At 40.3% G+C, this 144,179-nt stretch overlaps 1 protein-coding gene and 1 long non-coding RNA gene across 4 annotated transcripts; one reads left to right on the top strand and one right to left on the bottom strand.

Moving 5' to 3' along the window:
• Window positions 1-27,446: 27,446 nt before the first annotated feature.
• On the bottom strand, window positions 27,447-112,520 carry PRRX1 (paired related homeobox 1). 3 transcript variants are annotated; one of them, XM_061382583.1, is made up of 5 exons: window positions 111,763-112,520; window positions 53,012-53,187; window positions 47,811-47,992; window positions 44,002-44,073; window positions 27,447-28,075 (listed from the first exon to the last, which is right to left on the bottom strand). In XM_061382583.1, the coding sequence occupies exons 1-4, from the start codon at window positions 112,001-112,003 to the stop codon at window positions 44,019-44,021; spliced, it is 654 nt and encodes a 217-aa protein (XP_061238567.1). In that variant the 5' UTR covers window positions 112,004-112,520; the 3' UTR covers window positions 27,447-28,075; window positions 44,002-44,018. The 3 variants fall into 3 exon arrangements, with proteins under 3 accessions (XP_061238567.1, XP_061238564.1, XP_061238565.1); XM_061382581.1 differs by lacking the exon at window positions 27,447-28,075 and adding an exon at window positions 38,198-38,285; XM_061382580.1 differs by lacking the exons at window positions 27,447-28,075; window positions 44,002-44,073 and adding an exon at window positions 34,977-38,285.
• Window positions 111,807-114,128, top strand: LOC133227730 (uncharacterized). The gene is made up of 2 exons (XR_009729920.1): window positions 111,807-111,889; window positions 112,508-114,128. It is a non-coding gene; the product is annotated as an uncharacterized LOC133227730 (long non-coding RNA).
• Window positions 114,129-144,179: the final 30,051 nt, after the last annotated feature.

Below are 144,179 nucleotides of genomic sequence, written 5' to 3'. Positions count from 1 at the left end.
CAACAAATATTTATTGAGTATAAAAAACATAATATGTTCTTATAAGTATGAAATTCATTGCTCATTTCTACTAAGATAAATATGGTATGACCCTGCCCTAAAGGAGCTTACAGGCCAGGGGGACAGATACAATAGCAATTAATAATTGATTAATAGTTATATGAATATACATGTATTCAATAATAAAGACAAAAAATAAAGAAAGACGAGCTTTGGTCAAAGGCTTTATTGAGTAGGTGGCATATGGTATCAAACAGAATCAGATGTGTGGGATAGCATGAAGTGTTATGTGGTATTCTGAAATCTTGGAGGAGATTAGGGTGCACAGCAGGTGAGCAGAAGGCGAACTTACATCAGATCTTGGAGGCTACTGAACACCAAGCAAAGGAATATAGATGTTATTGTATAAACAATGAGAATATTAAGGTGATATTAAGAAACAGTGATGATCCAATCTGTTTGTTTGATGATAGTGTAAAATTTGTACAAGAAAAGAGAGAAGAGAAATAACTAGTAAATAATTACAAATTAATCTCTAGCCAGTGTAAATGAGAAAATCCTACCGACTGTGTTTGACTGTGTCACTTTCTTGCTTAGGATCCTAAAATAGCTCCCTATTATTAATCCTTTAAAATCTAAAATCTTCAGTACTTCACTGAATTTCTGCCCCATACCATGAAGCCATGAACAAAAACAAACATAACAAAGTTCTCATGCTTGTACATTGGTGCATTATTTACAAAGCATTTCCTGATATATTGTACCATTTGATCCTTACAATTGCCCTCTAAATTATGTAGGAAGAAGCTAAAATCTTCATTTTATATATGATAAAATAAAGGCTCAGAAAAATTAAGGTCAATTAATTGAAGGCCTCTTAAGCATGGGCTTCCCTTGTGGCTCAGACAGTAAAGAATCTGCCTGCAATGCAGGAGACCTGGGTTAGGTTGTGAAGATCCCCTTGAGAAGGAAATGGCTACCCACTTCAGTATTCTTTTTTTTTTTCTCTCTCTCTCTCTCTTTTAATATAAATTTATTTATTTTAATTGGAGGCTAATTACTTTACAATATTGTATTCTTGCCTGAAGAATTTCATGGACAGAGGATCCTGGCAAGTTAGTCCATGGGGTTGCAGAGAGTCAGACATGACTGAGTGACTAACACACTAAGACACTAAGCATGTTACTCTACTTCTCAACTTCTCTATGCTCACACATCTAGAATGACAGTGACCGCTCAGGTCCTTGACTTTTCTTCTATCAATAATCTTATCCTCCATGACCCCAGTCACACCCTCCCATGATCATTCCCTGGACTTTGTCACTACCAATAACTGCAATTATTTTTAATTAATTGTTTTTAATTCTTATTAAATTGTTTTTAATTCTTATTCTACTTTTCCCACTCACTCCCTTCATCAATCTATTCCCAACCATCAATCCTTCAAACTCATCATAATTGATAACCCTACCACTTTCTCACTGAATCTCACTCCTTTGATGTTTTTTCCTTTTCCTTACATAATTAAACTTATAGCTAATCATTAGAATCATTCCATTGTTTATACTCTCAGTAACCTTGAACTTTCCCACTTTGTCAAAGCTGCAGCCCATAAGCCCAACTATCCCATCTGTTCCATGCCCTCTATTCCATGCCTGCACTCAGGTAGTTGAGCATGGCTGGAAAAAAATCTTAACTTTATAACCAAGAACCTCACATTGGCCTTAATGCTGTCAGCAAGTCAAGGTATCCACGCCTAGTTCATTTACTCTCCTAGTGTCCTAGATGAATATTTAACACCTTTTCTTTTCCTCCTCAAATGTTCAACATCTCCTCCCTCATGCCCACTTTAAGCTGATGAACTTGCTCCCTGTTTTACTGAGAAAACTGAAGAAAACAGAGGAGAATTTTCAGATTCCCATTGTTACATCAACTTATATGATGTGATGCAGGCATATACTCTGCCTTACTGCCTATTGTCAAACATATAACCCTGTCTATGCTCCTATATAAGACCAAGTTATCTATTTACACAGATTTCACCCCTTCTCATCTATTCAGGACATTACTCCAGTTCTCCCCCTCACTCCTATAACATGAGTTTTCCCCTTTCTACTAGAAAATTCCAATCAGCATACAAATATCTTATTATTTCTTTCATCATAAGACCAAAAACAAAAATATTGCTTCATCTATAATCACTAGCCCATTCCTCTGCTTCCCTCTGCAGCTAAGTGTTGTCTGTAGTTGGTGTTTCTGATTCCTCTAATTTCTTAAAGTCATTTTAGTCAAGCTAGTACCTCCACCCTGATCAAAACCACTCTTGACATAGTCACTAATAACTTCTCCACTGCTAAACCCAAATGGTCACTTCTCAGGCTTTATCTTAGTTGAACCATTAGCAATATTTGAGACTATTGATAACTTCTCCTTAACATATCTTCTTTAGGCTTTCACAACATCAACTTTCTTGCATTTTCTCTTCCTATTGCTCCTTCTCAACTTCCTTCTGTTGGTTTCTCCTGGTCTCCTTACCTCTAAGTGTTGCAGGTTACAGAGTTTCCTGTTCCAAACTAAACTCCTCATTTTCTTTGCTGCTCTCCCTAAACCTGTTTCTCCCATAGCAATACATATCTCTGTTAACATCAATTTCACACTTCCATTTGTGCAGGCCAAAGTTTTTTCAGTTCAGTTCACAGTCGCTCAGTCATGTCCAACTCTTTGCGGCCCCATGAGTTGCAGTATGCCAGGCCTCCCTGTCCATCACCATTCTCAAAAATATCTTTTCTCTGTTTAACTCTTCTTCTCACATCATACATTTATTCCATTAGTAATTCTATTTGTCTTTACCTTCAAAATCTATCTGGAATCTAACCACTACTTATCACATCTTCTGCTACCATCCCACTCTGAACTACCATGATCTCTAGTCGGGATTATTACAGTAGTCCCCTGAAATATCTTCCTACTTCTATTCTTGCCCCTTACTAGTCTATCCAGGTGGCTTTCAACTGAGGACAATTTTGTGCCCTCTGCCAAGGGACATTTGGTAATATCTGGAGACCATTTCTGATGGTCACTACTGGGAAGGTGGTGCTACTGGCCTCTAGTAGGTAGAGGTCAAAGATGCTTTAAATACTACAAATGCACAGAACAGCACCACAACAAATAATCATCTGACTTGAAATGTCAGTAGCGCTGAAGTTGGGTTATCCTTGTTTATCTTCATCACAATTGCTAGAGTGTGATGTTTTTAAAAACAAAAGTTTTTAAAAACAAAATTAAATCTGGGCACTCCTCTATTAAACATGCTGCAAAATTCCTCTGTGTCACTTATGCTAAAACCAAACCTTCTATAATGATCTATGGGCCTTGTATTATCCAACTACCCATTAGCTCTCTGATGTCAATCTCCTATCAGCCTCTATAATGCTTATTCTGCTCCAGAGGCAAGCACTACATTAGAGTTACAACTTGCTTCCTCCCCTGGCATTACTGACTCTCTTTACTCTGTTTTGTTCCCTATTTTCCATAACAATTATTACCTTTTAATACACTATAAAACTTATTTTATTATATACATTGATTACCGTCTGTCTCTGAGACATATGCTCCATCAAGGTACCCAAGCATCTAGAAGCATGCTTGCATATAGTAAGTACTGAATAAACACGTTTTTATGGAAAGAAGAAGGTTGCTTGGAGGCAGAAACTCAACACTGAAAAGCTGGATGTGTTGGCATAAGTATACAGATCAAGTCATTCTTACAACAAATTTAAAAAGAAGACATTCTTGACCCTATTTCCAGGTGGGCAAGAAATTTAAGTGACTCACCCAGAGTGAAACAGTAAGTAGGAGAGCCAGGATTCAAACCAAGTCTGCCTGCCTCCAAACCTCTGTTCTTTAATAGTGTTAAACTGAATTACAGTAATCAACATGAGAGTAACATAGGCTGAAGGAGGGGACTCTTTTATGACTACATTAGTCAATAAACTGAGCTAAACAAAGGTGATCAAAAAAGAACAGATAAATAAACAAAGTTGGCAAAAAAAAAAATTAAATTGAAACAATAGAAGTAATGAGAGCAGAAGAGAGAAGAACAAGAAAAGGATGGTAATTTCAAAGAACCACAGAGCTGTCAGGAACTTAGAGGTTGTATAGCCTTTATTTAATAGATGAGGATGCTGAAATCTAGGGGGCAGGACAATTTTGAAATGAGTTCAAAAACAGTTATGCTATGACAATGTCAGAAGGGAAACTTGAACATCCTATTCTAATCTAGTGTGCTTTTAAAAAAATTCTCTTGTCTTTCTGTAGAAAATAGAGCTGCTCTTCAAAAAATAAAATTATGCACTGTGATATAAGACATAGTAAAAATTTGAACAATTTGATTTAACTCAAGAGTGAAGGAAGTGACTACTCAAAATAATAAACTTTTCTAATAGATTGTTTTATAATTCAGATGATAAAAATTAAGTCTAATTTTTAATTTTAATTTTAGAAATTAATTTAAAATTAGAAAAAAAAATAAAACATGAAAAAAAAATTAAGTCTAAAAAGTGTTATAAAATAGTGATGCTTTGGTGATGTATTTTAATTAGCATTCTATTGTTAATGTGCCTTGCTAATATACAATTACATAAATAACAAACTTTTAATAAATAATCATTCTTTCTAAAGTAACTAAAAACTGTTTTCTCTCTTGAATTTCAATACATGTGCATAGGCTATGATCCACCCCTCTAATATAGCAGATAGGCATTTATTTAAGTATGTACATGTATTATATATGTATGTAGCTCAGACATTAAAGAATCTACCTGCAATGCAGGAGACCCAGGTTCAGTCCCTGGGTCAGGAAGATCCTCTGGAGGAGGAAATGACAAACCACTCCAGTGCTCTTGCCTGGAGAATCCCACAAACAGAGGAGCCTGGCGGTCTACAGTCTGTGGGGTTGCAAAGAGTTGGACATGACTAAGTGAGAGACATGGGTTCGATCCCTGGGTTAGGAAGATCCCCTGGACAAGGAAATGGCAACCCGCTCCAGTATTCTTACCTGGGAAATCCCGAGGACAGAGGAGCCTGGCAGGCTACAGTCCTTGAGTTTGCAAAGAGTCGGACACGACAGAGTACACACACATATACACACACCACATACACACACAGAGTGACTAACACTGCTACTATTATCCCTTGTTTCTGAGCATGACAGGAATCTGTACTCATTTCCCAGATTATGGCATTGTCCTCCCCATATATAATTATAGCTATCAGACCTGTGTAGAGGATGGGCAGGTTCCCAAGGCTCAGCATGAAGCAGCTTAATCTAGAGCACCAGATTCTCTAGCCTTAGGGATTCCATTCTGACTGAATGACAGCCATGACAGCTTCAAACAGAAGTAAGGGAGTTAAGAACTGGATTCCACAGGGCCTTCTGCTGGAGTCAAGTCTACTGGGTTAAACTATAACAAACTAAGAAATATTAGTCTTTCTTCAATTAATTTTCTATATAGTAAATCAAAAAGTGCTTTCTTCTGCTTAAATATAAATGCTAATATACCATAAAAAGTTACACTTATGCTAGAGCTATAAGGAATGTTTTATGACCCCAAAAGTAAATCGATCAGAATATTTGCTTCCTTGGATTTGGACATCTGGTCACTTATGTACCATATGAATGTTTTCAGGCTAACTTGGAATTATATAGTGGTAAAGGTCTGTCTAGTCAAGGCTATGGTTTTTCCTGTGGTCATGTATGGATGTGAGAGTTGGACTGTGAAGAAGGCTGAGCACCGAAGAACTGATGCTTTTGAACTGTGGTGTTGGAGAAGACTCTTGAGAGTCCCTTGGACTGCAAGGAGATCCAACCACTCCATTCTGAAGGAGATCAGCCCTGGGATCTCTTTGGAAGGAATGATGCTAAAGCTGAAACTCCAGTACTTTGGCCACCTCATGTGAAGAGTTGACTCATTGGAAAAGACTCTGATGCTGGGAGGGACTGGGGACAGGAGGAGAAGGGGACGACAGAGGATGAGATGGCTGGATGGCATCACTGACTTGATGGACGTGAGTCTGAGTGAACTCCAGGAGTTGGTGATGGACAGGGAGGCCTGGCGTGCTGCAATTCATGGGGTCGCAAAGAGTTGGACACGACTGAGCAAGTGAACTGAACTGATAGTTGTACCACCCCTATGGCTCTTACCTAGTTTTCCAAGATCTTCACCTACTACTGCACCATATATATCCTACAGGGCTATTTATCTGAAATCATTTTCCTACCATTTTTCTTATCTATCTTTAAGATTCTACTCAAAGATTTATTCTCTGTATCAATATCATTCTTTGATCAACTCCAAGGGTAATCAAATGCCTGCTCCTTATCCACTCCAGCCTAATCATTTTATGTTTTACAAAAAACTTTTATACTGTTGCTTTCGGCAATCATCGGCCTATTTCTAAATTATCTTGCATAGGTCTTGCTATACAAGTAGACAGTAGGGTCCTACAGAATGAGATCTGTTTCTAACTCATCTTGTGTCCCTGATAACAGTAATAAGAGCAATAATTCTTAATATGAGTAGAACACTTCTCAGTGTTTAAAGAACTTTACCTCACTTTATTCTTATATCTTGGTAAAGTATATATATGCAGAGTACATCATGAGAAACACTGGGCTGGAAGAAGCACAAGCTGGAATCAAGATTGCCGGGAGAAATATCAATAACCTCAGATATGCAGATGACACCACCTTTATGGCAGAAAGTGAAGAGGAACTAAAAAGCCTCTTGATGAAAGTGAAAGTGGAGAGTGAAAAAGTTGGCTTACAGCTCAACATTCAGAAAACGAAGATCATGGCATCTGGTCCCATCACTTCATGGGAAATAGATGGGGAAACAGTGGAAACAGTGTCAGACTTTATTTTTTGGGGTTCCAAAATCACTGCAGATGGTGATTGCAGCCATGAAATTAAAAGACACTTACTCCTTGCAAGGAAAGTTATGACCAACCTAGATAGCATATTCAAAAGCAGAGACACTACTTTGCCAACAAAGGTTCGTCTAGTCAAGGCTATGGTTTTTCCTGTGGTCATGTATGGATGTGAGAGTTAGACTGTGAAGAAGGCTGAGCACCGAAGAATTGATGCTTTTGAACTGTGGTGTTGGAGAAGACTCTTGAGAGTCCCTTGGACTTCAAGGAGATCCAACCACTCCATTCTGAAGGAGATCAGCCCTGGGATCACTTTGGAAGGAATGATGCTAAAGTTGAAACTCCAGTACTTTGGCCACCTCATGCGAAGAGTTGACTCATCGGAAAAGACTCTGATGCTGGGAGGGATTGGGGGCAGGAGGAGAAGGGGACGACAGAGGATGAGATGGCTGGATGGCATCACTGACTTGATGGACGTGAGTCTGAGTGAACTCCAGGAGTTGGTGATGGACAGGGAGGCCTGGCGTGCTGCGATTCATGGGGTCGCAAAGAGTTGGACACAACTGAGCGACTGAACTGAACTGAACTGAAGATATAATATTTAAAGTCCATAAATTTAGTGATTACAAAGTCATTGGAGATATTAAAGAATATATTTGCTTTCTGTAGCATAGTGGGTAATAAACCAGTTTTGAGAGTTTGTAGTATGTCTTCACAGAAAAGCATTAGAAGGAGAAAGCTCACTTAACACTTTTGATAGTAAAATGGAGAAAGATAAAAGATTAGGTTGATGGAGTGGCAAGTCAAGCGAGTATTTTCAAGTCATAAATCTATTAACATATTGATATGTGTAGTAAGAAGAGAAATTAAAGAGACAGGCTGAAAAAAATTAGACAAGCACAATTCAAGGAGTATTTTCCAGAAGAAGTGATATGAGAGAAGATCAAAAGAAAGAACAGGAAGCATACACAAAGAGAAAGTTTTATTTTAATACTTCTTTTTCTATTGTATTTCTGAATAAAATGCTGAAGATATAGATTTCAAAATAGAAAATACAATAGCAGATGTTTTACAGATACATCTTATATTCATTCAACAAATGTTGGTCAAGTATCTGCTATACACTGGGCAGTGTTCACCCATGAACTTATCTTCCTGGCAATGACTCTTTGAAGTTGTTATTTTGATCTTCACTTTTTCAAGTAGGAAACTAAGTCTAGTACGTGTATAATATTCTGACGGTCATACAGTTAACCCTGGAAACAGGCTGATGTCTCATAGATGTTGTCTCCACTACACTACTCTGCCATTCAGAGATGAAAGACACTGCCGTGTCCTTAAGGGATTTACCCCTCCTGGGTGAGAAAGACAGGGGTGAAGTGGGTGATTACCACATCCAGTCCTGTGAAGTTCCTACCCATCCGGGGACTATTAGAAAAGGTTTCATAAGAGAAAATAGTTAAAAATACTTCTTTGGTGGTCCAGTGGCTGGGACTCGGCATTCTCAAAGCAGAGAGCCTGGGTTTGATCCCTGGTCAGGGAATTGGATCCCACATGCCACAGCTGAGAGTTAATATGCTACAACTAAGAATTCTCATGCCACAACTAAAAATTCCTCATGCTAAAAGAAGTTTGAAGACCCCATGTGCCACAGCTAACAGCCAAATAAATAAATAAATCATATTTTTAAAATAAATAAATAAAAATAAAATACTTCTTTGAAATATTTAGGGAGCAATTTCTAATATTCAGTGGATTTCCTATTTTTAATTGCACCTGTTCTGTGAAATTCTCACCATGCCTGGAAGAAGGAGGTTGCTGCAGGGAAATCGGCTTTTAGTCATTTTGTCTTCTCGGTGCAGTTCTTTCCAGAGCCGCCATGTGGTATCGTTGTGCAATTAAAACAACTACTGCTTTTAGCCATTGGGCCTTTCCCCGGACTAGTGCTAATCTTAAGCAGATCTTTCCTGAATCCTATCTGTCAATTCTGTAATATGCACTTATATTCTCCCCCTAATGTTGGACGTTTAAAATATCTGTGTTCTCCAATTCGTCTAGAAGCTGAGGGGAATGTCCAGCCAAACGTGTTTGTTCAGAAAAAGCTGCCAGACACGTTTACCCGTGTCACTGCTCCAAGGAAGGGGGACAATTCTATATTTGTTGGCTGCCATCTTTTCTCACAGCACCACATGGAATAGCAGTGCTTGGGTGGCAGGCTCCTGGCACGAGATACCCCATGGCCTGTGCTCTGTGCACCACTTGGACACACTGGCCAGAGCTGGTTTCTGATGCTCTCCAGCTCTTCCATCATGAGAGCCTTATAAAAGCACATGAAAAATTAGGTCTCACTTTATAACTCCCTAAGGGAAACTATTGCAAAGGGGAGGACAGTGCAATAGAAGGAGCACACTGAGCTTTGGAATTTGCATCAGAAGTCATGGGATCTCTTTGGAAATCTCTGGAAAATTCTGGGTGTTGACTTTCCCACCTGTGCTTTAAAGATTATCCTTCCTACCCATCTCAGTCATCATCATTACTGTTTATTAATATTATGCTTTATTTGACTTCTTTTACTGTTATATCTGGGCACCCAAAAGAACCATTACTCAGACATCACCAGTTTGTTTTTGAAAAGAGACAAAATCTCAACTCAAATAGAAAGGTGTGCATGCTAAGTCGCCATCAGTCATATCCGACTCTTTGCAACCCCACGGATTACAGCCCACCAGGCTCCTCTGACCGTGGGATTCTCCAGGCAAGAATATTGCAAAAGGTTGCCATTTCCACCTCCAGGGGATCTTTCTGACCTAGGGATCAAACCCGTGGCCCCTGCATTGCAGGCAGATTCTGTACCACTGAACCACCAGGGAAGCCCCAGAAAGATGTACTTAAACACAATTAATGATAACCCTGAATACTTATGGGCAACATTACTTTGAAATTTTCAAAGTGCTTTCTCATACAGTATCTCATTCATCCTCACAGCAACTCCATAAGGCAGGTATTGCTAACTACAAATCAGGAAACTTCACTTCTGAGAGATTCAGGGATTTTCCTCAAATCCCCAAATGACAGAAGTAAAGTGGAATTCAGGCTTCTGATTCTTAGTATTTCCACTTGCATTTCCACTGTACCTCAGCTACCCAAGCTAAGTGGCAGAATATAACAAACAAATGTTAAGTGAAAGTGTTAGTTCCTCAGTCATTCTGATTCTTTGCGATCCCATGGACTGTAGCCCACCAGGCCCTTCTGTCCTTGAAATTCTCCAGGCAAAAATACTGGAGTGGTTAACCATTCCGTTTTCCAGAGGATCTTCCTGACCCAGGGATCAAATCCAGGTCTCCTGTATTGCAGACCAATTCTTTATCATCTGAGCCACCAGGGAAGCCCATAACAAACCAATGCATTCTCAATTATTAAAGTTAGGGATAAAAGACAGAACAAGAATATAACAAAGAGCAGGGAACTGGTGAAATAGAGGACTTCCATAAAATGGGTGCAATTTTAATAATCAAAGTATAGTACATGCTCTGAATTCTTTAGCAGAATTCTTATAAAATAGCTTGGTAGGCAGAAGGAAAGTTGATTCCATGGCTTTAAAAAACAAAAACAAAAGCCTCTCATCAGCTAGTGTTTGGCATGATGTCTTTCATTTCAAAATGTGCTTTGCACATGTGACTGCCTAATAAATGCTAGTTGCTAATGACAATGAGAACTGATGAACTGAAGTCACCTTTGGCACCAAACTTGTCGGCTTTCACGTGAGTAGCACATGAAGAATGCTGCATCCCATTAATAGCTTGCTGAGCATTTGTGTCTCTAATAGTAACTTTTTTAACCTACTGCAGTGTGTGTACAAGGGTTCTTAACATAAAGCCCTATATACACAATGCCAATCATTCTGATGAAAACTGAAAAATTCGGTCAGTCATCTGGGGATTTATCTCCATGACACCTAACATCTGGATGACTAAATGTTTCCAGTTTCCATCAGGATGGTGCCATGTAGATGCTTAAGTCTACTTCTAGAGACTGGTAATGCTCCAAGATAAATAAACTTCTACATAGCATGGTACATCTGGGGCCACGAGAGTATATTTCATTCATTTATTCTCTTAGTAAATCTATTTCTAAGACAAAGTACTGTGTATCACCAATCCCTCTTTTGGTACAAGACACCAAGCATGCACAAAGCATCTATAATCCAGTAGAGAAGATAGTGGTTACAATACAGGGTAATAAAGGCCATCATAGAGGCACAAATGAAATGTCAAGGGACCACGAAGCAGAAATGAACTTTGTCTAACAGAGTTTGCAGATCTTTAAAGATCAACTGGCATATGAACAAGTTCTTATCATACTCAACGAGTATGCATGGTTATTCTAGATGAAGAAGAGACAGAGTGGTGTGTATAAAGACAAGGAGATACTTAAAAACACTTTTTTAGTGAAACGGAGAAATTAGGAAGTGGGCTTCCCTGGTGGCTCAAAGAATCTGCTTCCAATGCAGGAGACCTGGGTTTGATCCCAGGGTCAGGAAGATCCCCCTGGAGGAGGGCATGGCAACCCACTCCAGTATTCTTGCCTAGAGAATTCCATGGACAAAGGAGCTGGTAGGCTACAGTACTGCTGCTGCTGCTGCTAAGTCACTTCAGTCGTGTCCGACCCTGTGCGACCCCATAGATGGCAGCCCACCAGGCTCCCTCGTCCCTGGGATTCTCCAGGCAAGAATACTGGAGTGGGTTGCCATTTCCTTCTCCAATGCATGAAAGTGAAAAGTGAAAGTGAAGTCACTCAGTCGTGTCCAACTCTTAGCGACCTCATGGACTGCAGCCTACCAGGCTCCTCCGTCCATGGGATTTTCCAGGCGAGAGTACTGGAGTGGGTTGCCATTGCCTTCTCCGAGGCTACAGTACATGGGGTTGCAAAGAGTCAAACACAACTGACCAACTAACACTTTCAGTTTAGGAAGTGGGTAGCACATAAGGTGGGCTTCCCTGGTAGCTCAGCTAGTAAAGAACCTGCCAGCAATGCAAGAGACCCTGGCTGAATTCCTGACTCAGGAAGATCCCCTGGAAAAGGGATAGGCTACCCATTCCGTTATTTTTGGGCTTCCCTGGTGGCTCAGATGGTAAAGAATCTACCTGCAATGTGGGAGACCTGGGTTTGATCCCTGGGTTGGGAAGATCTTCTGGAGGAGGGCATGGCAACCCACTTGCCTGGAGAATTCCATGGACAGAGGAGCCTGGCGGGCTACAGTCCATGGGGTCGCAAAGAGTCGGACACAACTGAGAGTTGTGACTAAGCACAGCAGAGCACGTAGGGTGTGTTGGCTGTACCTTCCTGTGGCTCTGTGTATTGCAGGAGCAGGCTTCAGTCCTCCTCAATGATATACCTTCCATGGAACAAGTCCATGAGCAAAAAGATATGCCTGCCGATAGCACATGTCCACCCTTTATAACCCTCCTTCCCACCTCTGCCCTTTGCAGACCCCAATCTGGTTTCCTGGGTTCCAGACTTTCCTTACCCAAATGTCCCTAATCCTGCTTGATGACCTGCACAGATCTTTCCCCCAAATTCATCTTCCCAAGGAACATGATGCTGCTGATGTGAATTCATCTGTACTCAAGTGACGACAGTAGGCAGATATTTGGGGCAAGCGGGTATGGATGAACTTGGATGTGTGAGCTAGGAGTCCACATGGTATGTATGGGGCTCCTCACATTGTGGGCTAGAGCAGGATACAGTAACAGAAGGGGAGCAGGCTGTAAGCCTGAAGCTGGGAGCCAGCTATTCCCACCTCACCATTCTTAAGAGTCCAGGAAATCTAAATTTGAACTTAGCCTTCCAGATTGTTATAAAGATAGGATAATCAGTGAAGGCAGGATACTCTGACAGGTGTTATCTAAGTTTACTACCTTGCTTTATGGGCTTCCCTGGTAGCTCAGACGGTAAAAAAATCTGCCTTTGATGAGACCTGAGTTCAATACCTGGGTCAGGAAGATCCCCTGGAGAAGGGCATGGCAATCCACTCCAGTATTCTTGTCTGGAGAATCCCATGGACAGAGGAGCCTGTTGGGCTGCAGTCTATGAGTCACAAAGAGTTGGACACAACTGAGTGACTAACCATTTCACTTTCCACTTTCACCTTGCTTTATAACTTTAAACATCTAAATACATGGTATGTGAGCCTCCATTGATACTTTTGACCTTGGTTTTTCAAGTTTTAGGGACATATCTGTACTTGGGGAAACTGGTTAGAGAAGTTGGAAAGAGAGGTTGGGACTAGACTGTGGAGGACTTTACATGACAGTTTAGCATAGACATTTCTGAAAATAAATATCTGAGATGGTAAGTAGCTCAAATCTTTCCCTTTCACATCTTTTCCAACTGTTCCTGCTCTGAGATGCCTTTCTTTTCTAAACTACTGTTATAGTTATTATCCACTTTATGTGCTTCAGCTCTTAATTATAGAGTAGCTAATTGATTAATGAATATCACCTTAACTCCCCAACCCGACTACAAGCTCTACTATAAAGTAGTAAATATCTTACTTTTTTTTTTTAAATCTTCATGTATGTCTTGCGTAATTTTAGGGTGATGGTTTTTTCTAATAACTACTTAATGATTCATTGGAAAGAATTATTGATAAAAAACAAATTTCAGTGTCACATTTGAACTATGTTCTAATGCCAATCATTTTTTTTAATTAATTAATTTATTTTAATTGGAGGCTAATTTCTTTATAATATTGTAGTGGTTTTTGCCATGCACTGACATGAATTAGCTACGGGTATATGTGTGTCCCCCAGTCCTGAACCCTCCTCCCACCTCCCTCCCCATTCCATCCCTCTGGTTTGTCCCACTGGCTTTGAGTGCCCTGTTTCATGTATCAAACTTGGACTGATCATCTATTTCACATATGGTAATATACATGTTTCAGTGCTGTTCTTTCAAATTATTCCACCCTTGCCTTCTCCAACAGAGTCCAAAAGTCTGCTCTTTTTATCTGTGTCTCTTTTGCTGTCTCATATATAGGGTCATCGTTACCCTCTTTCTAAATTCCATATGTATGTGTTAACATACTGTATTAGTGTTTTTCTTTCTGATTTACTTCACTTTGTATAATAGGCTCCAGTTTCATCCACCTCATTAGAACTGACTCAAATGCATTCTTTTTAATAGCTGAGTAATATTCCATTGTGTATATGTACCACAGCTTTCTTATCCATTCATCTGCTGATGGACATTTAGGTTGCTTCCATGTCCTAGCTCTTGTAAACAGTGCTGTGATGAACATTGGGGTGCATGTGTTTCTTTCAATTCTAGTTTCCTCGGTGTGTATGCCCAGCAGTGGGATTGCTGGGTCATATGGCAGTTCTATTTCCAGATTTTTAAGGAGTCTCCATGCTGTTCTCCGTAGTGGGTGTACTAGTTTGCATTCCCACCAACAATGTAAGAGGCTTTCCTTTTCTCTACACCCTGTCCAGCATTTACTGTTTGTAGACTTTTGATAGCAGCCATTCTTACCAGCGTGAAATGGTACCTCATTGTGGTTTTGATTTGCATTTCTTTTATAATGAATGATGTTGAGCATCTTTTCATGTGTTTGTTAGCCATCTGTATATCTTCTTTGGAGAAATGTCTGTTTAGTTCTTTGGCCCATTTTTTGATTGGGTCGTTTATTTTTCTTGTATTGAGCTGCATGTGCTGCTTGTATATTTTTGACATTAATTCTTTGTCAGTTGCTTAGTTTGCTATTATTTTCTCCCATTCTGAAGGCTGTCTTTCCACCTTGCTTATAGTTTCCTTCATTGTGCAAAACCTTTTAAGTTTAATTAGGTCCCATTTGTTTATTTTTGCTTTTATTTCCATTACTCTGGGAGGTGGGTCATAGAGGACCCTGCTGTGATTTATGTCAGAGAGTGTTCTGCCTATGTTTTCCTCTAGGAGTTTTATATTTTCTGGTCTTACATTTAGATCTTTAATCCATTTTGAGTTTATTTTTGTGTGTGGTGTTAGAAAGTGTTCTAGTTTCATTCTTTTTCAGGTGGTTGACCAGTTTTCCCAACACCACTTGTTAAAGAGATTGTCTTTTCTCCATTGTATATTTTTGCCTCTTTTGTCAAAGATAAGTTGTCCATAGGTGTGTTGATTTAGCTCTGGGCTTTCAGTCTTTTTATAGTCCTCTATCCCTTTGGGCGGAGAAGGCAATGGCACCCCACTCCAGTACTCTTGCCTGGAAAGTCCATGAACAGAGGAGCCTGGTAGGCTGCAGTCCATGGGGTCGCTAAGAGTCGGACACGACTGAGCGACTTCCCTTTCACTTTTCTCTTTCATGCATTGGAGAAGGAAATGGCAACCCACTCCAGTATTCTTGCCTGGAGAATCCCAGGGATGGTGGAGCCTGGTGGGCTGCCGTCTATGGGGTCGCACAGAGTCAGACGCGACTGAAGCGACTTAGCATTAGCATTAGCATCCCTTTGGGACTGACTATATAATTTGCAGCACATTATGCAAAATGAAAATGTGGGGCTTCCTGTTCAAAAATTAAGAATTTTAGGAAGGTGACAACAGAGTATTACACCAAACATGGGACCTTTCTGGGCTTGGGGTCCTGTGTGACTTCACAGGTCTGCTTTCATTTACTCACTTAGGACAAAATGCCTTTCCTTATGCTTTGTTAGTAAACTCAGTGAAAGTAGTCTTTAGAACTCTTTATCAAAGTGTGGTCCAGTGGTAGACAAGATAATCTGAAATGGTAGACAGATGGACATTTGTTTACTGTAATAGTTATGTGCCAGTGTGTTATGATATGTGTAACAGTTGTACAAATATGTTTTAGGGAAATAAAATTTGCACATGAATCAATAATTTCATGTTTATTATTGTTTTGGACAAGACTAGAAATGGACAAAATTAAAGAGCAATATTAAAGAAAGGAGTACGGATGTTATACAGATGTTGTAGAAAGTTTAATATAGTACTTGAATGATTGAAATTGGAAACAGTAGAAAAGCTGGATAGTTAAGGTATCTTAATGACCTTAAATATTTGGATAGTATGCTTGGGTCACATTTTTTCTTTATTTTTAGCTGATATTGCAGAATACTGAACAGAGTTCCTTGGCTGTACTATAGGTCCTTGCTGCTTATCTATTTTAAATATAACAGTGTGTACATGTCAGTCTCTTGGGTCACATTTGATTTTTGATTTTTGTTCTGGTTGATTCTTTTCTGGTTGTTTTCTCATTAGGCTGGTAAAAGATTTTCTAGTATTGAAAAAGAAAGGCCACTGAATCTGGAAACTTGTAGGAGTCAGTCAGTAGAAACCTCCAGAATCTCAAAAGCCATGAGCCATTCACCATGCTCCTTCCTGATTCCATTTTGCAGATGGAGAAGTCTATTATGGGCAGAATACTTGGAACTACCCACAAAGCTCCTTCTACCAATGTCCCAGTCAGCCTTCCACCTCAGTTTTGGCTCCTTCCAACTTTACAGTGGGCACGCAAAATTTGGCAAGATTATTTGAGATAATTGCCTGAAAGTACATAAAAGGGTACAAAGTGAAATTCTTAATCTTCTTTGAGCTCATCAACAATCCAGTAAAGTGTTAGTATTTTCATATTGCCAGTTGGTTGCCGAAGGCTGTCTAGAGGGTATGTCTCTGTAAGAACGTTTTTAATCTAGCTCTTCCAATTTCTAAGTTCAAAACATTTTGACCACCACTCTTTGCTAAGGCACTAAATACTGAAACTTGGTGTTCTGTTCATGAATGATGTTTCCTCCCAAGTTCACCAAGGACTAGTGCCTCAAATTCCCAAGTATTAACCTTAGGATTTAGAAACAAAAAATTAGAATTCCCAAAGTCATGAATTATTCTTTAAATATTTTCAACATTCTGTATGCTCTTTACTTTTTATTATGAATATCCAAAACATGTTTGGTTATAAATATGTGCAAGCATGCATGCTCAGTCATTAAGTTGTGTCAAACTCTTTAGCCTCCCAGGCTCCTCTGTCCATGAATTTCCCAAGCAAAAATACTAGAGCGATTGCCATTTCCTTCTCCAGAGGATCTCCTGGACCCAGAGATTGAACTCATGTCTCCTGCATTAGCAGGTGGATTCTTACCACTGAGAAACCTGGGAAATCCTTCTTTATAAATACATTTATTATTATTACTATATTAATGTTCATTATTACAAATGATATATATTAAGTTTAATAGTACTAAAAAAAGAACTATCAGATCAGATCAGATCAGTCGCTCAGTCATGTCTGACTCTTTGTGACCCGATGAATCACAGCACGCCAGGCCTCCCTGTCCATTACCAACTCCCAGAGTTCACGGAGACTCACGTCCATCGAGTACTAAAAAAAGAACTATAGTCTGATAGAAAATACACAAACACTGGAAAACACGAGAAAACATTATTGGGTGGGATTTAAATAATGTAACATTTAGATCTTCTAACAAAGTTAAGAGTAGTATATGAAATCATGTGTCAACATTATCAGTTTAAGAACTTATTTTGTCTCTAAAACCTGTTATTTCCAGAAACACCACTCATAGCAGTTGTATAAAATATTCCATGTGTTTAACTTACTATATTTTATTTACAAGACAGACTCACTCTTAACAGCCCACAGGGCCATGAGCAAACACTTATGCCATGGTAACAGCTACAAGCAAGACTGATTAAACTGTGATCCCCCTATGTGCTCTTGTCCTGGTACCAAAAATGCTGACCTTAAACTTCCACTCCACATGTCACCATCTCCTGAGATTCTTTTGATTCAGCAACTTCTCTATGTTATTTATTTAGTGTAATTGTCTTGCTGCTGCAGCTGCTAAGTCGCTTCAGTCGTGTCCAACTCTTAGCGACTCCATGGACTGCAGCCTACCAGGCTCCTCCATCCATGGGATTTTCCAGGCAAGAGTACTGGAGTGGGGTGCCATTGCCTTCTCTGGTAATTGTCTTAGGAGATAATATTTTTCTTCCCAATTTCCCAGATTGTGCTTTGGGTTTTAGAATTTATAAAAGAATATAAAGGTCAAAGAAATGCTGGGAAGAAATATCTAGGTGGAAATACCACCTAGGACAGGCAGCATCATGAGCATTTGAGTGGAACAGTTAGATCAAATTGTTTGTGTTCCAAGAAAGAGGACAACAACTAAGTAAGGTTTTTAACAGCACTTCCTCCTTTTTGAAATAAAGAGCCTTTTAAATCTTATATTAGGTACTGAGTGTTCTACGTGGATTTTAAATCCACTATCTTCCCAGGAAGAACTATTATTTAGGAGTTAATTGCTAGTTGCTTGTTTAGTCTTTCTGTGGCTGTCAGATTATTGCTGAATGGGGGCCTCGTAAACAAGAAGCTCCTAGCATGTCCTCTCCAGACCAAATGGACATGTGTTTCCCATTTAAACATTTCATTGCCCCAACTAAAAACAAATCAACTGTGTCTTTGGGATGTTAAGGGGAGAAGATTGGGATTTATTCCTGGACAAGCCTGAGGAAAACATTACCCTAATGGATGAAATATGTTTGTACTAAAGACTTCTTAAAAGTGTTGAACTGGTCTTTCCCAACTCGATCTCCTCTTCCTTAAACAGAGAGAAAAGTCCATCGGTGTTATCCTGTGTCATTATATGAGGAATAATGGATAAAGATGGCTTTGGTTTAGATAAGCTTCAGAAGGAATAGTTAACTGCCTCTAGAGATTATTCGCACACCTTTGACAATGTGGTTTAGATGTCTTTCTCTCTTGGCCTTATACAGTATTAGAAAACCACTTCCTGTTTTCTAAAGCCAAATTCCTTCTTCAATTCAATTTTTCCCAAGAAGGCGCTTGCTGATTTCTCAATGCTCGGTGTGGTCAGCAAGAAAATTGGGTCTGGAAAAAATATTTGACTTTCTGCATCAAAAATAATGGTCTCCTCAAGACTGCAAGCCCACTGTGGAGGAATTTTGGCTTATTCTGTGTTTTGTACCCTGATGGAGCACAGGAAATAGGAAAATAGATTATTTTCCTTGGCAAACCTAGGGCATGTTTGGTTTAGCAATTGAACAATTTTTAGAGTTCAAGCTGGGCAGGACAACATGAAGCAACTCTCAAAACTGTGTGCCAGGCTCCCAAGCATAATTAGGAAAATTCATCAACACTAATGATTTAATTCTGAAGTCTATGTGATAGGACTGCCAAGCAAGTAAATATGTCAAAGGATTGTTTCTTCTCTTTTTTGAGTTTAACTTTGCCACAAGAGGTTTGGAAACTCAACGAACTTGAGAGTTAGTATATTCCACAGTGAACCCAAAGAACGGCTAGCTAACCAGAAGCTGGTGTCTTGCTGGCATTTTACTCATATTGGTGCCTAGCCATTCAAGCATTGAAAATATATCAGGATACTCTAAAAAGGGTATTTTAAAATTGTCCTCATAGGTACCTAATTCAAAATTAGAATAAAATGTAACAGTCACTTTTCCTTCACTAAAATTGGTGAGCCTCCATCTGGAGAGAGTACAATGTATAACTCTTCTTGAGTTAGGCTTGCTTCTAGGACCAACCTGACTGTGTCTCAGCAGAGAAAATTTTAGCATCTAGGATCAGTCTGTGGTTTTACCTAAATTACCATCAAGCTCTCATATTCATAGATTGACATCCATCTTTGAATTTTAGTTTTTAAAAGTAACACCCTAGGTTTTCTCCATTATTCTTCTGTGATTTCCATTCATGTGAAATGGAAGCACATTATCTCATATTGGAAAATCAGGTTCTGTTTGTGTTTGGTACCAAGGTTATTATCTTCCAATGATAGATTGTGTTTAAATTTCAGGAAACTTCCATATGAACATAAGATATATTATTCACCAAGGGAAGTGAAAATGTAATTAAAAATAATTAGGATCATGATAACAGCTGTAATTGCTTGTTTGTAGACCCTAATCCTTAAGGCCTTCAAAACAATTCTGAATAAGTAATATTCTCTGAAATTACAATGGGAATTATTTTGGTATGAATGCCCAGTTAATTGAATTAACCAGCATGTACCAAAAGTTTGTTCATTGCTTTGCAGCTCAAGTCATTAATTAATAACTGTTCTTAGATTCCCCCTTCCTACAATTTAAACCTTTCTTCAAAGGGTCATTCAAGGTACTTCTGTTTCTACTACTATTATAGATGATTTATTGATATTGCTAGCATTTTCTTAGATTTCTACAATCATACTATTTTTAATCTTTATTGAAGCATAATTTACATACAAATACATAGGCTGAGTGCCGAAGAATTGATGCTTTTGAACTGTGGTGTTGGAGAAGACTCTTGAGAGTCCCTTGGACTGCAAGGAGATCCAACCAGTCCATTCTGAAGGAGATCAGCCCTGGGATTTCTTTGGAAGGAATGATGCTAAAGCTGAAACTCCAGTACTTTGGCCACCTCATGCAAAGAGTTGACTCATTGGAAAAGACTCTGATGCTGGGAGGGATTGGGGGCAGGAGGAGAAGGGGACGACAGAGGATGAGATGGCTGGATGGCATCACTGATGCAATGGACGTGAGTCTGAGTGAACTCCGGGAGTTGGTGATGGACAGGGAGGCCTGGCGTGCTGCGATTCATGGGGTCACAAAAAGTCGGACACAACTGAGCGACTGAACTGAACTGAACTGACATAGTTTATGAGTATGGCTTGATGAACTTTACCAAATGTGTGCCATCATGGAGCCATCACCCAGGTCAGGGTAGAGAGTGTTCCATCCCTCAGGAAGATCTCTTGTAGCCTTTGTAGTCAGTCCTCCCAACCCCAGCCCTAGGCAACCCACTGAACTCCTATTCCTATAGGTTAGATTTATCTTTTCTAGAATGTCATGTAATAGATTCAAAATACATACTAATGAAAAATCCTAGTCAGTCAAAAATTATATTGAACTGTACTATATCATTATCTATCTCAAAATTCCTTATTTTTTCTGTTGAAAAATGAGAAACTTATTCAAAAATTTTCTTGGACATTTTCAACTTTCTAGCTACCAGTCTGAGGATAAAGTCATCAGGTAAAAAAGTATGTAAAGGCTGCTGTAATAAGTTTTCCTAATTTTTAAAAGTCTCCCAGGAATGAAAATCCCAATATACCTGTCTACAAATCCTGCCAATTTAGCATAAAGTACCTGACTAAATCCTATCCTCTAGTTTGTGGCCATACTCTCTTGTTTCTTTTTTTTTTTCTCAAAAAGCAGACACTCTATAGTTTCCTGGGAAGTAAAGTCAAACAACACTTAATACATTTCATTAGGGGGCTTAAACTTATGAATGTTCAAACAGATATTGCTTTAGAAAATCAATCTGGGATCATTTTTCTAAAGGATCCTTAATAAAGTTAGTGATGTCAGGATATACAGCACATTTTCTAGCACAAATGGAAGGGAAAATTTCCACACCCTAACATCCTGCAGTTATGGCTTATAATGTCTAAAAGAATGAGAGTAATATCACTTTTCAGGAAACCCAGCATTCTCAGTCTTATACAGACCAGAGGAGGCCTGAGCATAGGCTTGTCAGAATATAAGCCTGAGTTCATCAAACTTACTGTTATATATTATTGCTGGGACCAATTCAATATAGTACATTCAGTCACCTCCCTCAACTCCTATAGGCCAACATGAGTCTAGTCCTGGTATGTACCTGAACCCAGTACAGCACAACAGGGACAAGAGTTAATTGCTCTGAAGTTTCCAGGAGCCAGACTATCAGGGCCTTTGACTGGTTGTAGGGCTTATCCCCTATACCCATATAGGTATAATGCCTATTATCTCCTTTCCTTAAAACATTGAAGTACCTTCCTGAATCTACTCTTCTGGCATACTGAATGCTGTCTATGAACTTTGAACATGGCCCATAGTGTTTTCCCCATCATAGGTCTTTTGTTAATGATATTGCATTTAATTAATTTATGATAAAAGATATAGTATGCTGCCTACATGGGGCTTCCCTGATGGCTCAGATGGTAAAGAATCTGCTTGCAATGCAAGAGACCTGGCTTCAACCCCTGGATTGGAAAGATCCCCTGGAGGAGGATATGGCAACCCACTCCAGTATTCTTGCCTGGAGAATTTCATGGACAGAAGAACCTGGTGGGCTATAGCCCATGGGATCCACAAAGAGTCAGATACAACTGAGTGATGAACACTTTCACTTTCTTTCACTCATATGAGTTCTTTGATATTTAAAATTTATTTTATATAATCAATATGTATAAAGACAAAGCTTATGAATTGTCTTGTTCAACTCTTCTATAAGCTTTCTAATTTTTAGTGGTTATCATTTACTGAGAGAAGTATGTTAAAATTTCCAATTTGTATTGTGAATTTCTGAATTTTATTTTGTAATTCTGTCAGTGTATGGATTATAAATTTTAAGACTGTCATTAAATATTGTTAAGTATTATTTAAAATTTTTATGGTTTCATGTTGAATTTTTCTTTTTCACCCTTATGGAATGATCTATCCTATCCTAAGAGTACTCTTGACTTTAAAGTCTATAATATTGTTGTTTAGTTGCTAAGTCATGTCCGTCTCTTTTGTGACCACATGAAATGTAGTCCTCCAGGCTCCTCTATTCATGGAACTCCCCAAGCAAGACTACTGGAGTGAGTTGCCATTTCCTCTCCAAGAGATCTTCCCAACACAGGGGTCAATCTCGTATCACTTGCAATGGCAGGTGGATTCTTTATATCACTGAGCCACCTGGGGAGCAGTCTATATTATCTGTCTAGAGACCAGTTTCTTTGGCCTAGTATTCAACTGATTTACATTTTCTTCAAAATTCTACCCCTGTGTTTTGTGCATCTCTTGTCTACAGCAAATTTGCAGGATACGCTTAATCCCACCTGACCATCAGCAATTCATTTGGTGTTGGGGTAAGATGGAGAAGGAGGTTCATTCTCTACCTGAGAGGACAGGGGCTGAGTTAGGTACCTGGTGACAGAGGCAGCAGGGGCAGGTGGGACACAGTCCCCTACTTTAGTTTTTTTAAAGCTTGAGGAAGGGACATTTTATAATCTCTCTTAGGTATCTATGGTGGCTGCTTTTCTTTTCACTACACAAAAATAGTTAACTTTAAGAAAACCGAAAACTCACCTGAAGACCAAAAGAGGAAGGTAAGGGGTCAGGAGGAATCAGAAGTGCTGTCCAGGCTGAGGGAAATTCTCCTCAGCTAACCAACACCAAACACTCCATCCTTGAGTATCAAGGGCATTGCACAGCAACAAACAGTAGGGAAAGGGGGTTGAAGTGAACTAACCTGGGGGCTTTGTCTTCACTCAAGAAATCAGCTCTGCTGGGCTGGACTGTTTTGTGTTAATACAAAAGAGAAAAAAATTCATCAGAACTCTTCTCACTCACTACTCTGTAGAATTTGCAAGGGGGTGGGGAAAGAGGCTTGTAAACTTTGTTTCATTTTTGTATCCAAAGGACAGGGAGGGAAAACAGCTTCAATTTTAAGAGTAGCTAGGGGAAAATCCCGTGGAGGGAGGAGCCTGGTGGGCTGCAGTCCATAGGGTCGCTAGAGTCAGACAGGACTGAACGACTTCACTTTCACTTTTCACTTTCATGCATTGGAGAAGGAAATGGCAACCCATTCCAATGTTCTTGCCTGGAGAATCCCAGGGACGGGGAAGCCTGGTGGGCTGCCATCTCTGGGGTCGCACAGAGTCGGACACGACTGAAGCGACTTAGCAGCAGCAGCAGCAGCAGCAGCAGGCAACATGAAATTAAAAGACGCTTACTCCTTGGAAGGAAAGTTATGACCAACCTAGATAGCATATTAAAAAGCAGAGATATTGCTTTGCCAACAAAGGTCCACCTAGTCAAGGCTATGGTTTTTCTAGTGGTCATGTATGGATGTGAGAGTTGGACTGTGAAGAAAGCTGAGCTCCGAAGAATTGATGCTTTTGAACTGTGGTGCTGGAGAAGACTCTTGAGAGTCCCTTGGACTGCAAGGAGATCCAACCAGTCCATCCTAAAGGAGACCAGTCCTGGGTGTTCTTTGGAAGGACTGATGCTAAAGCTGAAACTCCAATACTTTGGCCACCTCATGCAAAGAGTTGACTCATTGGAAAAGACTCTGATGCTGGGAGGGATTGGGGAAGGAAGAGAAGGGGACAACAGAGGATGAGATGGCATCACTGACTCAATGGACATGAGTTTTAGTAGATTCCGGGAGTTAGTGATGGACAGGGAGGCCTGGTGTGCTGTGATTCATGGGGTCGCAAAGAATTGGACACGACTGAGTGACTGAAATGAACTGAACTGAGGCAACCGGAGGGGCTTCCCTGGTAGCTCAGATGGCAAAGAATCTGTCTGCAATGTAGGAGACCTTGATTCTGTTCCTAGGTCAGGAAGTTCCCCTGGAGAAGGGACAAGCTACCCACTCCAGTATTCTTGGGCTTCCCTGGTGTCTCAGATTATAAAAAAATCCACCCGCAATGTGGGAGACCTGGGTTCGATCCCTGGGTTGGGACGATCCCTTGGAGGAGGGCATGGCAACTTACTCCAGTATTCTTGCCTGGAGGAGGAGCCTGGAGGACAGAGGAGCCTGGCGGGCTACAGTCCATGAGGTCACAAAGAGTCGGACATGACTGAGCGACTAAGTACAGCACAGGCAACAGGAGAAATATCTTGCACATAATTCCTGGAAGAAGAGGGCAGTCACACACATTCTATATACTCCCTCTTTCCCTTTCCATGTTTTTCCTCCTCCTCTCATTGGTTGCTACATAGCTCTCATCTTTGAATTCCTTCAGCTATGTCACCGCACAGATTCTGGGCCTTCTAACCTACAAACCAAGACTCTGTCTACTGTATCTGAGATGTCGCTTGTAAGTATGAATAGAAAAGGAAATCTATGATGTGATTTAAGTAGTATGTTAATCCTTCCCATATGATGCCTTGTTTCATCCCTCCATCATTCTGTGGTGTAGGTAACTGTGCTCATGCTCAGGTGCTCAGTCATGTCCAACTCTTTCTGACCCCCTGGACTATAGTCTGCCAGGTTCCTTTGTCCATGGGATTTTCCAGGCAAGAATACTGGAGTGGGTTGCCATTTCCTCCTCCAGGGGATCTTCCTGACCCAGGATCCAACCCATGTCTCCTGTTTGGCAGGCGGATTTTTTACCACTGAGCCACCAGGGAAGCCCACAGTGTAGGTATTACTTTAGAAAAGAAGAAAAAAGACTCATGGGGAATAAATAACCTGCCAAGATTACACCAAAAATAAGAAAGCAGAGACTAGAAACAAGGTTCATGCTTTTTCCATTATATCATATTATTCCCTAATATTCCCTTCTGTAGATTTTTCCATCAATGTTTGGTATTCTGCCACAGGATTCCCATACCCCACACACATACTTCTCCTCTGCTTCCATCGCACACATCAAAACTATGTCCTATGCCTTTAAGACCATGCAGGAGTGATAATGGCTAATAATAACTTCAAGATATAGAAGTTATATCTTGAATGTAGCTTCCATATATATATTCCATGTATATGGAATATATTTATTTATATATAATATAAATTGGAGATATATATATATATATATATATATATATATATATATACTTCCAGCCTATATACAGGATACCTATACAGCCCAGATAATGGGAGACTCCTGGAAACCCTTCCTGTGAAGGCAGAAATTTAGGTTTACAGTAGTAAACCAAGGAAAATATTCTTGGTATAAATCTTTAAGGGGCATTGCTTCTTCCATGTCTAGAAGCTTGATTGAGTGAGTTAAGTTATATGTAGAACTCTTTTTAAGTCCTCTTAAAATGTATTATAACATCTTTGCTCCCCACTTGGCTACAGCAAAGTCTTCTTCTTGTTGTTGTTTAGTCACTAATTTGTGTCTGACTGGACTGTAGCCCATCATGGACAGTAGCCCCCCAGACTTTTCTGTTCATGGAATTTTCTGGGCAAGAATACTGAAGCAGCTTGCCATTTCCTTCTCCAGGGGATCTTCCCGACCCAGGGATCAAACTCAAGTCTCCTGCACTGGCAGGTAGATTCTTTACCAGTGAGCTGCCAGGGATGCCCTAGAGCAAAGTCTAAGATCACACAAACACAGCCACCAACAGTCTTGCATGACCCTCTGCTGAGGTTGTGAGATGTACATCCCCATTCTTTTTTCCCACATTTAACACACTCTGAAATATCATAAGCATACAAAACTACAGAGATCAGTATTTTGAACATAATGGCACCCCACTCCAGTACTCTTGCCTGGAAAATCCCATGGATGGAGGAGCCTGGTGGGCTGCAGTCCATGGGATCACTAAGAGTTGGACACGACTGAGCGACTTCACTTTCACTTTTCACTTTCATGCATTGGAGAAGGAAATGGCAACCCACTCCAGTGTTCTTGCCTGGAGAATCCCAGGGACGGGCGAGCCTGGTGGGCTGCCGTCTATGGGATCGCACAGAGTCAGACACGACTGAAGCAACTTAGCAGCAGCAGCAGCAGTGCTTGCCACCCAGCTTTTGTCAAACTTTAGTATTTGTCTTATTTTCATCTCATATTTTTTAAGGAAATGAAATAGTTCAGATTTATTTGAAGCACCTAGTGTGCTTCTTCAGATTCTGTCCCCTACCTCCTTACTCAGAAATTGCTTTTTTCAGAATTAGTATTTTGAAGTTATTTTTCATTTTTTATTTATATGTATGTGTGTTTCACCACATACACATGTGTTTATAAATAATATATAATTTTATTATCTATTTTTAAACTTTATATAAATAGTGTCATATATCCCTACAATTTATTTTTTTCTTCTCAAAGTGATGTTTCTGAGAGGTCTCCAACTAGAGGTATGTAGCCATTTCTCATTTATTCATTTTTTATTTCTGAATAGTATACCATTGTATGAATATATCACAGTTTGTTTATTCTGTCTTTGACAGACATCTCGTTTGTTTCCAATATTTTATTATTGCAAGCTGTGCTATGATGAACATTTCTATTCATGCCTTCCTGTGCACATATGTGAGTTTCTCTAGCTGTCCAGGATTTCTAGCCTTATTTTACCTCTGAGTAACTGAGTGTCACTAAGCAGATAAATATGTGACTTTAATAAATAGTTTTCAGATGTCTTCAGTTTGTAGATGACCTGGCATTCTTACTTTCAGGAATGCTGCCTTTTTAAAAAGTAGAATAACATGTTGACATATTTTCCAGTAACTCTACAGTGTCAGGCACTAATTTATTGAAAGTGTTATTTAGTGTATTTATTTACTACAACATTCAGTTAATTATGTATTATACAAAGGGCACAAGATGCTACAAAACCATATACTATAATATTCAAACACATTCTTCCATATGCTTATGTGTAACTCATATGTCTGTGAGTTACAAGGATCTTGAAATGCACATGATAGTGAAGGAAGAAGGGAAAAGAAAGGAAAAGGAGGTTTTAGGTTGGGCTGAGTTGCAGTTAACAAATAGACTTTGTCATGACATGGATTGACAGAATAGAACTTTATTTTCTCCACCATATAATACTCCAGACTGTTCCCAGGGTACAAGAGTTGCAACTTTTCTTCCTGAAGTCACATTTCCAGTCCCAGGTTGACTGTTGCTTTACCATCCTTAAAATGTGGCTCCCAAAGTTGATTGGATGCTGTCTTAGCACTCAGCCACAGGGAAGAAAGAGCAAGGGAAAACGCAGTTCGGAATTATGAGCCAGGATCAAAACTGTCAAATACCACTGCTGCTCACATTCCATTGTCTGGGAGGTGTCACAAGACCACACCTACCTGCAAAGGATGCTAGGGAATGAAACCTATCCGTGTGCCCAGAAAGAAGAGTAAACGGACTTGGTTGAAATGCTAGTTGTCTCTTCAACAAGAATGAAGAAAGGAATTGGTACAGTTTTAATTGACGTATTTGCAGCAAGCATTTGTCAACGTCAGCAAGAAGCAAGTCAATATCAATTGAGATGGAAAACAATTGACAGTCAAAAGTGTTCTTTTCTCCTCCTCGATCTGGAGAACCTATGTTATTTTTATCTGCCTACATTTCATTTCATTCTCTCTTTCTTCTGGTAACAACAGGTTCCCAGTACTCAATCCAAGTTTTGGAGAGGATGCCCCCTGGCAAAAGAGATAAAGTTCCATGTTACTCAGAGACCTTCTCCCATCCTCTCCCCAGAAAAGCACAGATGGAGGTAATGGCTGACATGCAGATGGTTTATTTGGAAAATGGTCACAGGGAGCAGGATTGAGGAGCTGAGGGAATAAAAGGATGAAAATGGAAAACCAATGCAAGGGTTCATTATCAAGGTAGCCACCATCACTCGGGACTGATGTCCAAAGTTGGTATGTCTGAAAATCAAAGTGGGGAGCATTTATACATTGGTTTAGTTGATGTGCTATCTACAAGACTCTGGAAATATACTGAGGATTGAGTGTTTCAGTACTGACTAGATGTAGAAGTGAGGACAAGAGGCATTGCACTGGTGCTCAAGTGGTGCCTGAAAAAGGCACACACCACTGGTCTAGACACTTAGTACATCTCCACCCCTAGGGTTCAGTGATTGGATCATGAGTGTGCATAAACCAAACCAGGACATTAAAGTTATCTCCCAGGATATTTATAACAGGAGATGGTTTCTCAGATCTTTCTTCTAAGCTGAAAGGATGCAAGTCTCCTCTGCCAGCAGCCACTTTCCTTACTCCATGGAGAAAACTTGCCTGCAGAGATGAGACACAGACAGAGGGTTCTGGTGATGTCAAGTCTCAGTTCTAGTGACTGAGCTTCTCAGAGCTACCTTGATTCCCTTGACTCCTTCTTTCTTCCTCTGATCTACCTCCAAATCCAGCTAATAAACACCCTATTTAAACCACCTCAACCTAATTTCACTTGGGTTTCTGCCACTTGCAACTAAAGTGCACCTGACAATATAGAAATGAGTATTACAGGCCTTCAAATCTAAAACTAAATGACCTGAGGTATTCTGTGCAACAGGGAGGATTTCAACCCATTGCCAGGTCTGCAAGACTCCAAGGGTCAGACCATAGAAAACTCTGAATTGCAACAGAAATCCCCCCTTGTCAAGTAAAGAAGTTTGAAACACAAGGAGACACAATGGAAAGTACTGGGGCTTAAGAGGAACTAAAGCAATAACTGAAATCTTCCTTCTCGGCCCCTTCTCAAACCTTTCTGCTGTTCTGTCTCCCCACAAGCATAATGTAAACCACAACCCAGGTAAACCACAATAAATTGGTATGCTGACTGATAGGGGACAGATAAAGTGAAAATGAAATTGCTCAGTTGTGTCCGACTCTTTGAGACCCTATGGGCTGTAGCCTGCCAGGCTCCTCCGTCCATGGTATTTTCCTGGCAAATTTACTGGAGTGGATTGCCATTTCCTTCTCCAGGAGATCTTCCCACCCCAGAGACTGAACTCGGGTCTTCCACATTGCAGGCAGACTCTTTACCATCTGAGCCACCACAGGACAGATAAACTCTGTTCAAAACTCTCCTGTCACCCTGTTCCAAGGAAGATTTGAAAGAAGCCTTCAAGCTGAGGTCCTACAGATGCACAGAGGTCTGAGTCCAATTTCTAAGAGAGAAAAAAAATGTGGGGCCAGAATGGGTTCATATTGAAGATTTATGACTCAGAAAGCTTTCTGGCACTGATTTCTAGTTAATGTAATCTCCAGAAATTAAATCAAAAGGCAGCCAAGCCTGGTGGCTCATCCATGGGGATGCTAGAGCCATACTCAGGCTAGAGAACAAATAAAGGCCTGCATATTCACATCCAGACACTAACATTATAAATTAAGCTAACAAACTGTTAAACAAATTACATTCCACCCTCCTCCATTAATGAACCCATTTATAGTGACAGGAAAAGCCAGGTTCTCATTCTGAATTCTCAGGCTGTTTGCTTTGTAGTTCCTTTCCAGAACATGGGAGTGTAGAGAGCCTCTGGCCAGGCCTTAGACTGCAGCCTGTAGCCTACCCACTTCTCTTCTCACCCAGCCCCATCCTGCACCAAAAGTAGACATGCATTGTTGTTCTTTAGTCGCTAAGTTGTGTCCAACTCTTTTGTGACCCCATGGACTGTAACCTGCCAGGCTCTTCTGTCCAAGAAATTTTCCAGGCAAGAATACTGGAGCAGCTTGTCATTTCCTACTCCAGGGAATCTTCCCAAACCAGGGATCGAACCTGCGTCTCTTGCATCTCCTGCATTGGCAGGTGGATTCTTCACCACTGAGCCACCTGGGAATAACTGCAGCATGCATATCCGAGGACCACCTATCTACCCCAACCCCCACAAATAGTCATCCCAGGAAAAGAGGCTAATGGAAACCTTGAAAGTGGATTCCAGATCATTTGGAAAGGGATTTCTAAACCCCAAGTGCATGAAGGATGGTCTCCAATGAGAGATACAGAATCCAGGTGGGCACATTCATCTGGCCCCATAGATTCTTTGTGCAGTCAGAGGAGTGCTGCTGAGACCCAGAGCAAGGTGTATGGATCTTGCTAGGCCTAAGGGTATGGGCCTCATTCCAGTGTTTGGGATCTCAAGAGCTACTCTGGCTCCAGCAGTATTTCTCTGGGTTCAGTAGGCAACCCTAGTGTCCTTTAAGTAAAGCTCTAAGTAATTTGAACTAGTTCGATAGGCTTCTGCCACCTGCCACTGAAAGGATTCTTATTAATACACTTTCAATGTCAAAAATCTCAAGCAAGTGATCTATAGCAGTGGTCCCCAACATTTTTGGCATCAGGGACCAGTTTTGTGGAAGACAGTTTTTTTCACAGACCAGGGCAGGGTGGGGATGGTTCAAGTGCATTATATTCATTGTGTACTTTATTATTATTACATGAAATACTTATACAGCTCACCACAGTGCGGAATCAGATTATCAGGCATTAGATTCTCATAAGGAGCATGCAACCTAGATCCCTCACGTACACAGTTCACAGTAGAGTTCCGCTCCCATGAGAATCTAATGCCATCACTGATCTGACAGGAGACAGAGCTCAGGCAGTAATGCAAGCAATGGGGAGCAGCTGTAAATACAGATGAAGCTTCACTTGCTCGCCTGCCGCTCACCTCCTGCCATGACACCTTGTTCCTAACAGGTCATGGACCTATACCAGTCCAAGGCCTGGGGCTTGGGGGCCTCTGGTATACAACCACTGCTTCCATTTTTATCAAGCACTTATTCTTACCATAACTTGCCACAATGTACCTTCTTCCAGCACTCAAGTACTCTGTACTCCAGAAAATCACTAATCCAAGGGCCTTTTCTCAATCTCCAATTAGCTGGTCTGCTCTACAGCATTTGAGTATATTGAGAATTCCCTTCTTTTTACTTATTTTTAAAAACTTTTTATTTTGTGTTGGGATATAGCCAATTAATAATGTTGTAATAGTTTCAGGTGAACAGTGAAGGGACTCAGCCATACATATGCATGTATCCATTCTCCCTCAAACTCCCCTCCCATCCAGGCTGCTACATAGTATTGAGCAGAGTTTCATATGCTGTATAGTAGGTCCTTGCTGGTTATCCATTTTAAATACAGCAATGTGTACACATCCATCCCAAACTCTCTAACTATTCCTTCCCGCTATTTTCCCCCGTGGTGACCATAAATTTGTTCTCTAAGTCTGTGAGTTTCCTTCTGCTTTGTAAGTAAGTTCATTTGTGTCATTTCTTTTTAGGTTCCACATACAAGGGATGTCATACAATATTTCTCCTTCTCTCTCTGACTTAACTTCACTTAGTATGACAATCTCTAGGTCCATCCATGTTGCTGCAAATGGCGTTATTTCATTCTTTTTAATGGCTAGTATTAGATGTATGTACCACATCTTCTTTATCCATTCCTCTGTCAATGGACACATAGCTTGCTTCCATGTCTTAGCCATTGTGATCAGTGCTGCAATTTGGGTGCATGTGAACATTTGGGTGCATGTATCCCTTCAGATTATGTTTGTCTCTGGATATATGCCCAGGTGTGGGATTACAGAGTTATGGCAGAAAGTGAAGAGGAACTAAAAAGCCTCTTGATGAAAGTGAAAGTGGAGAGTGAAAAAGTTGGCTTAAAGCTCAACATTCAGAAAACGAAGATCATGGCATCCAGTCCCATCACTTCATGGGAAATAGATGGGGAAACAGTGTCAGACTTTATTTTTCTGGGCTCCAAAATCACTGCAGATGGTGACTGCAGCCATGAAATTAAAAGATGCTTACTCCTTGGAAGGAAAGTTATGACCAACTTAGATAGCATATTCAAAAGCAGAGACATTACTTTGCCAACAAAGGTCCGTCTAGTCAAGGCTATGGTTTTTCCTGTGGTCATGTATGGATGTGAGAGCTGGACTGTGAAGAAGGCTGAGCGCCGAAGAATTGATGCTTTTGAACTGTGGTGTTGGAGAAGACTCTTGAGAGTCCCTTGGACTGCAAGGAGATCCAACCAGTCCATTCTGAAGGAGATCAGCCCTGGGATTTCTTTGGAAGGAATGATGCTGAAGCTGAAACTCCAGTACTTTGGCCACCTCATGCGAAGAGTTGACTCATTGGAAAAGACTCTGATGCTGGGAGGGATTGGGGGCAGGAGGAGAAGGGGACAACAGAGGATGAGATGGCTGGATGGCATCACTGACTCGATGGACGTGAGTCTGAGTGAACTCCGGGAGTTGGTGATGGACAGGGAGGCCTGGCATGCTGCGATTCATGGGGTCGCAAAGAGTTGGACACGACTGAGCGACTGAACTGAACTGAAGGTAGCTCTATTTTTAATTTTTAAAGGAACCTCAATCTTGTTCTCCAATTTACATTCCCACCAACAGTGTAGGAGAGTTCCCTTCTCTCTACACTTTCTCCAGCATTTATTGTTTGTGGATTTTTTTTTTTTTATGATGATAGCTGTTTTGACTGGTGTGAGGTGATATCTTCAAAATTTATAAACAGCTCATGGTGCTTAACAGCACCAAAACAAACAACCCAGTCAAAAAATAGGCAGAAGGCATTTCTCCAAAGAAGATATATGGATGGCCAAGAGGCACATGACAAGATGTTCAACATTGTTAATTATTAGAGAAATGTGATTCCCTTCTTTTTAAAAACTTCTCTTTTCTTAAATCTGAGATAACAAAGAAGCTGAGCTCTCCCCTATTTCTTGAAAAGCTCCTTGTAAATTGCCTTCAGTAGCTCTTTTCCTAATTGAAAGTGTTTTTCAAAGTCCTGTCTTTCTCCCTGGGCTAATTACTTCCAAAAGGCACTTACTGAAATAATTATTTGAGTCACAATGATACACTTTATTCTCAAAGAATTATTCATACTTATACCTCAAGGTGTCACTTCCTTAAAGATGAATCCCAAATTTCTGTCTCCACCCTTGACCTCAGTTCTAAGCCCTACTTCTTCACTTACTGAACACTTACATTTCAGGTTTTTCTTTTTTTGGCCATGCCATGCCGCATGTGGCATCTTAGATCCCTGACTAGGGACCAAACTCATGCCCCCCACAGTGAAAGCATCCAGCCTTAACCACTGGACTAGCAGGGAAGTCCTTAGAGTGCAATATATCTTTCTCCTGTTATTGGCCCTCTCCTGTTTTTGTTGACTTTTGTCAGTGATTCATCCGCCCTGCCGTGCCCAGGTTTCAAATCAGGGTTACTTTGACTCCAGTCTCTTTCTCCCATCATAAAGTTCTGCTGATTTTTTCCTTGCAAGATGTTTCCTATGCATCCTTTGTTTTCTGTTCCTCTTCTATCTGTTCTGCTTCCAGTTTCTGTTCTGCTCTAGTTCATCTCCATCCTTTTACCACAACAATCCTGCTAACTTTCAATCAATCTCGATGGCCTGAGGAAAAATCCATACTCCTTTGACACATAATACATTGCAAGATGAAGAATCAACTTCAATCTTCAGTGTTTTCTTCTACTCTGCTTCAAAATAAGCTCTCCATCCCTTCTAGGCCCATCTTGCCATGGTCCTGGAACACAAATTCCTCATTCTTGTATCCCTCCCTTCACCCTTTCTTCTGTACCACTCCTCCCACCTGAAATCCATTGCCTCCCCTTCTCCTGCCCAGATCCCTGCTGATGAAACTCAAGTGCCAGTTCTTCAGTGAAACTCTCTCCCATTTCAGCTCAGTGTTTTCTTGCTTCCTTTTCTGAACTCCCATCTGTTTTATTTCTTGGACACATTTACTGTCTTGAACTATAGGCTTCCCTGATGGCTCAGAGGGTAAAGCGTCTGCCTGCAATGCTGGAGACCTGGGTTCGATCTCTGGGTTGGGAAGATCCCCTAGCGAAGGAAATGGCAACCTACTCTGGCACTTTTGCCTGGAAAATCCTATGGACAGAGAAGCCTGGTAGGCTACAGTCAACGGGGTCACAAAGAGTCGGATGCGACTTCACTTTCTATTGCATAAATTTGTTCATGCTATAGTTGCCATTTAAATCAGATTTACTTTAATTTGTATGAAAAAGAACTATTTTCCTATTTCACTTTTCTACCACCTCCTCCCCTACTTACTACACAATACTGTAACAATAGGTGCTTAAGAATTTTACTTTGTTACTTCTTTTTTCTAAAAGAAAAGGCTGTCATTAGTCTGGGTGAACTCCGGGAGTTGGTGATGGACAGGGAGGCCTGGCGTGCTGCGATTCCTGGGGTCGCAAAGAGTCGGACACGACTGAGCGACTGAGCTGACTGAACTGAATCTGTTTTGTCTAATGATGTACATTATTGTGGATACTAAAGGGGTGGGTGAGAAATAGCAAAACTCTCCTTAAAGGTTCACTCTACACTTACCCATTCTACTAAAAAATGCCCCCACCTTATCTCACTGTTGTCTTTGTCTGTGGGAAACAAACAAAATATGTAGAAAATATTATTATACTCTAAGAAGTTCTCTTGTTCAGAAATTCCTCTTACCTTCACTTTTTTTCTGAATGCAGTCTTAGATCTTAGCAGATCTGTTTTTAAATTTCAAAGGGAAAAGAACCATCAGACTCAGCAGACATAGTCATATCCTTCTTTCTTTTTATTGAAAAGGAATCACTTCTATTCTAGCGCAAACAATGTATATTTTACATCATAAAGCAAGATATAATTTACATATTACATTTCTTATGAGATCTTTATACCCTAAATGTCATTCCCTTTTTTATCCAGTCACCTCTTCCAGCTTGATTTAACCTGCCGAGTACTCTACAAATCAGTGTCTTGTTTGGGGAGGGACTGGGAACACAGACGGTTGGCATGTATTCATCTGTTATCTGGGTATAGATGATGAAGAACAGGGATATGCCTTTGAACTTCATGGACCTGAGGCCCTCTCACACCTGGTTTAGGAGCCAGCATGCTGTTCTTTCAAATCACATATGAAACTTCTATTTTTTTAAAATCAATAATGAATGAACAAAATTGAGTGCTGGTACCCTGTGTACATTTCTCCATCAGATCCTTATATAGTCGATGTTTGTGATATTGATTGACTAGCAATAAAAGCTCCTATGGCTGACAGCATTGATTATTCTATGATATTCCTGGACAGCAAGCACTTGCCCAGGCACTGCCTAATTTCATCCAGCACTGGGGTTATGGGGGTTCAGGCTTTTCTCTTCACCACTCAAAATGAATGTCAGGACAAAAGTTTCAAATGACCTTGTTTTACATGATCCTCTACCTCTTTACTCCCTCTTCTAAGACTCCCCCCATTTTTAGCAAAGTCTTTTCACCTGTGATGTCTCTTCCCTGCACTATACACCCCAAACCTTCTCTTAGTTGTTCTCCCCAAAGGTTCACTAGTTTCTTGGACTGCACTCTTTTCACAAAGAATGTTTTGATCTACTAGGATAAAAACTTGATAATCCACGGCAGCTAGTGGGACAAGAGAATTAGTTGAAGAATACTTTAGGAAGCAGTAATGTGTGTTGTTCGGCCAGCCTACATAAACCATTCAGTAAGAAATGACTTAATAGTATGTTAAAAGAAGAGGAAATCAGTTGATGAAAGCAAAATGCATATAAGATGGGCTTCCTTCTTATTAAAAGAAGTTTAGAATCAACATTGGTAATACATTTCCAGATCGATGACTGTTTGACTGAAAATACCACCATTAGTTCAATCTGATATGCCAGGGAAAATCACGAATGTGTACTGAAAGTGCACCTTAAATCCCAAATCCTTGCCTGTTACTCACAGTTGGCATATTTGGCCAAAATCAATCTAAAGCTTTTCAACTAATTTAAAAAATTATTATAAATCCAAGTTGGTCAAGATGAAAATATAAGTCAAAGAGATGTCTGTTCTGTGTGTCTCAAGTTATTTTTTGGTCAAATGATGTGATTTTTTGAGAGGTCTGCAAATATAAGCCTATTTCTCATTTCCAAATGCAAGGTTATAAGTATTTACAGCAAGGTAGCTTCTCCTTGCTAGAAAACAAGGCTTCTGGGTACCATAGCCCTCTATTAACATCATTTACTTTCATAGTCCCTTCCCTCCCATGGCTACAAAGTGCTGGACATACAGAGAATACAGGAAAGAATAAAGGAGCAAATGATTAGAGCCTCACAACACCCCTGTGAGGTAGGTAAGTATTGTTAAACCCATTTTACAAAAAAAAAGGTAAACCAAGGCACGGCATGAGAATGTGGTTTGGTCATGTCTACCTGACAAGTTACAAAAGCGTGGGTGGAAACAAAGAGAAAGAAACAAAAGATCAGTCCTAGATACTAAACTTTATGTCAATAGATTAGAAGACACAAATAGCCAACAATTGCCTTTCAGATTCTTAGAATTTAGATAAACCTTTAAGTATTTCACTGAATCATGTATCTTTCCTATTCCTGTTGAGTGGGAAAAGGACAGATAACTAAATGGCTTTTCCTCTGCTAAGTCTAATTCTCATGCTAGTTTAGTATGTATCAGCCTTTCACCAGAGTTCAGGTGCCAAACTCAAGGACATTTTCATAGCCTCGATTGTTTCTAATGTATTTAAAATGCTAATGTGAAAATTATAACTGTTCTCAAACAGCTGCTTTATCAGTTGCTCTGTGGCCATAGTGAGAATTTTGTGTAGAGAAAGAAAGGAAACAAGATCCCTAATAAAAAGTCTTACCACGGTAGAAATAAGGACACTGATGATGGTGTGAAATTTGCTCTTGGTAGTGTTTGAGAAACTGCAAACTCAAGCTTGCAAGAATATTTTATATATATATATATAATATATAAATATATACAGTATATATATAAGTGTGCATCTGACTACCCTTAAGGCACCAAAGAGATGTAGGCCATGCCTTTCACAACTTAGTGTTTGTCTTCCTAGAGAAATGTCTCTTCCTCTCTCAAGTGAAAAATATGTCTTCTATCAAATAAGCCTATGTTAGCAAATTACTCAAGAAACAACAAATATCTTTAACTTAAGATGGCTGTTTGCTTGGATAGGGGTGAGGGGTAGTAGTGAGGTGATATTATCCTCTATTGCTTAGAGCTTAAATCTAGAGCTTAGAGCTTAGAATTAGCCAGATGTAGCCAATCACGTTGGATTAGACAGGCCAGTGACCAGATGTTGTATACAACTGCTTTGTTTCCCACCCCCCCACCCCATAGTAGCTGATGGAACCTTACCATGACCAACAGAGATGGAGACAATGAGCAAAGGAATTATGTCTGGCACAAATTCTTCAGAAAGACTTTGGCTTTTCAGAAGTTCCTAGAGCTTCTGTTCAGAGAACTGGGAAGAAGGGTGGGGTAAGGCACTGAGGTTCACTGAGGAGACTATAGGCAAGTATTCTGAATATATATATACATATATGGTTTCTTTGGCTGCTGTCGATTCTTTTAAAACCCATACAATCATGGGGGTGGGTGGGCTGAACTTAACTGAAGAAGCTCAGAGTATATTAAGCAAAGCATATGAATAGAAGGAAAAACAAAATTAACACACACAGAAGCAAGTGGTGGTGGTATCCCAGAGGGAGGAGGAACATTTGTTAACTACTTTTCATTTTGCTCCTCTCCTGCTTTTCTCTGCCATGGTCCCAATAGTTTAGTTCTGGTTTTTTTGTTTGTTTGTTTGTTTGTTTGTTTTTATTTATTTTTTTTCCAGCAGATGTAGAAATGACAGAGCAGGATAGGTGTCTTATGGTTTTTGACTTCTTCTTAGGCCTGTTTAATTATTTTTTTTCCTCAGTTGACTGTTGGCACCTGGTTCCTCTGTAAACTATATTCCTTGGCCTTCAGTCTCAGGTTGGCAATGCTGTTGGCCATGTTGATGCCCTGTGCAGGGTTATTGTTGGCACATGTGGCAGAATAAGTAGCCATGGCGCTGTAGGGACAAAGGAGAGAGCAGGGAGAATAAGAGGCATTAGTTTCATGAAGTCGCAAGTCTGTGCCCCAGCTGGGTGCAACTCTCAGGATGGGGGCAGGCAGGTTGGACTACATGACCTCTGAGGTCCCTCACAGCCCCAGGTTTTCATTAGTCTAAGGCCCTTAGTGTGTTGAAGGTCCTTAGTGGCAAGTGCTTTGAAGGGCAGGGGAAAGCAGTGGAGAGTGGAACAAGGTGAGGGGGGAAGTATTTTCTGTGTTGGATACAGTGAGTAATGATTTATTTCTGGGGTGAGAGACGAAAGCTGCTTATGGTGGATAGCAGGTGTTTCATCAGCTGACCAATTAAAACAGTATTTAATCTTGTCCTGCCTCTATCAATAGTTTCTGGGAGTGAGAAGGAAGAGAAGGAGGCATTTGGAAAAAGAAACTAAAGGACATTTTGCCTTCCTCACTCTAGGTAGCTGACTTGAATTCTAACACATTTTAACGCATTTTAGATAATCACTGAATACCATATTAAATAGTTTCCTTGAAGAACCAGTTAAACAACCTAAGATGACTTCTCTGGCTTTCTTGATCCACTGGTTGATGGTACCAAGTATTGCAGAATCAAGAAGTTTCCATCCCTATTGGCCTTCATTTTATAACTTTTACTCAAAAGTACTTGAGCAGCTTACACTGCATGCCGTGTCCATTATTTTGGAAATGTTTAGATATCCTATATAAACTAGCAAATGATCCAGTTTCAGTATTCCTAACCTCAGAGGTAATTGTTTCTGACTGTTCTTATTGTGGAGAAAAGCCCAAAGTCAGAGACTGTAATTAAGACCTAGGAATACCACTGGACAGAAATTTGTAATTAGTGGCTTTCTGTTAATTGCATCTAAGAATTTCTTTAAAAGGAAAAGTAAAGATTTCTTAGACTAGGATGCAAGGTATCTATTACTTGATACTAAATAGATATAAAGGAACAACTCATTTTAATTAAATGAACATATTTCTAGTTGTTTCTAAGATTAGCAAAATACCTTTCAACTGAGGGCTGGAATGAGATAGACTTATAAATGGAATGACATGTGCTCTGCTGGTGCCTGCATTCCTGTACAATTTTGTCAGCCACACAGGAGTTTGTGGTTCTGGGGATCAAGTGTTGGACCAGAAAGAGAAAAAAACTAAAGCTACTCTACAAATAGGAAGATTACATATCATTAATACTTATTTGGGATACCATGCAGTCAAGACTTCAAGTCAAGAATTATAGTCAAGACTCACAATAGCTTGTTCCAGCTCAATTACTAGCAATTAACCCAGGAAAACTGGGTTAAAAATTATAATATGTCTTACTAGAAATATACATCCTTAATTTAAGACCCTTATAACACTGGTATGTGTGAGTGTTTATATGGGTGTCCTATCGCAGGAGGAAGACTCGGAAGCGTTCCAAAATAATGCTACACTCTTTCATTTTTGAAAATGAAAACTCTTACTCCTTTCTGGGTACCTGATCTTAACTGTCTAGACAAAGTTAGGTTCATCTATAGCACCCTGTACTTTTCCTTTCAGCACTTAATTTTAATTCCTCAACTATAAGCTTCATAGATGAGACACCACATCTGCCTTGTTCACCACTGTGCCTCCAGGTAGAGCTCACACCATATCTAGGACATATTTGGCATTCAAGAAAGTATTTAGTGAATAGATAAGTAACTGAGAAATATCTAGGTACTGTATGATTAAACTGATTACTGCTCAGTATCAGTGATCTCTGTCACCCTGCTGTGAGTAATGATTTCTAAAAGTATTTTACCAACAGACTTTGATTTTAAGGAACCAGTCCTTCCCATTAATTTTGGCATCTTACTAGAATGAGAAAAATCAGAAGGGACATAACAAAAGCAGGGGCTGATGACTGCATATTCTTAATCCACCACAAATAGCTTTTAACAGTAACCCAAAAATGAATAAATATTGGTGCAGGTTAGATTTACAGAATAGACTATTACTCCAACCACTATCTACCAAAAGACAACAGCTGAAAAACAGTCTCAATTCAGTAGGTTTTAATTAGGAGTGAAAAAAAAAATAATCAGAACAACCTGTTAAAATGGGACAAGTTTTTTTTCTTTTGTTACAATATACCAAGAAGTTTCACTTATTTTCAAAATCCATTTACATATTGTCATTCAAATTCTACATGAATTACATGCTTCCATTCAAGACCCTATCAGAAAGAAATGCAAATCCATAAATCACATACTTGAGAAATTTCTAGGATATACTGAAATCTAAGATTTCAAAGAAAAAAATCTACGTATCTAAGAAAAGAGACAACTGGATTTAGGAAATGAACCTAAATTGTATATTATGAAATCAACCAAATCAGCCTTTCTTAGCCAGATTTCTGTGAGAGAATTAAGTCCTAAAGATGATATATGGTACCAGTTTAAATGTATAGGAGATAAGTTGGGATCTTGAGTTATCTGTTTTTTTTTTCTTAAATACTGAGAATAAAATTGAATGGCTTCTGAAAACAGGAAGGTAAAATTTCATGAGAGAGCAAAAAGAGAAAAAGTTCTCTGATGGCAAACTGGAAATATGGCAAACATGGAATACTGTGCTTTTAAGTATTTGACTCAGTTTCTTGAGACATTCTTTGAGATTCTGGACAAGGAAAGTTTCATTTAATAGAGATTCTCTCTTTCTTTTGATAATCAAGGGTGTAGTCCATTTTCCTTAGTTGACAAAGGGAATTAGAACTGTGGGGGATTAGTTTGCTGAAAATGCTGTTACTGTTTTCTAGAAATGTGTATTTTACTTGTGATTTCAATTTTGTCTATTATACAACCATGTTGCTGTACACTTCATAATTTACTAGTGTCATCTGGTTTTCTAGTCTGAAGACTTAGTATGGTAACACATTTCTTGGAAATATTGAGACTCTGTCTCTAATGCAGGCCAAATGTTAATATTCCAAATGAGATGAATGCTGATCCACTTCCCATCTCAAACCCAAATTAGTGAAATTAGAGTTGTATTTTACCTGGGAGACTAGATTTTCACTGAGACACCTTTCCTTAAACAACAGGCTGTGTTTGCAGAGTTGAGAACAGCACTCTTGTCTAATTGTACTGTGGTTCTTTTATAAAGACACCACTGTGTTTTGAGACCATGGTAATGCCTTATAGGTATTTCTCAAGTTAGAAAGTTATCAGAATAAAAAAGAAAGAAGTTGCTATTAACGAATGAGTTTTGCAATATCCTAGATGCTTGATAAGTGATAAGATTTTCACTTGATAAATGTTTAGAAAAGTTATAAACTTTCAAAAATTGGTCTAACATTTCAGCATTGCATAGCCATAAGAAGTAAGATGAAGAAACAGAGACTGTCTTAATTCACAGCCTCTAAATAAATGCTTGGAATACACAACTCTATAGGCAGAGACCTCAGCAATATTTTGTGCATATACTAAAGAAAATGAGTCTGTTTTCCCTCCAGTAGTTTGACATGAGTCTAGTCTCTCAACCTAAATTAAAAGTGCCATTTAGGCAAGTAGGGACCAGTCCCTTGACATACCAGTGCCAATCAAGACATGTTACTGTCAGAAAAGACAAAATTAATCTAAAAGCAGCTTAGTCATGCTTTTAAAAAGCCTTAGAAATATGATGGAGAGGACCCACTTCCAAAAGTAACAACAGATGCAAGAAAGCCTTGAGTGGCTGCCAATCTGAAAGATTGTTCATGACCACCTGTTTTCCATGTCATCAAAACTTCTGAAGCTCTGTGTTAGGAAAATAAAGAGAACTCTGAAATGTTTTCTCACAAGACAGAAACCAATGAGGTTAATAAGCTGTTTTCAACCAAATTTTGGGGGCCATTCAGATCATGGCCTTCCTAAACAGGATTAAGTTTCCTGGGCTAAAAAGATGAGGTTAAAACTAATTAATTTATTAAGCACATGATAACACAAAAAGCTTGCTTACTGACACCTAGAGATCTTGCCCATTGATCTTACCTTCTGCCTATTCCCCTAACAGGATGGAGACATGAGATAAGTACTAAGACTGGGCTTATAGCATTTGGCCAAAGTAGCATTTCTATTTGGTTTTTAAGAATGTAAAGTTCTTTGTGTCCGTGACCAAGAAATCACACTGATGAATAAAAGGCATTGAGGAACCAGAGATGAAAAAGAAATACTTGTATCCCATCTGTTGATTCAGCGAATCTGCTCTGGAACTTGCACAGAGCTGACACATTTAAGTAAGCTTGAAATTTTTCCATCTCCTTATTTGGAGATTCCTAACAGATGGAGCTCAGCCATAGACAGCAGAATGCTAACCACCAGCAGGGTTAGAGTTCTGTTTTCACTTGGGGACAAATAATTTTTGATAATTTCAACCTACCTTGAGAGGTTGTCCTGAGGAATAATATGTTAAAATGCCTGTCTAACACCAAAGGAAGTATGGAAAATACTATGGTATGGAAGCCAGGAAACTTACGAACATCTCCCCTTCTGCTTTCCAGTCACCCAGAATGTAGATCCCACCAATCACAAAACAATTAAGGAGAGCTGAGGGTGGGGGTGGATAATACCTGACTCAGTTTTCAACTCTTTGTTTTCTATTTGATCCTTCTGGACAAATGATAACAAACTATGGAAAAATTCACCCCAAAGACAGATCTGTCAGCCCAAGAAGTCTGTGTGTCTTTCTGGGATCCTAGGGGTTCTCAGATTTTTCCAAAGGCTATAGAGCTTGAGGTTTTTGTGAGTCTGTTTGTGATGTGTAAAGGTTGGAGATCATCTCTTGGGTTTGTTCTGTTGTCAGTGCAAGAACAACAGAGGTTTACGTGCTTCCATCTCATAAAATTCAATATGAGTTTTCCTAGGGGAATTTAAACTTTTAAAGAGAGACCCGATAAATCCTTTGGGAAGTGATTTTTTGTAATTTAAGTAATCATTTCCAACTTCTGTTTTTAAAACTTAGAAGTTGATCTCTTTAAATGTGCATTTAGCTTTTAAAGTAGACACATTTGGACCATATTTCATTACTAAGACTTCAGTTTGCACTGCATGTTCAGTGATCCATCTGCCATTGTAAACATTTTTCCTCTAAAAATGTTTTATATATGAAGTCTTGCATCTTTCTGCTGTCTCAGTGATTTTTGTTTTTCTTTTTGAAATGCACATTGCTTAACCATAGGTTCCAAACGCCCCTGTGTGATATATAATAGGGAAATTCTTACTAGCTCAATCTTAGATACAAGGCACATAAGAGATCCATGACTCAACTGGCCTGAAGAGCAACAAGAGCCAGGACAAGAACATAGTTCTTCTGACCTCTGTCCTATATCCTCTAAAGCCTCACTATTCAAAGCATGTACCAAGTGTCCACAGCCTGGGCATCACATGGGAGCATGTTAGATGTGCAATTCCCAGGTCTTGCCCTAGACTCACTGAATCTGAGTCTGCGCTGTAACATGATCCCAGGTGATTCATATGCCCAGTAATCCTTGAAGAGCCCTTCTCTAGGCTATCAGGCTACCCTGAACTCTATGGACATATTTTTCTTGCAGTTCTGGTTTCCAATAGTATTTCCCCCTGGAAGACCTCACCGCTTTCATGTCTAGGACTGTAAGCCCCGCTTTCTTGAACATACTTAATTCCCACTTACACCCTACCCCCAGCAGCCACCCTCTTCCCCCTCTGACAAGTTACCTTTTCAGTGTCTTCCGTTAGAATCCGTTATGAAGCCCCTCGTGTAAACAACATCTTGGGAGGGAGGAGGATCTATTTTTGAAAGTGTGAAAGGGAGAAATGAGCCAAATGCGTTCAGCAGATGTCAGGCAGCACTGTGACCACGATCAAATGAGGGGAGGAGGAGGAGAAGGTTGGGGGAGGGAAATCGTGGATAAGGATCACTGGCCTCTCTTTCACTTGTCACTAGTTTCCTTTGAAGCCCAGCCCTCCCTCTGGAAATGGCACTCCAGACCAGTACTGCAGAGCCAGACCATTCTTTATCTATCTTTCACAGGAAAGGATGTCCCTGAGGAAAGGTTTCTTGACTACTTCATTCAAAACAACAGTCAAAAGTCCAGGACTTGGTAAATCACTGCTGCCCAAGAGGCAAAACTGTACAAGTCAAGGAGTCTTAATAACTCTGGTGCTTGTGTGTGCTTTCAGTTGCCTAAGGAAACAGTTCTGAGCAAACCAGTGAGTATGCGCGCTGAAGACAAGCTTTTTTCAACTGGCTTTGGGTAGATAAAGAAGACACCTGCCAGGACAGTAGTGTCCAGTTAGGGACTACTTTGCTACTCTGGGCGACTCAGTTGCCTGCCTGACATCATCACCTCTAATATCCTCGAGGTAATGAAGGAGGTCAGGACATGCTATAAATAGAGTGAACCATATGTCTCAGTTTGCCAGGGAAAATCCCAGTTTAAGCCTGTTGTCCTTGTGTCATTATTAATAGAACCCCCTTTTACTCTCACAAGTGTCCCAGTTTGGATGATTAATTATACAACCACCACTCTGGATATAAAAGACACCCAGAAAAAAAAATGTTGGCTGTTTCCCAGGTTATAATTCTGACCATACGCAAGCTATCTGCTTTGAGACTTGGTTTCCTCCTCTCTTCTTCCAGGGGAGAGCTGTGGAAGTCAGCAAACTGTCCTCTCTGGCAAAATTGTCTCCTCAAAGTCCCTGGGTTGCATGTCTCACTCATGCCAGGGAATGCCCACACACTCCAGAACATGGACCTCAGTGGCAGGCATGCTTCCCACATCTGAGACAAATCCTGAATCAAACAGGCATGATTACGTAGTTTTCCAGTCTTATTCTTTTTACTATTTTCAATAGAGTAAGATTTAATGTGAATGAAAGTAGGGTTATATGGCCTAATACATTAGACAGAAACAGGATTCATGAGCCCTGGCTCTAACTCTGCGTGCCAAAGGCTTAAATTTGGGCAAGTGTTCAGTCTCTTCTTTGGAACCAGATCAAGGACAAAGCTGCCACACAGGAGCATCCAAGGATTAACCAAGAGAAATGCTTTTTAATGAATGTCACATGTGAGATAACTAATTTGACATAATAGTACCAACAGAAATAGCGAGTTAATTTTCCATAACACAAAAGATTTATCATTTCCTTTGCTTTTCATCACTTGGTTTTCTTTTATATTTCCTTAAAAACACTTATATTTCCTACCAAGCTTCAAAATGTGAGATCATAATGAGTATTTTGGCTCTAAACACAGCAGAAATATCTTTAAGGAACAAAATAATTTTTTGCCACTTTTTGAAATTAATCAAAATATAAACACTTCAGTCAACACTGGGTCAAAAACATAATTGTTGATTAAATTACTGTTTAAACCATCATTTTTCTACTTAAATCTGGAGATTAATTTATTCTTCATACAGAATATGAACAGTCAGATTCTGTGAAATTTTTAATTATTTTTTAACAAACTCTGTGTCTAAGAGAGAAAAGATATAAAAGTATACCATGAATTGAATAAGAAGTAACTAGGTTATATGATTTTAAGTGAAAGGAGCAGAATACAAAATAGTATTTACACTATGTCTATACTATATAAAATACTGAACTCTAATTGCAAAAATAAACACTAGTTATCTCAAGATGGTGGAATTATGAGTGTTTTTTTAAAAGTGTATCTAGTATTTCTACACAATCTTTCAAATTAAAATATAACACTTTCCCAAAAGGCATACATAAATTGCATGCTAATAATTTCAGTTAGATGCCCATATACAAAGTATGTATAATGCAGGCATGGGATTTGAACTTCTGCTGAGGTCCAAGTAATCTAGTCCAATATTAAGGTTTTCATCCCCACTATGCAGTATACTGCCCTCCATCTCTCACTGGTAAGGACCACATGACAGCCATCTGGGTTATTACAGCTGGTAAAAAAAGTTCCTTACTAGGATCCAGGAATAAATAAAAAGGAGCTAAACTTCCTGGTTGTGACCAAATTCAAACCAGAGACTTCAAGCTCTGATCCACATCCATTTCCCAAACCATTTAATGAGTCTATGAGTTATCAATATTTATAAAAAAAAAAAACCACCAAAGCAATCTTTCACTTATTTAAGAAATTAAAGAATATGTGATTTTGTAATGGCCTGCAAAATATATTTTTCAGTAAATCCTTTGGGAGAGGAGTCTAAATTTTAAAAAGGACACACAAATAGGACTAATCTTTTGAAATTAGCAAAGCATATTATGTCTAAGAGCAATAGTAATTTCCAATTTCCTAAGCATAGACCAAAGCAATTCAGGCTAATTTCATAATGGGGAATTGAAAAGAAATTTCCAAATGCATTTATGGCATTTCTTTCAAGGAATTGATTTCAAACAGAAAGAATATTTAGGTAAGGTTTTTGCTTTAATTAGATCAAATTTGAAACTATCAGCATTTCACTAATGTTGCATTTCACATCAGGAACTCAGCATCAACTGGGAGATAATCTCTTATACTTAGTTTAAAACCTCTCTTTAAACTCTTAATTAACCTTAACAATAAAAAGGTAAACAGGAGCATAGTAAGTGGTTTGTAAATACTTCTTCCTCTGCTGCAATTGGCCAGAGAACACAGAGCCTTGACCTGGTTTCTAAGAGTACTCAGGCTTAGGTTCAAATAGACACTTTAGACTGATGACAATGCATTAGGCACGTGTGTTTCAGCTTCCCTCTGGCATTTGTCTGTTTTTTTCTGAACAGCATAATCAATGAAAGTTAAAAGCTTTCCAAGCAATTGAAATAATATTATGTTATTTGCTTCCTTCATATTTTTCACCTTTTAAATATAAAAATTTAGTGAAAATTATACACTGCTTTCATATATATATTTCTTAAACCCACACAAACTAACCCCAAAAGAACTTCAAATAAGTTGACAAGAACTAGCAATAGAATAGGAAAGCATCTTGGATCATAAGACATTCCCACCTATTAATAAAGAACTATGGCCATTAGAGTGATCTGAATGATCTTGGGTTTTTTCCCTTCTCTCTCTGTCTCTCTCCTTCTTTTTCCCCTTCCTTACTTCTTTTCATTCCACATCAGTTTTATTGTGAAGTTTGCCTTTGGTCCTACACTTAGAGCCTTATGTGTTAAATTCCTACTTGAGCATAATCCAACCGATCTATCCAGTTTGGAAATGGAATAAAGTTTTGTTCCAGAATGATTGCAAGAGGGACTCTGGGCATAGCTTAATGATTTTTTCTTTTAGATTCTTCCCCATCTTTGAAACCTTTGCAAGAGTTCCTGAGTCCAAGAGGAGACTGCTGTTGGCCTGCCCCTCTCTCTTCTGCCCCAGACCCTGCTCCTGGGGCAACTAGTGATCTCCTGTGAAAATCTGGGGATGTCAGCAAGTTGAATGTCTCTGAAGAGGTTAACCCAGTAAGAAATGTCAGCCAGCTGCACAAGCAGCTTTGAATGTGACCAACCGCTGAGAAATGTGTGGAGGTGGAGCAAGGGAGAGTGGGCCAGTCATTCACCTGTACGGAGAGGCCGTCCCCCAGGAGAGATAATCAGTGGGTCTTGGAGCAGGACGAGGTACGATGGGCTGCTCCACAGCAGTCACGTCTCCTGAGTAGGATTTGAGGAGGGAAGCATTTTTATTGGCCAGCATGGCTCTCTCATTCCTGCGGAATTTGGCTCTTCGGTTCTGAAACCACACCTGGAAGATTGTCAGAAGGAGAGAAGGGCATGAGGAGGGAGAGGAAAAACAAAGGAGAGGTTCCATGAATAAACTCCTGGTTGATTTTTACCATATAATACCTTCCCAAGGAAGATATAAACTAAGCATGGGATTCTTTCGAGAACATGCCATAATCCTTCCCCAGTGGGCCATGTACCAGGGCTATTAAGAACAAAGACTAAAAGGTGCTTCCAATGATCAAGCCACCAGATATGGGAACCCATTTGAACCCATGACGAGCCCATTTGACAGCAAATTGTGGATTATAATTTCTTTTGGAATTATAATAAAAAAGAAAAATCTCATCCAGACTTCTGCCACAGGTATAATGATGTTTTTAAAGTTTCTTCAAAGTTCTTCAAAGGGCAGAAACATCATCTGCTTTTATGACACTTGTTGGATATTTAAAGAAAATCTCCCATCTTCCCAGAAGTAGACGCTGCGTTAAGGATTTCAGAAGCAAATTGTTTATCTGGGAGGTGCAAGGAATAACCACAGAAGAGGGAGGAAGTAACAGAAGAAAAGCAGCCTCTAACTGCTGTGCTACTGAACCAGCTCTGTCTGTGGGAGCTTAGTCCTTGAGGGACCCTAAGGGTAACACAGGGCACACACCTCCCACTGGAGGGGTGAAAGAGTTGTGGATTCATACATTGGCTCCTGTCAGTCACTGGCTATTAATGTTCCAACACTTCTGGCATGTCTCCTGAAGTTCTAGAAAGAAACTTGTAAAACAGAAATTCAGATACTGAAAGTTGGAAGCTGGTTGGAGTATATTTAATTGCAGGCTTCCAAGGAAATGGGCAGCACTGATACCATTGAGGACAGCTAATAAAAACTCTACCATTTATTAAGTGCTACTGCTGCTAAGTTGCTTCAGTCGTGTCTGACTCTGTGCGACCCCATAGATGGCAGCCCACCAGGCTCCCCCGTCCCTGGGATTCTCCAGGCAAGAACATTGGAGTGGGTTGCCATTTCCTTCTCCAATGCATGAAAGTGAAAAGTGAAAGTGAAGTTGCTCAGTCGTGCCCGACTCTTAGCGACCCCATGGACTGCAGCCCACCAGGCTCCTCCATCCATGGGATTTTCCAGGCAAGAGTACTGGAGTGGGGTGCCATTGCCTTCTCCGAAGTGCTACTAGGGCTAAGAATTTATACAAACATGTTACCTACATTTTTCATAGTTATGACAATTCCACAATTAGGTGTTATTATTTCTATTTCAGAGTTGAGAAAACCATCTCAATGAGATGGACTCTGTTGAAGTTCACAGAAGTAAAAAATGGCTGAGTTTTTGAGCTCAAGGACATCTGACTCATGATCTTACAACTCTTTTGTACTGCTGTGGAATTTTATTTCTTCATTTACTCATTCACAAAGTCTTTGTGGAGACTGCATTCTAGTTCCTGGCCTAAATACTGCGATGGAGAGACGAGACTTACTCTCTGCTCATAAGCAGCTCACAGTCTACTAAAAGAAGATAGACATGTAAATTTGAAAGACAGCAATGCAAGAATTTTAGGTACAGTTCTGGAAAGGCATGACAAGGTGTGGGAGAAAGAAATCCTACAGTGCAGAGTAGGACAATTTTACAGCGCTAGCTGGCAACATTCACATAGAGTACCACGTGATTGGTGCCCCATGGAAGGCCAGGGTGCAAATCAGTAGAGGAAGAATCTTTTCTGGCTTCAGCTCTTTTGTTTCTAAGGTGTCCTTCACATTCCTATTAGAGTTATCATTTTAAATGCAGATATAATTATATTAGTGCTTCTCTTTAGCTTTCTATCATCCACTGACTCTGTCACCCACAGAATAAAATCAAAATGTTTTATCAAACATATCAAAGATAATATCTTATCTTTATTCTAGAACAAAGACTGTTCAAGAATTAGCTCATTGTCCATTGATTCAGCCACATTCTGTATCACTTGGCCCTCATGCACTGGTGCTTCATCATTTCAGATCTTACTCTGGGGTTAAGACTCCCAAATGCATTTGGCTATTTTCCCACCTATATGTATTCACACCCAATGTTCTCTCTGTCTGCAGTATTCTCCCCTTTTATCCAGGTGCCAAAGACATGGTTTTTTTTTTTAAGATTTAACTTGAACATCACCTTCTTTGTGAAATGTTAGAGTGGAAGGAACGTGACTTTAAAATCTACCAGAGTTAAAGAAAAATACTGGCTCCATGACTTAAAGATTTGTGCTTGGATAGTTATATATGTCTCTGATCCTTTGTCTCACAATCAAGTAAAGATGATAATACCAACTCACAGGTTGTTGTGAGACTTGGCATAGAATGACTACTCAACGTTCATATATTTTCTTTTTCCCCAGGCAGATTTAATCATTCCTTCCTCTGATCTATCACTAGTTCTTGAACATTCCTTTAGTGTAGGAATCATCTTATGCTCTGATAACAGTATGATCTGCACATTTGTCTTCTCTGCTCCCAGTCTGGAACATCTTTGAGGAAAGAGCCAGTGTTTATTATTTATCCCCAGCAAACCCAAACCAGTTCCAAGAGAATAACAGATGCTTGATAAATATTTGAAAGAAAAAAAAGACAGGGAAAAAATGAGATTGTAAAGATGATAAGATATGGCTTCCATCCAAGAGAACTTCACAGTCTAGCTGGGGAAGTTGGCCTGCATACAACTCAATATAATATATGTCACATTGTGATAAAGGCCATAAATATAAAGAAGGCCAGATTCAGAGGCAGTGGTTCAGACTGGCAAAGGGTAAGTCTTCACAGAGGAAGAATAAAGTCACAAAGGGAGAACTCTGTCCTGCTTACATGGGAAATGTTCACAATTCTAAAAGACTTTAGAACATAGTAGGATGGAAAAGGAAGAAGATAAAACAGTTTCAACATATAAGAAAGTCATTTGCTTATTGTGATGGGACCAATTTAGCTCCCTAATCCAAAATTGCTCTTACACCTTTTTTTGTTAATTCCCAGCATTGCCCTGTTCAGGTTCCCTTATTTAAAATTCAAATCGCCATAGCAAAAGTGGTACTTTCAGGCATTGTGAGTTATTGACCTAAAATTATTTATTATGCCACTGTAGGCCAAGCCTGGGGCATAAAAAATATGGGTTTTGGAGGAGAGAAGAAAGGGTTTAAGAGTAGAAACAGGGAGCGTGTTTGGAGATCTGTGGTGAGCAGCATGGGGGAAGAGGGTGTGGGAAGGCAGACCTCAGAGTTGTGCTTTGGACAGCAGGATAGAGAGAGCACAACTGAGTTTGTGCCTGTGGACCACTCTCATCTGAGCCCCGAGAGACTCCCACAGAGTAATATCAGCATCCTCACATCTGCCTTCTCTTAATCTATCCTTGTGGGTACCACAGCGCCCAGGCAACTTACTCCTTTTGTCAAAACCATTTTTTTCTCTCCTGGGGAGGACTTCTGGGTGAAATCCCCATTTCACAGGGACAATGCCTGCACACTGTCTTCAGGCTGAGGCAACCTCTCAGACCCTCTCCCTCAACTCAACAAATATCTCTCACAGTATAGGGTTCTGCATACAGTTCCTAGCCTCCACACCCGTCCACACCCTAGCCCAAGTCCCCCATCAAGAGAGTTATCGTTTGCACAAAGAAATCCTTCAAGCCCAGGGCCTACCCCAGTGGTTCAGGGATGAAGATTCCACCTACCAAAGTAGGAGAGAGGGGTTTGATCTGTGGTCCAGGAAGATCCTACATGCTGCAGAGCAACTAAGCCCGTGCACCGCAACTATTGAGTCTGTGCTCTAGAGCCCATGCTCCCCAACAAGAAAAGCCACCGCAATGAAAAACCCATGCACTGCTATGAAGAGTAGGCCCCCGCTCTCTGCAACTAGAGAAAAGCCCGCACAGCAATGAAGATGCAGCAGAACCAAAAGTAAATACATTTTTAAAAAAAGTATTTTTCAAGAAGAAATTCTTCAATCTCAGACTGGACACAGATTTACAAACAATAATTTATTAGGGAAGACAAGCCTACCTCTAGCAATATGGAAGATAATCAAATCTGGACTCTGAGCAGAGATAGCAAAACACTGCTTGAAAAAGCATGTAGCCAGAGGACTTGTATTTATGTATTTATTTAAAACCTACTGTAATGCTTAAAAACATGAACTCTAGATCTGCATATGTGTCTTCAAATTCTAGTTCAGCCCCTTCCTAGCTGTGTCACGTGATACACAATCCTTTAACTTCTGAGTCTCAGTTTCCGTATCTGTCAGATGAATAATATTATCCACCTCACTGAATTGGGGTGAGGATTAGACAGATTAGTTATGTAACTAAGGACACTGTTTGGCATATAAGGGTTCAACTCATATTAGTTATTATTATCATCATTATTATTTCTAATCACAGATTGTATTATTTCTAGATGCCTGGCTTGTAGTTGATGAGCCATGGCATTAATATTTGAAAGAATTACTATTCTCTCTTCACCTTGTTTTACATACACTTACCCATCTTCACTTCACAGAAACACAAAATCACCTACTTAAATGTGCTCTTAATGCAGTTTCTAAGTTCAAGATCTTTGATGTGTTCATTCCCCACTGCCATCCATGTCCATCACTATAAATATGTTTCTTGGAGATTTGGACATTCCCAAAGTCTGGGGAAGAAAACTGAGGTGGGGGACAGAGAGTTCATCTCTTTGAGCACCTGACTGCTCAAGTTGAAAGCTGGGGCAAGGTGGTGGGGAAGGTGCAGAGTCAAATGCGCTGATGGACAATGTTTATAACATGAATCTGGAAAGGCGGGAAACAATGAGAGGAGTGAGACCACTAGCAAGGCATATTCTGCCCTACTGAAAGGCCTTCACTTTGATTTTTTAAAATATGCTTCTGCCAAAAGAAACACAGTCAAAAACTGATTCTGTCCTCATGCTGCCCATTTATAATCTTTCTTACTATCAGCTCTGGTCTGAAATCTACAAGTGGTGTTTTTCAACAGTCTTCAGAGATGTGCCCTTGAGGTGGGGAGTACTCTGGTTACCTGCACTCTGGCCTCAGTGAGGTTCACCCGGCGGGCAAGGTCTTCTCGCACAAACGCATCTGGGTAGTGTGTCCGCTCAAAGACACGCTCCAAAGCCTGCAGCTGACTGCTGTTGAAGGTTGTCCTGTTCCTCCGCTGCTTTCTCTTCTTCTTTTCCTCTGAGTTCAGTTGATCATCTGGAATACAAGAAATTGATGATAAAGGAGCTAAAGTCATGTCAGAGGTCTGGTTTATACCTCTTCACTGTGTATCCACAGTGAAACTGTTTCCTTGGCTCCCATGCTCATCAAAGTGCTAGGGCCAAATGCCACTTTCCAGGTGCAAATACAGGTTTTGGTGCCCTCAAGTTCATACACCAAGAACCCACAGCAGTTCTGATGTTTGTTTGTTGCTTCTAAATCTTCAACCAGACCTGAACTGTCAGAGAGATCTTTTCATATGCTCCTTGAAGCCTGTTTTGTCAAAGAGGGCTAAAGAAATATTTCACTCCTCTCTATATTCTCTGGACATCTCCAGAGATGGGGAAAGGAGAAGAGATTGCCTTGGACTTCATTTGTCTTAGGTAATGCTATGTTCATTCACACAGTTTCATAACCGAGGAGCCGAACAATTCCCTGGTTATGTCACCTCAACAAACCCACATCAACACAAATGCAGTTATAAAGGAAAAGCCATATTCAAACAGATAAGAAGGATTTCTGTTTTTCCCATGCATCTTCCTGGAAAAAGAAAATAATCCCTCACTGTTTGTTCAAGGCTCCATGCTGTTGCTGAGTTAGGCATCAAGGGCATCAGGGCTAGTGCTACAACACCTACCCACCCCAGCTGACGCTGACCTTGAACTCACCAAGAACTCAAGAACAGTCCTGAAAGACCTCTGAACCAGTTTCACCCCAAATTTGAGTTCTAGGGCTTTGAAGTCTTAGGAACCTTTGGAGAATCATGTCCTCAAGTTTTTAGCCATCAAGATTCCTCCTTGATTTTCTTGGAGTTACCCCAAAGGCACCATGGCCAGTTGGTCCAGCCTGCCCAGGGCTGTGAGAGAGTAGTGTGCTCCTGTCCGGCTGCCCTCCCTCGGTTCAGCAGGAGCGTTGGACTTGTGGAGCTGAGCAGGATACCAGCTGTGCTAACATCACTGTCTTAGCCCTCACCCTCATACTCAAGGCACCACAGAGCCCCTGAAGTACTCAGAGATTTACAGCTCGAGTTGCTCAGGCCCAAGTCACATACTCAGCCTGATGAACCAGACTCACACTTCCAATCGCTTTCCCCACTCATCTCGAAGGAAAATACAAGGAGTGAAAGTGAGGATGGAGGGAAAGAGAGCATGGCCACTTGTTCCACATTCAATGGAAGTAGCTCTCAAGTTGCTTTTTTTCGACATGTAAATTCTCCTGAGGGCTTCCCAGGTGGCACAGTGATAAAGAACCCACCTGCGTGGTTTCGATCCCTGGGTTGGGAAGACCTCCTGGAGAAGGAAATGGCAACCCACTCCAGTATTCCTGCCTGGGAAATTCCATGGACAGAGGAGCCTGGAAGGCTAGAGTCCATAGGATCACAAAGACTCAGACATGACTGAGCCACTGAACAACAGAAGTCTCCTGACCCTCTGTAACTATGAAAACACAAACACTCAAGAAAACTACTAGTGTGAATCCTGATGTCCCAGGAGGAATGATCCACACCTGAGCTATAGTATCATTCCTGTAGACTGGGGGCATGTTCCAGAGTTGGGTGGGGATTCAGAGTACAGCTTAAATCTAGGAGCTCCCAGCCCAGATCTCTCAGTGCCTACCTGAGGCCTCCAAGACTTCTGCTGAGAGCCCACCTTCTCCACGAGTGCTCCTTCACCAGTGATGCCCTTGGAGCTCAGAACAGAGACTGCTCGTTCCCTCCTGAGAGGTAGAGCACCCGTATACAGTCAGTGCTTGCTGAATTTGTGTCCAGGGAAAATGTGAAACTTTCCCTGTCTTGAGGAAACTGTTTCTGTAGGAAAAAAAACCATATGATCTCAACCCCGTCCCCCCATTCCATGTCTAAGAAGCTGCTGACATTCATTCTTTCATCAATATGGTTGTCTTCAGAATTGACCACCTCTCTGGTTCTTTCCATGGTGGTGCCTCAACCAGGAGCCCTGCTTTGAAGGTGCTTCTGTGACACTCTCAATAAGAAAGAAGGTCAGATCAGTGGCATCTTAAGAATGAAGCCAGTTTGATTATCATGATTTCTGGGAGTGACTGAACAACAGCAGCAACAACAATCAAAGCCTGGAATATTTCAACAACACCCTTGATTTTACCACCATTTAGCTATTAGAAAAATTACTTTACAACAATGTCAACACTACAATTCAAACACCTAGGATCATACATCTTTCGGTTGTTGCCTTGCATTTGTATTCCCCTTCATGTTTGAATATATGGAGGCATTCCTGTTGCTCCCATTCTCTTTCCAAATCTTTTTGTTTACAGTTCTACATGTCTTGCACTTCAGGCTTCTCTCTCTCTCGGTCATTCATGCCTTTATGACAGCACCACAACTGCGTTTCATGTTCCTGTTAAACAGAAGTCTGAAAAAATCTCTAACTTCCATACCAACCCCAGACTGAGACCAATGATCAGACCCTGGGCCATTTTAATCATGTAAAGGAAATTTCTTATTAATCCAATCCCATGATTTGCTTTCTTTCCTCAGAGGAACTGTTTTCATAGGTATAACCACAAATTCTAAATCCTTTATGCCGTTTGGGAAGCCCATTTCTTCTTGTACTGCCAAACTGTGATGGAGAACAAGAAGGTTTTATGTTTTGTTCTTAGTGCTACAACCTGCTACAGAATCTCTCAGTAGTTCTTTGAAATCTTCCACTGTTCACTCAAATTGCACTGACTGTCCACCATAAACCACCGACTCCCCTGACGTGGGGGTAAGGGAAATGGAGAATTATAGTTTATGACAGAGAATAAATAGCTATGATGACCTGAAAGGATTCCAGCAGAAGTTTCCCAGTGAATGTCCTTGTTGTTTTTAACAAATGAAAACACCAGTCCAGATCATGTTGAAGGTGAGAAAAGACACACAAATGACAGGGGTCCACAGAGTGTGGCTCTGGTAAACATCCTTCAGAGCACAAGTGTAATATAATAGGAAGAGACAGTGAGGGGCCAGCAGACACCACTCAAGCGGCAGCCCTGGGCTTGTCTGTCTTTGCTCACTAATCACGAACTACGAGCTCCCTGTTTTCCCCCAGGAACACAGAACAGGATCCCGTACAGTCTCATCAGCGGCTTGAAAGGAAATGTGGACAAAATAGAGCACATTTACAAATGTGAGACATTTGAAACACCTGCGATAAAGACTTAGAATATAAACTCTGGTTGAACATAGGGGAGAGAAACTAGTGTATTTTTATTATTGCTGGAATATTATCTTTCTCGTAAAAACAGCTACTACAAAAGGTCAGTTTAGAAGGATGCTGTTCAAGGATACTGACAGCCAACTGGACATCAGGAAATGGCTAATTCTTTGGAATTCTGGAAGGGGCTTCCCTGGTGGCTCATATGGTAAAGAGTCTGCCTGCAGTGTGGGAGACTACAGTTCGATCCCTGGATTGGGAAGATCCCCTGGAGAAGGAAATGGTAACCCACTCCAGTATTCTTGCCTGGAAAATCCCATGGACAGAGGAACTTGGCAGGCTACAGTCCATGAGTCAGACATGACTGAGCAACTTCACACACTTGGAATTCTGGAACAGGTAGGATTCACCAAAGCGCAGAATAACCACAGGGTGGTGGTGGTTGTTGAGTCGCTCAGTCGCGTCTGACTCTGTCACGACCTCACAGACTATAGCCCATGAAGCTCCTCTGTCCATAGGTTTTCACAGGCAAGAATGCTGGAATGGGTTACCATTTCCTTTCCCAGGGGATCTTCCTGACCTTGGGATCAAACTTGTGTCTCCTGCATTGACAGATTCTTTACCACTGGGCCACCAGGGTATATGGATACATATTTATCAAAATTATGTTTCAAATCCAAGGTGTTTACAGATTTTATGGAAGATTATGTTATGATTGTGTAAATTTCAAGAACGTAGTTATTCTCATGCTTTCCAAAAAAAAAATAAGATCACCTGTTTATCTTATTAACAGGTGAATTTTCACTTGATTCATGAGTCATAAAATATTGGCACCACATAAAACCAGAGAAATTATGTAATTCAACCCTCTTATTTTATAGATGAGGTCAGTGAGGCCTAGAAGAATGAAGTGATTTGCCTCAAATCACAATACAAGCTGAAACTGAGCCAGAGCTAGAAGCCAGGACTTCTTTTTTTTTTTTTATTTTTTATTTAAGTATACTTGATTTACAATGTTGTGTTATTTTCAGGTATATCACAAAGTGATTCAGATATATATATCCAAATATATATCCATATATATCCATATGTATATGAATTTTCTCTATATATATTATTTTATATATAGTATGTATTTTATATAATATTTTCTATATATAATATACAATATTGTATATGTGTGATATATACTATTTTATATATTACATAGTATCTTATATATGCAATATATATAGTATATGTACAATATGTACAAAAGAATATATACATAATTGTTCAGATTCTTTTCCCTTATAGGTTATTACGAAATATGAGTATCATTTTCTGTGCTATGCAGTGGGTCCTTGTAGGTTATCCATTCTATATATAGTAGTGTGGAAGCCAGGACTTCTATTTCCACCTTACTTTTTAAGTGCAAATGACAATAGACGCCCCACGCAGGAGTGAGACAATTAAGTCAGAGATATAAGTAAAAAAACACTACCCCAGGAAAACTCTGTATCAGTAAAAAGGTTTATCCATACTAGTCATATAAAGAGGGTCTCAGGAAGGGGGTCCATGTGTTCTACATGTTATTTCTGCCAGAAAAGCCATTAAAAAAAATGCAACAATTCTCATGTAGGACAGCTACTTTGATCGAGGTGTTCTTGGATTTCCATTTCAAAGGCCTCTGTAAGTCCTTGCTTCACCAGTTAAGCATGTGCAGGGTTACTTTCACACAGCAGTAAACCCTCATCTTCTGTCTTCTCCCCACATTCATATTAGCATTTCTTTTTCTTTCCTTTTAGGACACAGTGCAAAATCTGTTTCCTATGACACACTTTAATTCTACTTTCTCTATAAAATTTGCTGATACCTCCAATCCATATTGATTCCTTCATATCTAAATTCCTATACATATTTTAGTGTATAATCAAATATTTTTTAAAAGTATGATTCATTTCTTTCTATGCAAATGTTTTATCACCTCAATGCACTCAGGTATTTCTATAAAAAAGACATAAGGTCTTTTGATAAATTAAGTGACAATAAAATTTGAAAGAGTATTGTGGTATAGAAGTAATTTCAGAAAATTAGAACCTTGGTGATTTGTGGGTGTGTTTGTCACTCAGTCATGTCTGACTCTTTCTGACCCCATGGACCCCATGTAGTCTGCCAGGTTCCTCTGTCCATGGAATTCTCCAGACAAGAATACTGGAGTGGGCTGCCATTCCCTTCTCCAGGGGATCTTCCCAACCCAGGGATCAAACCTGGGTCCCCTGCACTGCAGGCAGATTCTTTACTATCGGAGCCACCAGGACCCACCCTGGTGATTTAACTAAAGTTTAAGAGGATGAATCATGTCTGAATTCCAATTAGTCTTTTTAATAGCATATAGCAAATAATTAGGTTAACATTATCTTTTTGTCCCTGGTAAAATTATTTACCTGTGGAGGAAGAAAACATTCTTTTACCATGTTTCTCTTTTAAATAGCTTCATCATCAGATTTAGAGATGGGAGAGAGCTTCTGACTCTTCCCTAAATGAAGGAGCTAGTCCTTCATTTTTATTTCCTACAAGATAAGTAGATCTAAGATAATGAATAATTGAAACAAACAGGAGGAAGAGTCTTAAAGAGAATGGAGTTTCCAATGGAATAGGATGTTAGAATACTTATCAAGCTCCTCTTTAGAAAAGAAAGCTCTAAATTCTAGTGAGGAGACACCTCAGGCTTTCATGGAGAAGTTAAAGAGAACAATAGCTCCGTTCTTGACTCTAGCTTGAAATTCACTCAGAACTTGACTTGGGACTGCTGAAGTTACACTGAAGGGAGGGTGGAGAAGACAGGGAGGAGTGTCAGCCTCAAGCCTGAGGACCAGACAGCAGACAGTGATCCCTCCTCACTAAGGCTTTGTACTCCCCACTTGGGCTCCAGTTAACTCCCAAAGACCCTGACCCTCTCCTGCTCTGTATCTTGTGGGAGACTCGAGATTCCAAATCGGTCAGCCAAATGTAATTTAAAGGTACAGCAAAAACATATTTTAGGGATAAAATCTGAAGAAAAAAATGTGTTTCGTATGCCTGAGTCACATCCATTTGAGAAGAAATCTGATGCAAGAAGATAAAATGCCAGCTTCAGTAGCAGAAACCAACCACCACATCAAAGCCTGTCATCTGTCTTTTGGTTGAAAACATGGCAAGCAAGCAGATCTACAGAGGAGCCCGCTGATCATTTTATGGGCATTGAAGAATGTTTTCAAAGGAACTTATATTGCACAACAACTACTTACTTTAATGGGATTTGTGTGGTTCAGGCCCTGTAACCTTTGGAAAATTGAAGGGAAGTATAATTGTAAAAGCCACTAAAAACTGTTTAGCTTTTATTGCAAGGCTTATGAAAAGCAGTGAGATACAGCTGTGGCATTCATTTGCGTTTCTTTGGTTACACTAAGCTCCAATTCTAATTAGGACAGCATCCTTTTAATAAGTGCTCTGATAAACGGCACATAGGTCCTTCACTGGGATGACTGTAGACTGAGTTTAGCACATCCCAGTGACCAAAGCCAAGTTCAGTAGCACATCCAGATCTCAGCAGCATACGCAGGATCTTCCACCACTCAATGCCAGCAACTGTCAACAGGGACCAGGATTTTTAGCACAAGGAACTCCACTCCAATGGAGTGGAATGAAACAACACTGCCAATGGTAGATGGCAGCCTGGATGGGACGCGAGTTTGGGGAAGAATGGATACATGTATATGTATGGCCAAGTCCCTTTGCTGTTCACCTGAAACTATCACGATGTTATTAGTCAGCTCTACCTCAATGCCATCTGAGCTACCAAGGAAGCCCTACTGAAGACAGAAAGAGAAGAGAGACAGAGGAGGAGATGGTTGGATGGCATCACCAATGCAATGGAATTAACTTGGGCAAACTCCGGGAGATGGTGGGGGACAGGGAGGCCTGGCATGGTGCGGTCCATGGGATCATGAAGAGTCGGGCATGACTTGGCTACTGAACAACAACAAAACCCCAATACAAGATACAAAGGAGAGTGACCAGGTTTCAGGCAATACAAATGTCCAACTGTACAGCTGTGATTCATCTTATGGTGAATTATCACATCTCAGCTGCCAGAACCTGAACTTTGCATGATGATCGTTGACGAGTACAGTTTTTCCTTTATCATCAACTTGGTATACACGTGGTTTACTTTTAGTCAAGTATGAGTCATAAACCTTAGATTGTAGGATTAAAACACCTTAAATATTTGGAGAGTAAATGTTCTTTGCAGAAGAAAATGTTTTAGAAATGTGTGAAATAACATTATTTTGAATGGGTTTCACCCAAAATATGGATCAGTGACTCTGTGTAAAGCTGTAGTGGTTTCATGCAGATTCAGGTAAAAGTTGAAAGCTCTTTGAGTATAGCCAAGTCTCATTTGAAATAGAAAACACTGGCAAATATGAGGCATCATAATAGTGTGTACTGCTCTTCACTTCATCTTATATATTTCCTTTTACCTCTGTAGGAAATCCATTTCCATAGAGTCAAAAATGCCAACACAATCCACATCACCTTATCTACTTTAACTGTCTTAAGACATTTTTCTGAAAGGACAGCTGACCAGAATCTTGAGGATATCTGGTAAAAAGCAAGTCTTCCCATGTGGCCCTACTGGGACTATGTTGATAATTTCCCCCATGCTGTCATTTTCCATGTTACTCTGGGTCTATTTTAGACTGTAATTTCAGAGTACAAAGTTTATGTATTTAATTGAAGCTTTTTCCAATGCTCGGTTCAATTCAGTTCAGTTGCTCAGTCGTGTCTAACTCTTTGCAACCCCATGAACTGCAGCATGCCAGGCCTCCCTGTCCATCACCAACTCCCAGAGTTCACCCAAACCCATGTCCATTGAGTCGGTGATGCCATCCAGCCATCTCATCCTCTGTCGTCCCCTTCTCCTTCTGCCCCCAATCCCTCCCAGCATCAGAGTCTTTTCCAACGAGTCAACTCTTCACATGAGGTGGCCAAAGTACTGGAGTTTCAGCTTTAGCACCATTCCTTCCAAAGAACACCCAGGACTGATCTCCTTTAGAATGGACTCAGTGAATACAAAGTAGTAATCAGATATAAATTATTCATACATTAGAACTATTATCTTAGGAGTACACAATAATATTAGCTTGGCCAAAAAGTTCATTCAGATTTTCCCAGCTGATGTTATAGAAAGCATGAACTTTTTGGCTAACTCAGTACCTTCTCTTTGATAAAGACATAAAATTCTGGCTTCAGATATGTAAACTACTCCCAATTTCTCTATGGATGAATCACTTATTTACCCATTTTTCAATTCATTTCTGGATGTCAAGAAAAGTGGGAAATGAGAGTGTTTTAGTGAGAAGCAACTACACTATAATCGGGAGAGTACAGCGGAGTAGAGAAGCGAGGTCACTGGCTTGGCAATCAGAATGACCTGTGTTCTCCAATAGGCCCTGCTACTTCATCAGCTGTGTGGACTTGGGTAAGACACTTTACTTCTCTGAGCCTCAATATTCAAAACAATAAAATGGAAGAAAGACTATGTACTTCCTAGGGTCATTTGAAAATTCAACAAACACAGAGCAGGCAGACAGACTGACACATAGCAGTCAATCTGTAAGTGGTGGATTTTACAGCAACCACGGCTGCTGTGATTTTTCCTTGGAGAGGGACTAGTCAAAATCACTGCTGTTCTTCCTTTTTTATTCTGTTTTTTTCTTCTATTCACTGCTTGCTGGTATCTAAGTGCTCACTAAGAGCTCTATCACAGCCTAACAGGGGAGATGGTGAGAAAAACATTCAAATATGTTGCTATGGCTTAGTTAGGTTTGATGGGGGAGCATCGTTGAGATCTAGGGAGGCTGAAAAATGAGTAAAAACTTTGTAAATTAAAAAGAACTGAAACATGACCATCAACTCAAAATTGTACAAGGAAATCATGCATTGAAGTTTGTCCCGAAAGCCCCATTTGGATCTCTTTGCTTACTGCTAATCAATTTCCTGGCTCTCTAACAAGGCAATTTTCCTTTCTCAATACAAATTTTGAAAAGAAACATTCAGAAAGCAGGCAGATTCCAACACTCAAAGACAGGTAAGCAACCTACTCCTTTAACAAGTCATCTCACTGAAAATGAGTAAAAAAGAAAGAGACAGGAAGAAGGAAGACAGCCAAGAGCTAAACCCAGGCTATGAAAATTCAATGATTCCTCAGGCTGTTTGCCTTGGGTTGACTAATTTGGTTGCCACATGTCTAAAAACACAAAAGTTGGGTCATATTACTCAATATTTATTCAGTGACTTTTTTTTTTCTAAATGTCTGAGCGCCTTGATGAATTCCAAAAGGATACAAAGAAACCAAGGAAAGCAAAGTTCTGGGAAAGGAGTGAGTTCTGACTGAGATTTTAAAAGCTTTCTAAAATTGCAATATTCCAGGTGTGTGGTCCCCTTGGAAGCGTGGGGCATTTGAGTAGGATTACAAACAAAGCTCCAGAGGAGTCATAAGCCACTGCCTTCTTTGGGTAGCATTTTTCCTTTGTAGTAAGGCTTGTTGTCATTTTGTAAAAGACACAACATCAATCTCAACATTAGCTGTAGAAACTGGTGTCTTTATGGGAGGCAACTGCCATGAGTCATTTTTTTTTAATGATTCATTTTTGGGGGGTAAAAATTTTTAATGTACTGAAGGAAAATGGTAAAAAAATAGGTTTCTTTAAAAATATATAAAGCTAGAGGCAGGTAGCAATGAAGGAGATATACATAAGTAGGAAGTCAGCTCAGCTCTTGAAAGGACAGTACTGGTAGAACAAGATTCTTTTATTTGGATAAAACAAAAGACAATTATGAGGCATTTGAACACTTAAGAGTAGAAGCATGACTTCTATTTCCTTATGTTTTTCATCTCAAGTTAAAAGGACAGATGCCTAGAGCAGAGAAAGCCACTGAGAACAGAGAATTAGTTTTTCCTCACAATAAAGATGGAGCCAAGGATAATTCCGTAACACTGTCTACAGTAGGTGAAGCAGGCTAAAGAGGAGATTAAAGCCCTTCTCAGGTATTACTCTGGTCTCTGACATCAAACTAATTCAGTTCAGTTCAGTCCCTCAGTCGTGTCCGACTCTTGCGACCCCATGAACCACAGCATGCCAGGCCTCCCTGTCCATCACCAACTCCCGGAGTCCACCCAACCCATGTCCATCGAGTCGGTGATGCCATCCAACCGTCTCATCCTCTGTCATTCCCTTCTCCTCCTGCCCTCAATCTTTCCCAGCATCAGGGTCTTTTCAAATGAGTCAGCTCTTTGCATCAGGTGGCCAAAGTATTGGAGTTTCAGCTTCAACATCAGTCCTTCCAATGAACACCCAGGACTGATCTCCTTTAGGATGGGCTGGTTGGATCTCCTTGCAGTCCAAGGGACTCTCAAGAGTCTTCTCCAACACCACAGTTCAAAAGCATCAATTCTTCAGCGCTGAGCTTTCTTTATAGTCCAACTCTCACATCCATACATGACCACAGGAAAAACCATAGCCTTGACTAGATGGACCTTTGTTGGCAAAGTAATGTCTCTGCTTTTGAATATGCTATCTAGTCATATCAGTCTTGGTCATAACTTACCTTCCAAGGAGTAAGCGTCTTTTAATTTCATGGCTGCAGTCACCATCTGCCGTGATTTTGGAGCCCAGAAAAATAAAGTCTGACACTGTTTCCACTGTTTCCCCATCTATTTCTCATGAAGTAATGGGACCAGATGCCATGATCTTAGTTTTCTGAATGTTGGGCTTTAAGCCAACTTTTTCACTCTCCTCTTTTACTTTCATCAAGAGGCTCTTTAGTTCCTCTTCACTTTCTGCCATAAGGGTGGTGTCATCTGCATATCTGAGGTTATTAATATTTCTCCCAGCAATCTTGATTCCAGCTTGTGCTTCCTCCAGCCCAGTGTTTCTCATGATGTACTCTGCATATAAGTTAAATAAGCAGGGTGACAATATACAGCTTTGACGAACTCCTTTTCCTATTTGGAACCAGTCTGTTGTTCCATGTCCAGTTCTAACTGTTGCTTCCTGACCTGCATACAGGTTTCTCAAGAGGCAGATGAGGTAGTCTGGTATTCCCATCTCTTTCAGAATTTTCCACAGTTTATTGTGATCCACACAGTCAAAGGCTTTGGTGCAGTCAATAAAGCAGAAATAGATGTTTTTCTGGAACTCTCTTGCTTTTTGATGATCCACTGGATGTTGGCAATTTAATTTCTGATTCCTCTGCCTTTTCTAAAACCAGTTTGAACATCTGGAAGTTCACAGTTCATGTATTGCTGAAGTCTGGCTTGAAGAATCTTGAGCATTACTTTGCTAGCGTGTGAGATGAGTGCAATTGTGCAGTAGTTTGAGCATTCTTTGGCATTGCCTTTCTTTGGGACTGGAATCGACACTGACCTTTTCCAGTCCTGTAGCCATTGCTGAGTTTTCCAAATTTGCTGGCATAATGAGTGCAGCACTTTCACAGCATAATCTTTCAGTATTTGAAATAGCTCAACTGGAATTCCATCACCTCCACTAGCTTTGTTTGTAGTGATGCTTCCTAAGGCCCACTTGACTTCACATTCCAGGATGTCTGGCTCTAGGTGAGTGATCACACCATCATGATTATTTGGGTCATGAAGATCATTTCTGTACAGTTCTTCTGTGTATTCTTGCCACCTCTTCTTAATATCTTCTGCTTCTGTTAGGTCTCTACCAATTCTGTCCTCTATTGAACTGAATAGAACTAAACTGAATAAAGACTAAAATTTGCCAAAATGGTCAACATGATAAGATTGATATTTTTAAACAATGTTTAAGAGAAGGGAATTTAAAATTCTCTTTAAAGAATTAAAAAAGCCAAAGTGTAACCAGTGATTTAAAGTTGGACATTTTTTGAGAACTCTATCACACTATAACATCTCTAGGTTTCAACATTTTTGTCTGTAAAATGAGTTGCTTTAAGATATAAGCAATACATTTTTTAAAATTATAACAACTAGGTGTACACATTTCCTCCTATTTTGCTTTAAATTCTGTTATGAAGCAATTGTGGAAATTGACAGTTGGGGCTTTAGGTTAGCAATCAGGAGGCTCAGATCCTAACTCAATAGGATTACTGACCAAATCTCTGATGTTAGGCTTCAGTGTCCTTACTGGAAAAATTATAGGTTGGACTTGGTAACAAAGATCTCTTTCAAATCCAGAATTGTGGGTTTTTAGAATTGCTTTCAAATTATCAGCATCTAGCCCAATAGAAAATTTTTAACAATTGTCTGTTTCAGGCAATGACTGAATCGTGTTCTTTTGTTTTTGTTATGCTTTTGGTTTGGTTTTGTTCTTGTCTTTGTTTTGGAAAATCTTTCACTAGACGATGCACTGGATGAAGACTGTTCTGTAATTACTCATTCCTGGAGGAAGCTGAGGTGATTGACCTGTTCCTCCATGCTCAGAGTACTCTGCAGAGATAGGTCTTCAAGTTGAAATTAACGTGAATCTTTATTTAAAAAAAAATTAGTTCACCCATTAAGTATAGTCTAGGGAAAGAGAAAATTTAAGAGGTTTCTAATAGCTCAGTTGGTAAAGAAGTGAAAGTCACTCGGTCATGTCTGACTCTTGTGACCCCATGGACAGTAGCCTCCCAGGCTCCTTTGTCCATGGGATTCTCCAGGCAAGAATACAGGAATGGGTTGAATCCGCCTGCAATGCAGGAGACCCCGGTTTGATTCCTGGGTCAGGAAGATCCCCTGGAGAAGGGATAGGCTACCACTCCAGTATTCCTGGGCTTCCCTTGTGGCTCAGCTGGTAAAGAATCTGCCTGCAATGTGGGAGACGAAGGTTCGATCCCTGGGTTGGAAAGATTCCCTGGAGAAGGGAAAGGCTACCCACTCCAATATTCTGGCCTGGAAAATTCCTTGGGGTTGCAAAGAGTAGGACACAACTGAGTGACTTTCACAAAGAAGCAGTTATTTTAACATCAGGTGGTGCTAGTGGTAAAGAATCCACTTGCCAATGCAGCAGATGTGAGAGATTCGAGTTCAGTCTCTGGGTCCGGAAGATCCCCTGGCCATGGCAACTCACTCCAGTACTCTTACTTGGAGAATCCCATTGACAGAGGAGCCAGGTGGGCTACAGTCCACCTGTATAGGTTTGCAAAGAGTCAGATACAACTGAAGCAAAGGGGAAAAAAAAAAAAAAACAGAAATGAGAATAACGCCATTTCTATTGCTACTTCTCCTAGTTTTGACCACCTAACCACGGGTTGGGTGACAGCAGACTTACTGAAACACTGTCTATGTCAACCACTTCAGACCAATCCCCAAATTGGTGCCGCTGAGAACAATCACACCTATTCTTGACCTACACATCCTCTCACTATCAACGTCTTCATTCATTCAAACAAATATTAAGTATCTACTACACACCAGGCAAGCGGATGCTCTGAGAAATAGAGAGATATTATACATAGTCCACCTTCAAGGAACTTTATAATTTATTTGGGAAATGAGGCCACAGGTCCTTGAAATATAAAGTAATAACAGAGAAAAGATATTCCAGTAGATGTGGTGGCCATCAGAGCCATTAACGAGTGAAGGATAACGGAGACACACAAGTGGGTGGTGAGAAGACAGTTAGCATGAGCCTCTCTCTGTCATGTGTGAGTTCAGCAACACTTCCTCAGCTGCATTATGACGTGTCCCTCCATTCACCCCATTCCAACTGTGCAACTGATGATGTGACAAATCACACCTTCCTCATTTTTCATTCATGTTCTTCTTTGATCTTGTATGTCTTTGCCTAACCACACATTCTAGGCCTTTCCCTATATCCACTGACTTTTTATACTGATGTCTCCTTCTCCTCCTCCACGTCTCCATTAACCTGTCAGCTCTTCATAGAGACCTTCTCTGATCACCAAGCAGAAGTAACCTTGGTGTAACTATTGCCCTTCCAACATCTGAATGAACCATCTGCTTTGTAACTTGTGACAATTTGTAATTATTGTTGTTGGTTGGCTCACACACTAGAATATGAGCTTCAAGGGGGCAGGAACCTTTTCTGACTTTTAACTGTAGTATCCCACCCTCTAGCATTAGTGCCTGATAACTTTAGGCTCTTTTCTTTGAATGACTGAATGAATATATGTTAACTGTGCTTGGTGAAAATGCCTATTCCGTACACCTCGTTGATTCACACTCAGCCATCAAACCTGACAGCCCTTTCAGGGATGAGCTTCTATAAAGTCTTGGCACACAAACTTTCCTGTTATGAAGGGTTACTGCATTCTCTACAAGGCATGTAAATTCCAGAGGCATGTGTTATCTGGGGCTTTCATGCACTTTCTTTGTATATGACTCCCCATCAGTAATTATCTCTCTAGTTAGAAGAAAGCCTTGAGGCAGGTAAGTATGTAGAACAGAGCTCTATACTTCTCAATAGCACTCATTAAATGTTTGACCTTGGTGATGATGACACATATAGAATTATTGAACATTTTAGTTCTGACCTGATCTAGTTATATCTGTTCTAAAAATACATGTTTGGCTTTAGGTTGGATTCTCTTCTAATTAGTCATTTCTAGTCACTGTGTTTCTGTTCCCTTTCACTGGTAAAGGAGCTTGGGAAAAAGCATGACTAATTCATTCTCCAACATACAAGAACATTACTGTCTGTCAGCCACACCTAAACCTTAATTATATGGTGATTTCCTCTCTAGGGATATGTGACTTTTAACTAGTAAGGAAGCCGATGCACTAAGGTCATCTGAGAGAAAAAAAGATTTTGGGCAAAGCACTCAAAAATCCATGAGGGATAATCTTATTCCACTGAATCATGTCCCCTGCTGTTGAACAGCCCTAAAGAACTCCTTGTTAATAGGTGATTCTGTCTGCCTGGAGTGGAAATCTATGAGTAATCTCTATGTCACTGTGACTCATGTCATAGCCACCACTTCCAACTCCCCATCATGTGAGGGTTGGCAAGAAGACTTTATACTGCTTAACTAATAACAGGAAGAAGCCAGGAGAGAGGAAAGACCTAATAACAAGTTTTATTGATTAAAAAGAAGATAGCTAGAAATGGAGGATGACCAAGGGTAAGAACAGTGGCTTTTTAGTCACCACCTAAATCACTATCTTCCTTGACAGCTGTTTCCAGTGTGCCTTTAATGCAATACAGCCGTTCTTCCTTCCACATCCTTGAGTTTTTTTTAAAGATTTCTCTACCTTGAGGTTTTTTTTCTTCCCCAGCTTTTAAGTTACTTTCAAGAAAGGACTTCATAGCAATATGCTGAACCAAGAAGAAAGACAAACCAGGACAAACTAGAGTTGAATTCCACTACAAAACCATTCTTTAGTCACTGATAGAACTTTCATTTGCTGACTTTCTTCTTTCCCCTCTATTCTTCTGCAATTCTAAGTAAAATAGTGTAGGATTTGACAATGTGGTTAGCTTACCGAAAGGTAGAACCTTTAAAACAAAGTATCTCTGAAATAAAATGGAAGATTTTATGAACTCAGGTGACTCACACACATACACACACACAAAAAAACCAAACCATAATATGGATTAGGTATGTAGGTAGGAGAAGAGATTTTGGGGAAAAAAAGTTATGTTTGCTATAAATTGGTTAAAGAAAGTATGCATATGGAGTGCAGGTGAGACCGTCCTAAATTGCAGCTTTACATTTTTGAAATCTAGCCAAAGAGGGAGTTACCTATAAGGAAATCAGGTCCCTTTCTGGCTATTCAGTTGTGCTTTGCAGACCCGCTGGTAGTCTTCTTCACTTTATTCTATTTGGTTGTTTTCATACTAAGATTTTCCAGAATTAGTGGTCATACTTCCCTTGAAAACATCATTAAATTTCTTTCTTTACTAATGATCTGTCAATCTGGGAGTAAAGCTGCTTGGCTGGAGGATTATCATGATTTTTCTCTCCTGAAGATGTCCAGTTTTAGCACCAGCCTCAGCACTTCCCAAAAGCTGAACGGGCACTAACTTTGTTGGCCACTAAGCCTAGGGGGTCACCAAGTGGCATCGGTAGAGTTAACTTTTTGACTAGAGAGAGTCTATTTGTATATCAAAGTTTATCTCTAATTAATCATAGCACCAGATCAGATTTTCACAATAGTGATTTTATACCCTTTCCTAGCAATCCGATGCTCATGTCTTTTAATAGAATTTTATTATAAAGACAATTTTATATAATTGGCAGGGGTGAGGTGGGGAGGTACGCCAGTGGGTAAAAGTCAGATAACCTGGGTTCCTGACCTGTCTGGTTCTAAAAATTCATGTGATTTTTTTTTTTCCTAGTCATGTGATCTTAAGGATGTACCTTTGCCAAGCTTGGTTTCCATCTCTACTGTTATCAAATAGGGCATGTCATTAGACTTTTAAATATCTTTTCCTGATTTTAAATTATAAATGCTTCTTCAAATAGTTGACCAGTGAAAAAATCTGTGCCCTCAGAGAGGTATATAGTAAAGAATAATATATTTGTTTCCTAATTATCTCAAATTTGGAAATCTATAATTATATAATCCCATGGATACACATTTTTGTGGTCAAATCTGTAGTATTCTCGATGCTTTAAATAACATTACTGATGATCTTTGTGGATGTTTTTATTTCAACATTGCATAGATGCTCATTTTCTTTTAGATAAACTTTAAAGAAAATGTTTAGATTTAGCAGGTATTCAGACTCAGACATGACTGAATGACTAACACACACACACACATACACAAACAATTGAAAAGAAAGTAAAGATGAAAAAACATTTTATAAAGTTCCGAAATTTTAAAATAATCTGATATTTAGAGGTGGGGGACATATTTTATAAAACGTCTGTGTGTATATGCATGTGTGTGGGCCTGTGTGTGTCTGTATAAGTGTGTGTATGACTCAGAGAATCCTGGGTTGAACTGCAACAGTGCTATATACGCGAGAACCAGAAGCAGATCCAATTGCCCACAGTGGAAAGGACCAATTCTTGGCATTGTGAAAGATGTTACTTGTTTGGGCTTTCCACATAGCCCACGGAAACTGCAAAGACCGATCATTATTACTTAATCTCATGCCAGCTATATCTGGTAACTCACTTTGACATATTAGTTTCTAGGTAGGAGCTCCCAGACAATGGCTCGTGTAATATCAGTGCCAGCTGGACTCAGCTGTAAACAACAATAACAAAATCTTAAATAGATATTTCAGATGTTTAAAATTTAAATAGACCAAGACAGAGTGTATAAAGCTCCAAGTAAGTCAATTGCCAAGTTGTGCTGGTCGGTACAACTAAGTGCTGTATCAATGTGCTTAGTCACTCAGTTGTGTCTGACTCTTTGCAACCCCGTGGACTGTAGCCCACATCTGCCAAGGGAGTGGGTTGCCATTCCCTTCTCCAGCGGATCTTTCTGACCCAGGGATTGAACCAAGGTCTCCTGCATTGCAGGCAGATTCTTTACCGTCTGATAGTCTTAAATTGTTGCATAACGTAGACACAGAGGAAGGAAAGTGACATAAAAGGAGTAGGAGTGCATTAAAGATGAATCACTAAGGAGGCTTTTAATTAAACTTGGAGACTTTATATATTGACACTATCCCACCAGGACCCAAGTAACATGCAAACCTTTAGAACCATTTGCAGTATATGTTTCAAAGTCCAGACCAAAGCAACTAGGTAGGTTTTATGGGTCCCTCTAGAAAAGCAGTTTCTTGTCAGGGCTGGAAAAATAATGTTACAATGGATCCAGTAACAACAGAATTTAGGCCTGTTAGTTGCATTGCAAGTTGATGCCTCTTCCAAAAGGAGAGAATCCAAAAAAACAATTTATTCCCCAGGCTAAGAGAATAACTCTGACATTTAGGATTAAGAAGAGTTTGGTGTGTAGTCTGTCACACACAAGGTGCAGATCTGTTGGGGCAAATCTGTCTACCATTTTATTTGTTTCAACAAAGACTATCATGATGGCGAGTTTCTCCAGGATCATCCCTTGTGGGGGCTCAGGACAGGAGACAGGAAGACGTATGTCACTGGTTCTCCCAAGTCTAGTTTGCTTTGCAAGGTTCCTCTAAGCATACAGAACAGCTGAGAAGGCAAGTTTGCAAAGAGTCCTATACAATGACTGCAGTGACCATTGACCAATAAATCAATTCCATCTTTGTACCCTACTTAACCTTTGGATATGATGAATATTTGGAGAGTGTTTTTTGTGGTCTCAAGCCAGAAGTTAACCACAGCCTAGAGATTTTTAAACCTCAGGAAAAGAACTAGAAATCTGTGTCTCCCACTTTATTCTCAGTGCAGTTGGAGAGCACAGAATTCCATTAGAGAGAGACAATGTAATTGTGTTCATAACTTCTGAGGGTTGAGAGGCTGCATTTATATGGTGTCTTTCGTCCAAAGATCATAAAGCACCTCACATATGTTATTTCATTTATATTCCAAATGTCTTTATGGTATAAGAAATGAGAAGAGTACTTAATACAATTTTAAGGAAAAATATATATTGATAATTTAATACAGTTCAGCAAAACTAAGTAACATTAATTTAATATACAAGGGAAACCAATGTTTGTTGGCATTCAGAATTTTAAATGGACAGTGGATAAATTCATTATTTTTATCTTTAATGAAAAATTTTATTTTACTTGTCCCAACTCTTCTTGATCACATCAATTGTTCTCTTTTCTTAACTCTAATTGCTTTAAGTGCTTGGTTCACACAATTTAACACATTGTTACACAGCGTACACATTGTTACACAGCGTACCATTGTCTCAATAGCTACTCAAAGGGAGAGACTGGCGTGTATTGGAAATGACACTAACGAGAAGATGGAGCCTTGAGTGCCCATCCCGTCTGCCCCTCACTATCATTCAACAAATTCACATCCTTCCTATGCTCCAGTTTCTTTACTAACAAATGAAAAAATCTTAATGGATTGTTGTGAGATTCAAAGAAGATGGTTTTCATCTTTAAAATACTATGCATATAAATAAGACACTATTATTGTAAACTCTGTGAAGGCAGAGACAATGTTTTGTACCTTTCTTATCTATTTTCCAGGCTCTGGTGTGATGTTGCATTAAGATGATTTCCCAAGTACTTAACTAATATTTCTCAATTACAAAGTTACTGAGTACTTACTATTTTCCAAGAATCATTCTTCAGAACTTTATATGGACTATTTTATATTTCATTAAGAGGTCATATTATTATTATCCTCATGTTGCAGATGAAGAAACCTAGGCTGAGAGGGATTGAGCAGCCTGACCAGGGGCACAGAGCTGACACTTGACCCTTGGCAGTTTGGCTACAGAGCCTAAGTTTTAAAATGCTTTACTCTGCTTGTCTTTCAAAGAACTGTCATTCTTTCCTCAAAGAATGCAGAGATTATGAAACTTCCTTCCTAAAGCTATCAAAAGACAGAAGAACCTTTTAAGAAGTACACAGAAATTTGTGGGCATGTGTTGGGTATAATTTTAACTGAGAATTTGAAATACATAAATATACCGACTTCTTCATATATATGATTGGGTTGCAATCGTATGATTTGTATAAGAGGTGTTTCATTCAGAGAAATACTTTTGAGCATTTGATTTGGCAAAATATTAAATGCTGAAGTTATAGCCTACAAGATATTTCTATTCTTCTCCTGATCATCTAGTTACAAATTCTTCCCAGAATTATGGGAGGATAAATCCAATTATGTACAAGGCCAATGGGAACAAGATAATTGCATAGATCTAGTACCCATCCATTACACTCAGCATCATCAATCACTGAACTGCCACAACCTCAGCTTTCTGGAATCCCCAGTTGTTTGAAATACTCTGCTATTGCCATTTATGGAAGAACCATATTATACTGTCTTTGTCTTGAGTGCTATCAAAATAAAATTAAAAAATTAAGTGTTTATCCTTGAAAGGGTGTGATAGAACAATGGAAAACATGAGAACAAAATCAAAATTTGACATATGAACATAGACATCAGAACCTCAATCAAAGGATCTGGTTAGCCCCACTAAGAAATTAATTTGGGTAGTTCTCTTTTTAGTTTTTTTGTGATGGAAATTACATTTGTGAGCAGAAATGTGTGCCTGCTTTCCCCTCACATGCACCTCACACACATGCCAACTCCACAGGGGGGAATCTGACAAATGTGCAGTTCTTGAACAAAGCAAGCAAAGCATTTGGCTTGAGTAGAGATGGAATGATCAGTAGCCAACAAGTTAAACTGAGTTCATTCCCAAAGTTTATATGAGCCCTTAAACCATGGAATTAAAAATAAATTGCAATGATGAATCAATTCGGGTTTTCTATTTGTGTTTTCTTTCTATTCAGTGTAACATATGTTTATTGAACACCCACTGGCTGGTGGATATGAAAGGTCAGTGGCCCCCACCCCCACAAGGAGCTCACAGTTTACTGAGAAAAACAAATATATAAACAAGTAACTTCAAAAAAATGAGCTAAGTAATGGAGGCATACACTATAAAATTGTGGAACAAATCAAGGATCAAGTGTGTCTAAATTGATGAAAAAAGTCACAGAAAAGAAGAAACTAATTGCACTGGATTTTGAAGGGAAAAATACACATTTTGACCTGGGGGGAAAGACTACTGGTAATGGAAAGGCAGTGCTACGAAGCAGTATTACTCATTCCTAATAGAGGATTTTCACTTCACTTATTTCTCATTCCAGCCCCATGAAGGAGCATGCATTGTCCTAATTTTAGAAGTTCTGGAAAGCAGGTATCTCAAGAATGCAGAGCTGCTAAGTGACATGATCTTGACTTTATTAAAAGTTGCTGAAGCTGAGCACTGGGAGATCTAAGAGGAAAAAGATGAAGCTGTAGGAAAAGTAAGACCAGATAGTGGAGGGCCTCTTAACAACATGCATTTGGACTCCATCCTTTAGTGCACAGGAGTCAGCAGGGGAGTGGGTGACAGGAGCAGTTCTGCCTTTCAGATAACATCCTGGTAACTGCATAGAGGACAATTTTGGATGGGCATGTGGCAAACATCAATGTTACATAGATTGCAAAGGTTGGTACTAGTAATGTGGTCCATCCTGCTACTCTGAATGCTTAGGATGCTTTAGGCATCTCTGATTCTTAATATCCCTGTCCATCATCTCTCACTGACTCTCCTGTGTGAACCTGTGTTTAACTCTCCTGCTCATCTTTCTTTCAATCTATTAAGTATATGTGTGTCTGAATTACTGAAGATGCAAAGTTCAAATTCAGGACATGAAGAAGCACCATTTTTTAATATATGGGAGAGCTTTGAAGGACTGTCCAAATGGTCCAAATATATATCCAAAAAGACCATGCACCCCTCCATAAGGAACCTGCAGTAACACTATCAAAGGGTCTATACTACCAGGAATTGCCTCCACCCTCCAACACTCCACCTGAGAACTAGAGCTTCCTGAGCTCCTGAGGAGTCTCACTTTAAGCAACTTATTTATTCCAAAAATGAAAATTTCCATAAACATAGTATCAGATATGACAAAATATTGACTACAGGATATTTTTAAATTGCTAACTCTACTGTACATTTAAAATGTAATTAGATATGTATATGAAAATGCCAGAAATGCAGAAATACTCTAAGGCAAACTGGTATTTCTCATCATGTTTTTGTGTTGCCTTTTCCAATTCAAATCCAAGCAAGCCTGTCTCTTTCTGAGCTCACCAGGAACCCTTATTTCTCTCCTCTTTGCCATTTTCCAGCCCTTTTCACTATAACTTTCCATTTTTTCTTGAAATGGGCAGAACCCTCAGGATCCTCATCCTCAACCCCACTGCTCATAATTCAATTTTCTGTGAATTGAGAAAGTTGCCTTCTTGCCCTTTATCTGGAGGAGCTATGTCCAAACCACGGCCCCAGGATGGAACAGAGGAAGAAGTCAGACACATTCAGAAACTCAAAGAATCCCTCTTTTCAAGGAACCAAACATTTGCCTCTCTGAAAGAGTTTTATACAAGAATAAAAATTTTAAAAAAATAAATAAACAAGGTTTATTAATGTTTGCTGGAGAAACAGAAAAGCTTTTTCCATAAGAAAAGTCCTTTCTGTACTGAAATTGGCAGCCAGACGGCCCAAGCATTTATCTCCTACATAGAAAGTGCTCTGTCAGGCAAGCTGTGATTAACAATAAGCTGAAAAACACGCCCCAGACTTCCACTGTATTTTATTTGGCAGAGAGGAATTATTCCTCAGCACAAAGTATTTGCAACTGGCATCAGTTAAACAAGAAATTACAGCCTTTAAAAGCCCTATTTATCATTAGCTGCAAAAGTGCAGACTTCACCGTCAATTACCCTGACAAAGGATTACAGACCATCAACATTGCACACAGGATAACACAGCCTTGGCGGCCAGCGGGCCACTCTGAAGGGAGGACTAGTACATTAAACACCAACAGCTCCTTCCCCAGAGAGCCACCTGGACCCTTCCTCGCCCACTCTTTTCCCGTTTGAAGACTGACTCCCCCATCTCTTGCACTCTCTCTCCCTTCACCTCATCTAACAGAGGCTGGTAGACCAGCAAGCCAGCAGAAAGATGCAGTGGTTGTCTAAGGTATTGTTTAGGAATCTTTGGCCAAATCAAGTCAGCAGCAACTTTGCTCCAATTCTGCTCTGAATGAGCTCTGTTGATAAAAATGGAAATGACATGATTGGTTTCTGAAAACTAAAGAAATAATATGGTTTTATTCCTCTCAGCTGCTTCATTTAGAAGCTAACTGGTCAGAAAAAATAGTGAATTTTAATATGCAAAAAGCCTCTACTGTGATTTTAAAACACTTTCCCAAATCCTGAATGGTGCCTATGTATTCTTGGAAGAAGTCTTTTTGCATTTCACTAAGGCATTAAGCCATCTTTAAATGATTTCTTTCCTAGGAACAGAAAAACCAAAAGATGCTTTGTTTTCCAGATTTTAAATTTTTTTAAAGATTATTCTCAAGTGTATATATAAATGATACAGCATCTTTCTCAAAAAACATATGTGTATATCTTCATTAGATTTAACTCTCCAGAGAAGTATGAGGTCATTGTCAATATTACTATCACCTTGTTGCCACTTAACTTAAATGGTCCTGGTGTTTCTCTCAGAGACTTACATATTAATATAACTATTCCCTTCAATATTTTGTTTTTATTGACTATATTTGTCTCAGCATACAAACATCAGTATTTTATGAGAATGAAATAAAATAAAAGAATATATATAAACCACTTATTTTTGTTTATATACATATATATATATATATATATATATATATATATATATGAGAAGGAAATGGCAACCCACTCCAGTGTTCTTGCCTGGAGAATCCCAGGGATGGCGGAGCCTGGTGGGCTACTGTCTATGGGGTCACACAGAGTCGGACACGACTGAAGCAACTTAGCAGCAGCAGCAGCATACATATATCACTATACATAGTGATCCGTAAATGATGATAATGATGATGTTGGCAATAATGTTGATAAAAATGAGAAGGAATATGCAGTATTAAAATATGTTTTTATAAAGGCTTTTTAATGTTATGAAAGAACACTTGTGAACATTTATGTCCATATGTATACATGCAAGTTAGACATATGGTTTATTCTTAACTATGTGAAAAAATATTCAACAAAATAAGACTAGAAGGAAATAAATCAAAATGTTGAGTATTCACCTCTAAGTGATGCAATAATAGATATATTGTTATAATAATAGACAATAGAAAAATTTTGTCTTTTCTATACTCTTCTCTAAGTTTCAATGATGAGTTTGTCTTACATTTATTATGAGGGGGAAAAAAACAGAAAAGGTAAAGGCAAGGAAGAAAATCAAAACTAAAATATTAGGCTTGTAAGGTGATTGTGAATGTTTATACTTTTCCAATCCAATATGATAGCCCTCCAAGTGTTCCCATTTTTCCTATAAAGTAACTGAGACTTAAAGAGATTAAGTTTCTCTCTCTCCCAATGGAAACCAGGTAGGTACCACAGCTAAAACTGAGACACATCTTACTCTGCTTCTAAGCCTATGTACTTTCTCTTCTTGCTGCCTCCTGCACTGATGTGTGTCTGTGTATGTGTGTGTTTGTGTACACTCGGGCACACTTGCATGTTCATTTCTTTTCCTGTTAATGTGTGTTTAAGTGGCTCTATTCATATATTGTGGAGAAGGAAATGGCAACCCACTCCAATATTCTTGCCTGGAGAATCCCTTGGACAGAAGAACCTGGTGGGCTGCCGTCCATGGGGTCGCACAGAGTCGGACACGACTGAAGCAACCTAGCAGCAGTAGCATTCATATATTGAGGCTCCTGACCTCTCCAGATTAGGGCAAGTTCCTTCTCACTTGGTCCACTGTGTTCTTAAAAACTATCACAGGGCTATTACTTGTGGGTGACCTCCTCCAAAAATCACAGGCGTTTGGATAGCTTTATTTATCTCTATTAGGTTCAGAGAATGTGCCAGGCAGATTCTCTGCCCAAAAATAATCTCCTTTTATTCGTGCTCTAACTTAACTCACGGAACCGTGAGCCGAGCTAAATTAAAGCTTTCATACGGCAAGGCCCTGGATTTTTACTGAGTGGTAAACGTTTTCTCTCTCTCTGTGAGAACTTTACTATTTCCTTCCTCTAAGAGAGGCTGTGCTTAGATGCAAAGAAAGTAGCTCAAAGCAGATCTTGAAGAATTCATTTTATTTGACAAATACTCTTAGTTTGAGTCCCCAGTGTGGAATATTTATGATTTTATAGGTTTTCCTAGCTTTTAAAGTAATTTGCACGTAAATAGAGATACAAATCTCAAACACAAATGGCAAAATGTGTTCTTTGCCCATTTATTTTTTAACTGGAAAACTGAAACATCAGAATTAATCAGTGAGGTATTTTTACTTGTAAGGGACATCAAGAGGTTTAACAAATCTTAACCACATCCCTTCTGGACCAGCAGCTGTATTTCTGTTATCTTTTCATAACTATTGGAATACTGGGGCGCATTCCTCTCTGAGAACTGTACACTAGGGAATAAGCAACATAAGACAAAAAAAATATGATATTGAGATTCAAGACTGCCTCTTTTTCTCTAATACAGACATGTCACTGTTGGTTGTGACGAATGACACAATTTAGTACCCTAGGGAATAACACCCACCAAGTTTCTAAATAGCTCTAGACAAGCACGCCGGGCTCTGTCTTACTGTCATATGACCCTGGGACTTTTCACGTATCACTCTCTCCTTTGCTCCTGACTACTTGGCACCTTGCATGAGTAACCAGCACAGGTGTGAAGAGTGGGTCTCTCTATCTCTCTCTTGTACTGGAGTTTGAACACACACACCATTACAGGGAGAGGAAACTAAAAGCCCAAGCCTTCTACACTGAAGTCTAGAGGGAAGCATGTCTATATTTTATCTCTCTGCACTAAACATCTAGAAGGTCCCAGAAAAATCATCCCAAGTTGTTCTAATCCTGTGCTACACTACCTCAGCTGGGGTTCCAGCAAAGGTCCCAGAAAATACAGCAAAAAAGGGGTATACCCAGGAAAAGAAGTGAAAAGAGAAGATGTGATTAGGATAGCTGGGAAGGTGGAGGGGGGCGGGGAGATGTGATTTCATACCTCTTATAAATTAATTGTTGACTGGAGACATGACTTTATAATAGAAACTAATAGGTAGTGATGTTTTTTACCTTAAATCTGTACACATTTTATTTTAAAGAATAAAGATCAAATAAATAAAATTGTTTCAGGATTTCAAATACATATAGTTTTATATTTTCTTTTTATTATTTATCAGTAACTTAGAATGATTGATTTTTAGAATATCTTAAACTATCTAATGCCAATATGGGACTACAGGTTCATGAATTAAGACTTTAAAAATGATTCCTCACTGAAATGAGTAAAAAAAAGCACATCCATAGTTAGTCACTATCAATTATTAGTCAAATCATTACTTACATGTTGCAGATTTAATATTTCAAAATAATGAACAGCACCACTTCAATTCCTCACTTATTTTAGTACAGTCCAGGGCCCACTGAATTTAAAAGCTTTGCAGCAAAATTTCTTTGATGTTTGACTCTCTTGCCAGCATTCAAATCCAAAAATGCTGGTGGTGATAGTCTCTATCTTCCTTTTTGAGTTTTTAATCTGTATTTATCTTTTAATTGAATTATAGTTAATTTACAGTATTATTATAGGAAGTGATTTGAAGTAGTAGAAAATACAACTGACTGGGAGTTGATATGTCCAAGTGAAAAGAACTAATAGGAAATATAATTGACTGGAGTTTGATGTGTCCAAAGTGAAGAGAACTCAAGCACAGCTGGCAATATAAAGGCTTTGGATCCTGACTCTGAAGAAGAAAATATTCTTCTCTGTCTAACTGTGACTGAGAATTTCATGCGCGTATGTATTCGCAGCATGAAAGAATGACCTTTCCACCCAAACAGACACACTCCTTCACCAAGTGTTGTGAACACAGAGACGACACCAGCATCAAATACATTCCAGAAAGGTTTTGCTAAGGGGGGATGGGGGAATGATTAAATGTTTAGGTGTGTAGTATTTGTTTAGCATCTTATTTTGAGTGGTTACAACCAGAAGGCAGCTTTGGAAAAGCCATTGGTGGAAAATAATAAGCATTTAACAGGCGCTCCGGCTGCAATCAGTGAGCTGATCTTATACAAATTACTTCAAATTCCTCATATAATAGGAATTTGCAAATAAGAGGTCTGGAAGGACCCCTTCTCCAGCCCCTTAGTCTATGGGGGTAGAGTTATTGCATTTAGCCATTCTAATATCAGATATCTTATAAATCAGGCCTCCAAAGGCATCTCAGTGGGTGTACTAGTCTCTCCCATTGCAAGTTCTTGCAACTACGTGCTATGTCAGAGAACCTCAGCCTCTCTCCCAGTGCACCAGATTGTTAGACTGCCACTTCCAAATTTATTTCATGAAGAAGCTGAATGACAAATTAGAAGAACTGATGCCTTTAGCCACCTCTTAGTTCCTGCATCTATTGTTATTCTAACAACAAAAAAGCCTTAGATGTTATCGTACTTAAATTTTTTCATCTATAGAAACAACACTTCAAGCACAGCTGTTTCTCATTAGACTCCAGTGGCTGAAAGCATTTGGTTACTACAGGAAAAAGGAAAAAAAGAAAATCAGTAACATTTTATTTACAGTCTGCTTTCATTGTGAAATAGTAGAAGGTCCTGAGTCAATAAAAAGATGTGCTCGGTACTAAAAGCCTAAATATGTTTTCTTAAAAGACTGGTCAATACCGTGGGCACATTTCCCAGATTTTAAACACTATTCCAATTCTCTTATTTCCCCATAAGCATGCTCACACTTCTTAGCCCATATGGCTAGCTTTCCAATAAGAAAATGAAGTTATATAGGGAATATATATGCCTCTTCTAAATGGGCATATGTATTATACATGCACACAAGCAGATACATGCACAAAGTTTTCACATACATTTTGTAAAGATACTTTCCATTCTACCAAGAAAACATCTGTTCTACTAGAGAGTGCACTCCCTAGCTGTGAAAATCTTTAAGCAAGCTTTGGATTCTGTCTGCCAGGAATACCAGGGAAGGAATTCCAGATCCCAGAATAGATTTGATGCAATCATTTATAAGTTCTCTTTCAACCTTGAGTTCAGAGATTCTGTAAGTTACTGTTTTCTCCTAAATTCGCTTTAAAAATTGATCCAACCTTTCTACTGTGTTCCAGGTGTTGGCAAGGACTATAACAAACACAAATGAGAAACTAAAACCTTGTGTTGCTGAAATTTGGATCCATTTGCACCTAGGATTTTGGACACACTTACACCTAGAAACCAAAGAATGTGGTTATAAAATCCTTTGTGGCAGCAACTTTCCTCCAAAAAAACTGTGAAGTACTATCAAAAACTAAAACTCCGTGGTATCTATGTATGATGAACAATACTATTTCTACTTCTCACAGACAGAGAACCTGGAAATTAGGAACCAAGTGTCTGAAATAAAATGGAATTACTGCCCCCCAACCACTTTGTTTTGTAAGCAAAAACTCGCCTGCAATGTGTACTACATAGATTGATTGCTTTCCTATGACGTCTCACTTTCCTCCAATCAGATCAGATTTCTGAGAGAATAGATCTTTCCTGATCCCTTGTCTCATCTCAAACTTTAGTCCAATTCAAGGTCTGATCTTCTCACATTTTTAACTCAATCTCTAAGAAATTTCAAGTAATGAATGGCTCATTATGCATTCATCATACCAACCATACTATCAACCATTTCGTTCCTAGAAGTTCTCCTTTTTAGAGTCTGGCTGAGCAAGTTTTATCTAGTAATACCAATTTTCAAATTATTTATGGTAGTGATTGTTGAGTTTATTGGGCTTTGGGGTAGGGGAAGTGGGGGATCACAGCCCAGCAAGAAAGTCAACTGTTGTTCTTTCCTGGTCCCCTTCATAAGTAAGGCAGTGCTGCCATATCAAATATCCTGTTTCCTGAAACCCTAACTCTGCGATTGGTATGTGCAGGAAATTACATCATAGCACAATTCAGCCACATTGACCCCAAATGCACCCATATTCCAGTTTTGCCCTCTGACCCCACCTCCTTAATCACATTTGCATGCTGTCTCCACTCTTTATGTATAGTAATATTTAGAATCTTTCTACAGCATATTCTATTTTGCAAGTCATTTATCAAAGCTAAATGATCTTTTCTCACCCTCATTCTTTTGAGGTAGAGCCCTGTGATTAGTAATAATAACAAAACCATGCTATTTGGCTTTTCTATGGCTTCTGTCGCCTGAGACCTCTACAAATACTAACAGCACATACAGCATTCTCCCAGAATGGCTTAGGTCACAGAAGGAGCAGGGCAGAATGCTATGACTAGCCTAAGTGGAATAAATTGAAGGTTGGGTTGGAAATGAATCAAGATGCCGGTATTAATATGCCCAAGTATTTAGGAAAAGTTCCAGGATCACTTAATGATGAAAAGCAATAAGGCTGTCAAATTTTGCCGGGAATATATATAGGATTAGGCCAGCTCCTAAAGTTTCCCAAGGTACCTTAAGGTCAAGGGCTTTCTGCAGAATGTAAGCCTTTTTGATGATATAAAAATTCCAAAAGCCCCAGATGCAGAGAAGTGTAAGAGAGGCAGGGGTGTGTGTATGTGTGTGTGTGTGTGTGAGAGAGAGAGCGAGAGAGAGAGAGAGATGGGACATTAATTAGTAAAAGATTTCTTTAACTTACTTCCATGAAGATTCTCAATTGGACCCATTTAAATTCCCAATACTTGTCATAAACAATCATTTTTTATCTTAAAAAAATTCCACACTAGGACAAATCTAATTCTAAAATAATAAGAGAATACTAGTAACCTGAAATAAAAACTGCTTTGATTTTTCATCAAATAAATGTAATACAGAATTTAGTAATAAGGTTATAATGCTCATTATAATATAGGGTTATAACAATGTAAGGTTATCCTTTAACTACATTCTAGAAAATGATCTACATTCTAATATATAATTCAATAGTGAAACAAGGAAGAATATTTCAACTGTCTTACTGAACCCATTTATTGGGATTTTCAAGGTTCTTCTCTTGAGTTAAACCCTTCAAATTAAAAATTTAATCAAAAATATTAAAACTATTGAAAAATAATTAGATTTTTAACCCATAAGGATGTCAGTTTTAGGAACTTCCTGATTCTGGAAAATTGTTAAAATAAATGCATATTCTTTCCCAGAAATATAAATCCTACTTCAGTTTTGGGCTTCCAAGACAAAAATAACTTCCATAGCAAATAATTTGTTCTTCTCTTATAACGCCACTTTCTGTTTAATATTATAATTATTTTGTGTTTATTTAATCTAGAATCTAGATTCTAGATCTATCAACTCAAGTTTCTTGAGAGACAAGGAACTTTGTGTTCTCAGAATGGTTAATACAGAATCAGGTACACATGATTGTGCATTAAATATTTCTTAACGTTGCAAAAAGGCAGGTTTAAGTGTTGTAATAAGGCATTGCTCTCCTCACTGCAATAGAAGGTAATCGGGTCTCCTGAAACCTGCTGTTAGATCTCTGTCAGCCACCAGAGTACAAGGTTACATTAAACCCTTGGGACTGTGCTCCTTTAGCTTTTTTATTTCAATTCCATATTTTTCACTCATACAAGAAGAGGGAGAAGAAGCAGAAGGAGAAAGAAAGAAGGGGTGAGGAGAAAAGGAAGGGTGGGAAAGGGAATGCAAAAAAATAGGGGGAGAAAAAGAAAAGGAAGGGGAAAAGAAGGAGAGCGGGAAGGGAAAAATGGGAACAATGTAATTCAGTGTACTGAAATAATAACAAAAACATGAGAAAAAAAAGAAGGAAGGAAGGAAAGGGCAAGAAAGAGGGAGGGAGGGAGGAATAAGGAAGGAAGAAATGAATGTAATATCTTCTTGAAGTCAGCATTCATTTGAGTGGCACTCTAAAAAAACAAGTTGGTTCTCACTACTTGGATTAAGACTGATCTGATTAAATCCATCAGCAGTGTCTAAGACATCACTTTATATTTCACACCTAGGTTGGCTAAAACATTTTTTAACCCAATTGGAGTTTGCTTGCTGGCACCCAACCCATATGCTTTATTTCCTTTATTCAACAAATACTTTTTGAGGAACAATTTTCCAGGTCTGTGATGGGCACTGGAAAAATTGTTGTTTGCTGTTGTTATCTAGTCGTTAACTTATGTCCAATTCTAGTCCAACTCGTGTCCCGCCAGGGTCTTCTGTCTATGGGATTTCCCAGGCGTGAAAACTGGTGGATTGCCATTTCCTTCTCCGGGGGATCTTCCCAACCCAGGGATCTAACCCACGTCTCCTGCCTTAGTAGGCAGATTCTTTACCACTGAGCCACTGTACTGGTGAACAAAACATGTCTCTCACTTGGAAGAATTACTCTACTCTCTCCACAGCAATCTAAAACCCAAATTTTGTCAAAGAAACACCTTTTTAAAAAAAAAAAATCACATTATCTTTAAATACTTTTTGTTTGTCGGGACAAAACCATTAGTCCCTTCTCCCTGCCATCAAGCCTTTTCTAATGGACTCTGGTTCTGACCCCAAAGGCAGTGCATGCATCAAGCCAACTTAACTGTTCTTTCTCCTGGCTCTTACTCTTCTGAAATTCCCATCTCTCTGATTAGCTTCTAAACTATATTTTATTCAAACTTCCCAGAATCACACTTCCTGATCTTTCTGACACAAAATCTAGACGGCCCATATTTAATCCATCCTGACCTGTAAAAACATTTGAATGTTTAAAGTCCAATTAATATTATAATTACTTTTATCACACAAATCCTCATATATAGCAGGAGGTGGGGAGGTTTTGCCAAACATGAATTCTCTCATATTTTCAAATTCAAAACCAATCTAGTAATGATAATTACTGATTTTGCTTTTGGGTATGCTGCTGCTGCTGCTGCTGCTAAGTCGCTTCAGTCGTGTCCGACTCTGTGCGACCCCAGAGATGGCAGCCCACCAGGCTCCGCTGTCCCTGGGATTCTCCAGGCAAGAACACTGGAGAGGGTTGCCATTTCCTTCTCCAATGCATGAAAGTGAAAAGTGAAAGTGAAGTTGCTCAGTCGTGTCCGACTCCTAGTGACCCCATGGACTGCAGCCTACCAGGCTCCTCCGTCCATGGGATTTTCCAGGCAAGAGTACTGGAGTGGGGTGCCATTGCTTTTGGGTATGACTCTGGCTAAATGCTAAGACTCAACCAATTTTTCTTGTACAGAGCCACACAGACTTGAACTGTTTGTGGTGGCAAAATGTGCTATCATGTATAATAACTTCCCTCCCCCAATCTGTTCTAAGTGATTAGTGACTCGATGGACATGAGTTCGGGTGAACTCTGGGAGTTGGTGATGCACAGGGAGGCCTGGCGTGCTGCAATTCATGGGGTCGCAAAGAGTTGGACACGACTGAGCGACTGAACTGAACTGAACTGATCTTTCATTATTCAGCCCAAGGTTTGTATATTCCATGTAGAGAGAGAAGGGAAGAAGGTAGGTCTTGTATATTATGAAATACTAATCAAAATGGCTCGCAGGAGATACACACCTTCTGGTAACTCCTGAATTTTCCATGGGAAATAACGGTCTGGAATCTGGTGAGAACAGTGGTTTTCATACAGATGATGAATGCCAACTTAGTCTTTCTTAGCCAAAATACAGCCAAATCATTACAACATCTTCCTTTTTAACTTATCTGTCTTCTAAACACACACACTACTATATCTGATCAGTTTGTTCTCCAGATCATTACCTGCTTCCTTGCACTCTATGACAGGATCCAACCTCAGAGCCCCAAGCTCCCCACACCACACCTCATATCGCCACCTGGTGTCCAAATGCAAGAAAAATATCTAAGAAATGAAAAAAGAATTTTTTTTTAAGCTGATGAATATCAGGACCTTAGAATCATACTGAAAGTGAAAAAAAAAAATCACATGCTTCTTGGCATGACTTCTGGTCACAAACATTAAAGTTAAATACACAAAACTCCCTCAAAGCACAGCCTTGTTTCCACTCACATCATCACACACAAAAAAGAATGTTGTCCATCTTTTCATCTCCATGGACCACCTCCCCACCCTCACAGATTCCATGTTGCAAAAACTTTACCAGAAAATAAGCTATAATTTGTTATGGTGCATTAAGTAAACTCAAAATTGTCAGTCTATGGTGTCATTTAGCTTGTGACAGCCAGGAATATCATCATTCATTATGCATTCAATCAGCTTTTTAATGAGCCCCCTGCTATATTCTGGCAGTAGTGGTCAAGAACCCACCTGCCAATGCAAGAGACATAAGAGATGCAGGTTTGATCCCTAGGTCAGGAAGATCCCCTGAAGGAGGGCATGGCAACCCACTCAAGTGTTCTTGTTTGGAAAATTTCATGGACAGAGGAGCCTGGTGGGCAACAGTCCATAGAGTTACAGGCACATACTGTATTTTAAGAGCTAGAGAAAGCTCCATGGAATTACAGTAAATTAATATCAATCCAATCAATAAATCACGATTTTTCTTTGTCTTTAGAGAGTAAACATGTATTTTCATTAGGTGTTGTGAAATAACTGAAAATTAGAAGTTTTTCTATCATTGCTTGTAAGAAGTTGGGGAATCTAAGATTGGGTACTAGTGGATAAGATAAAAGTATATCCTGATGGATTTAATACAACCAGGAGATAGTGAAGGACAGGGAAGCCTGGCATGCCGTAGTTCATGGGGTTGCAGAGAATCAGACGCAACTTAGTGACTGAACAATAACAACAAATCAATAATTCCTGAAAAAAGAGGTGCAAATGTACGTCTACTTTTAACTCAGATTATCTCCCATCTGGTTTTAAATATGTAATTGGTTGTTAATGAATATTGATGATAACGTTTCTTTTGGACACAGAACTAAGAACTGAAAATGCATAGCTAAAGAATAATATGAATTTTACTTGAACTTGGGTCACCATGAAATCATTGAGTTTCAATAATGAAATCAGTAATTACACAGTGAATATATAGGAAGCAAAAAATACCTCGGTCAGAGACTTTCAAAAAAAGAGTCCTCAGAACGAAGACAAAGCTTTCAAGATTCCAACATAAATTGGAAAGGAAATAAGTATAAAACAGTGAGTATCCCCATATGTTTTATTCTGTGTGCGTGCATACTCAGTTTTTCAGTCGTATCTGACTCTTTGCCACCCTTTGGACTGTAGCCCGCCAGGCTCCTCTGTCCATGGGATTTTCAGGCAAGAATATTGGAGTGAGTTGCCCTTTCCTCCTCCAGGGGATTTTCCTGACCCAGGGATCAAACCCGCATCTCCTGCCTCTCTTGCATTGCAGGCAAATTTTTTACTGCTGAACCATCGGGGAAGCCCCTGTGTTTTATTCATTTTATTATTTTAGTGCTATAGTATCCTTTACTTTATGAAACAATATAGTCAGGAAAGAATATGAGTTTTATATAAATGTCCTTATTTGGCTAAATAAGTAAGGGCACCCAGAATTTTTTTAAATAAAATTTTACAAGTAAATAAATTTCTAAAGTCTACATTATCCCAAGCATGAATCTGAAGTTAATTTTAAAGGGCTAAAAGTTGGAACCCCTTAAAACATACCTGACTTTATATTATCTTCAAGAGCAAAATTTAAAAATCCAATTGCTTTTGCAAATGAATTGTTTAAGTAAAGGCAATATCTAATAAAAATAGAAAAAATCCAATGCTTTCATTTTTGCACATGTATCCTAATTTCACAGCTATCTCTTAACACTATGAAACATTCATTTTTTGATCCACATTGTACTCTAAGTGCTAATGTTTCCCTTCAGTGATTTTATACTGCTTACTGGGTCCAAATTCAGTAGGCAGTTCTAACCTTTATCTCCCAAGAGCTCTAGGTTAATAGATTTAATAATAATAATAACAGTAATAATGTTTTGAGAGGTACTGCACTGGACTTAGAAGTCACTCAGCAAATAAATAGATAAATAACCTAGATGCTTTGACTTAGAAATCACAGAGTAAGCAACATGTTGTTTCTCAAACGAAATATGCTTGAAGCTTAGCTTTAAGCAAAATCTATTTCTCTCCAACCCATTCTCTTTCTTCCTCCTTCAGTTTCGCTCTCTATCCCCACAAAGCTTTCTGGATTGAGTAGAAGTATTTGGTCACTTGCTCTCTGACCCCGGAGTCTCCAGAGACTATATATTCATTTTAAGAATGAGTCCCTTTAGTTACCTAAACTGTCCTCAGACTAAATTGTTTCCAGATGTTTACAAATATTTCAAGGAAATATTCACACAGTTTTTATGGCTGAGTGATAAAGGACTCCACAGTGTCTGTTCCATTGTAAAATAACAAGCAAGTGCTTATTATAAAATAACTCCCATTCTGTAAGAATTTGCTACACACCAGGCACACTGCTAACCATTCTCAATACGTTATGTCACTGGATGCTCACAACAGCTCTAAACGGGAGGGTTTGCACTCCTCATTTGGGGGAAAAGGAAAGTGAGGCTCAGAGAGTAATCACAGAAAGTGAAGTGAGGCAACGAAACAAAACGGGCTGCTGTGCTAAGTCCACATTCCTAGCCAGTGGGTCCTGGTGCTCTCTCAGAACAAAGCTCTTCTCCTGTTGGCTTAGCACAGGACAGAGAGGAAAGAATTCACAAGTTGTGAAGCATCCCTGAACATCCAAAGTCTAGAGGCCAGAGAGGGTTTATAGACCAAAAGTTTTTGTTTAACCTCCCTGAATACCTCCCATGAACTTGTTCACCAAACAAAACATCAAAAGACTGTAAATGTACGACATCAACATTTTCTCATTATTTAAAAACCAGCTTTCACATATGGGGTTTGAAATTTGCCTTTTTTGTATTTATTATGTTCTCCACTCACAATATACTCTGACCTGTAAGAAAAAAGAAGAATCCTAAATGGTCAAGGTGACCTTTTTTCAAAAGCTCTTAATATCATAGAAAACTATGCTTTTTGTTTAACTTTGTGTTACTCTGGAAAGAGCCTAGTATTAACAAAAAAAGCTTAAATGACATCTGAGATGGGGATGAGGAAGTGTTCAATTAACTCTTTTTGTGTGTGGTATTCATCTCACATGTAAGTTTAGTTTTCATTTTTTTACTAGAATATAGTTGCTTTACAATGTTGTGTTAGCTCCTGCTGTACAGTGAAGTGAATCAGCTATACGTATACATATGAATACGTATGAATCAGCTATACGTATACATATATTTCCTCCCTCTTGAAGAGGTGAATGGGAGGGAGGTCCAATCAATTCTTGATTGTTCTAACTAAGGGCGAGCAGAAAAACTTGAGCTTTTACAAGGTATTCAATGTTAGTTCTACTCCCCAAAACGAAAGGTAGTCCAAGAAGCCTTCTATATTCACACTTGAAAAATATTATACAGTTTCTTTGTTTTCGTTTACCTAGGAGGCATACATTTCTAACAAGTTTAGCCTAGGTTTAGATTCCAGCTGATTTGGGGTTCTCAACATGTAGTCTCTGGGATAATGAAATGAAGTACCTCTGGAGTGTGCAAGTTAAAGTCGACAACCGGCAACCCGTAGACCTTCAAAGAATCCACCAAGTGGGAAATCCATATGCAGGCAATTAAGAGGTGACTCTGTTTGTTCTGGAAATGTCTCCTCTGGAATTGAGTGCACAAGCTGCTGCAGCCGCCTGTCTCCTACCGATGTTAAATGTCATCTATTCATGCCACCTCTTCCTCTGTTCTCATCAAATAGCTCCCCCCCTAAGGCTAGAATTTGAATGAGTGTCAGAAATTGCTGACCTTGCCAAGTCACATTTTCCTTAGTCCCACTCCCCAAGGCACCACAGAACTCTCAGACTTTTGACCTTGCTGAAAACCATGGGATTGTTTGAAGGAGAAATTCTCTTCCCTACTTCTCTCCTTCCCCTCTGCTTCCCCCACCCCTTCCCAGGGTTGCCAATAGCTCCTTTAAAGAAAAGCGGGGTTATAAAGTGCAGAGCTGGGTTATAAAGTGCAGAGCTGCCCGCTTCTGCCCTCTTAGGTTTTCAGTCCTCTAAGCCAGCTTTTTTCCCAAGGTGCCACTCTCCACTCACCAGACCATATTTTTCAAAAAATATCTGGAACACAAACAGCAACTTGTTTTTTGTACTTTTGATGAAAAATTGACCAGGCTTTTTTAAAAAATGTAAGGCTGTGTCAAGTCATTTTTAAGTGAGCTTAATGCTGCTGAAAAGTGCCCAGATTGGCAGCCTGGAAGAGGGTCTGTATCTTTAACTACAGCAGAGAGAAGCAATGTCAGCTATTGCCAAGGAAATTCACAGGTCCCCCCCTTAGGCTTGGAAGTGTCTCTGTGGGATTGAACAGGTACATGTCCATTGAAATTTGCTTGCCTAGTGTTTATAGTATTCTTAACTCACCATATTCTGACTTGTAAAAAAATTCTACAATATCCAAGCCTCTTCCAGGAAGCCTTTCCTCGTGTCTTCCTGCTCATTTGAAAAATCTACCCTCTGATTCCCTAGCAGTTTGTTACCCTCCCGTGATACTAGGCTTTTATATTAGTGTTAATCAGACCTCAAACCATATACATCTTTTCTTCTAAGTTATGCCCCCTTCAAGACTCCATGACTTAAAAAAAAAGACAAATCAAGCAGGCATTACCATTCCATTTTATAGATGGGTATAATAAAGGCCAAAAATAGCACACATAAGCAAAAATAAAGGCAGGATTAAAATCTAGATTATCTGATACCAAAATCCAAATTCTTCTATTTTTCATCTACTGAAATAAATTTTTTTTTAAACTTCTGAGTCTGGATGAAAGCACTGTAATTCCCAAATCATCTTTCCTCTAAATGTGTCTTGCAGATTGTCTCTATAAATCCCCTGGCTTGGAGTCAGCCTTCTGAAAACTGCTGAGCTGGTCCCTAGTCAGCTACTAGTCAGGACTTGAATCACCCTGTGACCAGCCTTCCCAGGCTACAGGCCTTCCCCACCTCACACTATCCTTTAAGTCCCCCTGAATCAGGAGACGTGCACAGCTGGTTGTTCTAGCTACCATTGGTGTAAAACAATTTATTCCAACCCAATTTCCTCTGCTCCGTTTTTCAAATCATTAGTAAAGACATTAGTGGAAGCTCAAAAGACGCAAGAAGCCTAATAAAACTTCAAATAAGCCCTGTTGCAAAGTCAATATTTCAGTCTCAGGAAACATATTGTTAAGTTCCCTGTGTGAAGAAATTAATAAACTGTCTCTGAATTCTACTCTTGAAGTCAGGGGTCTGAAATATTGTTCCAAGATTCAGTTTATACGAGGTTGAGCTTTTCTTTCCAAATACTGAACTTTTCTGCATGGTCTGCTTAATCGATTGCATACTTGTATGTTTATGCTGACTATAACTTATCATTTGCCAAATAACTTGAAATATCATGAGAAGTGTTTAGAAGGTTTAGAATGATGGGGAAGATGAGATAATGAGGCATTTCTTAACTCTCACAGTACTACAAGCTGCACAATGCTTAAAGTACTGGTAATTCGAAATTTTCTTCAAAAGCAAGATGAGATATAGAAAACAAATTTATGGTTACCAGGGAGTAAGTGGCAGGGGGGGGTAGTAAATTGGAAGACTGCGATTGTCATATACACACTGCTGCTGCTGCTACTGCTGCTAAGTCGCTTCAGTCGTATCCGACTCTGTGCAACCCCAGAGACGGCAGCCCACCAGGCTCCGCCATCCCCGGGATTCTCCAGGCAAGAACACTGGTGTGGGTTGCCATTTCCTTCTCCAACGCATGGAAGTAAAAAGTGAAAGTGAAGTCTCTGAGTCGTGTCTGACTCTTTGCGACCCCATGGACTGCAGCCCACCAGGCTCCTCCGTCCATGGGATTTTCCAGGCAAGAGTACTGGAGTGGGTTGCCATTTACTATATATTAAAAAGTGAAAAGTGGAAGTGAAAGTCAGTCATGTCCGACTCTATGTGACCCCATGGACTATACAGTCCATGGAATTCTCCAGGCCAGAATACTGGAGTGGGTAGCCTTTCCCTTCTCCAGAGGATCTTCCCAACCCAGGGATCGAACCCAGGTCTCCCACATTGCAGGTGGATTCTTTACCAGCTGAGCCACAAGGGAAGCCCACTATATATAAACAGGTAATTAATAAGGACAGGAACTCTATGCAATACTCTGTAAAGGCCCATATGGGAAAAGACTCTAAAAGAATGGACATATGTACATGTATAACTGATTCACTTTGCTGTATACCTGAAACTAACACCACATTCTAGATCAATTATATGCTGATAAAAAAAGTTCTTAAAATATTTTTTTAAGAAGCAAGATGTATCTATTCAAAGTTTCTTCTTTCCAACTAGTAGTTTCTCACATGTTTAAAATTCTTCCTCCAGTTTAGAACCACTTTCAGGTCATAGAAAATTCCATCTGTAGAGAACTATAAGGAAAGATCTGATCAAGCCCCTGTGAGATGAAATGTCTGAGCTGAGAAACAGGCATGTAGAATAGAAGACAAATAGGGGTTGCAGTTTCTGTTGAAAGCTGGAGCTGGTTCCACCTGGTAGCCTGCGGTATTCTTGTGTGATGGGAGAAGAGGAGGAACAGGTATAGAGGACTGGTGACCTCAAGATTGGATGTATTAAAATCATACCAAAAGTGAGCTATGTGAAGGCCAGTATTAGATTCATCTCACCAGTTAGATGAGTGACTTTTTTGACCAAAGCCCGTGTCATATGTATCTTTAGAATCCTCCAAAGTGCTTGACATGGTGCTAAACACAACAAATACTTGTTAGCTGAACGATCGGTGGTAGGTAAAACGTGCTGATTGCAGCTCAGCTGAACTCTGCGTACATTTGGAGAAAAGACCTCACTGACTTCTGACCTTTGGCGTATTCACGCACATGCACTAAAAGCGGAGGGGAGGTGGGTACTCCAACCTAGGAAATACAACTAATGTCTCAAGACATTTCAGTTATCACGCATCTGCACTGTGGTCCTTAGCAAAACTGCTTTCTGATGTTTTGCTAAATTATAAAGAGGACACTTTTGTATAACTTAAAACAGAACCCTTCCTTTCTGGGAAAATTACAGGCAGTACCTGAATTACAGACTCAAACTGTTCAAATCACAAACTCAAGAAAAAAATTGCTCTCATTTCACACCCCGCTGCACCCAACCACTCCCGCTTCTTTGTCAACTGACTCCAGAAAGCCTGCTGAGAAAAGGCTTGTAAGTTTGAGAGAAAACCTGGGTAAGGAAATACAGAAAAGATGAGGCTAAGAAAAGTAAGCACCTGGGGTCAGTCCTCCAGTAGTTAAGGCCTCTCTTATCTACTAAGCCAGCAGGTTCCTAGCTGCCTCTGGAGCCCCTAGAGTAGCCACAGTCTGGTGCCTGCCACCTATACCTATGTTCAGCTTTATATTCATATGGTCGGTTCATAACACTGGTTCAATAGCGCCATCTCTCACCCCCCAACGTGGCCCACTGCAATAACCTAATTGCTTTTCCTTTCTCCTCTAATATCTATTTTCCATATAGCAATCATATTGTTCTTTTAAATAACATCAATCAGATTTTAAAACTCCATAGCTTAAATCCCTCCACTGGCTTCCCATGGCTATCATCGTCTCACCTTGACCTACAAGGTCACTATCACCAGTCCCTTCCCTATGTCTATGATCTCATCTGCCAAACATCCTACCACTTGCTATCTTCCAGTCACACTGACCTTCTTTCTGTCCCTTAGACCCATCAAGTTTGTCCCTGCCACAGGGCCTTTGCACTTGCTGTTCATGCCCACTGCCTGAGAGGCTCTTTATGCTCATCGTGGTAAGCTCATTTATTTCATTTATATTCTTGCTCGTATAATCCTGTTCATTTCCTTTCTAGGACTTAGCATCATGTGTAGTTGAATCATTTATCTAATTGTTCATTATTCACATGTCTATTGCCTTTATTTCCCAAGAAAATGTAAGGTTTCTGAGAAGAAACAATTCATCTCTGTGACAGTTCGACTTCTGTATCTCTAACATCTAGAATAGTGACCGGCACACAAGCAAGTACTCAGTACATAGTTGTCAAACACGAGGAAATGAGTGACAGAAAGAGAAAGACGATGGAATAGGAGTCTTCCACAATCATGACCGACATCAACCTAGGTTTCCAAATTTGTTTCATTAGCAAATCTCAGAAGACAGAGCCTTGGGCAGCCCTGGGTTTATTAAGTACTTGCCTAGATAATGGCAAATCAGTATATTATTTCCCATTAAACTACTGGTTCTGTGTGTTTTTCATTCTTCCTGGAACTAAGAGAGAAGAGGGGTAAGCAGAATGACTGAGGCATTGAAATCTCAGTGGCATTCTTAAAGAAACTGGGCAATGTGACCATGCCATACATGACATGAGAGCACTTAGAGAGGAGGGATGGAGTCAGACACGGCTGTTCAGGAGGTAGGAATTGAAGACAGCTGCCCAGAGATTAAATTCATCCAGTTCTAAATTTTCCCAGCACTTACACTAGTAAAAAGAGAAAGACACCCCTGTCCTCCTCACAATTGAGCCACTGGGACACTCATCCAGGACACAGCTCTCTGGACGCCCCTGTTGTCACTGGTCTTCATCTATATCACACATTTACTCGTTGGAGGGCGGCTTCCTGGGACCTGGTGGGGGTTAGTTGCTAAGTCATGTTTGACTCTTGCAACCCTATGGACTGGTGCTTGCCAGGCTCCTCTGTCCATGGGATTTCCAGGGCAAAAATACTAGAGTGGGTTGCTATTTTCTTCTCCAGGGGATCTTTCTGACCCAGAGATTGAACCCAGGTCTCCTGCATTGCAGGCAGATTCTTCACCGACTGAGTCAATAAGAAGCCCCTAGTGGGATCTTAGTCCTGGGACCCTAATCACTACTTATAACACTGCATCTGGAAAAATGAATTTTCAATTCCAAATAACCAAATCAGACTGATTCTTTTAAATAAAACCTTATTTTTCACTACAAAAAATAAAAATCATTTCCATAGCAGGAAACTATGAGTGAGCAGTCACTCAGTCGTGTCCAACTCTTTGTGACCCTGTAAACTGTAGCCCATCAGACTCCTCTGTCCATGGGATTATCCAGGCAAGAATACTAGAGTGGGTAGCCAGGGGATCTCAGGCGAATTCTTTCCCATCTGAGCCACCAGGGAAGCTAGTGGTAAAGAATCTGCCCGCCAATGCAGGAGATGCAGGAGACATGGGTTCAGTCTCTGGGTTGGGAAGGTCCCCTGGATGAGGAAATGGCAACCCACTCCAGTATTCTTTCCTGGGCAATCCCATGGACAGAGGAGCCCCATAGCTCATGGGGTTGCAAGAACCGGACATGCCTGAGTGACTAAAAACATTGCTGCTTAATTGTCATTGAAGTATCCAGTGTCATGAGAGGTTTTCTTTGTGAGAATGCAGTTTTCTAAAGGACTATTTTTTTTTTAAACTGTAATCCCAATACATAGTCCAGTACCACAGTTACAGGGGTACCACATACCGCTAAATGTCACAGAAGAGCCACATTCTGTGTCACATTCACCTCAACCATCTTCTTCCACTTTTCCAGCCACTGGAGGATAAATGATAGGGTGATGGAATACAGGGTACCAGAGGGGTCAAGGCAGGTTCTGGTTTTGTCAGGCTTAAGGCAAGTTCCTCAACACCTTCTGAATCTCAAAACCCTAGCTGTAAATTGGACATGATAATATCTACAACTTAATATTATGTGAAAAATAAAACAGCATAAGTAGTATAAATCACCCAGCACAGTACCTGTTCATGATGAGTGCTCAATGAATCTAAATTTCTTTCCTTTATCTCCCTTCCTCCATTGAAAAAATCCAAAGACGTTAAAGCGGGATCATCTCTGAGCCACAGGGCCAAACACAAGGAAATAGAGAGACTAATCTAAATTCACTTTACTAATCCAAGAACCTTCTTTGTTATCTCATTGATACATTTTATGTTCTTTGGGGTTAATAGGAATTGAAGCACACTTTACAGATACACTATAGAAATTGATATCACATAGGGGATTATTTTTTTCTATGAAGCATTATCCTTGCTACTCAGAAAATCATTTAAACCAGAAAGCCCAGCTGCCTTTCATAACTGTTCAGCTCAGAGAAAAACTCATTGATAAGGTGAGTCAACAAAGATAATTTTCAGGACAATCACAAGCAAGGCCAGCATCTGCAAGACCTGAAATATGGGATGTTATGACACTGGTGAATTACTTCTGACGTACTTAATTATGCAACAACAAGATTTGCAGGAGCATAACCACATAGTTCCCCTGAGTATGCTGCCAGTATGCTCCACAAATGATTAAATATAAAATAAACAACAGCTAACTGTGAATTATGGAGTTGTAATTCCACTCAGGGGGTTCCAGTGATGTCATAAACCGCTAGAGCAAAGTTTATGTCACCAAAGGATCCCAGATGGGCTTCGAGGCCTCTAACTCAGCAGTAGTCTCTGCTGCAGCTATGACTCCAGGAAAGCTTTCCCCTTGCTTTTTGCCCCTCTCATGGCTGCAAAGGCCCTCCTTTCTTGTTCTCTTCCTCTGAGCTTTCTAAAAATCACACTTACCCTGCCTTTCCAAATGCAACTCCTTTTTAACTGAATGATCTGTCATTTAAAAGGCTATCCACATCTCCCCACACACTCTTTGGACAGCAATCTATGACTTACATATACTTCATTAGAAAAAAAGCAAAGCCTGACATTTAACAGAAAAGTCCATTTAGGGCAAAAACTCTGGCACACACCTTAAAAGGAGACATTTGAGATGTAACTTTAGTATGTGCCAAGCTAATGTATGTGCCCACTAATGGAATAAATTTGTCTCTAAGCATGGCAAACTTGGAAAAGTAGTGTTGAAATTTCAAAATACAACCTTCCCACAATGTCTGAAAAAAGGGTAAATTAAACTTTAGCCTCCTCAGACCATGCAGAAGTACACAAAATTGCATAATATTAGAAAAACTGTGCTTTATCCACCATCAGAAAGGAAGAACGTTGTAAGACAATAAGATATTAAATACAGAATTATAACCTTCTAAATGTGCAATACTTTCATCTGAAAACTTACTTAAAACTAAAGTGTAATTGCAAATATTAGTATCTGAGTGATAGACTGCCCCTTCTATGACACATGGTTTTCTCCCAGAAGAGCTGAGATAACAATCACTGAAAATTCATCACAGTTGGGATTTTTACAACTCCAAATAATTGCCTCAAACTGTTTTTCTTTGTTTTATGTGAAGCATTTAAAACAGTGCCAGGCACCTAGTGAGTGCTCTGTGTATATTTTTTTTTTATCTCCCACTTTGTTCATACATTTATTTTTTTAAATAACTGCTTTTTATTAAGCCATCTACAACATGAAAAACACTGCGCTAAGTACTCTGAAGTTATAAAATATCTGCCTCTCTGCCCTTGTATTCAAAACTATATTACACCTAGTTAAGAAGATAAGATTGACACTTAGGGAGAGTTAAATAACAATGGAAAACACATTACACAGTGGATGCCACAGAGAAACACATCATTTGATACCAATTACTATGAACGAAAGTGGTGTACATCAGTGTTTTCAAACTTTGTGATGTATAAAAACCATCCAGGATATTTAAAATGCAGGTGTTTGTGAGATTCTGATTCACTGGGTGTGGATGGGGTCTTGGAATCTGCATTTTAAGACTTTCTCTTTGGATGCACATGGATGAGTTAGGCAACACACTCTAAGATACACAGGATTAGGGCTTCCTTGGTGGCTCAGTGGTGAAGAATCTGCCTCCCAATGCAGGAGACACAGGTTCGATCCCTGATCTGGGAAGATCCCACTAGGCCATGGAGCAACTAAGCCCGTACATCACAACTACTGTGCCTGGGCCCAGTAGAGCCCGGGAGCCACAATTGCTGAGCCCGTGTGTCACAACTGCTGAAGCCCACGCATCCTAGAGCCTATGATCCGCAACAAGAGAAGCCACCACAATGCGAAGCCCACACACCACAACTAAGAGAGTAGCCCCCACTCACAAGTATAGAAAAAGCAGTATAGCAATGAAGATCCAGCACAACCAAAAAGAAATTAATCAATTAAATAAAATTTTTAAAAAGACATACAGGATTAGATGGCAAACACATTAGGGGAAGAATCAGATTATCTGTTTATTTCTCTTCATCCTTTTTCTCCAAATCATTAAAAATGAACTGCTCGTGGGAGAGACATATACAGGAGAAAGAAAGGAAGACTACAAGGACCAAAGGACAATTTTCCTAGATGAGGGCTACACGCTCCCTAAATGAAGGCAGTAAGCCAGTTATCTACACCCCCAATTAGAGACTACATAATACTGTAAAGTGCACAAAGTATTTTTAGCAAACACACAAACACTTTTCCATATGTCAAAACCAATAATCCTGACAGAGCTATGCTCCTAATCTCTGACTAATAACTACTGAGTATGTTTAGGAGATGATCTCTCATCTATCGTGTGCAGAAGATATATGGCACCCTGCTTCCCTAGACATCTAGCACATAAGTCTTGCAGTAAACCATCATCAAAGTGCTTCACCCACAGTGACCCATTTTCTCTTCATGCACCACAAGCATTAGCCATGCTGTTCTGTTCTGGAAGAATGCCAGGGGGAGTTAATCGTTAACTGCTTGGAAAAAAAAAAAAAGAGTCTTGGATGCTTCATGATATAGAAATGCAGTCTGTATGTCTTCCAAGTTTATCAGATTTCAAAGCCATACATATGCAAGCAGGTCACGTATCAAACTCAGAACAGAATGTTTATCTTACTCAACTGGTTAGGAAGTCTAAGTTGGCAAAAAGAATGGCAATTTTATGTATAATCACAGTTAACATGATATTATTCATGTACAAAAAAATTAAGTAAACCCCACAGAAACCTCATAGGAGTGGTAAGACAGTTAGCTACGTTACAGATATTATACCACAGAGAAACTGTAACATGATTGGCTTCCTAGAAACTCACTGGCTGTGTCAGATCTGGATAAGAAGTCTTGACACCTGGTATCCTAAGCATATGTCATAATTAAATTCAATGTCTACACTGGGGATGGGTATTTGTCTTCTTCAGTCACAATAAAGGTCTGTAGTGATAGATGAAGCACATGGAGATATGAGAGGCTGATGCCATCTCGAACTTGAAAAAAGTGTGTAATACTGTTTCATGCTAAAGAAGGGGAGGTTGACCTGAAAGAAATAACCTTAGTCGGGAATGTCTGAGCTAGACTCCTGGTGCTGCAGGAACTTATGGTGTGGTCTTATGAGTGTCACTAAAAATTGTAAGGCATAAGCTCCTAACTGTAGATCAAAACAGATGTTCCCTAGTCATTCAGTAAGGGATATGATGTAAGACTGTGACTTTTGGAGGATGGGAATAGTCCTAATTTCAGTGACATTAAATGCCCTCCAGCATGGATTGGGAAACCACACTGAACACATAACTGAGCTTGAACTTCTCAGAGATGCTACTGAAGTGCAGAACAGGGAAAGGGCATGCATTCAGGGAGAAGGGGAGTAAGGCATTGGGGTCTTTGTTTACATTATCTCATCATTCCAAACAATAAACCCGAGTGATAGATATTAATGTGCCAATTCTTTCGATGAGAAAACCAAGACCCAGAGAATTGTCTAAAGTCAACCAGTAATTAAATAATGGAACCATGATTTAACATGGATTTATCTAGAAACAAAGTAAAATGCTCTGAATCTCCTAGTGTCCCTAAATCTAAATTAAATATTCTTGTTTCTGAGAACAGAGTTTAAATATATTGAAATTCATTCTTACTTTTGATCTTTATTTATTACGTTAATTTAGAAAAGCCTCTATTAGTATTCCTTATCATACACTAATGTACATAAATTTAGCCCTTTATTTCTCAAATAGTTTCACAAATGCAATGTCTTTTTGGCCTGCTACATTCCCATGAGGAAGATAGGCACAGTTTATGGTGGAAGTTATATGCCCAGTTTATAACAAAGAATAAGAGTCAGAAGAATTAAAAGAGATTTGTGCAGCACAGCTGTGTACCATGAAGTGGCATGCTGGCATCACCCTCCTAAGTCAGTGTTGTTTCCCTAGACAGTAATGTATCTAAAAGAATCTGTTGACATCAAAGGTGGTGGGACACAATGAAAAAAAAAAGATAAAATGGAATCAGGAGAGAAAGATTCAAGGCATTCAACAGTAGTTCACTAAAATTCTCCAAGCCACAGTTTCCTTATCTGTAAAATAAAAAGAATTATGTGATCCCAACTCATTTCTTAGAATTGCCTTTATAAAACATAATAGCACTGGCATATGTTCTTAGAATCTGTGAAGTAGTTTCATATTTTATCTCACTTTATCCTTCTTATTAATGTTATTAATTCTTTAAGACAAAGTAGGTCATCGATTTATACAAGTAATAAAGGGAAAGAATTAAGTAAACCAGCAGTCTGAGTATATTACTGCAGTTTAAATTATTATACTTTTAAGGCCTACCCGAACACAGCTGGAATTTCCTGGCTGTTCAAGGTAGCCTTGAATCTTCAAACCAAAAAAAAAAAAAAAATCCAAAACAGTGCAGACAACAGATACTCTCACCACCCTGAGAAAGGAGAATGTTAGGGTAAAGGGGAAAAAGTTATAAATTTAAATAACACTTCATATATTTTGAGTAAAAAATGATCACACACAGAAAAATCTCTTCTTCCCTGAGGGAAGCTGAGAACAGTCAAACGTGCAGTGATATTATTTTCTCTTTCTGTTGTCAGAGGAGATTCAGCCTTTGAAATATGTGCAGCAAGACTGCAGATTTCAGTTTCATGATTAATGAACCAAATTACGTTTTATTTCTTAAATGTGTGGAGGATTCATCCTGTGGTCTTCCCTCGAACTTGAGGATTAGAGCAGCTGAGCAGCACATCTGGTTGTAGGCAAAGCGCTCTGGGTGGTTCTCCTTTTCCCCTCCTTTAGAACTAGGCAATGTGGGAAACTGCAGAAACTTTTATTGGGCAAGTGTGGTTTTTAGTCCTCAAAAATGATGATTACTCTCCCTGTTCCCCCTTTCTCATGAGAAGGAAGAAGGTGAATTATTTAGCTCTATCGAATAATAATTTTAAAATTTTGTTCCATATGATGTTTTATCACTTGCTAATACTTACCCTAAAGAAAATATTTGCACTCATCAGGCAAATATTTCAACATAAACTTGCCTGGGAATGATTTTTACACAGACTTCATAATAACAATTTATATTTTCTCTGCAATTATCACTTTAAGTAAGGGCTAGGGGACTGCCGACTTTCATATCTGGATAAATGCATTATCTTTGATTTTGCTAAGTGCTTCTTTCTCTGTCAAAACACACTACTGTGTGCTGGGATAGGTCATTATCCAGCCTGATCATCATTCTGCAGGGTACAGAAAAATATCGTTTTCCTCCTCCTTTTTCTACAAAAACATGTATGAGTCTCAAAACATTTCATAAAAGAAAGTTAAGATCCAGGGATCTACAATAATAGAAAATTTTCAGTCCCTTAAGATATTTTCTCTGCAATTTGCTTTGTGGCACTTTTCCTCACTAAATCATGTAAAAACGAATTTTTTTGTTTTTTTGTTTGGAGCTCTCCAACTGTGGTCTCGGAATGTCCTTTAGGTATTATGCAGGCTTTTCCAATTTCTAAAGGAGACATGTGCTCATGTCTAGGGAAGGTTCCCAGCTAGAACAAGCAGAAAAGAAAAAGAAACTGTTTACTCAGAAGGTCTTTACTGCTGGAAATGTACCCACTGGAACTTGAGAACGCTGGGAAATAGCTGTGATGTCACAGCTCTCATCATCTTTGGAGAGCTTTTGTTTGTTGTTTGTGTGTTTGTTTAACTTTTCGGTAAGAGCAAGTGGGTTCAGTGTGTGTGTGTTTTCTTAATTTGGGCGAAACACAATCTTTGAAAAATTTTTTTTTTAAATTGGCCATCAAGAATGTTAATACAAGCTTTGTGCAAAAGATAAAAAGAAATACTTTAATATTAAACTGTTACCTGCGTCTACCTCAGGGTGGTGAAATATAAGTGACCTGATTTTCCCGCTAAAACTTTTTAATGTAAAATAATACATTTTCTAAAATGAGCCTGTATCACACTTAGGTATTATTCATATTTTAAAAATTACTTGCAACAAAGATTTCATAAACAGAAGGGCCACTCAATGCTTCCAATGGATGCAGGGAGACCCAATAAGTTAGGAAGCTGGCTTAGAGAGCAAATGAGATATTTTAGAGATTTTAAAAGGAGATGAATTCAAATGAGAAGAGAAATTTGTCGACATTTAGAGTAGGATTGAACAGAGGCTTGAAGGAAGGAGTCAAGGATGAGTCCAAAGTTTCTGAGTATTGCAACCACATGTTTTGATACAGGAAAATAGGAAAAGCTATCAGAGGATAAGATTGGGAAAATGAGCTCACTGATGCCATGTTTTGGTTGTTTTGAAGTTGAAGCATTTGAGTTGTTCAAATGGAAATGTCTAGGTAGCTGCATACACAAATCTGCAGCTCCAAGGGGGGCCTTAAAGATATATCCTGGGAGTCATTTGTATATAGATGGTTACTAAAATGGTGAGCCTAGGGGAGATCTCTGGAAAAGGAAATGGCAACCCACTCCAATATTCTTGTCTGGAAAACGCCAGAGGAGCCTGGCGGGCTACAGTCCATGGGGTTGCAGAGAGTCGGACACAACTGAGCAACTAAGCACGAAACACGGAGGAGATCGCTAAAGCCTTTAAAGGGTTTAGAGCGTGAAGAGGAGGGGAGGGGACCTAGTTCTTACATTAGGTTGGCAAGGGGATCCACTAAACTTGGGGAGCTCACTCTATGACAATAAACATTTACTGAGCACAGGCGAGAGTTTGCCACCTGGCCCAGCGGTATATGACTGTTATAATCCAGCATTTAGGGAAGCAGCACAGGTAGAAAATTGAAAGAAAAGTCACAATGTACATAATTATTTAGTGTCACCTCCCAGTCTGGATTAATGGTGATGTGTGTCAGTGCCCAGTTATAAAGATTTAGATTCAATGCCTATTTCTACTGGAATGCTCAACTTCACATATTTATGAGCTACTTGTAAAAGAAACAGACTAGTAACCAGTTCCCCAAACCTCAGTCCCCATGAAGTCTCTAACTAGGCCATTACAAAATGAATTGTTAGAGAGGACAAATATGAGAAAATGCCTGGTACATTATTGATCAAAAGTCCTCACCTTTTCTAAGGATTCTAGATTTAAGAGGCTTCTGGATCCCTGGGTTGGAAATATCCCCTGGAGAAGGGCATGGCAAAACACTCCAGTATTCTCGCCTGGAGAATTCCATGGACAGAGAGGCCTGGTGGGCTACAGTCCATGGAGTCACAAAGAGTCGAACACAACTGAAGTGACTTAGCATGTGGCCTCCTGGCACCAGTTTTTTCTGCAGCACACAGGTTGTGGATAGCCAGTTGGGGTACAGGGAATGAATTCAAAGAAAAGGATGATGGATAAGCTCAGAAGGGCAGGACACTGTCTCCCTACCATTCACCAGGCCCAAGCCAATTCTACTAAACCCTTTGCAGACTAGCATGACTTTGTGTGGATAAATACAATGGAAACTTGAGAAAACATGGTTCTCTGTATATATCCAAAGTGCTGGCTAGGCCCTTCACTTTGCCCATAGTCAAGCTGATTGAACTTAGCATATTCTGGCTCAAATTTTTATTGAGTTGGGCCCCTTGGCCTTTAAGTTTTATATCTCAATTGTCTTTGAAAAGATTTGGCCTCCCCATATGTATTCAGAGCACTGGAAGAGCACCCATCTGTTTTTATGCTTATTTGTAAAACTACACAGACCTTCCAGCCCTGTGAGGTCCTTTAAAACATAATGACATGGCTGATGGTGAGAAATTAAGTGAATGAGGTAAATGTTCTTACGCTCAGACATACGTTTGTGGGAAAGCAATTTCCCTTCCAGTTCTGGCCTCATGCTTCTGTTTCTAGTGAATACCCAAGCTCAAGATTATCTTGGAAAGTATGTATTAACCACCATGGATGCTAAGAAGACAAAATATTCATTCTGCCACTTTGTTTTTCCCAGCTTTGACTTGTCCTACTGACCCTCCAAAGTCAAAGAGCGAGAAATAAACCAAGAGAGAAGTAGAAAAATCCCAAGACTTGCTAAAGGTATATCCTCATCTTTCCCGTAAGTCTCTTGAAACCCTTGCCCCAAAAGGAAGGATCAGTGGAGGCCAGGAGTTAGATTCAGGGGTTGGAAATGCCCAAGTTGCATGCACACATAAGACAGTGGGGGCAGCTACTGTTCTTTCTTGAGGGGAAAAGGAACTCTAAGGTGGCCAAAGCTCAGCCCTATCTAAGGATTCCAGGTACTATGAGGGTTTCTGTGGCCATTTTGCAGTGTCTCACTGATACGGCTAGCTCCCTGTCTCTCAAATCTGCCCCTCTTTCTGTAAATACTTCGAGTTCATCTACAGAAAAGTCTCACCCACGTCCACAGGGACAAACCTTCTCCTTCTCCATGGAACCCAGGCGTCAGCCCAATCACCCACTTATCCAGGGTCATCTAGTCCCACTCTCCTTCTGCCTCTTCCTGCTAACCCTGGAATCCTCACCATTTTCATTGCAAAGAAGTTGTTTCCGTTAAAACGCATGTGGAGCATACAGTTCAGCAGTCCCTGAAGTGACTGCACGCTAGTGATATCTCCCATCTCTTGCTACTTGTGTAGAGGGGTCTTCTCTCTACAGTACTTCTCTCTCTCCTGCTGGCACCCAAGAGTTTTTGAAGGCGGGGGTTAAGTTCCAGCCCTGACCTGGGAGGAATGCGCCCCCTTTCGGCGAGAGGAAGCAAGGAAAGGAGCTTCTAGGAAGGCTCGAGAGACCGATTTAGCTGAGAGCTGCGCCCCAGCGCCCTTGGAATTGGAAGGACAAGGGTTGAGGTGGGACGGGGCGGGGGATTGCATCTTTGTCCAGGCCAGCAGAGATGGAGAACTTTAAAATCTAAAATACTATGGTTCTATTTATCTTCGCTGATTTATTGAATTAATTTTCCCTTACTCTTTATTTCTTCCGCCACATCGCCTGCAACCCACCTGGCAAAAAGAGTCAGAGTCTGCAGTTCTGGGCAGTGCGATCGCCATTCCTGCATGAAAGTTTCACTACAGTCTCTCATCCGCTTGTTAAGAACATTTCTAATCGCTTGCAAATAACTCCATGAAAGTAGACAAAATAGGAACCAGAGAAGCTGTCCCTGTCTTTTCTCATAACTCGGGTCCTGGGGATTCAAGTTAATACACATTTTTTCAAACGTATTTCTCCTTTGGAGCTGAGTCTAGGGAAAACCAATAATGGTAAAAAGGAGGCCCAAAGTTCTTAAGAATTAGAGCTCCCTCATTACCGTGGTGCAGCAAAGCAACCAAAGACAGCATTCTGGTCCCAACTCAGACCTACATAAATTCCTGCATTTGAGAGCTTCAGGGGGAGCAGCGGAATCCTTGACTCTGCTTGTCCTCAGACTCATCTGAGAAGCCACTTGTGTTTGTGATTGATTTGTTCTGACATGTTTTCTTTATTTTCTTTCATAAAATTTCCCTAACCCACCACCACTTGTGCCTTTGTTCCCCTTCCCCTCCCCTAAAGTGGCTATTGCCCCTATAATCGGCTTCCCAAATATTTTTTCATCAAGAAAAGTGGTTCCAGGACAAGTGAAATGTAGTGGGATTTTTTTCTTTCTTTCTTTTGGTCTTAAACCTAAAATTGATAGCCCATAATTCTCTGTACGACTGCTTCCTTCAGGCTGCCTCACTAAATTGGACAAATGACGACGCCAAGAATCTAATATTCAGACCACGGTGGAGACTCCTTGCTCAAAAATTTTCATACGTGAAAATCAAACCCTCTGACCGCTAAACACCGATGACTGTCCCTCAGACATCCTGGCCTTGTATCTCCGCATTTATTGATTTTATAACAAACAGCATTCAGAGAAAAGGAGGTCGTGGTGGTTTGTTGATACCATTATTTACTGTTTGAGATGGTTGGTTTTTAATTGAGTGTTTTTAACCTGCTCATCAAACTATTTGATTTTACAAGAATCCAAAATCTTGTGTATAATAATAATGCTGTTGACATGTGCATCTTCTTTGAATTTTTTAAAAGTTAGGGGGTACCAAATCTATGGGACTGGCACTCGCCCCACCTTAAATTAAAACCCCAATTAGAAAGAAAGAAAAAGAAAAAAAAACAAAAACAAAAACCCGTCCAATCAGATTACAATCGTGCGCAATCACAGGTAGTTCTGTAAATGTTTGGACACCAAGTGGCAATTGGGAATTGGACCTTTACCGAATTTTTTCCTGTAAATGTCGGGATCCCTAGCTCGGAGGAATGATCTGAGGATCCTGTTGGTTGAACTTACAAATCACTTGTATGGAGGATGCTGAACCTCCGTTTTTGTTCCTCGGAAGGATTGTCACCCCCTCCCCCCAAAGCTCTTCCACCCTCTGCAAAGAAAAATATGAGCACAATGCAAGCCTTATCTCCTTTTCTACAAATCCACTCCCCCATTCCTAAAATGTGTACTTCTTATGGCTTTTACTGACCCATCTCTACTAAAGGGTAAAAAATAAATACATATTCTGAGAGTCATTAAAAGTGCGCACCTCCAGGAACGGGAGGCACGCGAGGTTCGCACGCACAGGCGCGCACACATTTGCAACTTCCTTGTACCCGAGGCCCTGGCGCTTGCTCGGGCAAAGGACTGGGGTTTTCCGGGAGCTACAGGTCTGTTTAGACGGTTTGCCCTACTAAAGAGAGGGAACAGGTAAACAAGAGAGGGGAGAGGAACTGTAAAAGAAACACATCTTTTAAAGGAAAAATCAAATTGGTCTAGAGATCCTCATCGTTGAAAATCTATAGATGTTATTTAAAAGTGAAAAAATGTAATGTTCTCGGAGGTGGCTACTGGCCAAAGCAACGTTCAAAATTCGTATCTGAGGGGATCTGAGCCGGTGAAGTAGAAACATAATTTTGGCTCTGAAATTGCTGAGATATTTTTTCGCAAGGGGCGGGAGAGGGGTGACTCTTGTTGATTTGGAGATGATTTATTTACCCGTGTCGTAAAATCTAAAATGACGCCCCTGGGAAGACGAAGGAACTGCAGGGACCCGTGTGACCTGTTGCTGCCCGCCCGACGCCCCTAGTTCTGAACTGAGCTTGCCGGGGGAAGGTTAAGATCGCCAAGCAAAAAAGCAGGGTTGCATGACGCCCAAGGTGAGAGAAAGGCGCTCCGGAGTCTCGCCAGGGCCTCCTCAGCGAAATGTACGATGGAGCCAGTGACTCACTGACTTCTAAAATTGGGGGATCTGGAGCCCCGGGGAATATTAGCAGCCGGGGCCTCGGATTTTAGAGGCTCACCTCCCCGACGCTTCAAACTCCAAGCGCCCTTCGCTCCAAAGCGGGAGGAAGTCACTAGACTGTCAGTTTCTTCGAAATATTGAGGCCATTCAGCCCCTTGCTCCTGCATGTGAGATAAACAAGATTCACCACATCTTTTCTGGACTTGACATTCGACGCTGGGGACTCAGTGACCTCCCTTGATCCTGGATTTCACTGCCTCCTCTAAAGAGTAAAAAATATTTACAGGCTACGCTTAAAACGGTCTATTTCGTTGACTCCCCCTTGAATCGAGATCACTGAGGCCCAAATTCAGAGTGGCGGCACCGGCTCCAGGTTCCCGGGGTGTTGCCGCAGATTTCTGGTGCCATAGGTGTTGCAAATACAGAGACTCCGGAGGGGACCGATGTTCCGATGTGAATTCCAACAGGGAAGCAAGCGCCCGGTGCTCTCCAGGGCGCTTCCCTGGCCTTGAAGAGCCGGCAGAAATGGGCCCCCGGGAGTGCGGCAGGCGGGTTGGGGGGTGATTCCTTCGCGCCGCGTTTACACCTCTCCCTTTGTGACAAATCGATTTCCCCGCGCCGCTGCTCTGTATTTGCCTCGCACAGCGGCCCGGGGCCCAGCTGCTCCGGGTGCACACTTAGCACCGCCTTGTGAATGCGTGCGTGTGCGCGCGCGTGTCTAATTGACTTTCCGTCTACCTTTTTATGACTACATGTGTTTCCAACAAAAGGTCTTATTAGGACAATCTGGTTTCACTAATTTAGAGGTTGGGAACGTGGAAGGCAGGCGCTTTTTTAAGAGTTTGCAGAAGTTCAGATTAAGAAATGACAGCGGGATGCACCGTCCTCCTAGGGGTAGTTCTGCCTATTTTTATGCCCTGTTCCTCTTTCCTCTCCCTGACTACCTCTGTTGTACCGCCAACCCACCCTTCACACGCCACATTCCCCCATTAGCCACTGGATTTCTGACGGTGTTAAAGAACCGTTTCTTAAATCACTGAAAGTGTTTGAACCCAGAAGTTTGAGAAATTTACTAGGTTGGGAATATCAGTAAAAGGAGAAAGAAATACTTCAACAGAGAGGAAAGTGGAGTGAATAAAAAGGGGGGAAACAGACTTGTGGTGTGGCCTGCAGGGGATCAGTGGGAAGCCTTCACTTTGGACAGTGCTTGGCTCCTCTTTGCTAAGATGGGTCCAGTTTGTAATTGGAAAATCTGCAAAATTAATAATCTAACATTGCAAGTGTAAAAACAGTCTGTTTTACTTATTTGAGTTGAATAGAAACTTTAGGGAGGACGTGTTTCTATATAGCTCTGAGAAGAAAAGGGGTCTTTGAAATGTTCCCCATCTCTCCAAAGGAGATTATGGTTTCTCACTTGAGTAGACACCCAGCATGCTGCAAAAAGTGCCTGACTCTTGGTGCCATCCTCTGTCCCTTGCAGCTGGCAAGCCTAGCTCTTGCCCTCTGCCTGGAGACTCTTCTCTGATTCACAGTCTGAGCCTCACTGTCCATGGCAAACTGAAAGCCCAGTAGCCCTCCACCAGTCCTGACTTCTGGGTAACTGTGACAGCTTCCTTGGCATCTCCTGGTTGGGGCCCAAGACTAAGGACAAAGGTCCTCCTGAACACTTGCAACCACTCAACTTACCAGACCCTCTTATTCTCACCCCAGAGATGGGGAAGGAGGTTGAGGAAAAACGGCTTCTAAAAGCAACTACCCATTTGTTAGAAGGATGGGCCCTGGTCATCCCCAGAAAGCAAGGCCTATGGCGGTGTTTGGGTGTGTGTGTGATTCTGGCTACTTCCCCAGATGTCCAAAAGTTCATCCCCATCACTTCGTACTGCATTCTGTGGCCTCCTGCTGGAACTGTTTGTCTACCATTCTTCTTCAAGCACGCTTTCCCCCAGAATCTCAGTTTCCTTTTCTGGGTCGTTCCTTACTCCTAGAAACTCTGTGATGTACTCAAGTATCAAGTGGGCAGGTTTCCACAGGTCTCATCCCTTTTCCTCAGGACAGACCGTCCCCAACTTCTCCTGCTGCCCTTTGCCTGTCCCCTAGCGAACTAGCGCCCCACAGTTGCCACGTGCTCAGCCCAGCCTCAGGCCTGGGTCTAGAAGAAGCCATCCCTGAGTCACCTCCCCACGCCAGCCTGCAGCCTCACCTCAGATTAGGGGTGATTCCTAGCTGGTCTCTTCAACCCAGCCTTGCTGGGTACCCACTAGGAGGCCACCGTGGACCCAAACTCTCCTCTCTTTGCATCCACATAAAGTCAAAAGACAGGAACGATCATCATCCCTCCAGCTCTGGCCTGTGTGGACCCTGGGCTTGCTCTGGCCACCTACCTGGGCCTGTTTACACAGCCCTCTGCTTGCTCTTGGGACAAAGCAACTCTGGCTGGTCTCCCTCAATGCACCCTGACCTTCTGTGCTGCAGTTTCTTCACAACCTTGATTTCTGTTGTGGCTCCAGCCTTCTTTGAATAATGGTAAATGCTGTGATTAATAATTAGCTGTGAAGCTGAGTGATAGGCACGTGAAAATTCAGAATACTGTTCTCCCTACTCTTTGCTTCCCTGATAGCTCAGTTGGTAAAATATTCCCTAGTAAAGTGTTTAAATATTATTTCACAGTGCATTTTCTTGAGCTACAAGTGCCTACACCATCTATTAACTTGCTCCCTACCTGTGCCACCAGCGAGCAGCTCCCCAGAAGGTGCCAATAACCTCAACAAGGACACCTCTGCACCTAGCCGTTATCCAGGACTTGGGGACACCAGGTCTTCATTCCTCAGTTTTTCCCTAGAGCCTGGCCAGGTCAGATCCCCCATCACCCTCTGCCCATGCCCACAGTAGGGTGGATGGGCCCTAGTTTGCTTCTGGCTAAAATACTGAGGGAAGCCCAGGCCTGGACCAGGGATGCAGGGCGACGGGCAGGCGGCCTGCGGTAGGGATGGGCTCTCCCTGCGGCCTGTTTCAGCGCTGCTCTCCCACCACTTTGCACAGGACTTGCTTCCAGCTGTTTCTAAATCCTGTTTGCTTTGCTATGTGTTTTCCAAGAGTCTGACCTTGGCACTGTTATTTGAAAACCATAGATTGCCAGTGGGTTCCCTGGTTCCACAGCCTCTGAGTTCCAAGACAAAAGAGCAGTCAGCAAATAATAGAATGGAAAGGGATCAGCCTCATTTAAAAACTTTCAGCCAAGTTCTGACTCTTGCAACCCTGAGGAGGAAATATCCAACCCCATTTCATCTGGGATAAGCCATGTGACAGGTCTGTTACAGACTCTTCTAGAACGTATGGATATACCTGAAGTCACGTTTTTTAAGGCACAGCTAGTAACAGTTTTATAAGGCACAGCTAGTAACAAGGCGAGAGTTCCTTGGGGACGTGATAGCAATCAAGGAGAGTGCCAAAAGGAGACTCTACATGGACTTTTCTGGAAATCTTAGAGCTATTAGGGAGAGTTCTTCCAATGTAACACCGGGCTTGGCATTGGAGCCCGGGCCTCCGTCGCGCATCTCTCCTGTGTGGGACCATGCGGGGCAGCGGCTCGGGTTTCACCCCTAAAGGACCCTCCCTTTGCTTCGTCTGAGTTTTCCCTTGTCATTCAGGCCTTTCATTCTACCGAGAGTCTTAAACCCTTAGGCAGGTGTCGGCTACATTCCTAAACAGAGAGCGGATACAGCGTTCGAGCTGGGCGCTCCAGGGCCGCCCCTCTGGCACCTCCGGCCTTCGGAGCCCGCGCGCGCTGCGCCGCGGAAGCAGCGCGGGTCTAGCTCGCTTTACGCGGTGCCCTCCGCCTCTTCGGTCCCTTCCGCCCTCCAACCCGCTTATGCCAGCCAGGAGAAGCCCTTCGGACCCGACTCAGCATCCTTAACCCGATGTCTTCTCAAACAGGGCGGGCCCCCAGAGTTTGCACCGATTTGGGACCCTTTTCCTGCCCAGCCCTTTCGACCGGCTGGAGAGAAGATCCGCCAGCCGCGCTCGTCCGGGACGGAGAGGCAGCGCAGCCGGCTTCTGCGAGAGTCCGCGGCGGGCAGTGTCCCCGACCCCAGCCGGGGCCTCGGAGCCTCCCTCAGGCGTCCGCCCGGGCTCGTTCCTCAGCGGAGCCCTCCTCTTCCCTCCGTCTGTGATCGGCCCTTCCTCTGGCCACTGCCACCAACCTCTCCTCTTTCCGGACTTTCTCCCTCCGGCGCCCGGCGAGCTCCAGCCACCCAGCCCGGACGCCCCCGCCCCCGATCCGGGATACACAAACACACACACACACACACACACCCCGCGGGCACGCGCCCCCTCACTCACTGTCCTGTTGCGGGGTGTCGCTGCCGCTGGTGAGTCCCGGCGACTCCAGTAGGCTCCGGCCCGCCTCGCCCACGCTCTCGTCCGCCTGCGCCGCCACCATGTCCCCCGCTTCCTCCAGGTCTAGCAGGTGACTGACGGAGAAGTTCTTTTTAGCCTGCAGGGTGTCGAGGTTGCTCGGGCTGTCCAAGCGGCCGCCCAGCGCCGGTTGCCGCTCCAGAACGTGCCCGTAGCTGGAGGTCATGGTCTTCCCCTCCGATCCCACCCACCCCCCTTTCCCGCTCGAATCAACACCAAACGCTGTGGGCGCGAGGGGGGAGAGGAGCCGAGTGGGGCAGAGAGAGGGGGGGAGTGGAGAGAGAGAGGGAGAGAGAGAGAGAAGGAGGGGAAGAACAAAAAAAAAAAAGTGGAAAGAGGGCGGGGGACCCCCTTCTGTAAGAGCAGAGAGTTCTGCACCAGCAGCTTTCGACAGCCTCGGTTGCTTTCCTGAGGCCAAGTCCGGCGCGGTCCAAAGAGATAATCCACACCAAAAAATAAAATGAAAAGTCACCCTATGTTCAAGTCAGGAGAGAAAAAAAAAAAAAATCCCTTCCAGCTCTCCAAAAGCGTCCACACGCACGCACTAAAAATAATAATAAGGGGGAGAGGAAAGGAGAGGCCAGCAGGGCGGGGGAGTTAGGCAAACAGAAGAAGAGAAGAAGAAGGGGTGGGAGAGAAGAATCAAAGTGGATTTTTTTTTTTTTTTAAGGTTAAAAAAGTTATTCCCAGGCAAGAGTTCAAGCACCAACAGAAGAAGGCTTGTTCCAGCTTTAAAACATCTTCAAGAAAACGTGTTCCCCCTCTCTGCACTCCTGTGGATTCTCAGGAGTGACTAAAGTTTCAGGAGGAGAGGGTGATGTCTTGCAGATGTATTGGAGAGCAGGAGTCTCACTTTACTTTTCGTAAGGAGGGGGAAAAAAAGCGGGGGGCTCCAAGAGTCCGAAGGAGGGTGGTAGTGGGCTTCCCCCGTTCCCTTCGCTTTCTCCCCCTCTTCTCGCTGAGCTCCCTTTTCCTTCTCAGTTGGATCAAGAAGCTCTCTGGCACTTCAAAAGGCACAAACTGGCATGCAGAGGAGGCTTTGTAGGGAATACAAGAAAATTGGAGACCCCTGGGAGGGCAGATCTCGACTTAATAGGAGCCTGTAATTACGTGGCAAAGCCTTTGTGCGGTGCCTGACGGTTTACAGACCCCCTTTCTCCATCACAATCTCCTTCTTCCTCCTTTCCCCCGGACCAGAAAACAGTCTGATTAAGAAAACCCCCTTTGCCAACTTCTGAGCAAGAGAGAAAGAGAGAGGGAGGGAGCGAGAGAGGGAGAGAGGGAGGAGGGGGAGAAGAGGGAGGGAAAAGAAAGGAAGAGAGCCCCTTTGGATTTTTTAAGTAAAGGTCTAATTATCATTCCCATGCAATAGTATCACGGGGAGAAAAGACAAACTGAAACCCACATTCACTTCAAACGGGCTGATTATTTTGCTTCGGCATTAACTCCTCCAGATTTAAGATCCTGTTGGAAAATCTCATTTGCATGTTTTGATAACAGCTGCGGGGAAATTTGTTGGAAAAAATCCACAACTGTCTCAATCAAATTTTCTTCTCTCTCTGCTTTTTTTTTTTTTTTTTTTAAATAACATTTCCTGCTGTTCTAACAATTTGGGGGTGGTGGGGGTGGAAGGAGCGCCTAAGAGCAGGGGAGACAGCAAGGAGATCAAGGCTACATTCGGTTCTGCAAAGAGTCTATTAAATAATGTGATAAAATGACAAGAGCGATCATAATGGAAGGCTCTTCCACGCTTCTTCCGTGGACTAAAGGCAGGTTGGGGAAGATCTAGAAGGCGCTGAATCGATTCGAGTCTCTCCGCGCAGCTAGGAATCCCAGGGCCAGGCAGTAGGAAATTTACATATTTATTTAGCTGGAAGAAAGGACTCTAGGAGTTTGTCATAATTGCTACCCTTCCCCCAACTCTGGCCAATTTCGTAACTTCTTTGGTGCGGCCAAGGTTGCTTCCCCAGGCTACAACGCTAAGCCGAGAGGGTCGCGCTGCCCAGATGCGGAGGAAGCAGGGCACTCCTAGAGCAGCTGCGGGCGGAGGCTCAGGGTCCAGGCCGGCTGGCGCGGGATGGGGGAGGGGAGGAAGGACTGAGAGGGGTGGACCAACTCGCGTCTAAATCTACGGATAAGGCTTTGTCGTCCGACTGCTGAGCCCTAACTTGACAGAGGACAGAGAGGTGCTGAGCGATTTTTTCATGACCTGTTGGAATTTAGTAACAGCTTTAATAGTCTCATTAGAAATGAGTTACTATATGACGAGTAAGTAAAATATTAAGTGCTTATTTGTGGCGTTTTATGTTCTTTAAACACACACACACACACACACACACACACACACATTCCCCCACTCGCTTGATAAGTAAACTTTTCCTGCTATAGCCCAGAGGCTGGGCTGGAGAGAAAGAAGGGTCCGGGTGTGTGTAAATGGTTTCTGGGCTCCAAACGGCCATCGTTAGCCCAGAACTTCCAGCCCTGATCTAGGAAAAGCACATTTGATGCCATCAAAGGGCTGCAGATTGAAACCAGATGTGCTCGCCTCGGTTCTTTCCATGCATTTAATTAAGGAGCCGGGATGGAGAAGACTTTTTCATCATTAGTCCACCCACTCCCCCCTCCTCTTTCCATCCCTTCGCCCTCCTACCCCCTCAGCCCCCTCCTCCGCACCCGCCAGCTCGCACCCCCGACCGGGAGCCCCAGAGCCCCGCCAGCGTCGCGCACTGCGCCGAGCCCGTCGCTCCGTCTCCCCAGTGGTCGCGGCTCCAAGTCTAAACATCTGTCCGCGTCTGGGCCCGGGCGAGCTGCGCGGCAGGGCTAGCGGAAGGCTGGTGGGAGACGGACGAACTCCCGGGTGGGCCCGCAGGAGTGGGAGCGTTGGAGCCGGGTGCCTTGCGCGATTTCCAAAACCGCTGCTTGCGCGCCCGAAGCCGAGCGCCACGTGTGTCAGTGCCACCGGCTGGAACGGACGCGACTTTATCGCATAGAGAGCTTTTCACCCGGCGTCCGGCTGCACGCGCTTGGGTGAAAGGGCCGAGGGGCTGTTTCTCCCTTCTTTCCACGCACTGCGAGGAGCCGCTGGGTTTGTCCCTGGAGCCGAGTCAGCCTCCTCGAATCTTCCCAGAAATGGAGCAGGCCCTAGCCTTTCTCTCCTCCCCCACCCTCATTACACAGTTCTATTTTACTATTTCTTCTCGTCCTTGATACCGACCGAATTGCGCTTTGTGACAAAGGTCTGGATAAGGAACCAGAGGCCTCTGACACTCCACAGGACTTGCCACTTACCCCGAAGACCCACTGACCTCCGTCATTTGAGAGGAGATTGAGCTTCGGAGAAAGTTGCCTTGTCCAGGGTGTGCCGTCTGCCTGCTTGGTGACCGAGAGGTAGCGAGCGACTGGGAAGAGATGAACAGTTGGAAACGTAACTGAACGTCTCCAGTACTGTTCCGCCGTGTTTTCCAGGGAAACCAGGTGCTCTCTAATATCATCCGCTTGGGATAATATCAACCGATCTTGCCAATACCAAGATGCTAACAATTTCAACGAAATACCAGATACATTTGCTTAACATTTGTCGACCAAATATGTAATTTATACATATGTATATGTACATTTCTATGCGCAATATTTCCCCAAAATGTCTTCTGGACCGAGAGCCCAAATACCAGCAGACTGTGCCGGGATTGTCCGGTTGCCGCAGCGGGGCTGTCTGCTCTGCGCTTAAGTCCCGAAGCCTGGGAGGCCCGCTCCAGGAATGGGTTGGCCTTCGAGAGCTACTTGAGGGGAAGAAGGTAGACAGAGTGTCCTTGAATCCCAGAATAAGTTGGAACTAAGGGTCAGACTCCCTGGGTGTCCAAGGGAAGAGAGATGCCAGGTTGGGACCAGGTTTGAAGGCAGGTGGCACCCCACTCCCACCTCCACCTCTTGCAGTCAGGCATGCTTTCTTGAAATCCTGTGGGAAAGGTCCCCAGGACTCCTCACTGCTCCAGAAGGCAGCTCCTTCAAGGGTATCCACAGGCCTTAACAGCAGAGACCAAGTCCCAGAGTTCTCACCGCAGGGATCTAGGGAAGCAGGGTGAGTTGGGAGGACCCTCCAGGAAGGTCCCCAAGAAAGCAAATCCTTCTGGCACAAATCCTGCAGAACTGATCTTTGCTTGTTTAGGTCTTTGTGGGGGTTTTTGCCTTTTTTTTTTTTCTATTAACAATTACTAGTGGATTGGATCCACACCCTTATTATGTTTACACAAGACATTTGTAATGTATTGAGATTCTGGATTGTAATAAAAAGCCATCGGGATAACTCTACAGGGAAATTCATGAGCAAGGAGCTCATTCACCCGGTAAATGGTAAAAGGTGTCCATTCCTGTTGCCAGCTGGCCAGGCGGGAGATGGCTGACCTGGAACCCTCAGCGTCAGCCCTGGAGTCAGTGGGGACACGGTACCTCGAGCACACAGAGGCAGGCGAGGGAGTGCCTTTTGAGCACCAAGGGTCTCTGCACCTGGCCTCTCCTTTCTTCTAGGAGCCAGGTCCTGATCATCAGCGGGGTAGAGGGAGGGGAAAACTGGTGGATCAAAGTTCTCTGGGCTCAGGTTGCAGGAACCAGGAGGGCCAAGCACCTCTAGAATGCGAGAACAACCATCTGGCAGAAAGATGTCAGAAGAGGAGAAGCTGTGGCTCTGAGCACATGTTCATCTCCCAAGTAGGCGGCAGGCTTTGCCTGGGAACTTAGAAGGCCTCAGAGAAGGCTGCGGCCTGTATAGTTCCCTAATCACTACTTTGTTTTCCCCATGTGACTTCCTTTGGGGAAGAGTTAGAATAGAGCATTTCTAATTCAAAGTCTCCAAACATGTGTACATCTTTCCTTGGCTTTTGTCTTGACTTCCGTCCATCCATCAGCAATTATTAAAATGTGAAGCTCTGGATTGTGTAATTAACCGGAACTCTCTTCCTCATGACTGCTCCAGTATCTGAGAGTGGCTTTCCAACCCTTCCTCCTGCCCTAACCTTTTAAAAATAACTCCTGTTTCTAGATTCCTCCCCAAGTAAGTGGGAGGAAGTCTGGGACTAGTAAGGAAACTTGCCAAGAGATCAGACCAAGGTAGGAAGGAGGTTTGGTTTCCAGCCATGTGCCCTTGGGTGGTCCTATTCATAGTTAGGTTTGGTATTGATTATTGCCCAGGGGTTCCCTGGCACTGGGGGTTGGCAGAACTCTGCCTCATCTGGCTAGCAGAATGCCCCCCACCCCGACCCTAAGCAGTTTCCCCTCTGAGGTGGAAGCCAGGAGTTGCAGTCTCTGACATTTTCATAAGCTGACATGATAATCACGTGTGACAGGTCACAGGTTCCATGACATGTAAACAAGACAATACCACCCTCACGCAAATAACATGCTGTAGGGGTGGAAATGCTTTACTCCTCGTGGTTGACATCCTAGTATATATATTCGTTAACAACAACAACAACCAAAAAAAAAAAAAAAAAAACAAACCAGGGGGAAAGAGTAAAATGCAAGATAGACTCTGCAGCATTCCCATACTTTAGTGTTTCTGAGGTGATTTTTTATGCCAGACTTGGAAAAAACTTTCCTTTGCCCTCCCACTTCTGGTTCTTATCATAAGTGGCATTTTAGACACATTTTTCCTATGCATGGGTAAATGCTTTTTACTCATCCCACCTCCATCCAATAGCCCTATTGGATTATTTGGGAATTTTGCAATAATCAAAGAAAGTAGGACTAAAAACACATTTCCAAGTAGTGAGCTGGTAATAGGTTCATTTTGTTACAGTTTGGGAAGCCCAACATATTCACACGGGACCTAATGTGGTTTCAATGGAGCCATATATTCTTCAGATCACTGGATGCTGACTTTGCATGTGCCACTAAAAACACTGGGGACCTGCACGTTGGCAAATGCACTCTCAGACTTTCACTTGCTAAATGCCTTTGCAGTAACTGACAGTATTGAGCACTCTGTTTTCGAGATTTCTCCTGGTTCTCTGTTTCTCTAACCACTTCTTCTTGGCTTTCATAGAGGGTTCTTTTTCCTCAGCTTACGCCTTAAATATTCATATTATCGGAGTTCTGTTCCTCATCCTCTCTGTCATTTCCAATAAACGGGTAGAAGATCTCATACTTTCATGAGTCAATTACCACTGGTTTGTCAGTGAGCCTAACATCTAACTCTTAAGCTTTGCCACCTACTCACTGTCACCTTGGGCAAACTGGGCAAGCTACTTACCTCTCTACACCTCAGTTTACTCATCTTTCCAAATTAGACAAACCACAAATATTCATGAGAATGCATGCAGGTTATTTGACATAGTACTTACTGTATAGTAAACCCTGAAAAAAAGAATAGCTATTTTCTTGATGAACTTGCACTTCATTTTGTTGTTGTTTAGTCACTAAGTCCTGTCTGACTCTTTGCTACCCCATGAACTATAGCCCACCAGACTCCTCTGTCCATGAGATTTCCTAGGCAAGAATACTGGAGTGGGTTGCCATTTCCTTCTTCAGGGGATCTTCCCAATCAGGGGATGGAACCCACATCTCCTGAATTGACAGGTGGATTCTTGCCACCAGGGAAGCCCATGCACTGTATTAGGGAACCTTAAACTCACTGAATTCAGTCCAAAACTGAATTCAGCCTTATCTTCCCATGCTCCTCCCCTTTCCCCAGTAGGAAACCCAGCAGTTACCTCAAATTCCTCTCGCTTTGACACCACCTCCAGCTTATCCAGGTAACCACTCAGTTCTGCCTATTTTATCTAGTGTCAATCCTGTCACTAAGTAGTTGAATAAGTGAGTGAGTGAGTGAAGTCACTCAGTCGTGTTGGACTCTTTGCAACCCCATGGACTGTAGCCTATCAGGCTCCTCCGTCCATGGGATTTTCCAGGCAAGAGTGCTGGAGTGGATTGCCATTTCCTTCTCCAGGGGATCTTCCCAACCCAGGGATTGAACCCGGGTCTCCTGCATTGCAGGCAGACGCTTTACTGTCTGAGCCACTAAGTAGTTGAATAAGTGCTTGTCAAATTGCAAATGATGTTTAAGTAACACTGGAGCAAATGAATAGGCAACATTACATGTGAGTATGTAGCTATAATATTTAGGATATTCACATTATATTTATAAACATAATAACAATCAGTAGTCAGGAAGATGTGCCAAATGCTCTCAGAGGAAACATGAATGTACAGGTGCCATACCTTCTCTGTCCTAAGGAAATCAAGTCTTAATCAACAGTCAGATTCAGATAAACCACAAATGGCCATAGGGAGGATTAGACAAGAAGAAAACAAAAGCAGAATCACCTTATCATAGTCATCATTTAAATAATGTTAATTCCCTTCCTCTGCTTTGTTGATTTCCTTTCTCAGATGGCCAGGTTAAGGTTCCTTTGGACTCTAAGGAAAAATAGGACACTAAATTCTTGCTATCTTCTTATTTTAGAAAAACCCTGGGGAATTGCCTGTGACTAGGAAGCTTAAAACTGGGAATGGTTCTAGGCAAGCAGCAGCACACTGCACTGCCAGGGAAACCATTGCTGACCCTTCAGTCCTCTTCAGAAGGGCTCAAGCCTGGTGGATTTGTTTTTTTTAATAACCACAATCTGATAGAGAACCTGCATGCTCACTGGATTCTTGGCCCTAAATAACACATCTGAGTTGAGGGCCCAGGCTGGCTTGCTGCCTCTGCAGAGTCCCAAACATTGGGCCCTTAGAGCTCTGCTTCTAAGCCAAGGAAAAGTGGGGTAGACTCTTATAGGACAGGTACAAAATGCCTCAGGCCTGGGTAAAATCTGCCAATTTAAAACATAAGGCTCTTCAGCTGACTTTAGTGCTTATTTATAGCATATCCAGTGGGTGTACCACTTTGGATAACCTTCTTGGGCTTGCTGTTCTCATAAATCTGGAACCAAGCACAACCCATTCTCCACCTGCTTTCCTCTCCTGAATCCTATAAATCTCTAATTTTCTAAACAGGTCTTCACTTCTCATCCCCAATTTCTCCACTATTCCCATAGTATTAGCTCATAGATCAACAACCATCCTGATTGCACCTTCTGTTGTCTGTTCCATTCATTTGGTTCATTCCAGTTCAGTTAAGCGGGGATGGCAATGGCAACCCACTCCAGTACTCTTGCCTGGAAAATCCCATGGAGAGAGGAGCCTGGTAGGCTGCAGTCCATGGGGTCGTGAAGAGTTGGACACGACTAAAGTGACTTAACAGCGGCAGCAGCAGCAGCAGTTCAGTTCAGTCGCTCAGTCATGTCTGACTTTTTGCAACCCCATGGACTGCAACATGCCAGGCTTCCCTGTCCATCACCAACTCCCGGAGCTTGCTCAACCTCATGGCCATCAAGTTGGTGATGCCATCCAATCATCTCGTCCTCTGTTGTCCCCTTCTCCTCCTGCCTTCAGTCTTCCCCAGCATCAGGGTCTTTTCCAGTGAGTCAATTCTCATCAGGTAGCCAAAGTATTGGAGCCTCAGCTTCAGCATCAGTCCTTCCGATGAATATTCAGGATTGATTTCCTTTAGGATTGACTGGTTTGATCTCCTTGCAGTCCAAAGGACTCTCAAGAGTCTTCTCCAACACCACAGTGCAAAAGCATCAATTCTTCAGTGCTCAGCTTTCTTTACAGTCCAACTCTCACATCCATACATGACTACTGGAAAAACCAGTTTTGACTAGACGGACCTTTGTTGGTAATGTCTCTGCTATTCAATATGCTGTCTAGATTTGTCATAGCTTTCCTTCCAGGGAGCAAGCGTCTTTTAATTTCATGGCTGCAGTCACCATCTGCAATGATTTTGGAGCCCCCCAAAATAAAGTCTGTCACTGTTACCACTGTTTCCCCATCTATTTGCCATGAAGTGATAAGACTGGATGCCATGATCTTAGTTTTTTGAAAGTTGAGTTTTAAGCCAGCTTTTTCACTCTCCTCTTTCACTTTCATCAAGAGGCTCTTTAGTTCCTCTTCACTTTCTGCCATAAGGGTCGTGTCATCTGCATATCTGAGGTTATTAATATTTCTCCTGACAATTTTGATTTCAGCTTGTGTTTTATCCAGCCCAGCATTTCGCATGATGTATTCTGCATATAAGTTAAATGAGCAGGGTGACAATATACAGCCTTGACGTACTCCTTTCTCAATTTGGAACCAGTCTGTTGTTCCATGTCCAGTTCTAACTGTTGCTTCTTGACCTGCATGAAGATTTCTCAGGAGGCAGGTCAGGTGGTCTGGTATTCCCATCTTTTGAAGAATTTTCCACAGTTTGTTGTGATCCACATAGTCAAAGGCTTTAGCATAGTCAATGAAGCAGAAATAGATGTTTTTCTGGAATTCTCTTGCTTTTTCTATGATCCAGTGGATGTTGGCAATTTGATCTCTGCCTTTTCTAAATCCAGCTTGAAAATCTAGAAGTTCTTGGTTCACGTACTTTTGAAGCCTGGCTTGGAGAATTTTGAGCATTACTTTGCTAGTGTGTGAGATGAGTGCAATTGTGTAGTAGTCTGAACATTCTTTGGCATTGCCTTTCTTTGGGATTGGAATGAAAACTGACTTTTTCCAATCCTGTGGCCACTGCTGAGATTTCCAAATTTGCTGGCATACTGAGTGCAGCACTTTCACGGCATCATCTTTTAAGATTTGAAATAGCTCAGCTGGAATTCTATCACCTCCACTAACTCTGTTTATGGTGATGCTTCCTAAGGCCCACTTGACTTTGCACTCCAGGATGTCTGGCTCTAGGTGAATGATCATACCATCGTGGTTACCTAGGTCATTAAGATCTTTTTTTATATTCTTCTGTATATTCTTGCCACCTCTTCTTAATATCTTCTGCTTCTGTTAAGTCCATACTATTTCTGTCCTTTATTTGTTTGGTTAGGTATGTATATATTTTACCTCCTTTAAAAGTTTTTATCTATTATGTTGAACACATCTATATCTGCCTTATTTTAGATTTTGCTCAACAGTAAATAGTAGTAACAAATTTCACATTTTTTTTCTTGCCTGCCTCAAAAGGGTGCTGTGAGGTAATGCGTATGTATACCAGTTGCAGAGATTATTACCTCCAGTCACATTTTCCTGCCATTCTTTCTTTTCTTGCTTTTCATCACTACAGATAAGAAGGAAGAATTTACATAATGGAATTTAGAAATCTGTTTTTTTTTTTTTAAGTCTAAAACAATGTATTATTTCAACACTTCGCTGATCATGAACCTATTACTTCAACACTTTAAGTTACTATTCACCTCTTCTATGCAAATTATACCTTTGCTTTTCTTAAACATGATGTCCAGTTCTGCATTTAATACACAAGAATCACTTCTCTCCAACATACATGATTTTAAATAGCTCCCCTTTTCTACTCATCTTTTTACTTTTTCCTCTTGCTGCAATTTTTCTTTTGAGCATATTCTTCTTCAAGCCAGAAGTCTGAATCATTTACCTGAATCTGAAGGGCAAAATTTAGTGACCTCTTTAATTTTCATTACTGTTGGCTATCTCAGTTTCCTTATTAAAATTATTATATGGGACTTCAGATATCCAATTATATGTAGCCAAATGGCATAAAGTAGGACTTTAACATTAACCTGTAATCATTACCAGATAGTCTATTATGTTCCATGTTGAGTTTAGTATCATGAAAAAAGATTTAAAAACATTGGAACTGTATTTCTTGATTCTGCCTCTTAAAAACTTTGAGCAAGTTATGTAGCCCCTTTGAGTCTAATATCTGAGTCTCAGCATCTGAAGGTACTGCTGAAAAAAATGTAACATAGTAAGGATCTACTCCTGGCAGATCCTTACTATATGCCTGGCAATAGTAAATACTCAACAAAAGTTCAAAATTTCCCCCTTTTTCTAATAGGTAGTAGCTAAAAGCAGACCAACAATGCTCTTTTCAAGAGCAACTAGAAAATCTGAAATACTTATATCTTCCTTACCCTGAATATCTAAGAGCTTCCAAGGCAACCAACACTTGAATATCGTCTTCCAGAGAAGAATACTTTTTGAAGTAAACCAAACTTTCTCCAAGCCTCCTTAATTGTTGGGTTGACTGCCACTTTCTGCCACATTTTGGAATAGAACAACAGACTTTTTTAAAAAGAGAAAAGAAAAAGTACCTGCTAAGAAGCAGATAATCCAGCAGAGCTTTATGCAATTGTATGAACATGAAGAAAGACAAATTAGAGTTTGGGGTTGTTGAGATTTCATAGAGAAGTGAGGCTGAGACAAATAAGACCAACATTAATACCATTTCCCCATCAGGATGTTGCTAACTATCTCCATAAGGCAAAAGGCTCAGTATAACATAATGAGAATAAAAAGCAGATTAGCAATTTTGTCAATCCAAAAGGGTCAGGAGACCAAAATTGAAATTCATGGCATATCAAGGAGGAGAATCCTCAGGAAACTCTTCAGGCTGTCTGTTAGGAAATATAGAAACCTACAACCTAAGAATGCAAGAAACTTAGGTGAAGATTGAAACTTACAAAGATGGAGCTCAGTCCTGGATTAAATTGAGCTGCTGTTCCTCTTTCTTGCCTTCTAAAATAGGTTGAATACTCTCTGGAGGAATATAACATCCAGAGTCACTATTGTTTTCATACAAAATGGCCAGCATTTGGGAAAAAAAGCTATATTAGGAAATAATACCAAGAGAAAAAATACACAGCAGAAACAAGGTGTCCTCAAATATGGGAGGTAGCAGACACAGATTTAAAATAGCAATAATTAATATAATCAAAGTAATTATATTTTAATAGGCTAGGAATTCTGCCCCTGAAACTGTAAGAATCAAATGGAATTTATAGAACTAAAAAATACAACGAGTGAACTTAAACAATTGCTGCTGCTGCTAAGTCGTTTCAGTCGTGTCCGACTCTGCGCGACCCCATAGACGGCAGCCCACCAGGCTCCCCCATCCCTGGGATTCTCCAGGCAAGAACACTGGAGTGGGTTGCCATTTCCTTCTCCAATGCATGAAAGTGAAAAGTGAAAGTGAAGTCGCTCAGTCAAGTCCGACCCTTAGTGACCCCATGGACTAGATGGGTTTAATTAGATGTTTAACACGGTTTGAGAGAATTAGTGAGCTGAAAAATAGATCAGAAGAAAATAACCAGTCTGAAGTGTGGAGAAAAGAAATAACAAGAAGTAGAATTCTAGGGAGTTGGAGGAATAGAAAGCACCAGAAAACTGTCTTTCTACTGTGACAACAATTTTGCTGGCAGAATCTGTCTTATGTAATTAAATTAAAACTCTGGAATATATTGAAGGCTTGCAACTTTCAGTGGAAAGCATGGACAGTAAATTGAGGTTAACGAGTCAATTTTAGCTCTTAGCACAGTAGTAACTACCCATCTCCTAGCCTCAGCCTCACGGAAGGCAACTATACACACATTGCTGCAGCAGCTAGACACAGCTTGTGGAAGCAGGGGTAGGCAAAAAGTCCCTACTCTCCAAATATCAGGAAATAGTGCTGTAATTGTTGATCACTGATTGTGATCATAGAGGTGCAAAAAGAAGGGTGGCAACTGTTGTATTTCCCCCATTTTCAAGCTCTTTCCCTCAAGCTGAAGTGATTTCTAAGGGACCTAAATGGCCAGAGCGCTCTCTCCTTACTTTGTTTTTCTCTTTTTTTTTTTTTCCCCCTTTTGGGAGACAGACACTAAAGCTTAAGGCATTCAAAAGCAACTGCACATACAGAGGAAAATGAGAAAATGGCCATGCATGGGAAAGGTAAACGCTTAGAAAAAACCTGAGAAGATTTTAAGTTTACACTTCAGGCTGATCCTTGGAACAGAGAGAAAGAAAACATAAACATAAAACAAGAAAGAAAGAAAGAAAAACAGCAAACCCTGGGGAAAGGAGAGAATCTGATTTTCAGAGTTTTCACATTATTAGATTCAAACATCAAGTTTTCAACAAAAAATGTTGTAAGACAAACAAAGCAGCAAAAAAGTATTGCCTATTAAAGATAAATAATTGTTCCTTTAAAATACCTGTTGGAAGAAATACAGGGTGAAGAAATTAAAAACTACTGTTTTAAAGATGCTCAAGAAGCTGATATGTAAACAAATTGAAAATACCAGTAAAGAGATAGAAAATATAAAAAGAAACCAAAAAGAAATCCCAGAGCTGAAAAGTACAATAACTGAAATGAAAAATTCACTAGAAGAATTCAAAGGCATACTTGAACAGGCAGAAACACCATCAAACTTGAATATAGAACAATGGAAATTACTAAAAGTGAGGAATAGAAAGAAAAAAGATGAAAGAAAAATTGAGCATAGCCTAAGTGACACCATCAAACAGACCACTTATTCAGTGCAAGAGTCCCAGAAAGAGAAGAGAAAGAAAGTAGGCAGAGAGGGTATTTGAAGAAATAATGTCAGAAAACATTCCAAATTTGATGAAAGACATGAATATAAATATCTAAGAAGTTCAACAAACTCCAAGTAAGATGAACTCAAAGAGATCCACACCAAGACACATTATAATAACATTTTTGAAAATCAAAGATTAATGGAGGATCTTGAAAGCAGCAAGAAGCAGTTCATCACATACAAGGGATACTCAATAAGATCATCAGATTTTTTTCGTAAGAAACTTTGGGGGCCAGGAGCCAATATATTCAAAGTGCTCAAAGGGAAAAATGAACTGTCGACTGAGAATCCTATGTACAGCAAAACTGTCCTTCACAGTGAGGGAGAAATTAAAACATTCCTAGATAAATAAAAATTGAGAGACGTCGTTACCATTGGAACTTCCCTGTTAAATGCGCAAAGGAAAGGTAAAATGAAAGGAAATCAGACAATAAATTGAAGCCATCTGAAGAAATAAAAATCTCAATAGTTAAATACATGGCAGCTACAAAAGGTAATATTATCATACAATGATTTGTAACTCCACTCTCTATTACACATGATTTAAGAGACTAATACATTTTTAATTATTGTCTAAAAGTTAGTATTATTGTACTTTTAGTTTGTAAATCTACATGTTGTCATATCCATGATTTAAAAGACTAATGCATTTTCTAGAAAGAATTATTAATTTAGGTCTTAGAGCACACAATATGAACAGTAAATTTGTGATGTCAGCAACTGGAACAGATAGTGACAGAGCTGTGAAGAGTTTAGTCCTAGATTAAATTGAGCTGATTTTCCTCTTTCTTTCCTTCTAAAATAGGTTGAATCCTCTCTAGAGGATTCAATTTTTCGTGTGTTATCAGAGTTAAGTTGGTATAAATTCAAATTTAAGTGTTATAATCTTAGGATGTTAAATACAATCACCATGGTCACCACAAAGAACATAGCCATTGAATATACAAAAGGAAATGAGAAAGAAATTTAAATGTTTCACTACAAAAAATCAAATAACCATAAAAGAAGACACTAATGCAGGAAAGAAGAACAAAAGAGCTGTAAGGAATACAGAAAACAAATAGCAAAGTGACAGAAGTAAGCCTCTACTTATCAGCAACTACTTTAAATGTAAATATATTAAATACTCTAATCAGAAGACACAGACTGACAGAAAGGATAAAACCACATGATCCAAACTATATGCCATCTTTAAAAGACTCACTTTCCTCAAAAATGCAAACATACTGAATGTGAAATAATGGAAAAAGATAGTCCATGCAAACAGTAATCAAAAGACAGCAAGAGTGGCTATACTAATATCAGAAAAAATAGACTTTAAATCAAAAATAAGTTGAAAGAAACAAAGAAGAACAGTATGTGCTGATAAAAGCTTCAGTACATCAAGAATATGTTATAATTATAAACATTTACATACTTAATTACAGACTCGCAAAATTTACGAAGCAAAATCTGACAGAATTGAAGGGGAAAACAGCTCTACAATAACAGGAGGAAACTTCAATACTCCCCTCTCAATAATAGGTAGAACATAAGAAAGGACATAGAGAACTTACCACAGTAAATCAGTGAGATCCGACAAACATACACAGAGCGCTCTACTTAACTATAACAGCATATGCATTCTCCTTAATTGTACCTGGGGCATTTTTCAGGTTAGTTTCAATAGATTTAAAAAGACAGATATGATTCAAATTATATTCTGTCACTACTACAGAATGAAATCAACAGTAGAAGTAAAACTTGAAAATTCACATATTTGTAGAAGTTAAATAATGCACTCTTAAACAAAGGATCAAAGACAAAATCACAGGAAGTTAAGTCTAACAAAGACAGTATAAGAAGAGAAAATAGACCAATATGTTTTATGAACATAAATAAAAATTCTCAGTAAATCCTAACAAATCAAATTCAGTAGCATATCAAAAGGATTGTACATGAGGACCAAGTGGGATTTATTACGGGAATGCAAGGAGATAGTTCAACATATGAAATATATACCCAAATAAATGTTTTTTTAAATTATTTTAAAAATATATAACAGTACTATTTATGACATACTCAAAGAGAAAATAACCCAAATACTCAACAATATCATGCATAAATAAATTATGTTATTGGGCTTTCCAGGTGACGCTAATGGTAACGAATCTGACTGTAATGCAGGAGATGCAAGAGACACGGGTTCAATCCCTGGGTCAGGAAGGTCCCCTAGAGGAAGGCATGGCAACCCACTCCAGTATTCGTGCCTGAAGAATCCCATGGACAGAGGAGCCTAGCGGGCTACAGTCCATAGCACAAAAATAGTCAGACACTACTGAAGCAACTTAGTACATATTTATATACTTAAATAGTATCTGCTGCTTCATGCAACAGTATGGATGGGTCTCACAAAGATAATGTTGATATAAAAATTCCAGACATAAAGAGCATTTATTTTTTGTTCCATTTATTTTTTTAAAAGTTGATTCCCTCCATGTTCCACTTCAAAAGCTGAAGATATCTCATATTATGTTTCTTGCAGAAACTGCCACTCATTTACCACGTGTCTTCCACAGAGAATTTCTGTAAGAGTAAGTAGAAGCATAAGAAAAAATGCTTTAAATATCACTTGGTCTAAGAAGCATTAATCATTTTCACAAACTGCCTTCTGATATTTAGCAGAACCTTAACTATGCTTTTATGTGTTCGATTAAATGATATAACAGGTTTATAGCACTGAAAACAGATGTCTAAAATATATAAGGACATGACAGTGTTCTCCTAACTACACAGGTGTTCATGGTGATCTCAACTTCATAACTTTGGAGCTGTAATAATAGTAATAATTGCTACTATTTTGTGAGTATTTACTGTATGCCAAACACCGTGCTAAGTGTTTTATAACCATTATCTCATTTAATCTCTGCAATAACCCTGGGAAGGAGGTTTTACTATCCCCTGTTTTAGATAAGGAAACTACCGTTAGGTAATTTTCCCAGGAGAGTTACCCAGCCATATTAGTATTTGGTTCTCTCTGACAGTCAGGCATGCGATCTTAACTACCTTGCAAAATGGTGTGTTGTGCTGGTGTGTATCAGTGATGTAAAGAAATGCCAGTTCAATGGTTTGAAACTGTAAATGTAAGATTTGGTATAGATTTAGCTTCAAAACTCCCTGTTTCCCTACCTTTAGCCCCCAGTTTATCCTCACTTGACTCTCTTGAGTCACTTTACTCTACAGTGGCAATTGAAAAATCTAGATATATCATGGGGAGGAACAGAATTTTAATCGTTTTGTTTGTCTCACCAAAGGGTTCCCATTCTCAAGTAGGGTACCATTGACTGTTTGAGACTCAGTCTTTGCTTTCTTTTTCTGGAGGTAGAGTAAAAAGAGAAGTTGTATCATAGCATTCAGGCATACTATTTTTCCTGGTTCATTAAGTTCAGTCACTTAGTCATGTCTGACTCTTTGCAACCCCATGGACTGCAGCATGCCAGGCCTCCCTGTCCATCGCCAACTCCCGGAGTTTACTCAAACTCATGTCCATTGAGTCAGTGATGCCATCCAACCATCTCCAAATGAGTCAGCTCTTTGCATCAGGTGGCCAAAGTGTTGGAGTTTCAGCTTCAACATCAGTCCTTCCAATGAACACCCAGGACTGATCCCCTTTAGGATGGACTGGTTGGATCTCCTTACAGTACAAGGGACTCTCAAGAGTCTTATCCAACACCACAGTTCAAAAGCATCAATTCTTTGGTGCTCAGTTTTCTTTACAGTCCAACTCTCACATCCATATATGACTACTGGAAAAACCATAGCTTTGACTAGATGGACCTTTGTTGGCAAAGTAATGTCTCTGCTTTTTAATAAGCTATCTAGCTTGATCATAACTTTTCTTCCAAAGGGCAAGCATCTTTAAATTTCATGACTGAAGTCACCACCTGCAGTGATTTTGGAGCCCCCCAAAATAAAGTCTGTCACTGTTACCACTGTTTCCCCATCTATTTGCCATGAAGTGATGGGACCAGATGCCATGAGACCAGATGCCATGATCTTAGTTTTCTGAATGTTGAGTTTTAAGCCAACTTTTTCACTCTCCTCTTTCACTTTCATCAAGAGGCTCTTTAGTTCCTCTTCACTTTCTGCTATAAGGGTGGTGTCATCTGCATATCTGAGGTTATTGATATTTCTCCTGGGAATCTTGATTCCAGTTTGTGCTTCATCCAGCCCAGAATTTCTCATAATGTACTCTACATATAAGTTAAATAGGCAAGCTGACAATATAGAGCCTTGACATACTCCTTTCCCCATTTGGAACCAGTCTGTTGTTCCATGTCCATTTCTAATTGTTGCTTCCTGACCTGCATACAGATTTCTCAGGAGGCAGGTCAGGTGGTCTGGTATTCCCATCTCTTGAAGAATTTTCCACAGTTTGTTGTAGTTTACCCAGTCAAAGGCTTTGGCATAGTCAATAAAGCACAAGTATATGATTTTCTGGAACTCTCTTGCTTTTTCAATGATCCATTGGATGTTGGTAATTTGATCTCTGGTTCCTCTGCCTTTTCTAAATCCAGCTTGAACATCTGGAAGTTTGTGGTGCACATGCTGTTGAAGCCTGGCTTGGAGAATTTTGAGCTTTACTTTACTAGCATGTGAGATGAGCGCCTTTGTGCAGTAGTTTGAGCATTCTTTGGCATAGCCTTTCTTTGGGATTGGAATGAAAACTGACCTTTTCCAGTCTTGTGGCCACTGCTGAGTTTTCCAAATTTGTTGGCTTATTGAATGCAGCACTTTCACAGCATCATCTTTTAAGATTTGGAATAGCTCAGCAGGAATGCCATCACCTCCACTAGCTTTGTTCATAATGATGCTTCCTAAGGCCCACTTGACTTCCCATTCCAGGATGTCTAGCTCTAGGTTGGTGATCATACCATCGTGATTATCTGGGTCATTAAGATCTTTTTTGTATAGTTCTTCTGCATATGCTTGCCACCTCTTCTTAATATCTTCTGCTTCTGTTAGGTCCATACCATTTCTGTCCTTTATTGTGCCCATCTTTGCATGAAAAGTTCTCTTGGTAACTCTGATTTTCTTGAAGAGATCTCTAGACTTTCCCATTCTATTGCTTTCCTCTATTTCTTTGCACTGATTGCTGAGGAAGGCTTTCTTTTCTCTCCTTGCTATTCTTTGGAACTCTGCATTCGAATGGATATATCTTTCCTTTCACTTCTCTTCTATTCACAGGTATTTGTAAGTTCTCCTCAGACAACTGTTTTGCCTTTTTGCATTTCTTTTCCTTGGGGATGGTCTTGATCCCTGCCTGCTGTACAATGTCATGAACTTCCATATATAGTTCTTCAAGCACTCTATCTGATCTAATCCCTTAAATCTATTTGTCACTTCCACTGTATAATCAATCATAAGGGATTTGATTTAGATCATACCCCAATGGTCTAGTGGTTTTCCCTACTTTCTTCAATTTAAGTCTGAATTTGGCAATAAGGAGTTCATGGTCTGTGCCACAGTCAGCTCTTAGTCTTGTTTTTGCTGACTGTATAGAGCTCCATCTTTGGCTGCAGAGAATATAATCAATCTGATTTCTTGGTAGAAAAATGGAAAAGAAAGGATTATAAAGTGTATGCTTGTATATCCTATAAATCCAAGGATACTTAGATTATTTTTCTCTGTATTCACACCCATTACCATTTTTGAAAGGTGCCATTTTTTACTTGCAGTGAAAGATGCCTTTGTCATATTGGCATCAGCATGTTCTTCAGCTGCCAGGAGCCAGATTCCTGTTCTTAGACCATTGGGAAGACTTGTTATCATGACTCTGCTCTTGAATTGTGTTGGAGAAATATATTCCTTCTAGAGATAATATCCTCTGTACTCATACAGGTTGAAGAAGTTCAGCTACTGCACCCTGCTGCAGCAAGAAGACTCATAAAAACCTTGAACCCATTACTCATGTAAGAGAACAAAGAGAGCTTTATTGAAGTTCAAATGAAAAGTATAAATAGTTTGTCAGACAGCACATGAAGTGAAGATTCCAACATTCTTTTTTTGCTTATGTTGCTTTTAATGGCATTTGAGATTAAAGGTCAAATATAATTCAATGCGGTAATCCTTGTGAGGCTTAATTTTCTATATTGGAAGGTTCGAAGTATTCATCTCTTCACCCAGAGCTTTCCTTCTCAACAGTCTGTCTTCATTGCACTTTTCATGTCTGTTTACCTCAGATCCTAACCAGCAAAATGTGTACTTTTAAAATGATTCCCCAGGCCTTTCTTCACTAGATACTCATTCATTCACTGATTCACTCACTTAACACATGCAAAGAATATAATCAATCTAATTTCTTGGTAGAAAAATGGAAAAGAAAGGATTATAAAATGTATGCTTATATATCCTATAAATCAAAGGATACTTAGATTATTTTTTCTCTATATTCACACCCATTGCCATTTTTGAAAGGTGCCATTTTTGAAAGCTGAGCCCACTGTACTCAGCTTCCTAGGATTAGGATCCTTTTGATAAGTGCTCTGAACACTGCACTGAAGATTTAAAAAAAAAAAAAAAAACAAACAAGCAAACAAACAGAAAACTCGGGTCTTTACACAATATACTCACTATCTAAAAGGGAAGGTAAACGTGTTTAGAAAATGATTTGTGTAGTAGAGTTGATGATTGAACACTTTATTTTTCAAATTAAAAAAAAGTAATTTCTTTCATTTCTAAAATGGATCTATTCCCCCAGTCCTTCATCCAGGATGGCCAAAATAAACTTAAATTCAGTAAGTAATGGTATCACAGACTCTTGGGGATTGAATAGTTTCCCAGAGATAATTCCTTATCCTTGAGGATTCTAATGTTCACTCTTTCAGCCTGCTTTCCATACCCCTGGCTTTCCCTTAAGATAGCTTCTGAGAATGTTAGGGGTTTCAAGTCTCACAAAGGCTGGAGAGAGAGAATCTAAGATCCACAAATAAGATCCATTGCCCATGAATAAATCCTGCATTGATTTCTAGGTCCTCTATGACAAAGCTGGTTGGGACTTATTTCCTCTCTCTCTCACAGGTTTTACTGTGCTTTTGTTTCTCTTAGCTGGTTAGGCCCCAGTACTCCACCCTAGCTCACTAAGCTCCAATGTGGCTCTTGTCTAGCATTGCATAACCCTCTCAGTTTCAGCCGGCTGTACTCAGCTTCCTAAGATTAGGATCCTTTTGATAAGAGCTCTGAATACTGTTGCAGCAATCCCATATAAGTCTAATGGCTTGATTGCTTTCCTTATGGCTCCTCCTCTTGCATACAAATTTCTGAATTTTTTCATACACTAAAGGAGATGATGGAGAATTTGCAGGGCTAGCTCAAGTCTTATAAACAGCCAACTCTTTCCATTGTTTTCTGGTTTTGTGTAGTTTGCTCTTTATTTTTGTTTTGATACAAGATAGTACCCTATGAGATCATCTCTTTTAAGAGTTGCAAATAGAAAGTAGGAGGAAAATCCCCTGGAGTTGGTGGGAAAATGGAGGAGGTGGGGCTTTGTGGGGAGAATGCCTAAGGAACTGAACTTCCTCCATGTCTCTTTAAATTTTTCTTCCCACAGTCTTTTATGCTGAAAGAAGTAAAATTTGTTCACTTTCCTATATGGAAAGGATGTATGTCTTCTGATTCTCTCTACCCATGGGAACTTGATGTTCAGGTCAGCCTGTCCTGCTTCTTGATATTTCAGAAGAGTAGAAAAAAAATTAGAGATTTATTTTCTCTTTCCACAGTGCTTGGCTTCTAAGAATCTTGTCATAAAAAATGACTCAAAAATGCCATTTTGGTAGTCAGTAGTTGAATATCAACTACTCTTTTTTTCCATTTCTATTTGCCATTTCCAGCAGATGGATATTTCCTAATAAACAGAAAGTTACATGGAAATAGAAAAGAAAGGTTTATATTTTAATGTTTATTACATATTATGTATATTTATCTGATGACATTTAAAATAAATTATATATTTGTAGTTTTATAACATGCAAGTACACAGTGTTTTAAAATACATTATCCCTTTTTAGACGCATAAGCTACAATGGAAACACCAAGAAGGAACACATAACTTTATAGATATTAGGGTCAAAGAACAAGATAATTAAATTGCTATAATTGGCTTTCTTTTGGAAAACTTAAGCAAGATATTCAATCAAATTTCTCATTATTATTATTTCTTAGGATTTTCACTGATAAATCATAAATTTTCCAAGGACAATGTCTAAAATGTAGAGTCTATTCCAATAAGCCACCCAGACCGAAGGAAAATCAGGTGGGGAGCTATCATACAGTTTATTAATTAAAAAAGAGACTTCAGAGGCTGTAGGATAATGTTGCTTTATCATCTTTAACATCAGTACAAATCAAATGGCTTCCCTTGTGGCTCAGCTAGTATAGAATTTGCCCACAGTGCAGGAGACCTTGGTTCAGTTCTCGGGTTGGGAAGATCCCCTGGAGAAGGAAAAGACTACCCACTGCAGTATTCTGGTCTGGAGCATGCCATGGACTGTATAGTCCACGGGGTCACAAAGAGTTGGACACAACTCAGCAACTTTCACAAAAAGTATTACTAACATTGAATACTTTGGAATATATTTGGAAGTGTACAATACATGCACAGGCCTAAGGAAGGATAATTCTGGTGGGACTTGGTGATCCATTAAGTCACTGATACCCTGTGCATCTCACCCTATGACCAGCTGACCCTATTCCCCCTTTCCCCATGTGAGCAGAAGCTCAGCTATACCATGCTGAAAGACGTTTGATTAATAAAGTTTAATGGTAGAACATCATTGCGTGAATACAGTCATGTTACAATTCTCAATTCTCTTTGATGCTGGGATAAAGCTAGCTAGTTTGAGTACCCAAAAGACACCTGCTGAAATTTATAGACACTTTGAAGGCAAACACAATGTTACCTGATATTATACCTTTTGAATTTAATTGCTTTTGTATCTCAGGCAGGAGTGAACTAACTTCTTAATGAGCATATAAGATTCTGTTAACAAGTCGGATATAAATCTTAGATCGTCAAAGACTGGCTTCTGTGACTGATTAAACAAAGAAGAGTTGAACTGATTGTGGTTATTACAATCAAGAGCCATTTATTACTACAGTTTATGACATAAAGAATACCACAGAAAGGAGAAATAAAATAGGTCTTTTCTGACCATAAGATAATAAAGCTCAAAATTTCCTTTTGAAAAGTATGAAAATAAATTACAATTAACAGAAAATTAAAATTTTAAATTTGTAAAAATATATTGCCCTAGGCATAACTAAAACTATAACTCTGAAATATTTAGAAAGTTATGTAGACCTCTGGTAAACATGGCATGCTAAGTAGGCAAACTCAAAACCAAGGAAAAAGAATCGTTAGGGTCACAAAGGAGGCCCTAAAGAAGTCCCATGAAAAATAACATCCAATGAGTTTTCCTCTCGTTTTTTGATCTTCCCTTTGCCCTAAATTTTCTGAATCGCACAGCTTTTTGAGTAAATGTGGGCTTGTTTTATACACCTACTATTTTCCTTCCTTAACATCACTTCTATCATTCCTTTCTCCATTGATTGGACCTCTGCATCAGTTTCCTAACTGGTTACTTTGTGGCTAATACCTCTCTACCCTGCCAAGAAAGAATGCAAATATGATCATATTTGTCTCTTTCAACATTACCCTGTGGTTCTGTATTGCCTACAAGACTGAGATTAAATACCTTAGTAAAGTGATGGCATGCACTTCGTTCCTTTAACTAATAAATTAACCTTACCTCCCACCCTTCTCTCCACATGTCAGAATCTATGCAATTTACTTACTTATAATGGTCATCACACTTACTTTGCTTAAGATTAGTTTTTGTTCATTCTTTAGGTGTCACTTTAAAAGTCACCTCTTACAAGAGCACTTCCTAGACTTTAAAGAATATTTCTGTTCCTCCTTGTGTTCCTTTCTCTGTATCTACCTTAGCTCTCACTTTTTTCCTTTATGAACACTTAAAATTTGTAATTTTATCTTTACTTACACAGTGATTTGTTTTGGGGGGGCCATGACTTATACCCCTTCATTTTTATATTTTATTTTTTAAATTAGAGGATAATTACTTTACAATATTGAGATGGTTTTTGCCATACATCAACTTGAATCCGCACTAGGTACACACATGTCCCCTCCTTCTTGAACCCCTTTCCCATCTCCCTCCCCTTCCCATTCCTCTAGGTTGTCACAGAGCACTGGCTTTGGATTCCCTGCATCATACATCAAACTCCCACTGGCTACCTATTTTACTTTAAAAATCTGCCTCCATCACTTATAAAGTAGGTTTCATGCATGCATAGACTGAACACATCTTGTTCACTCTTCTCAGAAATTTGTTTAATAAATGAGTATATGAATGAACCCTTATTCTAAATGGAGTTAGCTTCAGGAGTCTGAATGTATCAAGCTATTTTAACTTCTGCCTTCATATTTCAGTTTCCTCTGTCTGGAGCACTTGTTATTCTCTGAAATGACAAATGGGGATTTGGGGAGTATGTGATCATATTTCATGACTCAGCTCAAGCATTATAGAAAGCCTGGTAGAGTTATCTTTGGGCCCTTTTAAACCATAGTTCACCTTCTTATCACAAAATTGATCACATTCTATTACTTTTATTAGTTCACGTGTCTAGTTCCCCCTACTGGAATGTAAGCTCCCACTGGGCAGGGACTGTTCCTTATTTGTCCTCTATTCTACCAGAGTTTAGAAGCATACATCCTTTCATTAACTGGAGTAACTTTACCTCCAAGCCCCTTTCATATATCAGAACCTATGCCATTTGCTTATCTATAATGGTCATCACACCTACCTTGCTTCAGATTAGCTTTGCTCATCCTTCAGGTGTCAGTTTCAAGGTCACCTCAGCAATCAATCAAAGCTGGTTGGATGAATGAATGGATGAGTTTTTCTGAAATGTTTCATAGCACTTGTGATTGATATCTTCATATTTTGCCAAATGATTCTTATTAAAAATCACTGCCAGATTATTTATAGTAGAAGAAAAAGCAAGGGCTTTCCAAAGGAAACTTTGAAGGCTATTCTGTCTCTCTGTAATCAATGGCATTAGAAAAAAATAATAACATCTTTGGCCAATACAACCAATAGCTACAACAGGAAATAACAGTCAAAAACAAGTGTTAAATTTATTAACATCACCAACCCCAGCCAACCACCTTATTGTATTGCAACTGCATGACCCTTTGAAAATGTTTAAATTGAACATGATCTGGAAATTCACAAATCTTTGGTTTATGAAATGTAAAAAATAAAATATATACTTTTAAAAAACTGCACTGATTCCATCTCTCGTCACTACCTCTCAATTGGAGTCACACTTGGCCTTGGCACCCTTGGCTTAATGGGACCAAGCTTGGGAGACTGCTTTCATCTCAGTAGGACTGGTCACTTCCTTTTTTTTGTTTGGGATCCTCATACAGCTCTCTACCTCCAGACCCACAGTAGTGATGTTACTTCCTCCACTTTACACTTATATGGTTATGCACAGACAGCCTCTGGTGCACACATGAGCATAAAGCAGCCATCACAGCAGGTGCAGAGTCCCTTCTTTAGTGAATTACTGCCTCCTTACTGGAGCCAGGAGAGACCTGCTGTGTTTGTCTCTTTTTAGTTATTAGGCAACGTCTGCAGGCACTCAAGATTTCTATTCCATATTTATCCTCTTCTGGAGCAGAAAGCAAGTGCTATAACAGCTGTGTGTGTGTTTGTTTTCTTTGGGGCAGATAGAAGCCAAAGAAACCACAAAACAGTCTAAATTTCAGCTCTTCCTTCACTTATGTAAGAATTACAGAAGCAGGTGCAAAGTGTTTGTTTCTTCTGGGTGTATAAGGCTTCTGAGCTTTCATATTAATAATTTATAAGCAGCCTATTCTTGCTATATGTCAGTTTGAGTGCTATCTGGGCTACACTATAGAGCTACTTTATAAGACACATCTGATGGGTTTCTTGACTCTCTGACCCGTTTCATAACAGTATCAGAAATAGTCTTACTCTCATATCTGAGGATCCACAAAGTGAAGAGTCACACCTACATGGCATGGGCAAGATATACGTTGAACTGAAACTCTTAGTCTAAATGCCCCAGATTCCAAGGATCCAAAAAGATCAAATAGAAAATAGTTTATTTTTTAGAGAATATTTCTTACTCTACTCCACTCTTGATTGTTCATTAAGGTGAAAGACTAAGACTGGCCTTTTTTTTTTGATCTTCAAACACTCCAAGCTTGTATCCACCTTAAGGGGAATGTGGAATTATTGGGCATAGATTATCATTACATTTCTAATTTTCATAGATATTGCCAAATTATGAAACACTGAATTTCAGAAGTTTCTCACACAGAATTCCATGTAGGATTATGGATGATACGGTGAACAATACCTTTAACAATATTGACTAGTAGATGCAATAGTGAATTACGTGTTTTGAAAGAGATTAATAATTATTACTCATACAGAGGCATAAAACAAAAATGCTCTTGAAGCCCAAAGTGTGGCTATCCAGTTTACTTCTCCTGATAGAGAGCATAAGGAATACTGTTTTGCTGCTGTGTTTTGTGGGATGGGATATCCTGTATTTGGTTTCTGTGCCTGGAGCTGAGGAACAGTGATCAGAGCTGTATCCCAAGGTGTAGACCCCTGAAGAAGGGATAGGCTACCCACTCCAGTATTCTTCGGCTTCCCTGGGGGCTCAGTCAGTAAAGAATCCACCTGCAGTGCGGGAGATCTGGGTTTGATCCCTGGGTAGGGAAGATCCCCTGGAGGAGGGCATGGCAACCCACTCCAGTATTCTTGCCTGGAGAATCCCATGGACAGAGGAGCCTGGCATGCTGTACCATTCACAAAAAGCTGGACACAACTGAGAGACTAAGCACACACACAAGGTGCTATCAGATAAGGATCAGCGTATTAGTTTGTTGGACTGCCATAATAAAGTACCCCAAACTGAGTGGCTTAAACAATAGAAGTTTGTCATCTCACAGTTCTAGAAGCTAGAACTCTGAAATCAAGGTGTCATTAGGATTGAGTCCTAAGGACTGTGAGGAATAATCTGTACCAGCCCTTTCTCTTTGGCTTATAGATGGCCATCTTCTCCCTGTGTCTCTTCACATCATTGTCTTTCTATATGTTTCTGTCTGTATCCAGATTTCCCCTTTCATAGGGCTACCAGTCATAGTGAACACCAGTCATTTTGACTTAATTACCTCTATTAAAGTGAAAGTGATAGTCGCTCAGTCATGTCTGATTTTTTTGATCCCATGGACTATACAGTCCATGGCATTCTCTAGGCCAGAATACTGGAGTGGGTAGCCTTTCCCTTCTCCAGGGGATTTCCCAACCCAGGGATCAAACCCAGGTCTCCCGCATTGCAGGTGGATTCTTTACCAGCTGAGCTACAAGGGAACCTCTATTAAGACTATTTCCAAATACGGTCATAGTCTCAGGTACTGGGAGATAGGACTCCAGCATAACTTGGGTGGGGAGGAGAGATACAATTCAACTCATAACAATCAGGATGGTCTGAGGTTGGGCCATCAACAGGTGAGCAAACCAAGATCCAGAGGCAAGGGAGACTGGAAATTTAAGAGAAGAAGAGTTCAGAATGATTAAACAAAAAATGCTTAGGTAGTTATTAAACTGAAAAGCTAATGATTGCAGCAACTTTTTATGTGATGCCTATAGCAGCTGTAATGTTTCAGACAAGAGAATTTGAATGGGTAGAAACATTGGATGGAAAGAACTACAGTAGCAATGACGTAAAACAGGGCTAAGTTGTGACACTATTAATATTAATAATAAGAGCTCATGTTGTTATTGTTGTTCAGTTCGCAGTCGTGTCTGACTCTTTGTGACCTCATGGACTGTACCACACGAGGCCTCTCTGTCTCTATTTCCCAAAGTTTGCCCAAGTTCATGTCCCTTGCATCGGTGGTGCCATCCAGCCATCTCATCCTCTGACACCCTCTTCTCCTGCCCTCAATCTTTCCCAGCATCAGGGTCTTTTCCAACGAGTTGGCTGTTTTCATCAGGTGACCAAAATACTGGAGCTTCAGCATCATTCCTTCCAACAAATGTTCAGGGTTGATTCCCCTTAAGATTGACTGGTTTGTTCTCCTTGCTGCTCAAGGGACTCTCAGGAGTCTTCTCCAGCACCATAGTTTGAAAGCATCAATTCTTCAGCACCCTGCCTTCTTTATCATCCAGCTCTCACAAGTACGTGACCACTGGAAAGACCATAGCCTTGACTATACGGACCTTTGTCAGCAGAGTAATGTCTCTGCTTTTCAACACGCTGTCTAGGTTTGTCATAGCTTCCCTGTCAAGAAGCAAATGTCTTCTGATTTCATAGCTGCAGTCACCATTTGCAGTGATTTCAGAGCCCAAGAAGAGGAAATCTGTCACTACTGCCACCTTTCCCCCTGCATTTGCAATAATGGGACCAGATGCCATGATCTTAATTTTTTTAATGTTTAGTTTTAAGCTGGCTCTTTCACTCTCCTCCTTCACCCTCATCAAGAGACTCTTTAATTCCTCTTACCTTTCTGCCATTAGAGTGGTATCATCTGCATATCTGGGGTTGTTAATGTTTCTCCCGCCTATCTTGATTCCAGCTTGTAACTCATCCAGTCTGGCATTTCTCATGATGCGCTCAGCATATAAATTAAACACACAGGGTGACAGCACCCTGTCATACTCCTTTCTCAATCTTGAACCAGTCAGTTGTTCCAAATGGGGTTCTATCTGTTGCTTCATGACTCACATACTGGTTTCTCAGGAGACAGGTAAGATGGTCTGGTATTCCCATCTCTTTCAGAGCTTTCCATGGTTTATTATGACCCACGCAGTCGAAGGCTTTGGCATAGTTGATGAAACAGAAGTAGATATTTTTCTGGAATTCCCTAGCTTTCTTTATGATCCAGTGAATGTTGGCTATTTGATCTCTGGTTCCTCTTCCTTTTGTAAACCCAGCTTGGACATCTGGATGTTCTTGGTTCTCATAATGCTGAAGCCTAGCACGCAAGATTTTAGGCATGACCTTACTAGCATGGGAAATGAGTGCAATTGTCCTAAGGTTAATACATTCTTTAGTATGACTCTTCTTGGGAATTGGGATGAGGATTGACCTTTTCCAGTCCTGTGGCCACTGCTGGGTCTTCCAGATTTGCTGACATGTTGAATGCAACATTTTGATGGCATCATCCTTTGTGGTTTTGAATAGTTCTATTCGAATTCCATCACAACCACTAGTTTATTAACAGCAGTGGTTTCTAAGGCTCACTTGACTTTGCTCCCCAGAATGTCTGGCTCTGGGTGTCTGATCACACCAGATCATAATAATCCAGTTCATTTAGATCTTTTTTGTACCGTTCTTCTGTGTATTGTTTCCATCTCTTCTTGATCTCATCAGTGTCTACCAGATCTCTGCCATTTCTGTCCTTTATTGTGCCCATCCTCGGGCAAAGTGTTCCCTTGATATCACCAATTTTCCTGAAGAGATCTCTAGTCTTTTCCCTTCTGTTTTTTTCTTCTAGTTTTATACACTGTTCATTGAAGAAAGCCTTCTTGTCTCTCCATGCTGTTCTTTGGAAATCTGCGTTTAGTTGGATATATCTTTCCCTTTCTCCCTTGTTTTCCCTTCTCTTCTTTCTTTAGCTATTTGTAAGGCCTCCTCAGACAACCACTTAGCCTTCTTGCTTTCCTTTTTCTTTGGGATGGTTTTGTTTGCTGTACAATATTATGGACGTTGTCCATAATTCTTCAGGCGCACTGTTTACAAGTTCTAATCCCTTGAATCTATTCATTACCTCCACTGCATATTCATAGGGGATTTAAGTCATATCTAGCTGGCCAAGGAGCTCATCATACTGTCCAGTATTAGCGTGTTTGACCCTTTTGAGTTTCTTATTTTTTGTCATTTTGTTATTTTATCTTATTCCTTTTGAGTTTCTATAGTTTTTTACTGAGTTATTTAGGTTGGGTTTAATCCAAAGTGGTTTTTGCAACAATAAATTCTAGTTTGCTCAAAACTTCTGTTCCATGTTTATTAATTTTCTAGAAAATGAATCTTATTAAAAGAGAATTGAGAAATAACTTTCTGAAATCATTTGAATGTAGATGTGTACCCACTGATTTAAAGAAGAGCATGGGAATCTAATAAAAATGTGAATATGTCTACAAATTCAGGCTGGAAAGAAATCTTGCAACTTCCTTTTCCTTATTGTAAATTTCAAAAAATTATTTAATTTAATTTTTATTTCATATTTGAGTATAGTTGATTGACTGTGTTGTGTTACTTTCTGGTATATAGCAGAGTGACTCAATTATACATACACAGATCTATTATTTTTCAGGTTCTTTTCCCAATACTTTTATATTGAGTAGAGTCCCCTGTAATAAGTAGATCCTGTTGATCATCTATTTTATGTACAGTAGTGTGTATTTGCTGAGAAGGCAATAGCAACCCACTCCAGTATTCTTGCCTGGAAAATCTCATGAACGGAGGAGCCTGGTAGGCTTCATGCAGTCCATGGGGTCACTAAGAGTCGGACACGACTGAGCAACTTCACTTTCACTTTTCATTTTCATGCATTGGAGAAGGAAATGGCAACCCACTCCAGTGTTCTTGCCTGGAGAATCCCAGGGACGGCTGAGCCTGCTAGGCTGCCGTCTATGGGGTCGCACAGAGTCGGACACGACTGAAGTGACTTAGCAGCAGCAGCGTGTATTTGTTACTTTCAACCTCCTAGTTTATCTCTCCATGCCATCTTTCCCCTTTGATAACCATAAGTTTGTTTTCTAAATCGGTGAATTTGTTTCTGTTTTGTAAATAAGTTCATATGTATCACTTTTTAAATTCCACATATAAATATCATGTGATATTTATCTTTGTCTGATTTATTTCACTTAGTACGGTAATCTCTAGGTCTGTCCATTTTATTGGACATGGCATTACTTCATTCTTTTTAATGGCTGAATAATATTTCATTGTGCATGTATACCACATCTTTATCCATGCATCTGTGGATGGACATTTAGGTTGCTTCCATGTCTTGGCTATTGTAAATAGTGCTGTAATGAACATTGGGGTGCATGTACCTTTTCAAATTATTATTTTCTCTGCATATATGCCCAGAAGTAGGATTGCTAGATCATATGGTAGCTTTAATTTTGTTTTTTTAAGGAACACCCCCATACTGTTCTCCATAGTAGCTGTATCAACTTACATTCCCACCAACAGGGCAAAAGGATTTCTTTTTCTCTACACCCTCTCCAGCATTTGTTGCTCATAGAATTTTTGATGGTGGCCAATCTGACTAATGTGAGGTGATACCTCATGGTAGCTTTCATTTGCATTTCTCTAATAAGTAGTGTTGTTGAGCATCTTTTCATGTGTTTTTTGGCCATATGTATGTCTTCTTGAGAAATGTCTAGATCTTCTTCTCATTTTTTAATTTTTATTTTTTAAAATTGGGCTTCATGAGCTGTTTGTATATCTTAGAAATTAAGCCCTTGTTGGTTGCTTCTTTCACAAATATTTTCTCCTCTTCTGTGTGTTGTCTTTTCACTTTGCTTATAATTTCCTTAAAGCTTTTAAGTTTAATTAGGCCCCATTTATTTATTTTTGTTTTAATTACTCTAGGAGGTGGATCCAAAAAAATACTGCTGTGATTTATGTCAAAGTGTGTTCTACCTGTTTTCCTCTTAGAGTTTTATAGTATCTGGTCTTATATTTATATCTTTAATCCATTTTGAGTTTGTTTTTGTGTATGGTGTTAGAGAATTTTCTAAGTTCATTCTTTTCCATGTGGCTGTCCAGCTTTCCCAGCACTAGCTATTGAAGAGACTGCTTTTTCTCTACAGTATGTTCTTTGTGTCACTGATACATGGATTTATTTCTGGGCTTTCTATCCTGTTTCATTGATCTGTAAGTCTGTCTTTGTACCAGTACCATACTGTTTTGGGATTTTGTGGTTTTTTTAACTTTTTGTTTTACATTGGGATTTATCTGATTAACAACGCTGTGATAGTTTCAAGTAAACAGCGAAGGGACTCAGCCATACATATTCATGTATCAATTCTCTCCCAAACTCCCCTCCCATCCAGGCTGACACATAACATTGAATATCATATTGCTTTGACTATTGTAGCTTTATAGTATAGTCTGAAACCAGGGAGCCTGATTCCTTCAGCTCCATTTTTCTTTCTCAAGATTGCTTTGGCTACTCAGGGTCTTTTGTATTTCCATAAAAATTTTAAGCTTTTTTTTTTTTTGTCCTAGATCTGTAAAAAAAAAAAAAAAGTCATTGGTAATTTGATAGGTATTATACTGAATCTGTGGATTACCTTAGATAGTATAGTCTTTTGACAATATTGATTCTTCTGATCTGAGGAAGTGGTATATCTTTCCATCTGTTTGTATAATTTTTTATTTCTTTCATCAACATATTTTTTTGTAGTACAAGTCTTTTGCCTCCTCTTTAATCTTTCTGCCATACTCATACCCATTGAAATGTATACTTCCCACATGAACATTTCAATACCAATAGATTCCTACTGCTGCCACACATATTTGGGGCATGGAACCCTTTCTTGGTGAGATCTCTTATACTTTCTATCCTTCTGAGCACCAATCAGCCATTTCTTCTTGGAGGTATCAGCATATTCTCTGTAGTTCTACTGAGAAGCAGTAGACTTTTAAAAAAATGATATCACTAAAGAAACCCAAAGACAATAAGGAAGACAACTGTAATACTACCATAGGAAAATTTTAGCCTCTGACATCTACAGCTACAACAAACAGTGAATACATTTTAACTCCTAGTATGATAAACATAAAACCTCACACATGGCAGTTCCTTTTACCCAGTACACC

This window comes from Bos javanicus, chromosome 16 (genome assembly GCF_032452875.1).
Source record: "Bos javanicus breed banteng chromosome 16, ARS-OSU_banteng_1.0, whole genome shotgun sequence".
NCBI lineage: Eukaryota > Metazoa > Chordata > Mammalia > Artiodactyla > Bovidae > Bos > Bos javanicus.
Note: the sequence above shows the minus strand (reverse complement) of the source record. Positions and strands in the feature narration are given on the sequence as shown.

Excerpts from the sequence above, each read along its gene's own strand:
- PRRX1 (XM_061382580.1), bottom strand. The coding sequence starts at position 112,003 with ATGACCTCCAGCTACGGGCACGTTCTGGAGCGGCAACCGGCGCTGGGC. Across the intron at positions 53,188-111,762 it reads CGACACCCCGCAACAGGACA|ATGATCAACTGAACTCAGAG; the intron begins GTGAGTGAGGGG and ends CTTGTATTCCAG. Across the intron at positions 38,286-47,810 it reads GGGACGGCCTCTCCGTACAG|CGCCATGGCTACTTATTCTG; the intron begins GTGAATGACTGG and ends TTGTCCCTACAG.